Here is a 121896-nt window from a genome sequence, read left to right as displayed (position 1 = left end):
AAGTACTGACATGGTTAATGAAATGATTAATAACTAGATTGGATACATTTCTGGCTGAGCGTAGCTCTGAAGTGTTTATGAACTTGGCTTTTCCTTACTCGCACTTCTAGACAGACATGAAGGGTTTGTGTTTAATGCTCTGCTTTGACGAACAGACGCAGCATTAAAGAACACTTATCTTCACGGTAAAGGTCTTTTTAAATGAAATAGAGTAAACAAATGAAACCTGAGAGCATCAGAACAGAGGTGTGCCAAAGACACCCACAACAATGTGGATCTGAAGTTTATTTGGTATTTGTGTAACCCAGTTTTTGCAAAACTAGCAAAAAACTGGATGTATGAATTGTGAAGGCAGAAAATTATCCTGATAAGCTCAAGAATATCAAACACGCCTGTTTCTTCTATTCTATGGAGGATGGAGATGTGGGGATGGGGAGTGCTAGGAACCAATCATGATTTGATAGGAAGAGCAGTTGTCTGGGCGGGGCTTGGCTTCAGTGGTGGTGGTTGGCTTCGGGGGCCAGTCGGGGTCCACGCTGAGCTCCTGAGCAAGATGCATGTACCGAGCTTTGGGCGCCTTCTTATATGGGCAGCACAGCCAGGACAAACACTTGTGTGCACGTAGGTCAATTACCCCCTGAAAAATGAATGACGTAAACACAGATATGAAATTAAAAACATACAAAGGAAAAATGAAAGAGTTGGAACAAAACTTTGTTCATGTTTCTTCAACCTAAAGATAAATCAGGCATGCTACTATATCTGCTGCATGCAAAACTCAATGTCATATTTCATACATGCAAGTCATTCAATACAGAAACCAGCACTTGATGGAGGTGGCTGTCAACAGTTTAAAGGTTGAGCCTTCTCCTTAAAAAAAAAGCTCATGGGGTCAAACATTAAATCAAAGATTATACAGCAGCTGCTTAACGATAAAAAATATCTATAAAGTAAGTCTGAACAACAAAAAATATGGGTTCAGAATTATTTAACATCACAATATCCTGGAGGAGAGAGACAGAGTGGAGACAGCGTCAGCTGGGACCCAACAGGGGAACTTGAGAGCAGCAAATAAGCCTCAATAGCTGCAGACAGCCGACAGGAAGAGGAGCAGCAAGGAGATAAAGGTCTAGGAAACAACTGAGAAATTAGCGAGGAGTAAAACAACGTTTTTATATAAAAATGTCTAGATGAGGAGTTAAATGAAAAAAGTGAATAATTTTAAATGTTTTTAACTGAAAAAAAGTGTTTTTTTTTTGTTAATGTTCTGCCATCAATGACGTATGCTGATAAAATGCTCTGCAGTTGACCGAGCCTTAAAGGTCTCATTCACTCATTCGTTCAATTAATCTGCAGCAGTCTCCAGTATGAAATGAATGAACCAAAAGCTCCTGCGGTCTTGTTTCAGGTGGAAGGAAGTTGTCGTAAAATGATGGGATTTTTATTCTTACTCATTAATATTAATGATATGAAAACACCTCATCTTTAACCGACTGACAGCAACACGACTCTTCTGCTGCCTTCATTCAATCTTCTTTCTTTGGTAAAATAAATAAATAAATAAACAAAATGCAATGTTGATGTTTTAGCTCCACAAATAACACAAGCCTGAACGTGTTGCCCAATGGTAAAGAGTTGCTAATGCTAATGGTTAGCTTCTACTAGCTCCGCTCTTTTCTAGCCACAAAATCACTTGTGTGGTGACGAGCCAAGGTGGGCGGGGCCATGAGGGGTAATTTTCCCTGTGACGTAGAAGAGACTGGCTTTTCTGATTGAATCATTATAAATGTTCCTTGACTAACACATGCCATGTGGGTTGACGAATTTTTTCACGCTCACTGCTCTTGTGATACGAAGAGTGACCGATCTTATTTTGAAAACAAGTCATGTGGTTTCTCAGTGAACAAGACCCTTAAGAAAATTATTCCAAACTTTGATTCAAGTTTCATCTGTGAAAGTAACCACAAAACGGAGCCTTATAATAATCAGATTGGTTATTAATTACAGTTTTCTACCAAAAGGACAAAATCCGTATCATTCAATATTAGCCGGCTCGCTTCTTGTATACGGATAGAACTGCAGATCATAACCAATTGTGATGACTTCTTTTGAAAGCTTCAGGTTTTACTGGATGCTCTCATTTAAAATAACTGTTACAAATCTGTTTTAAAGGTTTCAAAAACATCCTTAGCTTTGTTGTTTTTATTTAAGTATTTCTTATTATAGCCTAAACAATCCAGTAAGATGCAAGGGTTTGAGCAGCCTTGATAATCTTCATGATTTTTCTGTATAAATTGGTGATTGTTTTAACAAAATTAAGCAGGTGCATAAATTTGGGCGCCACAAAAAAATAAATTTACTCACTTTTTATTAGATCCTCCTTTTGCAGAAATAACAGCCTCTAAATGCTTCCTATAGCTTCCAATGAGAGTCTGGATTCTAGCTGAAGGTATTTTGGTCCATTCTTCTTTACAAAACATCTCTAGTTCATTCAGGTCTGATGGCTTCTGAGCATAGACAGCTCTCTTTAGCTCACTCCACAGAATTGCAGTAATATTCTGGTCTGTGGACTGAGATGGACGTTCCAGAACGTTCTACTTGTTCCTCTGCATGAATGCCTCAGTAGATGTTGAGCAGAGTTTACGGACGTTGTCTTGTTGAAAGATCCAGCCCCGGTGCAGCTTCAGCTTTGTCACTGATTCCTGGACATTGGTCTCCAGAATCTGCTGATATTGAGTGGAATGCATGCGTCCCTCAACTTTAACACGATTCCCAGTCCCTGCACTGGCCACACACCCCACACTATTATGGAACCACCACCATGTTTTACTGTAGGTAGCAGGTGTTTTTCCTGGAATGATGTGTTCTGTTTACTCCATGCATAACGCCCCTTGTTATGCCCAAATAATTCAGTTTTAGTTTCATCAGTCCACAGCACCTTATTCCAGAATGAAGCTGGCCTGTCCAAATGTGCTTTAGCAAACCTCAAGTGGCCCAGTGTGTGTGCCGTGGGCAGAGAAAAGTCTTCCTCTACATCACTCTCACATACAGCATCTCCTTGTGTAAAGTGCACTGACTAGTTGAACGACGCAGTGACTCCATCTGCAGAAAGATGATGTTGTAGGTCTTTAGCGCTGGTCTGTGGGTTGACTCTATTCTCACCCTTCTATGATTCTGTTTATCTGAGATTTTTCTTGGTCCGCCACTTCCAGCCTTAACTTGAACTATGCCTGAGATCTTCCATTTCCTCAATACGTTCCTAAATGTTGAGACAGACAGCTGAAATCTCTGAGGCAGCTTTCTGTATCCCTCCTCTAAACGATGATGGTGAACAATCTGCGTTTTCAGGTCGTTTGAGAGTTGTTTTGAGACCCCCCATGTTGCTATTCCTTAGAGAATGTTCAAAGAATAAGGAAACTTATTGTCAACTTATTTGTGTGATACAGAATCCCCACTTGAATGGGATCATCTAGCTGGAGAAATATGTGCAGGATTCCACTCAGGACTCCACATACTTCTCCATCTAGATGATCCTTTTCAAGTGGGGATTGAGTATCGTGCAAATAACTTAATATAATATGTAATTGCCCAACTAGATGCCCTTTCTTATAGGATATATTTAACTGAAAAATGATTTAAACAAGAAAATCATGAAGATGAACAAGGCCGGCCAAACTTTCACATCCCACTGTATTCTGGTGTCTTTCAAACATTTGGCTCAAATTAATTTAAAGATCACTAAACTTATTTTTTCTCATTTTGCACTTCATCTAGACTTTTGGGGGGCAAATAAGCTGTACTAAAATATAACTCACAGCTGATAACTGCTTTTCTCTGCAATGTGCCTATCAGCCTTAAAAAAAGCACGATACAAACCCCTGCTTTGTGTGAATCATCTTAGACACTTCCAGAGTTCAACTTGAAAATAAAAGGTTCAAATTTCATCTCCAATCATAATCCATTAAACCTAATAATTTCTCCTGCTGTTTCTAATCATCTAGTGAGGTGTCAGTAACAGAATTTGAGGAATAGCTGCATCATCTGGGTAAATCCCCTGAACAGAGTGTCCACCAGGAGGACGAAAGACAGAGTAAAGGTCAGAAAGAGGCTGATGTCTCTAACATGCATGTTGTATTAGTAAAGCTGTGCTCTGACATTAGAAAGAGAAGTGAAGACAGAAAGAAGGAAGGAAGGAACCACCACACACGAGGAGCGAGAAAGGGCTACAGCAGAAGGTGTCAGATTTTCCCAACCTGTGATGTCGGGGCAGCAGGGGTGATGCCAAAGTTGCTCTGTTTGTCTCTGCTGAACACAAGCTTCCATAAGACGACATCAAGGACGAAGGTCTAGGGGGATAGCGCAGTGGGCAGGGGAGAATTACAAAAAGGCTAATTTGATTTCACCTTTCCTCCATTTGGCACAGAGGTTTAACTGATTTGTAAAACAAAGCTATGGTACAATGGGTGGCTCTCATTACAAATAATTATATCAGTGAAAAGAAGTTTGGATTTGTTAGCTTCAGAAAGAGTTGTGCTGAGTTAGAAATTTTTATTTTAAAATGTTAAGTGGAATTTGCACCGGTGACTCAGGAAGAACAGCATCTAATTCAGATGCTAAGTAGTGCATGTATGTGAAGGAAGCCATTTAAAAAGGAAGGCAAGAGACGGTGATGTCACTGGCTGAAGCGTGGCAAGTTAGCATAAACTTAACACCTACACAGGAAAATCTATTTTACTGTTAAAACGCATCTGTCTATAGTTTACTGCTTTAGGAATTCTCAAAAGTGCCTAAATCCACCATGAAAAACTATTTTCACTTTACAAAATAGTTTCTGCTCAAACGAGGACTGATCTAACTGTAAATAAGACAAAGATGAGCACATTGCATGAAAGAAATCAAAAACTGAACATGACAAAAACATTTACCAGGACTGCATGTCACCGAGTGTGTCTTACCTCCACCACAACAGACACAGCAGCATTGACTACAATGACCAGGGAAAGCTTTACCCTCCACTCAAATGGAACACAAACTATCTGTATGAACAGAGAAATGCTCATCAACACGTGGACAAGAACACTCCATAAAGGCACCATTATTTTAAAACGTACCCTGGCTTTCCACTGAACGTGAAAGCGTTTTGCCCACAAGCTGCCTTCCAACCGGGAGCAATTCTGACGCAATGTGGGAGCGAAAACCTTCCACACGGCTGATCCGGCGAGAATTGGAACAACAAGCAAGGACAAAGACAGCTGCATGTGTCCAATAACGGCCCGTGGCTCTTTTTCTATTCTGTTTACCTCGGCTATGGGGGGCTTTAACAGTAAATGATGTACATTTATCTGCATAGGACTTTTATTTTGAAACTTTTATACTTCTTTTGTGTTTGACTTCCTGTCTGGTCTAAACAGCAGAGTTTAATGTGTTTTGGAAGCATAGCGTGTAAACAATAGTCTCTAAGCATATTAGTGCTTCTGGGATGCATCCAACTTTGCTGTTGATGGAAAGAAAACAGTTCACTACGATGGCAGAAAGTAAGTTTTGCAACGCTTTCACGTCCGGTGGAAAGAAAAGGAAAGTTTTCACCCTAAATACCAACAAGTTCTAAAAATATTAGCCAATTTAAAATGGCAAAAATTGCTTTTACCCACCTCTAGAAACTCATCGATGCCTTTAACGGGATGAAACATGATGAACAGCAGAAAAAAGTACAAACTCACAACAGAAAGTACAAAAGGCCCTGAGAAGAAGAGAAAACCACAAACATTAAAGATAAAGGAGAAAGTACTGGAGCATATATTCATTAGTATTTAGATGAGGCGTACAGTTTTTGTAGCTAGGCTGCCGAAAAGGTTTGCCTTTGGAGAAAACGATGGCAACAATGAGATACTGGAAGGAGGAGACGTAGAAGAGGCTCGTGTTCTCAAAGTTTTGGATGTTGTGCTCGTCTATCTCTGTGTCGTTGTGGTCAGACAAATTTTGGTTTGAAGAGAGGTTGCAAACACTGGATGTGGACAGAAAGTCGGGATTAATCCTGGAGCACTTTAGGGCAAAACTGGACTTTTCGAGATTGAACCCGTTATAAAATATTCAGAGACCAATGACCTGATATTTGTCACATGCAACACTCACTCTGTAAGAGGAGTCCAAGTGGTGTACCAGGGCTGCTGTCGGACCCAAAGGAATGTAATAGTCTGGAAGCTCAAGCAGATGAGGATCTGGGTCAACACGGAGAACAGCAGAGGCCCTGAGATCAGTCCTGATGGGGGGCGGCGGGAGACCAGCTCTTTCCATGCAGGGTTCAGACTCACTGAGGAGCAGGAAGAGATAAAAACACCAAATAAAACATGGAGAAAAAGAAAATTATCCTGTTTTACAACTGGTTAGTTCCTCTGTACTTACTGGTAAATACAATGAGGAGAATGATAGCAATGTCAATAAAGAGGAACTGGAAATCTCCAAGGTTACTTAGAATCTGAGACAAAAAGAACAGAGATCATTTGCAAACAAACTGATTTTATAGCTGCAGTAGTTTATCGAGGGGACTTCATCTACCGAATAGAGGAGGGTGACGCTGATGTACTGGATGATGCTGTACAGGGCCATAAACTTGAAGACACAGAAGGAGGTGATGAGAGCGGCACGCCCCTCCCTATGAGAGGAAACAAAAACAACGTAACTTTAACGACGGCTACTAGAAAAGACTGATTCCTTCCGTCATTATTGCACATAGCTGCAAATAAAAGAGTGACACCTATTTTTACTAACCGTTTAGCCGAAACTGTTGGAAAAAAGCAGTAAAAACGAGCTTTACTACTCAGTGTATAGAAAAGAACCGAAAACAACGGAATTAGAAAATCTACACAGAAGGAACGTAACGATGATGTTAGCTCAGAGTTAGCTTGCTTGCTCACAGCTACAATTTGGTCCCAATTCCCTGCCTGCTTTACGTTCTTTTGACAGTGTTGTCATTGTCCATGAAACGATATATATTAATGTGGCAAGGTGGAGAAACGAGGGCCCGGGCGGGATTCGATCTCCAGACTCCCGGGTGAGAGTCATACGCTCTAACCAGTCAGCCAAAGGGACATCCTCTTGGCCAAGTAGCCAGGGCGCACGATCAATCGGGACACTGTGACAGGATGCTCACACTGCCATATCTTCCCCCCTCTTTCCACAAGCACGTCCTCGTGCTCCCACACAGAGTGCCACAAACTTCACATCCATGGACCTACTTGACAGTACTACATGGATCCTGCCAACAACGCCAAATGTGGCAAGGTGGAGAAACGAGGGCCCGGGCGGGATCAAATCCCGCCCGGGCCCTCGTTTCTCCACCTTGCCACATTAACATAGTGAAACTTGTTAAACTTGAAACCAAGCCTTTGTGATTAAGTTTGAAAAATCCATCTCAGGATTAATTTAAAATTTCAATGAGATTTTATCCAATCTTTTCCACCCAATTCCAGATCCTTTGAATATCACGTGGTCTGATCGAAGCCTCCCTATGTGAAACATTACGAGTGTACATTTACAAGAGAAGACATAACGGTAAATGGCCTGTACACGGCGCCTTCTTAGGGTTCTACAACCGCCAAAGGCGTTTCACAACACAATCAGTCATTCACCCATTCACACACACACGCACATTCACAAACTGCCACCACCAACAGGCAAGGTGGGTTAAGTGCCTTGCTCAAGGACACAACAGTAACATTCTCTGATCGAACCTGCAATCTTCCGATTACTGGACAACTCGCTCTACCTCCTGAGCTACTGCTGTCTCTAATGACATGTTGTTTAACCCCAAGAAAAGCCCTCCAAAACTCAAAAAGATCTTCCCATCTGCTTTGTTTCTTAAAGCCGGGCGGACACTGTGCGACTTTTTCCACTCTTAGCACTCAGCTTCAGCTCAAACTGTACGACTTCCTCACAGGACAGATCTCACGAGTCATGCGCTCACACTGTACATCTGGTAGCAACACGTCGGACCTAAAAAATATGCTAAAAATAGCAGTATTTACACAACACGTCAGACTTTTTGGTCTTGATTTATGGGGGTTGGATGAGGAAAACGAAATAAAGAAAGTAAATCTGTGTTTTGTGATCACTTTAATTTGACATGAACAAGACAAACACGCTTTCTTGAAAATCCTCGTCACTGTGTAAAAAAAAATTTAGAAATGAAAACGAACGTGTTACTAGGGAAATAGCGGGCGAGCGGTGTTGATGCATGATTGCGCATGCGCCGAGAGCGGTTCTGGTACTTTTTGGGTCGCAGCCGCTCGCTGCACCGCTTCAACACTCACGAGAACGAGCAAAATATCAAACACTCCAGAAGTCCGTGCGAGCTCACGATTGCTGATCGGTAGCTGGTCACGTGGTGTTAATCGCCTCTCGTAACCCCCTGTACACTACACGACGCTCAGCGCAAAACTCGCCCCGATCTGGTGGATTCTCGCACGAGTGGAAAATCGGCTCAAAAAAGTGAAAAACTCGCACAGTGTAGGCCCGGCTTAACAAAGACACACACAGAAAGAACAGGGGAACATGGATTAGCCTGTGAAGGAGAGACCTGATGAGGCTTGGGACACAGGAGATGTTGGGGGTCCTTGAGGTGAAAGGGGAAGCAACGGAGGCTTCAAGCTCCGACAAGGAGATCCCACCATGTGCTCTCTTTAGTGCCTGAAAAAAGGAGGACATAAGCGTATATAAACTGCACTTAACCATGTCCACCACATGGTGGTGCCGTTTTACTAGATCCTAAACAACCATCTATACACACCCCACAGTCGTTTGCTCCATCTCCACACATCCCCACAAAGTAACTGGAAAAAAAAAGATGAGAAAAAAATGCCATGTAACAACTTCTAATTTAGGACCTTGTATAATGTTAAACATCATCTTCTTGGTTATCCAATTTCAGTGGACTCTTTAGCTGATGGTTACGTAGTTCACAGCTTTCGTAGGACATAACAGAACCTTTGGACCAGTTATCAAATACATATTTTCAGAAGTATGTCCTGCATTTGACTTGAACACTCACTCTACTCCCTGCAGTGTTTCAATCAGCTGGGTTTTCTGATCAGGCGCCATTCTGGCAAACACTGTCCCGTGCAGCACAAGCTACAGAGAATGACACAATTACAACATTCCTAAGAACAGTGGTTGCAATTAGAGCATGTCAGCACCGATTACAGCAAAAAAATGTCCGTTCTCATTTGAAGATTCTTTGTACCTTTTGAAGCATATCAGGAAAATGTTCAGCAATTACTGCAAACGATTTTCCATTCATAGCAAAGTGGTACATTTCTTGTGTTTTTGGCTCCTCTACGTGACTCACATCCTCGAAATTGATGTTAATTTCCTGTTAAAATCAAACAAGTACGATTTAGACAATAATTATTAAAAAGTAAAGGTGCAACTTTCACCATTCCATCAGATCTGAACAACTGGAAATGAACAATGACTGTCATCTTGTATCATCAGGTAAATCCATCCATCCATTTTCATCCGCTTATCCAGAGTCGGGTCGCGGGGGCAGTGGCCTAAGGCGAGAGGCCCAGACTTCCCTCTCCCCAGCCACTTGGGCCAGCTCCTCCGGGGGAATCCCAAGGCGTTCCCTGGCCAGGTGAGAGACATAGTCTCTCCGCCGTGTCCTGGGTCTACCTTTAGGCCTCCTCCCGGTTGGACGTACCCGGAAAACCTCACCAGGGAGGCGTCCAGGAGACATCCTGACAAGATGCCCGAGCCACCTCAACTGGCTCCTCTCAATCTGGAGGAGCAGCAGGTCTACTCCGAGCCCCTCCCGAATGACCGAGCTTCTCACCCTATCTCTAAGGGAGAGCCCAGCCACTCTTCGGAGAAAACTCATTTCGGCCGCTTGTATCAGTGATCTCGTTCTTTCGGTCACTACCCAAAGCTCACGACCATAGGTGAGGGTAGGAACGTAGATTGACCGGTAAATCGAGAGCTTCGCCTTCTGACTCAGCTCTCTCTTCACCACGTCAGGTAAATCCTTTTTTATTAATTAGCCCAGTTTGCTTCACCTCCAGTCGTGGTTTTTGGGGTTTGTCTGCATATCTCCATGTGATTTTGGCAGCTTGTCCATCATGAGGATGAAGGGCATCAGCTATGATGATCTTGTCTTCAGGGGGGATCATTCCACAGTCACGGGCCACAGAGATGGCTGTTAGCATGTTGTCACCTGGAAAGAGGACGATCGAGTTATTCACAAAATTTCACACCTTCTAAATATGATTTGGCAGCACAAAGCGGAGACAAGACACAGCTCTACTGATAAAGATTATATTACACAGCAGCAGTGGTGAACAATCCCAATAAACAGTTCTGATGGGAAAGTAGAAGGCAGAAAAAAATAACATGGCTAACAACCATCTAGTATGTTTAAATTTTAAAAACGTTTTGTTTGTTGGGAAATCTCAAGTAAATGACAAGAACATCTAGTGCACATTGGAGCGACCCTGCTCCAGCTCCACAGTGCAGCCAAGAAAATGTATTAGCTAAGATTATAGGTGCAGCTGAGAAAAATAAATTACAGGGATAAATCTAACTCTGCACCAAAACAAATGTTTTTCCTTTCAGTGTTTGTAATATTTCTCAAATCTAATTTGTCCTCACCAGTAACCATGACAGTGCGAATGTTGGCTTTATGAAGGTCCTGCAGGACTCCTGGAGTTTCAGCCTTCAGTTTGTTCTGCATGATGATCAGACCCAGGAACTCCATGTTTGACTCTATGTGATCCCTAATTAACAACAACAATAATAATAATTTAATATACAAGTGAAAACACAACAAAAATGTGTTCTTCTAAATGGGGAACAGAAGAAAACAACTCGACTAAATCTTTGCTCAACTAAAAGCACCTTAGTTGCAGCCAATAAAAACTAGCCTGGCCAGCCATGCCAAAGCTTCCTTATGGGAAGCAAAGGGCCTGGTAACACTCCCATTCAAATCACTTCACCCCCTGAGGATACTAACCATGCCAATCAGCGCTGAGCAGCGTACATCACACACTGCAACGCTCAGTGTCTCAAAAACAAAGATGATGGCGTCTGAAGCGGCGTATGCTGCAGTTCTTTCCTCTGTTCTGAATGACTTGAACATATCTTTTAAACTGCAACAAGTAGAAGCGCTAAAAGCCTTTCTTCTAAAGAAACATGTTGGCGCTGTCGCCAGACGCCATCTTTGACTACAGCTAAAAAAAACGTCCGCATCTCCACGTCGCACGATACAGTCATCCGTTCAGTCTTTTGCCTGATTGGTTATTTTAGAGCTGGAGCTGGCTAGTCCCGCCCCTCATGGTGATCTCTGCCTCGGAGTATCCAGACTCGTCCTCTGAGTAGAATAGACAGAGGACGAGTCTGGCAGGCCAGGCTAAATAAAAACAGGTAAAACAGAAGTGTTTTCTTTTAACTTCAGAAATAAAAACATGTGAAGTTGAAAATGTTTAATTATTGAGAAAACACAAAACAACTGAACCCTCTTGACTTTATGTAATTACAGGGTAACTGCAGGTTTATGGGAGCCAAATTTAGGTCTTCTTAAGAACTTTTTAAGGCCACTTTGACCAAATTTAAGCTATTTTTTAAATTAAATTTAAGCTATAATTTCCAGCTATTGCCTGGAACCGGTGCCAACCACGTTGCGAACGTGGGATTAGCCATCCAGATACCATTAAACTTGCACTTCCCCATGGCGCAAGCTCCCACTAGCTTAACCAGCTAATGTGCTCATCTAAAATTAGCGCCTTTTCACAACCAACTGAATGTGTACGGTTCCGCTTACGCCAACATCATACAAAAAAAATGCTGAACACCAACTAGAAAGTCACGAAAATTTCATAGAAATAAAATAATCTTGGTTATTGGGTCTTTGGTCATTTAAGACTTTTGGAAACTGTATTTAAGGATTATTTGTCATTTTTAAGGATTTTTAAGGCCTTAAATTTGGAAAAGCAAATTTAAGACTTTTTAAGGACCCGCCTGTAAAAAAAAAAACAGACTAGACGCTGCCTGAACATTATGTAAAACCGTACCTGCCGATGTTCTGGACTTTGTGCCAGGTCAGCTTTGCTTCCAGACGACGATGAGCCAAAGCAATCACTCTGAAGCCCTCCCTAGTGTAGCTCTCCAAAACTTCTGCAAAGTTTTCTGGAACTAGAAGAATTTTTGTTTTCAACAAACAGAAAATTAGGAGGAAAATAACACACATCCATGTTTTTAATGCATGTCCAACCTTTCTCTCTTAAATCACATCTTCATGACATTAAATCCCTTTTTTCCTGCACAAGGACTGACGTACCTCTCGGATTATACAGAGGCCTTTGTCACCACATTGTTTCAGGACACCTCACCTGTCTCCTTCTTACAAAGACTAGCCACAGCTTCTGGTGCTCCCTTCATGTAAGCATCCATACGCTTCTCCCCCAGCACACGAGCTACAATGCTCATCCTCTGAAGCGCCGAGGAAAAAGGAAACTGCCGCACAATGCCGATTTCATACACCGACTACACAAAGACAGAAAATAAGAGGTAAAAAACAAAATTACTCTTACCTAGATAGAAATTATTAAAAGGCATTTACACAACGCCAACCCAAAAACAAAACCTTCAAGTTTTAAAAAGAGCTTACAAAAATAAGAGCAGAGCTGAAAATACTAACAGTAAAAACATTCATTAAATCACAATATTATATTAGCTACACTTTTTTTAATCCATATATTACATTCAGGAGGGAGAAAATTAATCCCTTGACTTAATAACTTGGAAAAAAAATGTGACTACTTACCGAAATCTCATAAAGTTCCTACAAAAAAAAAAAAAAAAGCAAAATATCAAAACAGAGCAGCGATAAATACAGAGAAGGAAACAGATGTTGTGAAGTGTGTATAGCAGAGGTATTTGATGCGAGGCTGGTGTACATACCATGTCTTGTTCTGCTGACAGAACCGGTTCTGGGGGCAGCAGCTGCTTTGGTGGTCGAACTACAGTGGGCATGATCCGATTATGGAGAGACGTTTCCTCTTCAGTGGCTTCCTCCAGGATCTACAACATCATTAAAAATATATATCTAAACTTGTTTATTTTTTTAAAATACTTAAGATCTTAAAAGTGCACCACAAAAAAGAATAAATAAATAAATATACAAAAGACGTATGCAGATGGTCACGTGGGGCTCATAGGTACTAGTACAAAAAACCTAAACTCATCGGCCATATTGACAAGCATGCTTGTCTTCTAAACTTAAAAAAAAGCACAAAATAAACTTCTTGGAAACCACAAACTGCAGACTGTCTGATGAACGTTTTCAGATTTTTTCTCGAGTTTCATAATAAATCCTAATAACTATATGATGATCTCTAATAATTTTCTGACATTTTTTAATAATTCCTGTTAATTTATTATATTTATATGAGCAGAGTGTTTGTCTGATCCTCACAGCTGAAAATATTTAGCATTTTGCAATAAAAACATGTAAAATATGTAAATGCCAGAGGTCACCACAATACCCACAGCTAAATAGATGACAAATCTGCAGCCGACGAGGACAGTGTTCTTCAGGGTTTGTCACACACTCTCACAACTGCTAGTTTGACAGTTGTAACTCAAAGGTTTCACCGAACATGACTCGCAGCTACGGAAATGTAAATGAAGTTTTTTATGTGCTTTAATTTCATTGCAACATAAAATCCTCCAATCGTGTTAAAGACGGTTTCTCGGCTGGCCAGGGAACACCTTGACCCGACTCACGATCAGCAGAAGAGAATAGATGGAAGGATGTGTTAAATGACTGTAGTGAGTCTATCCAGTCTGCTTAACACAAAAGGTGCAAATTCAGATAGTTAAAGATGCCTGACAGACTCAGTGTGTGTTACATTCACAGATTCTCCTACATGAGAACTCACCCAGCCGGTAGCCTCAAACATCTTGAGGTCTAAAGGGTCTCCAGAAAGCTGGCCATCTATTTTGGTGAGGGAGTGGCAGGTGGCCATGCAAGCCACAAACGGGGACTTGACAAGATTTTCCTTGTAGGCATTTTCTTCTGACTGGTGGAAACTTCAGCGGCAGGTAAACAAGAACACAGACTTTAGATTATAAACATTACAGCCAAAACAATGTAAAAACAAATAATCCCATATTTAACACAAATTTACCTGCCATTCTCAACTCTCTGAACTCCCCACAGGTCTAATCCATCTTCTGTCAAAGTTCCAGTCTTTGAAAAGAAAAATAAAATAAGATGAAGACTCATCAAAATACTCAAGTCCAACAACAGCTCACGTACTGTTATTCCAGACCTTATCAAAGCAGACCAGATTGATCTGCCCGCAAAGATTGATCCTCTGAGGGCTGATGCAGAAGATGCCTATGTGTTTGAGACGCCGCTGAGCGTACACGATTCCAGCCGTCATGGCCGCAGGCAGCGCTGGTGGCACTGTGATGGTTATGATGTCCAGAGACTCAATAATGATGGTTTTTGCTGGCACCTGGAAGAAAGAAAGGGCAAAGTTATTTCAGTGCATCACTTCCATCTCTGAATTTAGAGGCAATACCTTCAACTTCGAATAAATTATTGAATAAAGTAATAGTTTATTGAACAAGTGAAACATTTCTGATAAAGTAATGCAAACTATAAGAATAAAGAAAATAAAAGAAATAGTAAATATATAAGAACGGGAACAACAATAGACGTTATGTTTCACTCCCTTTCTTATTTAATAGGCTCTAGATTATTCTGCTTTTATCTCTAGACAGTATAACTTCACACACACACACACACACACACACACACACACACACACACACACACACACACACACACACACACACACACACACACACACACACACACACACACACACACACACACACACACACACACACACACACACACACACACACACACACACACACACACACACACACACACACACACACACACACACACACACTTTAATTTCATTCACAGGATTTTTTTATTGCTTTTCCTGTGCTGGCTGATGGGGTTTTCCATGTATGAAAAAGAGGTGAAATTATGAGTGATTAGATAATCTGGTTATTTCTAACAAGTTTAAAACAAAAGTCTCCAAAAGTTATTATTTAAAACATAACAGAATCTAGAACTTTATCGCAGTTTTGCAGGGAAAAAATTTGCAAGAGGTTGGGACAAAGGAAAAAAAGGAAATCACACGAATGCGACATCCTCAGGAGTTGAAAACTGCATTAAATCTTTGCTTTCGTCAGACTCGGGGTCTACCGTGATTGCAAACTTCTAACATGCTACGAGAAAGAAAAATTAAGGGCTCTACTTCTGTAAAACAATTTGCATTAAAGTTAGCTTTGGGGAAAATATCTTGTTCAATTTAAAATCTCAGCATTGAGCGGGACAAAGGGCCATGTCTTGTTTACAGTTTGGGGTTTAAAGCTAGAAAAATGACTTTATAATTTTATTACTACAAGCATCAACAACACTCCTTATTCCAACTGCATATTTGCATTTGATAAAAAACTTTTTAAATAAAAAATAACTATCAAGAAGGGTTTATTTACATAATAATTTACTACAGACACTTAAAAACAAAGAAAAACAACCTCTAACATTGTTCAGTCTGCTCATCATCACTTAGGTTACCTTGTTCAAGATGCTGAGGACGATGGAGTAGATGAAGCCGATTCCAGCCACAGCCACCAGACACAGCAGAAAGAGGTAGGCATCACGATACAGCTTGAAGTCGGTGGGTTTGGGGTAAAGGATAGAGCGCACCAACTGGCCTTTGGCTGTGCTGAAACCTAGAGAAGAGAGGATAAATTTATTTATTTTGAAGGATTTTTCACATATTCAGTTCTTTACTGGTGCCGCTAACAGGACTTGTACATAAGTAAGTCTATATTGTGCATCTTGTGTTACAGAAAGAAAAGAAATAAAGGACGACAATATATTTTCATGTATTTTCTAACGAGACATTTTCAGCCCCTTTCAGACTGGCCTGTGCAGATCACCACCGCCTTGACCAGCTCTCCTGTGTAGAAGCGGGTTTGGATGACGTTGGTGCCGCAGAAGAGCGTGTGTCTCTTATGCTCCTCGGTGTTGTAGGCATCATCGACCTCCCCTTGCTGCCCTGACGCCGGGTTAGGGAGGTTCGTCTTTGTCACAGGAACGCTCTCACCTGAGTGGATTTGAGCCATTATTAGGAAACTAGAAGAGAAAGGGGGTTGTTGTTGTTGTTGCTAAAATCCTAAACATGCCAACAGATTCTCCATCTAACCTGTGAGCATGCTTTCATTGACGATGCAGGTGCCGCTGATCAGCACAGCATCACACGGCATGATGGTCCCATTTCTAGGGATCACCATCACATCACCGGGCACCAGATCAGTGGACAAGATCTCTTCGATTTCTGCCAGGAAGAGCGACGAATCAAAAGTAAATTGAAGCAAATCAAGTAGATGAATAGTAAAAATGTGGTGTGCAGCATATATATATTTAAAAAAAATGAGGCTTAGAGATAAAACAAAAGAGTACCGTTATTGGCTCGGCAAACAGACACACGGACAACACTGTGAGCTGCCACCATATCATGAAGCATGATGTATTGCTACCAAGAAAAAACAGGAAGAGAAACAAACTGATGAAAAAGCTTCCCAATTCCAGCAAGTACCAGAGCGAGAGTCTCTGAGTCCGTAGACTGAGAGTCTGGGGGCAGCAGACCGTGTGCAGATGAGATTTTCTGTTAGGCTGAAAACCTTGATTAGATGTGGCAGGGTCAGCAAGTGTGTGTGTGCGTCATAGCACAGTGTGAGGTCAGTTTCTGTGATGCATGTAGTGCTGAACAAGTGAGATAAAAAAACTCACTCTTCTACACCTAAAGGTAAAAAAAATAACTAAAGTACAGATTATTAACAGATAAGCATCCAGTGAATTTAGACTAATGACATGATAATTACTTATTTAATATTCAAGTCAAATGTCATGTAAGGTAATTAGTTATGAACTTCAATGCTTTGTGGCGCTCACCTTTTTGATGGTGTACAAAGAGGTAGCTATGGATATAACCGACATGAAAACAATGGCCACAGCATAGTAGTAATACTCATCGGCACTCCACAGGATCACACTGAAGAGCTGGAAGATGTAAAAAGGGTTGAGGACCTGCAAGAAACAGAAAGGATGACAAATTACTGAGGTGAAAATCCTAAATCCTAAATAAACACTACAGTTTAACTTTTTTGTGCTTTAGATGGAGCGTGGCCTGGCATGACCACTGATGTGACCCAAAAATAAAAATACATTTGTGTTCATTTGCTAAAAATTCAGATTTTACCTATTTACCAGAAATATGATTGTTTAATTTCTGCTATTATAGTATAAAAACAACATGAAACAAAACTAGATCCAGGATTTATCATGTGAAAGCGGGCTCTACCTCTTTGATAAGCAGCTTGAAAACTGAAGGCACTTTCACCGCAATTTCATTCACTCCAAAGAACAATCTCCTGACAGGAGAAGACAGAGAACAGGGTTTAATGCTGTGAATTACACCTACATACCAAAGAGCATGGATCTGAGGGTTTCCCCTCTAAAACAGATGACACGATCAGATTCAAACACTGGAACATTTTCACTGCTTTCCCTGATCCCCGAATCTGAGCTAAGCAAAGATGTCAGGCATGTTGTTTATTTATTTTTGAGTTTCCTCTAAATGTTTAAGAAATCAAATGCATTTAAAGGTTTGCATTTTCGCAGAGATTTTTAACAGATTTAATGGCCTGTGGCAAAGATTTCTAAATGTGATCGAGACCCACTCAGTCTGTTGCAGTCGTGTCCTTGGGCAAGACACTAACCCTCCTTTCCAGATGGTAGTGGTTGGAGGGACTGCCCCCAGGGCAGCTGTGGCTACGTTGAAGCCCATCAACACCGGCATGTGAATGGGTGTGTGATAAAGCACTTTTGGGGGGGGGGGGGGCTGAAGGACTCTAGAAGGCACTATATCAAATACAGGCCATTTACCAATAAGTAGGAAGGAAGACACGAGGAATACATGCATCAGCATCTTTTAACTGTAATCTTATTTATATATAAAGTATTCACGGGTGAATCATAGTTGCTCAGGCATCCAACAAATCCGATGAAACGGGTCAAGTTTTTGTGTAAAACTGAAACAACTGGGAGTTCAGTGAGTTTGTTTAACGTCTGGAATAATGGACGCATTTTCTGATCAGATGTTACCTGTACTCTTGCAGGTTCCTGCTCAGGCCCGCTGTGTGCTCCAGGTGGAGCGTGGAGCAACTGACCTGCAGATCCTCCAGACCGCTGTTAAAAACAAAACAGGTACTTTTGAGTTACAGAACTCATTTAAAAATGAGTCTAGAAGCAAAAAAAGTCTTTATTTTTATAGTAGTGGGATTTAAATTATTTACTAAAGTTTTTTAAAATGTATATAAATAAGAACGCTTACGTTAAAACTTTAAAGTTTTGCACCTCGTTGTTCCAATAATACTTTGTGCTATGGAAGGTAAAATAACGAATCTGGAGGAAAAAAACAGAAAGAGGGACGACAGGAAAATAAGTCATCAACGGTCATCTCCAAACAGATGAAGTGTGTGTGTGTCCAGTGTTTATAGGTATTCTACAGGTTGCTATGCAGAGGAACAGTTCCAGTTCCACATACCTGTGTGGGTTGGTAGTCAGAAAATTTTGTGATGAGCTCCTGAGCCGGTCTGCCATTGGAGGGGTGAGGAGTTTGTCCTTTGGCCAGAGGGGGGGAGGCAGAGTTGGAGAAGGTGCAGGAGTGAGAGGAAGGGGGGGAGGGGGAGGTGGTCTGGGTCTCCAGGCTGTGGAAGGGGTTGCTCCCCGGTGCAAGCATCACTCGTACCCTGGCCAGGAACCAGCGCCGGAATTCATCCTGGTCCAAAAAAACTCAAAATTCATCCACAGGACTTCTCTTGATTTAACCAAATTGATGCTTAAAGAAAACAAACATTAGATGTTTTTCCACCTTTCAAAAAATGAAAGCCCAAGATTTATGACAGAGGAAGGTTGTCACAAATTAAAAAGAAACACCAACAGTGTTATTGTTAGCAGCCAAGCTGGTCAGGTATAGAAGTGATCACTAATCATTTATTTTCACTGGTCTTTAGTGCTGAAATTAAAAGTGGCAACTACGGCTGCATCTCTGGAAGATTTAAGATTATTCTAACAAACACTCCATAAATTAAACAAGTACTCTTATATAAAAGTGCTACATCGGTTGTTGGCCAAATAAAGCCAATAATGAAGCTGCCTTCAGCTCTTCTCGCTCTCTAGTGCACGTATGTGCATGTTGGCGCACCACAAAACCTCCTGAGCTATCCTTGTGTTTCATTTAAGAATCTCCTTTTCAGAAGTTTGTTGCTTGTATTTAAAAAGCACCAGTGACCAGCTCAGTCCAGGAAACACATTTTGGGACATTTGTGATGGTCTGTAATTCCGTCATGTCTTCTTGTTTTTAATCTGTTTGGTTATTAGCTTTATTTTTGTTGTTACACAGCCATGTTGTCTGACACGTGTGTCGAGCTGGATGAGAGAATTATCCGTTACCCGCGTTTGACCTGCTCAAGTGCAGCATTTGTCTCTCTTGCCAATCAAAACATTTTGTAGAAACAATTCATACACCTAATCAATTAGATGGCCCAAAAGCTTTTCATCACGTAGAAGTCCACACTTATGGGAACATGAATTTGTTGGTAAAACAGACTTTAAACCAGCGTTTTTAAAAATCTTCTGGAGGAAAAGTTTCAGCACCGGATCTTTTCTGTCTCTATTCCACTTTAAGCATAACGATTTAGATGCTGCATCTTGTTGGTTGTATTGGAACGACAGTCAAAGGTTGAAACCCATGGACTTCCCAACAGATGAGCTGCTGCCAAACAATTCTTTGTGGTTGGATTTTTAGATTTCATGCTGTTTAATGTTTTGCTTACAGCTCAGTGATCAAAAGTCTCACAGGGACAGTTATTAGTATCGGGCTCCATGCTGAGTGACACTGTTCTGTGTGATGGAAATACTTGCCATCAGTAAATGTTGGTTCCCCATAACAAATACCAGCTAAAAACACTACAAGCATGACTTTAATTAAATAGCATTAACTTTTTTCTAACATGACTCATGAATTATAAAGCACTTTGTTTTTATGATTGCTGGCTAATTAAAGTATTACTGAACCTCTTGTTAGGTTTGGAGTCATTAAACATAAAGATCCTTACCGTAAGTTAAGAAAATGTTTCACTAAATTATGTCGTGTACCGTATTTTTTGGACTATAATGCACACTGGGTTACAAGGAGCAATAAACGTAATGAGGACACTGGATACTCTGACTCTGATATTGCATCCAGACTGCCTGGGCGGAAACGGGCCGGTCTAGATGTGAACGTGCTGCACAAGGTGCAATTATAATTACCCTATAGGGCGCAATAAGCAAAACAAACTGTCAGACAAGTCAAACTTTATTCACTTAATTCACAATAACTCATAACTGTCAACGTTGTTGTAGCACATGAAAAAAGAACAATAAATCCAATTTTCTGTCCATTACTCTTCTTCAAATCCATCAAAGTCTTCAACTTCAGTTTCTGAGTTTAACAGCTGGGCAATTTTGGCATCAAGCATGCCGGGATCGATCTCGTCATCATTCGAATTAGTCTCGCCGTTACCAGTGCTTGGCTGTTCAGTGATGATGTGCTTGGCTGTTCAGTGATGATGTGCTTGGCTGTTCAGTGATGATTTCAGCTTTTGTGAAAGCTGGGACGACACCTGAGACTGATACCTTATCCCAGGCGTCCACGATCCATTGGCAGATAGTGGAGTAACTCCCCCGACGTTGCCTTCCTGTCTGTGAATGTGTGTTTGTTTGCCATCTGTCATTCAAAGCTCCCATGCAGCTCACAGCTAAACTTTGAAGGACTTGTTGACACCAAGTTATCTAGTGGTCGGAGTTCTTTGGTAAATCCGACCGGTATGATGGCAATCTACGAATTAGTTTGATTTTTAACAGTATCATTGAGATGGTCCCGCATGGAGTCGCAGATCAACAGGGACAGAGATTTGTTGAAAAAGCCATCCAGTCACTTGACATAAATTTCTCTCAGCCACTCACTCATCTTCTCATCCATCCAGCCCTTTGGTTAGCCTTGATTATGATGCCAGCTGGAAAGTTTTCTTTTGGCAAAGTCTTCCTCTTGAAAATGAACATGGGTGGTAGTTTCTAGCCATAAGTCTGGCAACCGAGAACTACAGTGAAGGATGACTTCTCGTTCCTTGTGGGGCATATACATACTGTACTGGTCCCCGTTTTCTCGACAGTACGGTTAACGAGGATGTCAAAGATGAGGTGGACCTCATCCATGGTTTTGATATGTTCTGCCGGATATTCTTTTCATTGATCTTGAACTTGCAGTCGGTGCAAAAAAATGGCCAACTTTTCTTCGTAATCTTTTGGCAGTTGCTGCGAGATGGTAGTTCTTGTGCGGATGGATAGGTGACGTCTTCATAAAACGGAAGCACCAAGAAGGACACCCTCAAAAGTTGTTGAACTGCAGCCACCTTGCTTTGTTCCCTCAGAAACTCTGATCTTCTTTACTTGGCGGAGGTCATCTTCTTGCTTCCTCCACTTCAGCAACATTGACTCATCAATGTTGAATTCTCTCTCAGCTGCTCTATTCCCATGTTCTACTGCGTGACTGATGGCCTTGAGTTTGAAATCTGCTTCGTAAGCATGTCTCTTAACAGGTGGCACTTTGGGTTCCTTATTCACATCCCATAATATTACCTGAATGCTGAAGCACAGTAGCCGTACTGCTCTACCACTCCATTAAGCGTTGCTGCTCCTTAGCTTTGCAAAGATGTACTACAACGTTTTTACTGGTTTTTGAGCACCGTGTACCAAATAAAATCAGTTTGATGTCAGTAAGCACAAACAGAATTAATACCTAAGGCGCACTGTCGATTTTTGAGAAAATTAAAGGATTTTAGGTGTGCCTTATGGTCCAAAAAATACGGTAACTTAAAATGTTCACACTGAACTAGCATCACCTGCTGCAAAGCACACTTAACAGTCAAGCAGGCATTAGTGCTGTATCTTAAATCAGTATCGGACAGGATCTACTAGCTTCCTACCGTGGAGCGCAGCAGCACCACTTCAGCATCACGGGCAGTGGTACGGGTGCAGGTGGACTTGACGCACCATTGTGGCATCCAATACAGCAGCAAGAGAAGGAAGCCTCCCGTACAGAACACCCCGAAGCCCACTAGGGCCAGCCGCCAACGACACAGGCGGTAGCCTTGTAGCTCCTTAACAACGAGAAACAAAAACAAGTTCTCATGAGATGGGTTGGAAATTTTTTCACAATGGTTTTTTCTGTTGAGGAGCATACCATCTCCTCCTCTTCCCCCTTGTTGAGGATCTTTAAGTCTCCCTTCTCCATGTTGCAGAACAGTTTGCCTAACCCCTTCCTTAGCCTCTGGAAACATATTCAAAACAAAAACATTACATAAAAACATAGCAATTCTATAAAAGACTTTGGTGTTAAATGAATGTTAAATTAAAAAGATTTTATTTCAACAGACACCTAACAGCAGAGAAGGAATTCATGAGCTCTATTCCAACAATAACTTGGAGTAAACATTTTTTTGTGGTTTACAATTAACAACAAAGTCTTTCCAGAAATGTTATGAGTTGACTTAAATATTCTGGGATTTAAAAAAAATAAATAAATAAGACATTGAAATTTCTGAAGTTCTTATTTTTGGTTAAACAAAGTGAAATATAAGGGGGTGTAATGGTAATGCAGAACAGAGCTCTACTCCCTCCACATGGCCTCCTCAACACCCGATAACCTCGTGCTACTGCCCTCACGCTCAGATCTTATCAGCCTGCTGCACCGGGGAGAAATTCTTCTCTGGCATACTGTGGGATATTTTGCTAAAGACCAAGCCCTTCCTTGTATTTTCCAATGTCACCCCCCCACCCTCCTTAGCCAGAGCTCAGCAGTGGGCGCAGCTCTGCCAGGACATTCCCTCCCAAACTCCAGCAATAACTGGAAATGCCGACACTAGTGCATAACTGAGTCATGTGTAAGATTTCTATCTTGGAATGGTGACTCAAAAAATATTTATAATGATAATAATAAGAATAAATCTGAATAAAAGTACGTACAAATATTCTAATGATGAAGCAGATTTAAATACAAAAACTAAGTAGCATTTAAGCACCCTTAGTTTGGCTCACTAATTGATAAACATGACAAAGCTAAGAACTACTATGCTCATGTGTTATTTATTTTTATCAGTCATCTCAAAACGGTGAATAAATGACAAGAAAATAAAAATAGCTAAGAAATAATCCCTACCTTGAAAACTAGGGACACAATGCTCCAGGCGGTCCACCTCCCCACAGGTAGCTTGCTCTCTCACAACACCAACCTGGAACCCTGAAAACAGCAAAAACATCCAAATTATAATCAAAGAGTTGTTTTTTATGTAGGTATCTGACTCCATGCCCAATAATGAAAATTAGGGGATTTAGGAGAAACCTTTAAGAGCCTAAAGCTGGGTGATATGAAAAGAAGAGATATAATTTATGTTTTAATACAATCTGATTGACCCAATGACTTTTTCATTTGAGCCCCTTTGTCTTCTCAATCCCCACTGATGGCTGTTCAAATAAAATACAAATAAAGTACCAAACCGTGCCCTTGGGAATAGTGGTCAGGCCAAGCTGCATCGGTCCGAAGTTTGAGTAGTGCTCCTTTATATTCACAATTCAACATAATATACAGTTGAAAATCTTCAGATATGTCTCTCTTACTTCCGTTTGCATCCTAATATTAGCTTTAAACCTTTAATACACATTTTACCTAATCTAAAAGGTGAAGGGTTACACCCTATGCTGAGGAAAAATCTAACTGTTGACCAACAGAAGAAACTTTTTTTTCTATAGGTTTGAAGTGCAGCCCTCTATTCTCACGTGTATATCTGAAACCAACTGCAGTAACATATACTGTTGATGCATCAAACTGCCAATTAAATTCAGAAAAAACAAAACATCTAATGTGAGGGGTTGAGTTCTGTGATAAGATCCAACCAATCATGGTCTGCTTGCCCAAGCTGATTAAGAATGCTTGTGATTGGTGGGCCACTGCTTGTAGTGCATCAAGTACACTTGAGTTAATTTGCCTCTGACATTGCAGTAAGACCGTGACGTGACTTTCGCTCATGTACATTGTGATGTTGATGCTCAAATATGACACCTTGCAGCTCTACCCAGAGTCACAGGGAACAGGAGCCAGACTCGAACAGTCATCGGGCTAGAGGTGGGGCAGAGCTTGGACAGGTCGCCATGCCATCACAGGGACACACAGTAACAAACGCTCACACGCTCAATCAGGCCTAGGAACAATTTACTATCTCAAATTACAATGCAAGTTTTAGGACTGTGGGGGAAAAAACAGGAGTACTCCAAGAAAACCCACGCATTCATGAGAACACGCCAACTCCACACAGAAAGGCCACAACCAGCCAATGCTACCAACTGCTTCACCTAGCAGCCCCACAGTCTAAACAGCATCATTGCGGTTTTACATCGTAGTGACCATGAATAATAAATGTATCTTTTACTTTACTTATTTTATTTAAGGAGAGGACAATGCATATTTGATAATTTCCAGGCAAATTTCCATCTGCAGTCCTCTGGCAGGTTAATGTTAAAAGAGATAAGACAGACAACAATATACAATTAGAAAAAAAATAAAAATAAAAAATATATATAAACATATTTTCCGAAAAAGACAAGAGTAAAAATAAATTAAAGTGTCATCTATGATTGCATCTTTCAGTTTCCTGTAACCACAGTTTCAATTGTCTTTTGAAAGTAACAAAACTATTTTAAATATTAGTTATTAATTATATTGAAGTGGACTTTCCAAATGTAAAAAAAAAATATTAAAAACTAAAAGAAAAATGTTGATATACTTAAACTTATTTTTATTCGTGTTAATTCTGCCTCATCACAGCAGATTTGAAACTTATTTTAAGCTATTTCCTCCTTTCACTAAAGACTTTTACAGTCTGGTGCCTTTGGAGGGTCTAAGCCCTGGCTTGCTCATTTCCAACACGACTGAAGAAATATTAAGTGGAGTTTTTGCCAATCACAAAACATTGTAGACAAGACTTTCTGTTCTCACTAGGGGCAGTGAGCCCTCGAATGAATAAACCGATAAGGATAAGGTAAGCTTCATGCTTGGGAACTAAAGATTACACATGAACTCTGTTTAGGGCCTCTAGGAGTCAGCATGACTTCACTGTTATTTATAGTTTCCTCGAGCCCGGCCTAAGGCCATATTGTTGTCTCTCATTTGATTGGTCTGCCATTGTATTAATAAGCAGAGCTTTAGGAGAAAATTAAAACTGGACAGCTGCTTGGATTTTGTCAAACAAGATTAAATGGGATCTAAATCACGTCCCAGAACATAAATGAATGAACTGACTATTTTAAATGGGTCAATTGGTTTTGACAAAAAAGACTGAGATAGTTATCTACAGAAAAATTAATTAGTAACCTTTGTGACTGCGGTTTGCTCTCTGACCAATCAGTTCAACAACTGCCTTTAGCTCACTGTAAACAAAATGTTAATTAAAATAAAAAATGTGCTCCTTTCCTGTTTAACGTGAAGCCAAAAAGGAAAGGTGAACAATAAGCCGTGACCTAATGACAGGGGCCAATAATTCATGGAAGCATTCGAAGGAAAGTGTTTATGCCATCTTACTCAACGCTCAATGTGCTCTTTTTATCACTTCCCCTCCTGCGTATGAAGTATTTCAGCCAAGCTTTGTTCACTGTCAAGAGTCAGTTAAGTCAAATTTTTATCACTGCAGGTACTGAACGTCCTAAATATTTTCAGCAATCGCCACTTCCATTGCTAGATATTAAAAAGCCTTAAAAACAGAAGTCAGCAGCACTGATAAAATACCTCATAATTTGATAAGAGGAAATTAAATTATAGTTTATCCTCAGCCAGAGCAACAAGATGTTTTCCCCTCTTTAATACCATACCATACCATTTTATTTATAAAGCAGTTTAAAATAGCAGTCAGCTAATGAAAGTGCTGTAAATAAAAAGCCAAAGGCTCAAACAACAACAGACATATAGCAAAAAAGAAAAAACAAAAAACAAAAAAAACAGGGAGCTGCTTAGAGCTGAAACAACTAATCGATTTAATAGAATATAATCGATTATTAAAATAGTTAACAACTTTTTTTAGTCATCGATTAGTTGTTTAATAATCACATTTTACCGCATAAAGTCTATTTTTACCACAATCTGACATCGGTTACAATCTGTTAAATTTGCCGCCAGTGTGTGGCAGTAATGAGCCACTGATCTACCAGTGGAGCCGTAGAAGAAGAAACAAGCCAGTAAGTGCCCTCGGTTTTCATGACGTATCACGTTACTGACGCTCATTTTGCTGTGAGAGATGGCGGAACAAGAAGAAATACGGAAGAAAAATAGAAGCGACAAAACTGAAGAGAAACCCCAGACAAAAACCTCACGAGTATGGGAGCACTTCACTCTAGATGTCATGAAAAGACGGGTGACCTGCAAAATATGCAAAAACCATCTAGCATGGCACGGAAGCACGACGTCCTTAAGTGAACATTTGAGACAAAAACATGTGGGGGCTGATGCAGCAGAGGAAGAGCCAGCCCGGTAAGTAACAGAAAATAAGTCATCACTACGCGCAGCTCAAATTTGGGACTTAGTGTTTTAGCTGAGTTCGTTATAGTGAATGTTAAACATGTTTTTTTTGCCGTGTCAGTCTACGGTGTTCTACTTCTGATTGACTAAATGCAATTGTGAATCTCCTGCGTGTTGTGAATCATGCGCTTGTCAAATTTAGCACGTCTGTTTATAAGAATGTTCTCGTTAAGAGAAAAACGGCACAAACCCATAACTATGTTCCTCATTCAAAAAAAGACAACTCCGCTGAGAAAAATATACAGACGAGCTGTGTCCAGGTGAATATAACGTGGCATAGTTGTACGCTTTCAATTTTTAAATGCAGGAGAAATTCAGAAAAAATCATTTTTTACTATTAAAAGGCTGTTTTACTATCTAACACTGTAAAACACCTCACAACGCATTTTTATCAAAATAAATGATCACTGTATATTGTTAATTCAAATAATATAATATTGATTTAGTGTTGTCGTGTGTGTGCTGCTTTATTTTATATGTGTACTTATGTCAGTCAATTTGTGTTTCTTATGCAGAAAAAAACTAGCAACGATGGACAACTACATGGGGAACAAGACACTCACCCCCCAGCAATGCATACCACTAACAAACTCTATTCTAGATTCTACATAATTTTTTATGGAATTTACCTCTTATATTTTGATGCCAAAAAATTATTCTGGACTGATATTTTGCACTGTTTAGCTCATTTTACACCGCTGACTGTGTTCATGTGCAATAAAATAGATTGCAGTCAACTGCACAATTCTCCTATGTTTTTCTTTTTCTTAACTGAAATGTATTCATCACTTGTATAGGTTAAATAGCTAAACAAATAACAAATTAATCGATTAATCAAAAAAATAATCGACAGATTAATCGATTATGAAAATAATCGTTAGTTGCAGCCCTAGAGCTGCTTCATACTCGGCTGCGAACCACTACAGTGAAAGCTGGAGATCAACATCTGATGAAGCTAACAGGACCACGTCATCTGCAAAAAGCAGAGACTTGATCATTAGGCCACCAAAACAGATCCCCTCAACACCCTGGCTGCAACTAGAAATCCTGTCAATAAAACGTATGAACAAAATCGGTGACAAAGAGCAGCCTTGTTAAGAGTCCAACTCTCACCAGAAACAAGTTTGATTTACTACCAACAATGTGGTCATACAGTGACCTAACAGCCCGTATCAAAGGGCCTGGTAGCCCATACTCCCAGAGTAACCCCCCAAAGGGCCCCACCAAGGGACGCAGTCGGACGCCTTCTCCAAATCCACAAAACACATGTAGTTTAGTTGGGTGAACTTCCACACACCCTCCAGGATTCCCCTAAGGGTATAGAGCTGGTCCAGTGCATCAGCCAACACAGCCCTATGATATCCAGAGCCTTAAGGAACTCCAGGATCTCATCCACCCCCAGCGCCTTGCCACCGAGGGGCTTTTTGACAACCTCAGCGACCTCAGAGCCAGTAAATGGAGAGTCCAACCCTAAGTCCCCGGACTCTGCTTCCTCACTGGAAGACACGCAGATGGGATTGAGGAGGTCTTTGAAGTACTCCACTCACTGATCCACAGCATCCCCGAGTCGAGGTCAGCAGCACACTGTCTTCACTATAAACAGTGTTGGTAGTGCACTGCTTTCTCCTCCTGAGGCACCGGATGGTGGACCAGAATCTCCTCAAAGCCTTGCAGAAGTCTTGCTCCATGGTCTCACCGAACTCCTCCAACACCCACCTTTTTGCCTCTGCGACCACCCAAGCCACATTCCTCTTGGATTGCTAAGTACCCATCAGCTGCCTGTGGAGTGCCACAGGCCAAAAAGTTCTGATAGGACTCTTTCTTCAGCTCAACAGCATCCCTAACAGCTGGAGTCCACCAGCGGGTTCAGGGGTTACTGCCAGAACAGACACAGACAACCCTGCGGCCACAGCTCTGGTCGGCCAACAATGGGGGCACAGAACAGGGCTTATTTGGACTCAATGTCCCCGCACCCTCCTGGAATGTTGTGGAAGATCTGTCAGAAGTGGGAATTGAAGCTTCTTCTGACAGGAGACTCTACCAGATTTTCCCAGCAGACCCTCACAATATGTTTGGGCCTGCCAGGTCTGACCAGCATTCTACCCCACCATCGAAGCCAACTCACCGCCAATTAGTGGTCAAATGACAGCTCTGCCCCTCTATTCACCCGAGTGTCCCAGACATGTGTCCACAAATCAGACAAAACGACAACAATGTTGATCATCGAGCTGCGGCCTACAGTATCCTGGTGCCAAGAGCACAAATGGACACTTTTATGCCTGAACATGGTGTTCATAATGGATAATTCATGACTAGCACAGAAGTCCAATAACAAAACACCACTCAAATTCACATCAGGGGAGCTATTCCTCCCAAACAGACCTCTCCAGGTCTCACTGTCATTGCCCATGTGAGCATTAAAGTCCCCAAGCAGAACAAGGGAGTCACCAGAAGGAGCACTTTATATATATTATATATATATATATAATTCATTTATTTTTTTTGACAGATCATTTAATTTACTGGTTGCCAATATGTGAAGAGCATTTCTAACAATATGTGCTGGAAATGTGCTCCAGAAAAACATTATCCACTGCACCTTTAACTGAAGTGAAAAAACTAGAAAAACAGGACTGGGAAAATAGTGATCTTACGGATCAAAGTCTTACCACATGCTTCTGGATTAACGAGAAAACCGCCTGATAATCAATGAACTTACCTAACCTGCTGATAAAACATAAAGATTCTTAATGGGAGATACAATGTCAACGAGAACAGGAACCTATCCCTGTCTGTTAAAGTCTTAGTATTAAACAACTAGTTCAGGTGGGAGAAGAAATGTAAACAAAGCGAAATGCTATTTTAAGGTAACCAACACACAGTTCCAACAGTATTTCAGACAGAAAGTAAGCACTTTTTAATGTTGAGACATTTTAAGTGAAAAGAGAATCTACCTGATGTAGAGATAAGCATTTTCAGCATTGTTGAGGTGTACAAATCCTCCAACCCCTAGTAATCTCAGGCCCCTAGATTTGTAGGACTCTGTTAAATTTTACAGCTGTTGGAAATTTCACTAAACGCGTCCTCACTTTCACTGATGCAGCCCGCTGGGCCGGCCTGCTCCAATTGGAGGCAAACCGCTACACAAGCACATGAAAGATCTGTTTTTCTATCACACTGCTGAGAGACTCCCACATCAAATGGTGCAACGTTGTCGAGAGGACTGATATCATGTCAGGATATTTCTCATCTGCACTCTGAATCAATGCTAGTGAGCCTTCCATCATAGGCTGATGTCTTTGAGCTCAACTGTGAAAAGTCAAAAGGTGCTGGCTCAAAAGGACAAGAGGAATATCGGTGCCCACTTTGAACTGAAAGACATCCAGATCTTTCACAGAAAATAATCTTTCTTCTCAAGTTCAAGGGTGAACAGACCTAAGTCTGTCTGTCATTTACAGAGATATTTCTGCACACACACAATAAAAAAAAACTGTTAGCCCAAGAATAATGCATTTAGTTAAATCCTTCTTTAATCAAATGTACAGAGATGTCTGATTTTTACATTTGCTGAAAGGCTGCAGGAACACCGACTAAAGGAACATGAAGACCAAGGTGTGTGGATATCGTTTTGCTGTGTGTAAAGGTCATTTCCCCATCACAGCCACATAAACATTTACCTTTAAAGCCTCACTGCAGCAGTATGAAAGACATGGATGACAGAAGCAACAAGGCAGTTCAACTGTTAGTTAAAAAAGGAGAAAAAGCTGTGAGAGTGTATCACCTAAGCTAGGCTATCAAATCTTTTCAGAAGGAGGGCAAAACCCATCAGATTGCAGGTCTTTGCAGGCAACAAAAATGCTTTTTTTTTTTACATTTAATACACACAATTATTTTTTGATCAATTTTACTTCCACTGCTCAAACATATGCCTAAAATAGACATTAACTAAATTATGACCATAAAAATGTTAAAGGTGCTGAACATTTGTTTTATAAACCAATGCATTTGCAGTGGTCTCTAGTAGGAATGAATGCCTTCTAAGGAATGATTGATTTATCAGTGTTTACAAGAAACAGTGTGTTCAGAAAAGTAATACAAACTGTCAAGCACATTATGCTCTGTTTGGTTTTGTTAATGACTTTGTTCTGTACTGGAGCCTGCTATTACTGTTATCTATTGAATCAAAACATATTAAAATGTGCTTGAACAATTTTATCATTTCTTAATACTGTTTGTACTGGAAGAGAGAATGGGAGGGGGTTGTCAGAAATTTTACTGGTAAAAAAGGGGTCCCTTGGGAAAAAGGTTGGGAACCACTGTCCTAAGTCATACGCAGGGGTAAAACACAGCATGGAAGCACCAGTATCACCACAAAAATTCAGCTGGAGGATTAAGTAGTTTCAGCGGCAGGATTTGGAGTGTTATTTCCTGATATTTGGACACCTTCATTCAGATTGGCTAACAGCAACGCAACCCTACCACTGACTCCATTTGCTCTGCAATGATGTTTTATCTCTACAAATACCACAAGCTTGAAGGAGTTCCGCTGTGTGGTGTAGTTGTTCATGCTAATGGTTAGCTTACGCTACTTGAGACCACCTTTGATGTTTCCTGGACGCTAAAAACATCAACAGCCTTCCCCGTCTTGAGTCAAGATGGTTAAATCCATGAATGTTAAGTGACAGTGAGACGTAGATCTGTCAGGCTTTACATATCCTAGAGTTTCACTGTCAATTTTTCATCAGAAGCTAATGCAGGAAATAGGTGTAGAAGCCTATATTCATGTTCAGCCTGCATGTAAAACTCAAGAGTGACCAATTATTAGGGTTGGGCATCGTTTGATTTTGAACAATTCTGATTCCAATTCCTCGTTTCGATTTCGGTTCCTATCAATTCCTGATTCCGATTCTTTCAAGACATGACACGCTTTACATGAGCCAGCTAACCACAGGTCCTACTTGATGAAATAATCTTAACTTTAACATGAATTTTAATTCTATGAGCAACAACATCACCTTCACTTAGACAAAAACATGTTTTGGAGAAAAAAATAAAAAGACTTGCAGCACAACCAGTGAGTTTGTTTCTGACCACAACCAAAGTCTGGAAGAAGCCTCTGGGATGAGAGGCTAAATGTCTCCAACATATCCAGAAACGTCCAGCTGTTTTCAGCTAAAACTCTCATGATCATGTCCAGGATGACTGAGATCTACACCTCCATGCTGCTGCTGCATTCAGTCAGGACAGAAAGTGAAGCTTAAATGTAGCTGCTGTCAGTAACAATCTAACAGATTTTAAACATTAAAACTCTCAACAGAAATAGTTCAAAAAGGAAATTAAAATGTTCACAACTTTGTCTGTGATTTATTATTATTATTATATTATTATTATTATTATTACTATTATTATTATTTATTGTGGCAGAAGCTGGTGTGGTCCACCACAGAGAAGCTTCTCTAGCATGATGACTTTAATTATTCTACAGGTTAATGTTCAGTCTTCTGACACACACACACACACACACACACACACACACACACACACACACACACACACACACACGTGTTGTGAGTGGCTGCATCTGACTGCTGACGCTCCGTGTGTGTTTTTATTTCTGCAGTGAGACAAACTCACCTCACATCGTCCAGTTTGTTCTTTAAAGCTTCTATTAAAGCCACCGTGTTGACGTATTTAGCAAGTTTTCTCTACGCTGCAGGAGTTAAAGTTGACATCACAGAGTAAAAGTTCGGCAGACGTGGTTGTTTATATTTGGCCACTGCGCACCGGTTGGGGGGAGGGGGGACTCTGTGCTGCAGACAGACAGCTGGTGTTCAGCTCTGAAAAGCGTTGATCACAGTTTGCAGATCACGTTATTTTTCGGAGATTGGCCGCAGATTCCTCTTCCAGTCGGCATACTAGGAATCGAAATAAAAAACTTTGAACGATTCCGGGAATCGTCCCGGTTCCAATCGATGCTCGATGCCCAACCCTAATTATAATCAGAAAAATTTATTTAAAAAAATGTTTTTTCTTTAAGAACTGATGAAGAGAAACTTCTACCACTCTTATTGCACTTGAAGATTGCACAAAAACACCCTGAAGAATGCAACTGGCCTCTGGGCCACACTTTGGATATGTCTGCCCTAAGCGCTTCAGGGATATTTTAGATTTGTGGAATAATTGAAATAGGACATTTGAAATTGATCTGCACTTGTTATATCAAATCTAAGATATTTCTGATGCTTTTGTGATTGAGCCACAACAGCCATAGCGCTAGCATTGGTTAAAGAGGGAAAAGACAAAGACAATAAATGAAAACTTTACAGGGTTAATGTGACTATGTCACATCATAATTTTTAATTTGCAAAAACATATTTCTACAAAATCATTCCAATTTCTTGCCACAATACGTAATCCTAAATCAAAAGAGCCTAAAGTTCAGGTGATCCCTTAAACCTAAAAACACCAAAAAGCAACACTCATTCCTATAACCAACTAAATCAGGATCACAATCGATACTGCACCACTGAGCAACACACATCCAGACATTTTAAATCCTTAATGCATCAAAAGCCTATATTCAGTCATGGGATATTTAAAATCAAGGGCTTTATGTTAAATTCAGTCATCAGTCACTTGTCAATAACTCTTTCAGGCTTGCCCGTGAAAGCGAGAGATGGTTTGATTAAATAAACAAAGTTTTCACAGAACAGTATTTTGTGTTTAATATCCTTTCCTTAAGTATTCAATTATTTTTAATTAAATACTGAGCATCAATCAAATTTAAATTACTTACATTTTATATTGCTTGGAAGTCACAAGTTATTTTAGTTCTATTCTACTTACACACACCGATGAGCTTTGAGATAAAATGAGTGATGATTCATGAAGCTCTATAGATGGAGACCAAATTACTGCAGCAGGTGTTTTAAGACCAAAGAAAACCAGTTGAAAGATCCGAGGCAACGTGAAAAACATTTTTAATAAACCAACAATATTTAATAAAACACATCCAACTAACACATGACATCTTTACAAATCACTTGGACTATTAAAATACAGCTTTTTACTCTGAATCTTCCTTATTAGGATGATTCAGTGTCATGTTACTTTACCATGGCTCATTTCCTAATGCTAGGCAAGTAAAACATGAGATCAGTGATCATTTTACGACTATTTGCTCACAACATGAATCATTGCTAAAACCACAATTAGCCAAGGAAATGCTTCGAGCAGATTAGAAGAGATCACTGGACGTTTGCTAGCTGGCTAGTGCTAGCTAGGCTAAAACATTAGCTCCAGGCTCAGTCAGCGTGTCTTGCACTCTTTGCTTTACTTTGTTTCATTCATGTTCACAACCAACGGTGTCTCATCACCTAACTATGACTTGTCTGACGTCGAACCGCAGCATGGAGGCTGGCATCCACACAACCACCGGCTAGCTGAAACAACCGCTTTAGCTTTAGCCGCGCTTCGGCAGAAAATGACACATGGTGGTGATGATGAGGAGCGTGATGAAAGCAACCCGCGTACACATTTCAGTTCAACACACTCACCCAGAACCACCTGGAAACTCTGAAGATCACCTTCGAGTCATGATGAGAAGGGAGCAGCTGTTATCTGAAGGAAAACGTTGCTGAAACGGGAACTGGTCGGAGTTCAGTGGGAAAATATTGCCAAAGCAGCAGACAGCCAGCGCTGAAGGTAACACGAACGATGATGACAGCTCAGTGAAACAGACCGACGATTTACTACGTACGGCAGCAGTGATCTGGACTCAACTGGCTCTGGCTATGTTAGACAGGAAGTGACGTCACGTGAAAAGATAAAAAAAAAAACACGCCTGAGCAGCGAGCCATTCACACTAAAGTAAATATTAGAACCACAACAGAGGGCCCATTCGAAAATGTGCCACATTTTTTTTTATAATGAACATGGTGAAATTTTTAAAACTGCATCAGAAATGTCATGTTTGTTGATTTATTATCCATCAAAGTAAAGATTTAGAACGATTTGTTTAGTTCACATTTTATTTCTATACCACCTTAATAATGAAACAAAAATGAATAAAAAAACACTTATCAATCTTGTAAAATTAAAGTCAAAACACGATACCCAAATAGGGATGAATAAGTTTTAAGAAGTAAAATGGCAAAATGATCTGGGTAGTTTTAATTCTTAGATGTTCCCCAGATCAGAAGACACCACTGAAAAGGGCATCACGTCTGCTTTTGAGCCTGGCGGATTTAGAAATGTCCTCAATTTTATTTGTGGAATTTGGGGCTCTCTCCCTTGTTTTATTATTATTATTATTATTTTCATTTATATTCTTATTTTTTAATCTTAAATTTTATTGAATATTTTTAAATGTTTATTTTTAATCGTTTTTACATTTCTATTGTGCGTGTGAAGCTCCTTGTGATATTTATTAATTTATTTATTGACTTATATTTAAGGAGGATAAAACCACTTGAGATGAAGCATTTCGTTTACAAGTGGGTCCTCCTGGAAACAAAGATGCAAATACAAAGACAAGATAACAGAGTGATTATTTGAATTCAAAACAAAACGATAAATTAACACTACCACAATAAAATAATAATAATAATAATAAAGAAATTAATAAATAATAAAATATATATATATAAAACTAAGAAGTTGGCTAATCAAATAGAATAAATTGTATGAACAAATGTACTAAAGTACATTTACATAAAAATATGATGACAAACGACACAACTAAATGGTAGAGACAACTAATACACAGCTCAGAGAAATTTAGGATAAAAAGTATAGTATGAGTAAATGATGATACTATGTTAATTCAAAAAACAGCTACAGATGGGTAATAAATAATCTTGAATCATAGTTTTAAACTGCCTAAAGGAAATGGTGGATCTCATAACAACAGGTAAATTATTCCGGTCAGATGGAGCTTTAACAGAAAAAGCCAGCTTCCCTGACTCAGTTCTACAACGAGGAACAATAAAGGAGGTATACAGAGTTCTACGGAAATCATAGTGAGACCAGAATGATATTAACAGTGGTTAGGTAAGAGGGAAAATTAAATAGATACTTTTAAATAAAAACAACAACCAATTAAATTTCCTCCTAGACTCCTTATTCTTCTTCTTTAACACTTTACAATAAGGGTCCTGTTATTAACATTACTTAGTGCATTATTAAGCATTAATAAATGCTCATTATCATTACTGTTTTTAAGTGTCCTTAAGGTTAGGACAAAGGGCTAGGGGGTGTATGCTTAGTGATGCATTACCTAATATGGTTAAGCAGTTGTTAATGTGTTATTTAATAGTATATTAATGCTCAATAATGCACTAAATAACATTAATCTAGAGACCCTTATTGTTAAGTCTTGCCTCTTCTTCATTCAGGTGTGAATGTTCAGGTTGCTGTAGGCTCTGCCACTCAGTCTGTAAAACACAAGCAGTTAGTTTTTTAAGTGAATCCTGAAATGAACAGGCAGGCACCGTTCCACTCCCTTTTACTACACACACACACACACACACACACACGCACGCACGCACGCACGCACGCACGCACGCACGCACACACACACACACACACACACACACACACACACACACACACCAAGAAGTATTTCTACAGCTATTGCGATTTCTTTGTAAATGATCTATTTAGTGAGATATAAACTTTATTGTATTTATCTTAGTGAATCTATAATTAATTCAACAGGTTAACTAGTAGTAGCACATTCCATGTCAAGGAGAGTAAAATGTTATTATCAGGAGAGGGAGAATGTTTAAGTGGTTAGCAGCAGTGTTCAAGCTGATGGCCCCCTCCATGAGGCCACCACGGCTCAGCAGAACATCATTGTAGCTTCTTCTGGGGAGAAAAACCCTTAAAGAAAATAAAATTAACAGGTAAAATAACAGGAAATAATTTAATTAGAGATATTGTGATACCGTATTAGTTTTTTAATACGGAGTTTAACCAGCTGTTAAATCTTAATTTTGTGCTCTGCTCAGTGTTAAAATCAGACATCTAACTAAAGTTAATCAAACAAATAAGCAAACTGGCCAAGTGCTAAATATTCAAAACTTTTAAATTATAAGAATTAAAAAAAAATTTATTCTTAAAAACTGAATATCGTTTAATGACAAAACAAATTTCCTACACATTCAGGCAACTCACGATTATGAAACTGTATCCTGAGTTAATGGTCGACAGCTTTGAATGCCTCGTTTCTGATTTACCCATGGCTTATTTATTCTAACCACTGTGTTAGTCATAAACACCTTTTCCACCCCCTCCTCCCTCTTTTTTGGACAACTTGCAAGGTGGACAAAATGTCCCGCAGGCTCACGTCATCCTGCATCTCTTGTGTCCTTTGCAGTGACGCACGAGCCCAGATAAACCAAAAAGGCCTTCTACGAGCAGTAGCTTCAGAAGTGCTAATCCAGGCTCTTCTTTGCTTTTGCAAACACCTTTTTTCTAGTGTGGATCCGTTGGTTTTGCTTTGACTCACAAGAGATGGCGATAAAGCCCAGGGATTGAGAACTGCTAGGTCAGCAACCGTCATCCAGATCTGACCGATTAAAACAGCAACGTGTGTTCTGATTTGAAAGCAAACGGTTCGAAAGAAAGTATAGAAAATGTATTATTTAAGATACCCAAATATGATCATCTCCCAGTTGAAGTACTTGCTCATGTTTACAAGAGAACAAGGTGATATATCTTTAAATCTACTGCTGATATCAGCGATAGCTTTGTTACATCTCATTAGTGATTTCCCCAATTCATTTTTCTCAGACAGATAAGTCACTTTAGGAAATGTAACAGGGAGGAGTTAGATGAGTGTATTGTTTAGTTATCAGAGTCCATTCAGGTAAAAATGCTCCTCTGTGCTGCTCTCTCATCACCTCTGAAGCCTTGGAGCCAGCAGACAGACTGAGGTCTGCTGAATAATGGACAGGGCCAACAAGCCCTGGGCGTCTGGTCTGGTGCTTATCTGCTCTGTCGGCCCCGTCCAAGTCCAGCCCTGATAACCCCGGACAACCAGCAAAATACAGGATGTGACCCAATAACCCTAAACTGCAGCTTGGGGAATAATACGGTTTATTGGTGGAAGGTTTAAACTTTCATAAAAGGTTGTCGTACAGTTCCCCTAAAGGTAAAGTAAAACTCACCGGCATCATTTCACAATCACTGGTTATGTAATGCTTCATGTAAAATAAAAGCATGCAATAAAATGACAGACACCAGGTCAATATTTGCTTTTCTTTAATAATCCCAAATTTGCTGGAACAGATGAGTTCAGCTCACAGCAGAGCCTCCCTTGTTTGCTGCACACACAGTTTTCTTTGGGAGCTCAGACATGGAGCAAACGCAGACCCTGAACGGTTTGGATTTAGTCGGGCAGTCCTGAAGGGGGAACTCGTTGCCGTCTCGTGGTTTTCCTGCCGGTTTATTCCACTGCGAAATTGCAGCTTCACAGTCCCACTGAAAACAGAGAATTATAGCTGAAGGGCTGCGTTATGTAATGTTCTTTCAACTTAATATGCAGTGACTACAGCTCTGGTTGGAATCGTTGGCAACGTTGAAAAGTGAAGGCAGAGTTTAGAATATCTTCTGAAACAAATGAGGGAGAAAGAAATGTGTGTGTTTGGATTTGAGAACATTTGGGAAAACGATACTTGTTAGTAATGCATAAACTACAGGGAAAAGTGACATGATTTATTACTGAAGTTTGCAAATACAGATCATAACCATTGTAGTCATCAGCTAGCTATTTTTAAACCTCTGGTCTCATTACATTGTGACTTGGCTCAATTATTTAGCTGATTTTCTGATTGCAACAAATCTTTTAAAGGTTTGGTTCACTCATTTAATCCATACATTAGTCTCTCGTCTCGTCTCGTCTTCCTCCGCTTATCCGGGTCCGGGTCGCGGGGGCAGCATCCCAACTAGGGAGCTCCAGGCCGTCCTCTCCCCGGCCTTGTCCACCAGCTCCTCCGGCAGGACCCCAAGGCGTTCCTGGACCAGATTGGAGATGTAACCTCTCCAACGTGTCCTGGGTCGACCCGGGGGCCTTCTGCCGGCAGGACATGCCCGAAACACCTCCCCGGGGAGGCGTCCAGGAGGCATCCTGACCAGATGCCCAAACCACCTCAACTGGCTCCTTTCGATCCGGAGGAGCAGCGGTTCTACTCCGAGTCCCTCCCGAATGTCCGAGCTCCTCACCCTATCTCTAAGGCTGAGCCCGGCCACCCTACGGAGGAAACTCATTTCGGCCGCTTGTATCCGCGATCTCGTTCTTTCGGTCATTACCCAAAGCTCATGACCATAGGTGAGGATTGGGACGTAGATCGACCGGTAAATCGCGAGCCTGGCTTTCTGGCTCAGCTCCCTCTTCCCCACGACAGATCGGCTCAGCGTCCGCATCACTGCAGACGCCGAACCAATCCGCCTGTCGATCTCCCGATCCCTCCTACCCTCACTCGTGAACAAGACCCCGAGATACTTAAACTCCTCCACTTGAGGTAGGACCTCTCCCCCGACCCGGAGGTGGCAAGCCACCCTTTTCCGGTCGAGAACCATGGTCTCAGATTTGGAGGTGCTGATCCTCATCCCAGCCGCTTCACATTCGGCCGCGAACCTACCCAGCAAGAGCTGAAGGTCAGAGCTGGATGAAGCTAGGAGGACCACATCATCCGCAAAAAGCAGAGACGAGATTCTCCTGCCACCCAACTCGACACACTCCACACCACGGCTGCGTCTAGAAATTCTGTCCATAAAAGTGATGAACAGAACCGGTGACAAAGGGCAGCCCTGGCGGAGTCCAACCCTCACTGGGAAAAGGTCCGACTTACTACCGGCTATGCGGACCAAACTCACGCTCCTCTGGTAAAGGGACTGAATGGCCCTTAACAGAAAGCCACCCACCCCATACTCCTGGAGCGTCCCCCACAGGGTGCCCCTGGGGACACGGTCATAAGCCTTCTCCAAATCCACAAAGCACATGTGGATTGGTTGGGCAAACTCCCATGCCCCCTCCATCACCCTTGCAAGGGTATAGAGCTGGTCCACAGTTCCACGGCCAGGACGAAAACCACATTGCTCCTCCTCTATCTGAGATTCAACTATCGATCAGACCCTCCTCTCCAGTACCTTGGAGTAGACCTTTCCAGGGAGGCTGAGGAGTGTGATCCCCCTATAGTTGGAACACACCCTCAGGTCACCCTTCTTAAAGATGGGGACCACCACCCCGGTCTGCCACTCCCTAGGAACTGCCCCCGATGACCACGCAATGTTGTAGAGACGTGTCAACCATGACAGCCCTACAACATCCATAGCCTTGAGATGCCCAGGACGAACCTCATCCGCCCCAGGGGCTCCGCCGCTGTGTAGTTGTTTGACTACCTCAGCAACTTCTGCCCCCGAGATCGGACAGTCCATCCCCAGGCCTCCCAGCTCTGGTTCCTCCTCGGAATGCGCATTGGTGGGATTGAGGAGCTCCTCAAAGTATTCCTTCCACCGTCCGACTATAGCCTCAGTTGACGTCAGCAGCTCCCCATCCCCACTGTAAACAGTGTGAGCGAGTTGCTGCCTTCCTCTCCTGAGGCGCCGGACAGTTTGCCAGAACCTCTTTGGAGCCGATCGATAGTCTTTCTCCATGGCCTCACCAAACTCCTCCCACGCCCGAGATTTTGCCTCGGCAACTGCCACTGCTGCACCCCGCTTGGCTATCCGGTACCTGTCGGCTGCCTCCGGAGACCCACAGACCAGCCACGCCCTGTAGGCCTCCTTCTTCAGCCTGACGGCTCCCCGAACCTCTGGTGTCCACCAGCGGGTACGGGGGTTGCCACCACGACTGGCACCGGCCACCTTACGACCACAGCTAGCAACAGCCGCCTCGACAATCGCAGAGTGGAACAAGGCCCACTCGGACTCAATGTCTCCCACTGCTCTCGGGACGTGGTCAAAGCTCTGCCGGAGGTGGGAGTTGAAGACCGTCTTGACAGGTTCTTCTGCCAGGCGTTCCCAGCAGACCCTCACTATGCGTTTGGGTCTGCCAGGTCTACGCGGCATGTTCCCTTGCCATCTGATCCAACTCACCACCAGGTGGTGATCAGTTGACAGCTCCGCCCCTCTCTTCACTCGGGTGTCCAAAACATACGGCCGCAGGTCAGATGATACGACTACAAAATCTATCATCGACCTGTGACCTAGGCTGCCCTGGTACCAAGTGTACCGGTGGGCATCCTTATGTTCGAACATGGTGTTCGTTATGGCCAAACTGCGGCTTGCACAGAAGTCCAATAACAAAACACCGCTCGAGTTCTGATCAGGTGGGCCGTTCCTCCCAATCACACCCCTCCAGGTCAAGCTGTCATTGCCCACGTGAGCATTGAAGTCCCCCAGCAGGACAATGGAGTCCCCTGATGGAGCACTATCTAGCACTCGTCCCAGGGACTCCAAAAAGGGTGGGTACTCTGAACTGATATTTGGCCCATAAGCACAAACAACAGTCAGGACCCGTTCCCCGACCCGAAGGCGCAAGGAAGCTACCCTCTTGTCCCCCGGGGTAAACCCCAACACACAGGCAGAGAGTCTCGGGGCTAACAAAAAGCCAACCCCAGCCCTCCGCCTCTCACCCGGAGCAACTCCAGCAAAGTAGAGTGTCCAACCCCTCTCCAGGTCTCGGGTTCCAGAGCCAATGCAATGTGTCGAGGTGAGTCCGACTATATCTAGCCGGTACCGCTCAACCTCTGCCACAAGCTCCGGCTCCTTCCCCGCCAGCGAGGTGACGTTCCATGTCCCAAAAACTAGTTTTCTTGTCCGGGGATTGGACCGCCAAGGCTCCCGCCTTGGTCTGCCACCCGATTCACATTGCACCGGACCCTTCATGTTCCTCCTGCGGGTGGTGGGTCCACAGTTGGACGAGCCCATGTATCCGGTTCGGGCTGGGCCCGGCCGGGCCCCATGGGCGAAAGCCCGGCCACCAGGCGCTCGCTCACGGGCCCCAACCCCAGGCCTGGCTCCAGGGTGGGACCCCGGTAACCCTCCGGGCCGGGTACTCCGACTCTTCGTTTTAACCGCCATGAAAGATCCTTCGAACCGTTCTTTGTCTCACCCTTCACCTAAGACCAATTTGTCATGGGTGACCCTACCAGGGGCATTAAGTGCCCCAGACAACATAGCTCCTAGGATCATTAGGGCACTCAAACTCCTCCACCACAATAAGGTGACGGTTCAAGGAGGAGTCCATACATTAGTCTCTGGTAAAAATGAATGCCTTGTAAGTCGTACTCTGGGGGGAAAAAAAGCTCTGGTGCCCCTCTTTCAGGAGCTAGAAGTGTGTCATCAGAGCCGAGCTTCAGAGGTTTTAAGAGTCTTATTTCCGGAATTTGATATCTCGTCTCGGATTGGTTAACAACAGCTTGACTCTACAACTGACTCGGTTTATGTTGCAAATGTTGTTTTATCTCCACAAACAACAAGCCTGGAGGACTTCTGTTGTGCGGTGGAGTTACTAATGCTAACTGTTAACTTCTACTAGCCAAGAAGTTCGCCGTTTGTTGGACGCCAAACCAAAAACAGCGTTCTCGTCTTGAGTCAAGATGGCTGAGTCCGTGAATGTTAAAATGGCAGTGTGATGTAGATATGCCAGTCTTGTTGACCCCAAGCTTTTCACCGCCTATTTTCTATCAGAAGCTAATGCTGGAGATCGGTGTAGGAGACTATTTTCATGTTCAGCCTGCGTGAAAAACTTGTTTAAATCTTATTCCCGATCGTAGTCAATGTTTTTTCTGTGTTCCACACCTTTAAAACTAACTTTTGGAATCAACCTGATTAAAAGTCATTGCCACAGCCAACATTCACAAAACTGGATATAACTTAGTCCATTTGACAGATACTGAGCTACAATTAAATGATAGAAGCTGAAATGCATTAACATGTGAGACTGTGCATGGCATTATTTACAAGATTTAATCAAATTAGCTAAACTCCATCATTTCTCAACAGAAGATGATCTTAGGTTAAACCTCTTAAAAACTGCAATGGGTGACATTCATTCCTTCAAGGAATGCCGTTTGTTTCTGTTCCGAAGCAGTGGTGCTTTATAAAAGCGTTGATCTGCCAAGCCCACTGTTTGTTTTGCTGAACTACACGAGTATTGACCAAACATATTTAAAATTGTTAGCTTAGCATTGTTCACACACAGTTACCCAATTCCTGGATGGCAGGCATCACACAAGAGACCATAAACACCTCTCAAAATAGACGTGGTGAGCTGTACTGGCCCCCTATAGTGGACAAGGCTACCATTTTGCACCACTTCCTAGGCAGACAGACCCAACCCAAAGCTGCTCTTTAATCAAAGATTCTTTACAGCAGAACAATTGGGACACATGACCAATCCCTTCACTGTAACCCCCCTCAGCCAAGAACCAGAAATCAGCAGAAATGTTTAAGAAGCACAAAGACAATAGAAATATCAAGCTGCTTGCTGCAGAGCCTGCTTGGTTTATAAGGGCAGCAGATAGACAAATACCTGATGTTTAACTATTGTGTCCTCTTATTTCAGCACTTCATTTCCCAGATTTGATAGCAAAAGAAGCAATGTGCTTGAATAAAAAATTAACAGTTCATTTGGACGGAGTTTAAACATTAAATATAAAGTTAATTCAAATCTGGATTGTATCAACGAGTAACCAGCATCTGTTGATTCTAGCTAACAAGTGTCAGAGAGGGAAGTCTTCAAGTTTACCTTCGAATAAGGTGAGCGCGTAAACAAACACCAGCTTCAATAGCTATTCTTTCAAGCACAATCAATATACGTGCACTCAGAGTGCACTGAGTGTGGAAAACATGGCGTCCTACGTATGTCCAAAAATGTACTAAATATTATAGATTTATAAATAAACAGCAATATGTTGTGTGTTTTAACACCATAGTTTGGTACAACAGAAAAATTGTGGCTTATTAGGGCATACGCATCCTCATAGCTGGAGTTCCTTTTAAAGCTGAGTGTCAAGCAGGGAGGCATTGGGTCCCCTTTTTTAAATCTTTGGTATAACTCGAGCAGTTTTGAACCCCGATCTCCTCGTCCCAAGGTGGACACCCTACCATTAGACCACTGAGCTTGTTTGAAACAGCCATTAATACAGCCAAAAGAAGACATCAACCCAGGTAATCAGTGCAATGTAATCTAAAGCATCCCCTGCCTTTCATGCAACAAATGCTATATCAGTGAAACGGGAGGAAGGTCACAAATTACAAAAACACTGGACAGAATGTGAAAAAGAAACACAGACCAAATTTACCAGACACTAGAAAGACACAGCAGAAAAAGAAACACTTAAATCAGCCATAACCGATCACTGCAGACGGAACAAGCGCATATGCACCGGGACAATATGCGCATCACTTCGGGTAGTCCTAAATGGTGCTGCTCACCTGCTGACAAACCGAAGGACATGTGAGCATATCACTCCTGTTTTGGCCTCTCTTCACTGGCCTCCATTTCAATTTTGGATTGATTTTCAACTACTGACTTTCGTTTTTAAAGAGGGACTGCACACCATCAGAAAATGTAACTCCACCCCTGGTCAACATTTGAAAAATGCCATGAAAGTGGGCGTTACCAGGAGGCACAGAGTGGCATGGCCAAAGGTGGGGAATTTCCATCCTGGGAGGGAGGGGGAGTGGGAGGAGACTATACTGATGACGTGAAATTGTTCCAGCCCCGGTCAATCACAAGTTTAAAATGCAGTAGCTGCGGTTCTGCCACAGGGGGCAGCACTAAGACATTTTTAAGACTTAGTTCGTCCATTGGACTAGCTCTGTTTGTTGGCTACAGAAGAACATTTATAAAAAAGAATCGTGAAGTCACCATCTTCAAGGCACTCAACGAGTATAGACGCTTCTCTCTTTCACTCCCTTATCTTTTTTTCCCCAAGGCTCTTTGTCCTGTCTGCCCACAGAGCGCTTCTCTGCATTTCTTCTGAAAAACCCTATTTTTACTAACCATGGATTTGATAAACTGGTCATTCAATGCGATCGATAAGATTTTTTCAACAATGAGAATGGAGCAGGGGGCTCCCACATGTCCACAGGGGACACACCCGGTGGGGTATATTTTGGATTCTTGGAGGGAGTGGAAGATCATATGCCTCAGCCAGCTGTCCATTGAGGATATTGAAGACGTTTGGATATTCGGCCTGATGATCACTGGATTTCTCCTGATTGGAGTGGGAGGATATCTGGTTTTCTGGAAATTTGGGAAGACGGGAGCAATTGGAGGGCGACCCACACCCACGGAAAGCACCGTCCGTGTGGAGACTTCTCAGACTGGGACGTTACTCGAGGTGAATCACAAGCTGGACAATGTTCTAGCTGCGATACCGGTATTGGTGCGCAAAATGGATGTCATCTCGGAGAGAGTCACCGGACGGTGTGGACATGTTTAAAAACCAAAAATTGGCTTCACTGAAGGACTGGAAATTATCGGTTTAAAGACTGAAGGCAGAGAGGAAAAATTATCTCAGCCTGACCCAAACAAATTCTTGTTATCTGAATCTGACACCCTGGTAGCCTTGAGTGGCAAGCAAAATAAACCCCCACAAAGGAATGTGGACAGATGCTGTGAAAACCCGACACCCCCCCCCCCCCCCCCCCCTGCTTTTTCATGATGTGTTTTTATCTCTGTTAAGCACTTTGGTTAAAAAGTAGTTATTTTAAAGCGCCATACAAATACATTTTGATTGATCGTAGGAAGGAAAAGCAACAGATACAAATGATGGATAAGAGAAGCCATCAAAATTGGGGAACAAGGAACAGCAACCATCAACAGAGACAAGAGGGTCTATGGACTATTAAGACCTTGGAACTTGCTCATCAAAAGCACACCAGCAAGCACATGTGGGAGTGGCCTGAGGACCTGACAGCTCCACACGCCACTCCCACATGACGTGCTCAGGGGATTCTGGACATAGGCCACATCATCACTCCAATAGATGACAGCCCATGAAGGTTTCAAGTGACAAGCCAAAACTGTTAGTAGGTGAAGAATACCATCTCTTTCACCAAAGTCCCTATTAGAACAAATATTTTATTAGACGTTGGGCAGGCTTAGCTCCACTATGGCAGAGCCATTGTTTTGTTTGTTTTTACGATGACAGAGGAGCTACAGAGAAAAGCAGCAAAGATAGCGGTGGCTCAGAAACAACACTTTGGCATCAGCTTCGACAATTTAGAATTGGGCTTTTCTTTGAGACATGAGCAGATAGAGGTACTTCTTCTGCTTCAGTGTATGGCAGACTGCCCTGTTGACTGAGTTCTATTCTCCTGAGACCCAGAGAGAGAAACTTTTACCTAAACTACAATCAATGTCTTTTTATCCATCACTACAAGTGAAGAATCTGGGTGTTATTTTCGACTCTGAGCTGACTTTTATCCACCACATGGAAAACATCACAAAAATAGGTTTTTACCATCTCAAGAATATCGCCAGAGTCCGCCCCATTCTCTCTCTGGCCAATAAGGAGACGCTGATGCATGCTTTTATAACCAGTAGAATTGATTACTGCAATGCCCTGCTTTCTGGTCTTCCCAAAAAGAGCATCTCAGGTTTACAACTTTTACAAAACTCAGCAGCACGTGTCCTGATGAAGACCAGGAAGCGGGAGCACATCACTCCAGTTTTAGAATCACTGCACTGGCTCCCCGTATGTTTCAGGATTGATTTTAAGGTTCTTTTAATGGTTTTTAAGTGTATTAATGGTCTCGGGCCTTCTTATCTTTCAGAACTGCCTTGACTATATAAACCCCTGCAGTCTCTGCGCTCCTCTGGCAGCCGTCTCCTAGTTATCCCTAAAGTTAAGACACACACCCATGGCGAGGCGTCCTTCAAGTATTATGGCCTTCGCCTTTGGAACGGGCTGCCGGAGGACCTCAGGGCCGAAGGGAACGTCCAGGCTTTTAAGAATAGGCTTAAGACCCACCTTTTTAGCTTCGCTTTTAACTGATCACTATTTATCTAGTCTGTTTAACTGTATCGCTTGTCATATTTGTTTATTCATATATATATATATATATATATATATATATATATATATATATATATATATATACCTATTTATCTCTTTGACTTTTTTATGTACCTCTTAGTGTTTTTACATGATTATGTTTTCTTTTACTATCTTTATAATCACTTTTTATCAGTTACTTTCTATCCATATTAGCTTTTGTTATTTTACAGTTATATATTTTAATCCTCCAGTGTTTCCTCTGCGGAGCCCTCTGCCTTGGGGCCAGTGGTGGGCGGCGGTGGCCGAGGCGCTCCTCGGGTAGTGCCCGCGCAGTGGTGGGGGTCTCCACCCTCCGTCCCTGGGCGTCATGGGCCGGTGTCTTGGCTGCTGCCGTGGATCTGTTGCTGTCGAGGCAGATGGCTCCGCTGATGATGTGTCGTCCATTACATGACCCATCTGAACTCAGCCTATTGTTTACTCTGTTGTTCATGTGTGCGTGCGTGTGTGCGCGAGTGTACGTTCACCTTGGAAATTGGTTATGGGAGGGGAAGTGTAATTGTCAATTGTTTTATACTTGGGGAGGGGGGCTGGGATGGGAATATGGGATCTATGGGGCCATTTTAATCTGTGAAGCAGATCTATTCTTTTGTATGAAAAGTGCTATATAAGTAAAGTTGATTTGATTTGATATTACTACGAATACATCATGTTGTTAATTGTTTGATCCTAGCGCCATTCAATTGCGTGCTCAGACTGTTGCAAAGACAGCCGTAGATTCGACCCGTACAACTGATCTGTCTATGGGTCATGGCCAGACTATGGCTTGCTAGGCTACCATTGCCTACAGCTTCTTACAGAGTTTCTCTTTCGTTTGTGTGCAACAAGCCTCAATATATCCAACTCCAGGTATGGTTTTCAAAAAGGAGAACACTATATAAACTCCAGCTGCCAAACACAAGGCTGGTTTTGCTGTGCAGCCTCCAGTAGCTGGTTTTTGGCCCAGCAGAACTCTGCAGTGTGAAAATATAAACCCTGATCTGCTCTTTTTACCCACATTCACATTTCTCTATAGACTTAAGGTCATTGAAACCCAAACATGCTGACTGATGTCTACTTACAACAATGTTTCATGGCTTCGGGCAAACTTACTTCCCCTTAAGTCACACATAAAAGCAAATGAAGCAAGTAAAGTTAAACAAATGTTCTTCATCTAATGAGTTCCTTGGGCAGATGGCATGTAAAAATGGAACTGTATTATAAATAATGATTTTGGTGTTTTGATTCAATCTAAAAGGGTGCTCAAGTACAAATCAGATGGATCCAACAACAATCACAGTTGAGTTCTTAGGATGTATTTCAACAAAGAGATCCAGAACCTTTTTTAAGCCTGGCAAATTGTTTATCTTAGACCAGGGGTGTCAAACTCATTTTAGCTCAGGGGCCACAGTGAGGAAAATCTAGTTCCAAGTGGGCCGGACCGGTAAATTAAAACCTGCTTTTTCTAACAGTCATTGAGGGCGCACCATCTGTAGCGAGGCTTACAGCGTGTGACCATTGCACTCCGACCCTGTCCAGGACTCCCAACGAGTTCGGTGAAAATATCAGCTGCTGTTGTTGTATCCGTCATGGGCACCAGCTCAACAAACTCCTCGGTGACGGTCAACGTGTCAACTCCGCGGATGAAAATCGCCAGTTGAGCTACATCTGTAATGTCTGTGCTTTCATCAATAGCAACTGAAAAAGCAATAAAGGACTTTACTTTTTCCTTCAGTTGGCTGTCCAAATCCGCTTAAATATCGAAAATCCTGTCTGGAATTGTGTTTCTGGTCAGGCTGATATTTGCAAAAGCTTGGCGCTTTTCAGGGCAAACAACCTCCACTGCCTTCATCATGCACATTTTTACAAATTCCCCCTCACTAAATGGTTTGGAAGCCACTGCAATTTCATTAGCAATCAGGTAGCTAGCTTTCACTGCAGCATCACTGATATCTCGGCTGTGAGCATGGATATAATTTTCACTTTAGAAGTGGGGGGGACACTGGGGGGGTATCTGTACAGTATGCTCTAATGAGAAACAGGCTTCAAAACAAACGGTTGTTTTCCGCTTGGTCCTAGAGCTCAACCAGTGTCAATTTAATATAGCGTAATGTTGTTTTTGGATGGTAAAAAGTGCAGGGGTCAAAACTTGACTTTGGAAAACGGGTGGGGGGGTCATGTCGTCCCCCCCCCCCCCCCCCCCCCCAAATTACGTCCATGGCTGTGAGTAAACGCAGACTGCTGTTTCTTCAGTCCGGCCAACGGTTCATTCACCTTCTCTCTTCTCCGCTGTCCTTCATATTTGTCATATTTTTCGGCATGAAGACTCACGTAATGGCGACAAAGACTATATTCTTTCAGCACTGCAACATGCTGTGAACACACCAAACACAGCTTTTCCGTTCACTTCCATGAAAAAATAGGGGGATGTCCATTTTTCTTGGAACAACCTGCACTCTGTGTCCACTTTTCTCCTTTTTGACAGAGACATCTTGGGCTGAAGCACAAAATGTACACGCCGGATTAGATATCTTTGGCAAAACAAAGTAGTGTCAGAACACCTGTTGCACTTGGTTGATGTACTTGCTCTGGCTGAATATAAACGGCTTGCTTGCGTAACACAATGCCTATTGCACCATCTAGTGGACGTGTTGGGAACAGCAGTTCTTTTAAATTGGAAAAATTAGAGTTTATTTTCACTCTACATTGTAAAGTTTGAAAATTAAGTTTATACAACCATCTCGCGGGCCGGACATAACCTGGGTGTGGGCCGAATCCGGTCCGCGGGCCGCATAACTGACACCCCTGTTTTAGACCATCAGTATTTCATTCATTCCTGCATTCCCACCAAGGCCTGCCACAGCATGCAGCTGCCTTGATTGTTTAATGTGAAAATACTCATCTAATCAGAAAGATTCAGAGCTCGTCCTTCCTGAAAGTTCCAGGTAATTTCATAAGCACTGCCTACCTACCAGGGGGCATCTTCTGGAGTAAGGTCATCAGGTAATCTGTATAGTCGAAACATACAAGGGGTAAAGAATGGCACCAGAAACCTAGGTTCCTAAAGTGGAAATGTGCCTTTACTTTGCTTTACAGACTATTTTGACTTCCCTCCTGCGTGGCTTTTTTAACTTCATAAAAAGGCCAATGGTGGAGCCATAGGGTTAGCTGCAGCCTACTGTTACATCTATGTGCTGTCGCCACCTAGTGGCCTTTAATGGAAAAAACTGACAGTTTTGAGAATGCAGCAAATTCCACAAGTTCTAAAACTTGCAAAAGCCAAAACAATGGCAGTTTTCTTTCCAGTAAATTTGCACAAAAAATACAAAAAAAATGGTTAATTCTCAGGAGTGAAATCTACTTTAAGAAAGAAAGAAAACGAGGCGCTTCACAAAATCCAAAAATTTAAGATTGAAACAGAAAAAAATGATTAAGAATATGTTTAAAATGAAAATAAACAAATTTGTAATTAAAAAATGCAAGGAAAGGGAGAAAGAAAATGAATAAGAAAGAGGGAAATCGGTGGACCCCGGGAAAGGTGGAATAAGGGCAGAACAAGGAGAGGGTGGTGATGAAGGTCACACAAAACCAGCCTGAACAGGTGAGTTTTCCGCTGCTTTTTAAAGGAGACCACTGAGTCTACTGATTTCAGGCTCAGGGGGAGAGAGTTCCAGAGTCTGGGGGCCACAGCAGCAAATGATGTGTCACCTTTGGTATTCAGCCTGGTGTGCTGCACAACCAGTAGGCTTTGGTCACTGGACCTCAGGGACCTGCTGGGGGTGTAGGGACTAAGAAGAATGTATGGTGGTGCTTGGCCATGTAAGACCCTAGACCAGAACCAGGATCTTGAAATGAACCCTGAAGTTGACTGGCAGCCAGTGAAGCTGGAGGAGAAGAGGGGTGATGTGGGTGTGTATGGAGGACTTGGTCAGAAGCCAAGCACAGGCATTCTGAACCACCTGTAGACGGTTCAGGGAGGTTCTGCTCAGACACGTGAAATGAAATGGAATGAATACCTTACTTCTCAGCATTAAACAGGACTAAAATAAAACAATATTACACTGGATGTACTTATACCCATTAGATTTGGGCTCTTATTGGCTGATTTTAATATTTATTTTTCCTGGTGTCTAACTGACCTCTAGATCAGAGCTGATGGGCGAGGAGCCGTAGGACGTATCCGAGGAGCAAAGACTGTCCACTTCAATTGCTCTAGCTTTCCTCTGGAGAGGTGTGGCCTCAGATCCTTCTTTAAGGGTCATTTTCTGAGGAAGCAAACAAAATACATTAAGAAAATCATTGAAAAACTATCCAAAAAACCTTGGCTTACTTTTTTTGCAGGTTGATCACGGACATCCATGTAGCGCCCCATCTCCGTCATCTTCTGCAGATGCTTTGATGAAAAGGGTGAACGCTACAAGTATTTAATGTAAGAAATGCTGTAAGTGTGCACTGGCAATATTTGTAACACAAATGACGACAGCTTGTTGGTGATAACCATAAAAAAAGTTATGTTTCAAGTGAAAGTGTAAAAAGAAGCTCATGATATAGTGCTGTACTCTGGAATAAAAGAGAAGAACTAAATAAACCTACCGTTTGCCCTGATGAGGGGAACTTCTGTTTCGTCTGTTGCTTCTTGACAACAGTCTCCTCAGCATCGTCTCCTGAGCTCCCTAAAAGGCTCTCTGTGTCGGGTGAAATTTTGACCTTCGTCTGCCTGGTTCCTCTCCTGCACCAGTGGAGGAATAAAATCTGACAGTGATGAGTTAAAAGTGAACAAATCGTACAAAAAGTTAAATATAAATACACTTCTGTTCATCACAGATCTTTTTTTTTATCTTGAGAGGAGGAAATATGCCAACATAAAGAAAACACATGTATGATGTCTCAAAAGGATACAAGCAAATCCAGGCCAGCACAGCTGGTCGATGACAGGAGCCATGGAAGAACCCTGATGAGAAACTTCAGCCGAGCGTCACAGAGGAGGATGGCTGCAGCGTAGACGGCACCAGACAGAGAGCAGAGCACGCCAGAGAAAATGTAGGTCTGAGTGAAGCTCTGCCCTCTTGCCTAGATGGACATAAACAAGAATGATTTAAAAACAACCGATTATGAAGTATGAGTGGCTCTGATTTGGTTCTGCTGCAGGGGTCTGCAACTTTCACCCCCCCCCCCCCCCCCCCCCCAAAATCTTTTTTACTCCTCTTCTGTAAACATCTACAAAATGTAACTGTTGTCAATTAAAAAATGCTACTGCTTTGTTTATACTTAAAAAAATTGTGTTAACTGCAAGTGGCTGCATGGTGGCGCAGTGGTTAGCACTGTTGCCTCACAGCACGAAGGTTGCAGGTTCGAAACTCGGCTGCGGCCTTTCTGCGTGGAGTTGCGTGTTCTCCCCATGCATGCGTGGGTTTCCTCCGGGTACTCCGGTTTCCCCCACAGATCACAACATGCCCTATAGGTTATAAATTGTAAGTCGCTTTGGATAAAAGCATCTGCTAAATAAATAAACATAAACATAAAAAACAAAAAGAAAACGTCTTAGGTGTGTTCTTGCTGTGTCGTATCTCTAATTCCATGCTGTAGTTCTTTTTTAAAACACAGAGCAGTTTTGTTTACCTGTTTTCCCGCTACGTTTCGTTTGCGGCTGCAAACTTCCTCAGGCTGACGCTGATGGTGGCATCACTTCCTTCTCCGTTTATCAGCCACCATCAGCGTCAGCCTGAGGAAGTTTGCAGCCGCAAACTAAACGTAGCGGGAAAACAGGTAAACAAAACTGCTCTGTGTTTTAAAAGAGAACTACAGCATGGAAAAAGAAAACAGTATGGATATTTTTATCACATGAAATGTTGATACTTGAATAAAATTATATAAAATTATGCAGATCTAGGACTATTAATGGTAGTTTCAGGTTTCATTCTGCTGCAGAAATCCAATGGTTATTCCATGAAAACACTGATATCGGATTAAACTGCATTTTCTACTAAATCCGGATTTAAAAGCTTGACTTAGTCCTCCATCATTTTAGCCAAAGTTATTAGGAGACATCGTGGAAGCTCCAAGGAGCTACTTGTGTTTGCAGACCCTTGGTCTATTGTCACTTACTGCTCTGCAGAGAGCGGGGAACCTGGAGGTACAGTTGATGATGAGGGACAGCATCCCCAAAGTGTAACCAAGGATGTCACTGTAATCCTTTAGAAATACAAAAGCAGGTTGTTACCATGTGAGCTACAATTCCAGAAACAAATATCAGAATACACCTGCATACATAACTGCAGGGTTTTCTAAAGACTTTAGGAAAACATGTTGCTCAAACCCTGACTGAAATTATTCAAAGTGTGCACACTGAAAATACAATGGCAAGCCTAAAAGGGCAATAATAACAATACAATAATCAGATGACATCAAACACAATTGGCACACCAGTGAAGGAGTCCAGCTAGAGATTTGCATGTGACCAACATGCAGAAGCCTCCTACTCTCTGGCCCGTAAGCTGCAGGTTCAGCATCTCTGGACTTGAGAAATCCTCCTGCAACCACCATCAGCACCCCCACAGCCAGAAGATGCTGCCTCCTGCGCTTCTTGATCATCCTGAGCCTCCTCTCTGCAGCAAAACGCCAGAGAACATGACAGAAGTTTAAGTACATTCATTTGTGTTGTTATCTGCAGATAGAGTCCCACTGATAAGTTCGTTTTTGCCTAAAGGCGTGTGAACATTGTTTGCATATTGTGAAATTATCTGGAAAACTGGATGATTTCTAATTTAACTTGCGTGTGTTTGAGTTCCAGCACAAGAACACAGGAAGGCAGCACAAAATGCTGCTCACAGAATCCATCAAAGCTGCAAACGCAGACATGAAAACCTGCAAAGAAAGTGGAAATAAACCCATGCATGCGGCAGATGGAGACTTCTGTTTTAGTGAGAACCCCGTTACCAGTATGTGCAGCTGTGTGGAAAGCGTGGCTCCAACTGAGCTGCACAAGTTACCCAGAAAGCTGTAGATGATCATGGATGCTTCTCCTGAATATTCACCTGGAAATCTGCACCTCTGACAAATAATTCTGGAAGAGTCAGATTAAGTTGAAGATGTTTTACTTTTACATTATTGCCATATATGTTCTGAATCTGGACTCACAGCAGGTGCGACAGCAGCAACAGGAGCGCAGAGAGCAGGGTGAGACCCGCGGGGACGCAGAGTTTGTCCGCGTCCTGCGTGAAACAGGTGGAGACGGAATCAAACCACGAAGCGAGCAGACGTCTGATGAGGCCGTCAGAGGAACCTCTCAGCGGATTGTACACGATCGATACACCCCCATCCATCTCAGCTACGAACTTCCGTCACATTCCAGGGAGTTTGACCTCTTTTTACCACCTGGTTGCTCAGGAACCTGGGTTATTATACTAAGGGGCGTGGCTACCTGCTTGTGCCAATCACCGCAAAGCAGCAGGAAGGTTCATTTTCATTTGGGACCGCTCGGATTGGTTCATACATACCTGCAATTATTAAATTTAGCCTAATTTTTTAAAGCATGAGAAAAACTCGTGGAGAAGCTGCTAGTAAAATGTTACAAAAGTTATTTTTAAACAGAAAGTTAAATTCTCAAATTAATTCGAGCGAACACACACGGGATATAAAAAAATACAATATTCCAGTTTTATTGGAAAAATACGGAATCGTTGGAATATTGTTGAAGTTTGCGTTCTGTGTCAGGTGGCAGACTGATACCCTCATAGCCATTGATTGATAAAGTGATTTTCATCAAAGGTAACATAATTGAAGACTTCATTTTGGTAAATAATTCATCGTATTTACTTTATTAGCTATTTGCATTAACTGGGGATTCTGGAAAACTTAAAAAAATGAGTCATTGTGATATAAAAATGTCAACAAATCTCATTATTTAGATGTGTCACAAATGAAAACATGAAAAATGCAGAGTTGACCGTTTAAAAGCTCTTTAATGTGTTCTCATCCTAAATATAACAATTAAAAGTTCATTTTTCCCCTCTCTGAATAATTAGAGGGATTTGACAAAAGTGAAGCACAATGATGAAAACGTGTATTTTATTATGGAACAGTTTGGTGATGTGTATCATTGCTGCTGATGAGTAAAAGCGACATTTTATGTTCAGTTGTTTACCTCCAAGTGAAAATGGGACTTATTTTGTTTGTAAACCTAAAATCTTCACAAATGTCACGTTTAGATGAAAACTCCATCCACTGAAAGTTAACCCAGTGATCTGGTTGCTATGTGTTTAAACCAATATCACCTTCAAACATGATCAGCACGTACACACATTCATCAATTAGGATGAGGACTTCTCCATATTCATCCACTGGAATCACAAACTGGAGTCTTTAATAAAACCAGAATTAATCAAGATACAAAAATCTTAGATTTCAAATCATCATCAAGCATCCAGGTGCTTATTAATCCTGCGTACTTTTTCCTTTTTGTTCCTGTTGCCGTGTTTTTTCCAGGGTTTTCCGATCACCGTCTCCGGTTCAGTGGCCCCAGGCCCAACAGGTCCACTGCCTGGTTTGTAGCCCATGATGGACTTAACTCCCTTGGTGAGCGCTTGTACATTTTCCTATAAAGTCCAACAAAACTTAAATGAGCTCATTATATAAATAACAACTCTCCACTAACAAGTGCATAATGTTCTTTTTTCCAGACAGCCCATAGCTGCTGCACAGACACAAGAAAAGTTCTACCTGATGGAAAAAGTTCTTGTCAACAACATTTTCAATCCTCTTGAGTTTAGGTTGTTTGTGTGATGCTGCAGACGAGTCCCCCACATCTGAATCTCTTCTCAGGAACTTGCTGTGCTGTGGCTGAAAGTCTTCTGGGTTAACGTGTGGCGGAGGATGGCAGAACAGAAGCTTTCCCTGTGAGGAGGGAACCGTGTCACATGTTAGGTTCATCTTCTATTCACATGTCCCCGTTAAGACAGGACAAGACAGCTTTATTTATGTAGCACATGTCCTACGCAAAAGCAACTCAATGTGCTTTAGAGCTTCACTGAAAATAAAACCAGCCAAGGTCAAGCTGCCCTGTTATTGCTGGTACCTGAGATGAATAAACTCTGGACTGCTAAACCTCCAGGAAAAACGATGAATTTCAAAAAGAAAGAAAAAAAAGCCTAAATAATTACCAATGGATTTATTTCAGTTTTAAATCTAATGATTAATGACTGAATCACCTGTGAGTACATGATGGAAAGAGGGTTTTATTGCTTTAAATGTTCCAGGATAGAACTAGCCACGGTCATCCTGTCCCTTAGTACTGACTAAAAGGTGGAATATGGAACATGAACACTAAAGCGACACCTAGCGTGAGGAGGTTGTAGTTGCAACAATAGAACAAGGTTTCCAGACATCGGGACACCAGGTTCGCTGTCGATACGTGGCATTTTTTATGTGGGTCCATCTGTTGTAGGCTTCAAATGAACTCACTCTGGAGTTAGATGTTTTATGGTCGTTCCTCTTCTGAGAAGGATAACGTCACCTTCTGGGCTCAGAAGCAGCTGCTAGATGTGCAGAGTCTGCCATGTTCCACAGGGCCAGCTGTTTGGCAACCCACAACTGTGCCCTCTATTGGCTGGTAGGTGTAAACATAAAGCCAGTGTCATGCCCGTCAAAATAAATATGATTATTTTTTTAATAAAAATATAGTTTTTAAAGGAAATACCTTCATTCTGCACACCTCTAACTGTATTCTTTTTTAAAAGATAACTTTTTATAAATGGTTCCATATTCAACCTTTATTACTAAGAGATAAACTCTGGACTACTAAACGATTAATTTCAAAAAGAAATAAATAAAATAAATAAATAAAAAAGCCTAAATATTTATCAATGGATTTATTTCCATTTTAAATCTTACATGAATTATGTGTGAATGACCAGGAGTTGTGACCTGTGACGAATTTAAATGGTAGGAGGAGGGATTTTTTGCTTCAAGCATTAAAGTGACAGAAACCACGAAACAAAAAAAGCTGAAGTGTGAAACTTACGTTGACATAATCCTTCAGGATGTACCGGGCTGATCTGGGCTGATCAGGCTGGCCGTGTGACGTCATAAAACCTCTCATGTCTGAAACAGAAACAACACTAACACGTACAATTCTTCTAGTCATGAACAAAAAAAAAAAAAAAAAAAAAAAGGTTAAATGACCAGAAAGAAGAAAAAAGTTAAAGATCCTCATTTTGTTTTTCCTTAAAATGTGCATTTAATCAATATTTTGAGTTTTGGATCTGACTATTTTGAATCGTTTCTGTCTTTCTGAATTATGTTTTCTTGTTTGTTCTTTGATCTTACTTCCTTGTTTTTTACTCTCATCTGTCTTGTTGAGAATATAATTGCTGCTCTGACACCTAAATATCCCAAATGCGGGACACACCAGGAATTTTCTATTCTATTCTTCTAATGCACTAAATCTGTTCCAGAAAAGGCCACCTTATTGCAACTCCATTGAACTTTAAAGCTTATAAGTAGCATTTGATTTCCGGTATATTTGACTTGTAGCCTCACATCCATACGCCATGAGAAACTCCTCAGAGGTGGGGGGCCGGTCGGGGTCGTCGTCTTCTCTGGGTCTGATGATGTTGATGCCGTACGTGCCTTCTAACACATGCCGGGGGATCGTCTGAGTTATGTGGCAAACCCATTAAGGACTCAAATACTGGAATGCACCGTTAATCTGTCAGTTTAATCAGATTCATGTAAACATCCTAGCATAAAACCAACTTTTAAAATGAATTTAGATCAAATAAAAACATCTAAATCAGAAGAGTCAACCTCATTGAAACAAAAAGATATAAGGGACACTGCAGGAACGTGGTCTCTCATTTGGTCAATGGGCAGAATCCCAGAGCAGATCATCTCCGCTTTGGTGGAAACAAACGAGGGCATGACCAGACCGGGGCAGTCACACAGACACAGGCCTGGCTCCACATACAGAGTCTGGGATACAGCAAATCAAAACAAACATGTTTAGCGGTTTGCTGATGGAACCTCTGAGCTGTATCTTCACACACAGTCGAGATCTACCTGAAAGTGCTTCGTGTGTCCAGGTGTGGCCGAAACAGAAACTTTCTTATTCCTTAAGATGGTGTTGATGGTGGAGCTCTTCCCCACATTGGGATAACCAACCTGTTAAATCCAAACAGGAACATTTTTTAATTTCTTTCCTTAAATTAAAGTCCACGTTGTGGATTCCTAAGGCAACTAAAGAACCACAAACCAACAGACTATTGTTTATTTCCATGCATAATGTAACAAATTACCCCCAAATACCCTGATGGAACAGATTATGAGTTTTTCTCACCAGTCCCACTGTGAGCTGTCCCTCTTTAGTCCTGGGCCCCTTGTGCACAGCTTTAAACATGTTCAGTAGCTCATCTTTCTGCAGCAGGCGGCTGGAGTTGCGTATGGACTCACTACATGAGCTGGAAATTTCTTGCTCTTCCTCCTCACCTTCTGAGCAGGTCTGCCATTCCTCTTCATCCACAGTTACCTTTTCCTGCTCATCTTCTTCCACATCACTCTCCTCTTCCACCTCTTCTCTTCCATCCAACATATGACTGGAATTTCCACTGCAGGTTGATTTTTCTGCTTCTGGATCGCTTTCTGCATTTTCTGGATCGTCCACCTCCGTGCCCTGTGAAAGTTTCAAACGACCGACAGCTTCCTAAAACATTCAGCGATCCTATAAAAAGACGGATGAGTTCAGATTCAAGATCATCGTCACCTTTTCTTCTGCATCCAGTCTGTTGCTCTCAGCGAGGGCTGACCAGAAAACTGCCATCAGACCTTCTTTCTCAAAATATCTGGCCCAGACTCGCCTCTGCTGCCTGGTCAACAGGTCCGCCTTGTTCACCAGCAGCATGTTGACTTTATGTGGCGACACCTCTTTCACATACAACTCCTGTTGGTGAATTAAAGAAATGTTACAGCTTGTAAAAATACTCTTTTGATGCAGAATTTCATCTGATTACAGACAGAATCTCGTGGATTCTATCAACATATTTTTGAATCGTTTTATGATTTTACCTAAATTTATATCAAGGTTACAGAGAACGATCTCCAAATGCAGAAAAAGAACATCACAGCAGCACATAGAACAATCTGAATTTAGACAATGCAGCATACTGGAAAGAGAGATTTACATTCATTTGTTCATTTTTCTTTGTTCTTAAAGACTCACCAAGTCAGCACATCTGAAAAGTAAAGGGTTCCTAGCATCGACTATCTGAACGACGACGTCACTAAAGGAAAACACGACAGTTTTGTATTTAGCATCCTGTTAAGACGTTTCTCACTAATGATGATAATCTGACAGCTCCAGACCTACCTTCTCTCGATCACTCTCCACAGCTGCCTCCAGAATTCAAGGTTCCTCTCAAAGGGTGTGAGAATCAACTTCTGCTCTTCTTCAAGTCTTTTAAAAGAACACAAGAATCATCTAATCAGTCTGAAGTGCAGACTCTGAAAACAAATATAAAGTACAATTCACATTTGGTGGGTTATTTAAAATGTTTTCATCCTGAACAATTAAGCTTGCAGAAATGTTAAACTAATATTTTAGTTTAAGTGTAATCAAGAGGGGTTTTATAAGAGTTGATAAAAACAAATGGCTGTTTTAACCGTCATGAAGCCATACTTCATTATTTGGCCATTTTCTTTAAAATAAAGAAGTGTGAGAAATTCCAGAAATTTTAGATTTACGACGAAAGTGCAAGTTTAACTATCATCGTTACATAACAAATGAAAGTGCTGTGGTGATGCTGATACAAGCATTTAATTGAAGCAAATATATGTGGAAGTAATGACAATGAGTTTTAAATTTTAATGTCAGAACAACAACTTGGAACACACTGTGCGAGTTCTCGTCTCCACTGCAGGAAGCTGTCTTTCTCGGCCTGCTGAAGTACATCTGGAGTGGTGCTCTCATCCCACTGGGGGCTACAAACACAAACAAATCACAACTCAGTGAAACACCAACATTTAAATGTTGTAAAACCAACTGGACAGTATCAGCGTACCGTCGAGGAATTCTGAGGAAGTGCTTGTTGTCTTCGTGCAGTTTCTTTAACCTCATTTTCTCCTCAGCTGTTAACAAACCTGCTCTCGCTTCAGCTGGAACAAACTTGATGTTGAGCTTCTCTAAGAAAAGGAACAGCCAAGGAAACGACTAAACAGTCACAATCACATTCACGTCTGGCAAACAAAAACAAGACAAAGGCATAAGAACGCTATATTTTACAATTAGGTACAATATGATGAAGCACATGAATGATGTGCCAGATAATGACAAGCTTTTAAACTTTGAACACAGCTTACTGTAATTTACAGCTGAAACTTGTATTATTTTTGGTGAAAACACACATTTAAACAACCGAAGTGCTTCTCTTGACCTGAGTCGTGTTTGAGTTTATTTACCTGCAACAAACTCTGTTCCTGCCAGTTCAGCAGTGGCCAGAAAGTCATCCATTGAGCTCTGCTCTGTTACGGATTGCAGGTTCAATCGACCCCAGTCGTAGCCATCGTTCAGTTCACTGGTGTGAAGCTTAAAAGTGATACACGTGTGACAATGACACAAAACTACTAATATTTGGTCTGAAATGTAGCCAGAACAAATGATAATCCACTCAATCTGGGGGGGACAAACACCTCTACGCTTTTCCAACACACACACACACACACACACACACACACACACACACACACACACACACACACACACACACACACACACACACACACTACAACACAATAGGTTAATGACTATTGTACACATTATATTAAACCCTATGTGCCAGTAAAGTTGATGTCATACCCAGGAGTCTCCCCTCTTGGTCCCTCGGCTCGTCTGGAGTCTCTCTTTAATCAGAGCTCTACCAAGTCCTCCTCCCGCCTTCTTCTTCCCCATAACTACTTCTGAAGCGATCACACCACAATATACTACAAAAATACCGAAAAGGATGTCTGTCTCTAAAAAGTGCTGTCCATGTGGACTGCGTTGTTTTCCTTACAAACGGAAATGGAACAAACCAATTGAGTCACATTTCCGGAAGAATACTTACTTTATTTACTTGATTAATAAAATATCAACAGCATGGCTGATTCAAAACTGTTTTTCTATTAAAAGCTAAAACAATAAATTTAATCTAAGATGTATTTTATTCTGGACGTTTGTTTAAACGAGTCTAGCTAACGTGGTACATTCGTGTGCGGTCCGCTAACAAATGTGCTTTAAAGAAACAAAGACCGTAAATAGGTGTTCCGGTTTGTTTTTAAGAAGAAGAAGAAGAAAATCATCTCTATAGCGCCTCTCAAGATAAAAATCACGAGGCGCTTCACAAAAAAAAGTTAAAATATAAAAAATCATTTAGAAAATGTTTAAAAATATACTTAAAATGAGCAAAAATAGGCAATTGGGATTTAAAAGAAAAAATGTTAAGAAAGAGAGAGAGAGAGAGAGAGAGAGAGAGAGAGAGAGAGAGAGAGAGAGAGAGAGAGAGAGAGAGAGAGAGAGAGAGAGAGAGAGAGAATAGGAAAGAGGGAAATCAGTGGATCCTGAGGAAGGTGGAATAGGTGGGGAGAGCAGAATGAAGAGAGAGTGGTGAAGAAGGTCATACAAAAGCCAGCTTGAACACGTGAGTCTTCAGCTGCTTTTTGAAGGAGTTCACTGAGTCCACTGATCTCAGGCTCAGGAGTTCCAGAGTCTGGGGGCCACAGCAGCAAATGATCTGTCACCTTTGGTCTTTAACCTGGTGCGCTGCTCAACCAGCAGGCTTTGATCACTGGACCTCAGGGACCCTCTGGGGGTGTAGGGACTAAGAAGATCACCAATGTAAGATGGTGCTTGTCCATGTAAGGCCCTGTAGACCAGAACCAGGATCTTGAAATGAACCCTGAAGTTGACTGGCAGCCAGTGAAGAAGAAGAAGAAGAAGAAGAAGAAGAAGAAGAAGAAGAAGAAGAAGAAGAAGAAGAAGAAGAAGAAGAAGAAGAAGAAAATATCATTTCTATAGCGCCTCTCAAGATAAAAATCACGAGGCGCTTCACAAAAACAAAAATAAAAAAATGTAAACTATAAAAAGCATTCAGAAAATGTTTAAAAATATATTTAAAATGAGCAAAAATAGGCAATTGGGATTTAAAAGAAAAAATGTTAAGAAAGAGAGAGAGTGAGTAGGAAAGAGGGAAATCAGTGGATCCTGAGGAAGGTGGAATAGGTGGGGAGAGCAGAATAAAGAGAGAGTGGTGAAGAAGGTCATACAAAAGCCAGCTTGAACAAGTAAGTCTTCAGCTGCTTTTTGAAGGAGTTCACTGAGTCCACTGATCTCAGGCTCAGGGAGAGAGGTCCAGAATCTGGGGGCCACAGCAGCAAATGATCTGTCACCTTTGGTCTTTAGCCTGGTGCGCTGCACAACCAGTAGGCTTTGATCACTGGACCTCAGGGACCTGCTGGGGGTGTAGGGACTAAGAAGATCACCAATGTAAGATGGTGCTTGTCCATGTAAGGCCCTATAGACCAGAACCAGGATCTTGAAATGAACCCTGAAGTTGACTGGCAGCCAGTGAAGGAGGAGAAGCGGGGTGATGTGGGTGTGTTTGGAGGACTTGGTCAGAAGCCGAGCACAGCCATTCTGAACCACCTGTAGACGGTTCAGGGAGGTTCTGCTCAGACACGTGAAAAGAGAGTTACAGTAGTCTAAGTGTGAGGAGATGAAGGTGTGGAGAACTGTCTCAAGTTCAGAGCGGGACAGAATGGGACTCAGCTTAGCAATGTTCCTGAGATGGAAGAAGGAAGAGCGAACAAGAGAACTGACATGAGAATCCAGGGTGAGAGCTGGGTCAAAGGTCACGCCAATATTCCTGAAACACAAACACAAATCACATTCAAAACTCATGAATTTGGAAGTAGATGAGATTATTCTCAGCAAAATACTTTTTTTTTTCAACACAACTTGTTGTTTGCCTAAGTACGTCTCGCCTGTTGTCGTTCAATGTTTCTTCAACAAATGTGCTTCAAAATAAAACCACTAGATGGCAGCAAAAATGTGTTTTACACGATGGTTTTTACATTAAAATTTAGGCCTGGTGGAGATTTTTTGCAAAGAAAACGAAAAGAGATTAAATAAAGAAAGGGAAACATTTATTCTTTTATCCTTTTTAACATTCAGAGCAAAATATTAATTTATTTGTGTGAGTAAAAATCTTTAAATCAATATTTGGCAACTAAATGTATTTGCTTGTTCAAGCCTATCATGCAGTGGCGCACGATGCGCTTGGACTCTCTGACCACGTGACCATCCATCTGATCCCAGCTTACAAACAAAGGCTAAAACTTTCCAAGCCTGTTGTGAAGTCAACAAGACAGAGGAACACATGCCGCAGATGAGCTTCGCGCATGCTTTGAGACCACAGACTGGGAGGTAATGAAGGCCACCTCAGACAGTTTAGATGAGTTCACAGATACCGTCACCTCCTACATCCACTTCTGTCAGGACAGCATCATACCATCACACACCAGGGTGAGTTATAACAATGACAAAGCCTGGTTTACCCCTAAACTCAAACAGCTGGTTAGAAAAGAGAGATGCATTTAAAAGGGGGGACAAGGACTCTACAGAGACACTAAATACAGGTTCAGCAAAGAACTGGTCAAAGCAAACCAAGACATCATCGGACTCATCTCTAATGGGGATGAGTCCGCTTACAGAATGGAGGCTGAACGGCTGGTGTCCTGGTGCAGCCGCAACAACCTGGTGCTAAACACGCAAAAGACAGCGGAGATTGTTGTGGACTTTAGGAAACATACACACCCCATCCCCCCCTTAAACCTGTCTGACAATCCCATCACGATGGTGGACTCATGCCGCTTCCTGGGCACCACCATCACCCAGGACCTCAAATGGGAGCCCACCATCACCACCATCAGAAAAAAGGCCCAGCGGAGGATACTTCCTGAGGCAGTTGAAGAAATTCAACCACAGTCAATGAGGCCTTTCTACACCGCTATCATCGAGTCCATCCTCACCTCCTCCATCACCGTGTGGTATGCTGGAGCTACCACCAGGGACAAGAAGAGGCTGCAGTGTGTTGTGCGCTCTGCAGAGAAGGTCATTGGCTGCAAACTCCCCTCCATTCAAGATCTGTACACCTCTAGGACATTGAGGCGTGCAGGTCGGGTAATCGCTGACTCGTGTCACCCTGGACACAGTCTCTTCGACTCGCTCCCATCTGGCAGAAGGCTCAGATCCATTCGGACCAGAGCCTCCCGCCACAAAAACAGTTTCTTCCCTCTGCAGTTGGACTTTTGAATGAAAATCCTAGGGCAGCCCACTCAAGTGGATTGGTCCCAGTCACGTGACCTGATGCTGTGCTTGAAACGTTCAGCAAACACTCAGATTAGTACTTACACGGGGGTAGATAGCTGCTTCTCCAATTCTTGCCAGTTTTTACATTAATAATTTTATAATGAGTGTTTTATTAGTTCTTATATTTGCTTATCTCTTAATAATTTTTTTTCTATCTTACCTTCTGCACCAAAAATACCGCAGCAATTTCTTAATGTTGTGACCTGGCACACATATGGCAATAAAAACTTCTGATTCTGAACCATTTGTTATGTGTATATTTGATGTTATGTCTTCTTTTAAAATCCCATGATGATAACAACCTTCTCCTGTTTTATGACAGTGGAAGCTAAATTATTATTTTTTGTTATTAATTGTTCTGTATAATGTTCAGAAAAGTCCGTCTTACCAGCACATGTTCTTAATAATACAAATGTATTATCAGAACACAGAAAGCTGAATACAGATCAACTCAAACAGCAAATATTGGTTCAGCCCGTTCAGCCCCACCTCTCCGGTCACGCAGCTATGGTTCCTCCCTCTATAAAACCTCCGATGTTGGCTCCTGCTCGGCACACTGGATTCTGCAGTGCATTGGGAAAGTGCAATGGGTTAGAGCTCTTCAAATGATGGACCAATAAAGTACGGTATCTCTGCCTTCAGCTGTGGCTCATATATGACCCGACAAGCGGTGGGCGCCTCTAGGATTTAGTGATATTAAAAGGTTTTCTTCTTTCTTTCTCAGTGTTGCTGTTGAGTGGGAACGTCAGTAAAATGCTGCCTTGGAAGAAGAATAAGTTTGATCTGATTGAGGAAGACAAGCAGTCCAAGCAGAAGGGCTATGCGGTGAGTCTCAACTACTCTGCGCTCACCTCGTTCGCCAAGTCCTGCCCCGAGAGCGCACTCAACAGGGTGGGCAGCATGTTCAAGTCCAAGAGGAAAAAGGTCAAGATCACCAGCGAGGACCCCACGTACACGGTGCTCTACCTGGGGAACGCCACCACCATCCAGTCCAAAGGGGACGGCTGCACGGACGTGGCGGTGAGCAAGATCTGGGGCAAGAGCGAGATGGGCAAGAACGGCACCAAGATGAGGCTGACCGTGAGCTCGCAGGGCATCCGGATGGTGCATGTGGACGACAAAGCTAGGAGGCCGGGACACTTGTACCTGCTGCACAGGATAACCTACTGCGTGGCGGATCCGCGGCTGCCCAAGATTTTCGCTTGGATTTACCGGCACGAGATGAAGCACAAAGCCGTGATGCTGCGCTGCCACGCGGTGCTGGTGTCCAAGCCGGAGAAGGCGAAAGCCATGGCGCTGCTGCTCTACCAGACCTCAGCCACGGCGCTGTCCGAGTTCAAGAGACTCAAACGGAGAGACGACGCCCGGCACCAGCAGCAGCAGCTCATAGGGGAGCACACCATCCCTCTGGTCCCGCTCAGGAAGCTGCTGAACGGACAGTGTTGTTACAAACCCCCGGTGGAGCGCAGCCGGAGCGCACCCAAGCTGGGCTCCATCACAGAGGACTTGGTCGGGGAGGAGGAGGAGGAGAAAGCCATGCACTTTGAGTGCGAGGACATTCTGGACACAGACCGCGATTGTGTTAACGGCAAACAGGAGCTGACTCAGATTATTAATGATTTGGGAGAGATGAGCATAGGAAACGACGTGCAGACTCTGAAAGCTGACCTCAGAGTCACCAGACTTCTTTCTGGGGAGAGCACGGGGAGTGAGTCCTCCATAGAGAGCAACCAGGAACCCCCTGCGCACAACAACGGACTTGAGGAGATCAAGGTGGTGGAAATAGCCTAAAGACAATTATGTTAATGTTTTTTTAATTGATTTTTTTTAGCTACAATGTCTCCACATGCACCGTTTTCATCTGTTGGGAGTGTTTGTCTGGTCTGAGCCTCCAGGACTGAGATCATAAGATTCTGGAGCTCCTCCTGCACACAGCTAGGCAACAGGAATGACAGACACAGGGAAGTGGAAATGCACATTTGAGAAACGACCAAGACAAAACCCAGTGACTCAGGACTCACTACAGTAAATCTAATTCTTTAATGTAAATGGATTTGTTGTAGCAACACATTTGTTTACCTAAGGTTTTTGTGTGTCACACACTTGAAATGGCATTTTTCAGCGGAAACATGCACATCCTGATCCAAACACAGCATTTCCTTTTTGTTCTAAGGCGCTTCTGCGGGTCTAAACAAGCACCCAGAGGTTTCCTGTCCTGGCTCTTCGGAGACAGGCTGCTTGTTTGTCTTACTTTTGCACTGTCGTGTTGACTACAATGTACATAATGTTATGTCGGTATGTTGCCCGGAACATAAGTGTCATATCTTTGCTGTGCAAAAGAAAAACACCTTTATGTATTGAGAAGAAAAAAAGATAGATGGTATTTTTTTTAAAAAGAAATATCAAATGTGGTTTGATATGTAAACCTCATGGAATTCTCAATAAAAAAGAAAAGTATATAAAGTTGTTTAAGGCTTATTTTTAACGTTTGGGTTGAGATCTCCGGCGTGAGCTCAGCTAGTTTCCACTGCTGAATAAAAGAACACAACCGTGTGTTTGTCAGGAATATAAATCAGTGTCGGTGTAAATTAGTTTTTCCTTTAAAAGTCTTTCCTATAGGTCATTGTCTGTTTTGAGTCAAATTGTTTCCAGGGAACAGAATGCGAGGAAGGTACTGAAGGCCCATTCAGTCCAGCTGGCCTCGGGGGTAAGCAGGTCACACATGAGAACAAGCCAAAGTGCTCGAACATCACATGGGTGCCTTCGTGTGGACAGCGTTTCTATCTCCCTCAATAACATAACATTAATACTTACATCAGATGATCCGAATATTAGTGTAGAATCATAAACGTTGCATGGATTGGATGTGAGCTGGACATAAAAATGTCTCCTTTCAGACTGAGATCTGAGACTCTTGACGTGAGATGTCCTCAAGACACCTCTCGTGTGAACAGTGGTCATCAGAGAGCGTGACTTCGCGATTTTGGCAGCACTTCTGCAGCTCCAAATGTGGACGACGTGTCACTTCCTTTTTCACAGAAGAACACCGAGCAGACTCGCATTCGTTGCAGTTTTTGACAGCTATCTTAATAAGACTGCCACGGCTTTTTGAACTGTTTACGCAGCTGCCATTAGAGCAGTGGTTCTGGTATATCTTTGCGTTTTTACTACTCGTATTTCTTTCAGAGAGAAAAGTGTCCAGAAAAACATCAAAACTACTTTATCTGTGGTTTCTGAAATAATTACAGTGAGCAGAAATAGAAGCAGAGAAAAGACACCATCATGATTTGTGGTTCTTTCACACCAACCGCAGCTTCCTGAAGTCGTGTTTCAAACCATACAGTCTGTCTGACATCACTGGCACGTGTCCATCGTAACGTGCTTATAACAGAGACAGTTCTGCAGCCACTTAAAGATGGAGCTGCGGACCTTTTGTGTGCCCGTCATGCCTTTTAAAGCCGCTCAGAGCTTTTATGGATGGATATTTCTTCCTGACCTACATTCTCATGCAGCCTTTTGTTGTGTTCCACCTTAGAAGCAACAGCCCAGGTCGTCCAATCTCTCTGGGTTAACTGGCCATCAGCCCCTCGTGCAGCCGAGCCAGCCCCAAACACACGTCAGTGGTTCCTGCACTTTCAAAGATCACAAGAAAGCAGCATTAAACACTTTTTGAACGGTGTTTTTTTCCTTTCATGGTAGACCATCATATTTTCATAAACCTTCATTTTTTCCACACAAGCTCTGACTTTTAAATCAGTTTGATGTCCATTATGATATGTGTAGGATTAAAATACGTTATTCTCAAATTCTGAAGTAGTAAATGGCACAAACATTAAAGGAGGCATATAGTATTATAGTATCCCTCTCTTCTATTCACGCTCTCTCTTTTTTTCCCATTTTTTAATCACAATTGTCTATTTTTGCTTATTTTGAACACATTTTTTTTTATCATTTTCTAAATTCTTTTTCATATTTCAAATTTTTTGTTTTTGTGAAGTGCCTCGTGATTTTTATCTTGAGAGGTGCTATAGAAAATATTGTTTCTTCTTCTTCTTCTTCTTCTTTTTATGCAAAAATCACATTTTGTATCTTTTGTGCAGCCATGTTGGTCTCAATTGTCTATAAACACTCCCAATGCGAAAAAAAAATCCACCAATCGCTTTCCTGTCAATTTTTGATTTTAAGAATATTGTGCCTAAATCAAGCCGTTTCAAAATGTTCTCATTTGTGATGTCACAAAAGTGGTAAATTAAACAAAACCACCGCTCACGTGCAAGAGAGCTGCTGATAGAGGAGACACTCTGAGCTCCTACCAGACATCAGAGCTTCTCAGCCGCCTAATGGAAGAGGGGTGGGCGTGGCCAGCTTCGGCTTGTTTCCTTAAAGTGACAGAGCCCTGAAATGACTCATTCTGGAAAGTACTGAAAATGTCAAGAATAAAACTGCTGAAATCAGTTTATGTGAGAGGCATTTAGTGCAAATAACTATAAACATGTTTTGTATCAACCATAGAACTATTATAACTTTAAAAAGTCACAATAGCCTCTTTTATAAGACAGACCATCGCGTCATTACAGAGTGATAAATCCGAATTTGTGGGTCTCATAAATGCGGCAAGGAGCAAAGGGGAAAGGTGATAAAACTCGATTCTGATGCGCTTAGCCTCATAGTAATATTGCCGTATGAGCCCCTCGCCTCTGACGGCTAAACGCGTGTCAACCCCGCTAATCCCTTTGGAGCGACTGTGGGAGCCCCCCCCCCCAAAAGAGGGTGGTCGCGTTAGTGACGTATACTGCGCGCCGAGTGCCAGCCGGAAGGGATATAAACACAGATAAACATGGCCTCTCACTAGTATCTTTCAACCACCTACGACATGGCAAACTGGACGGACGCGGAGACCATGGAACTTTTGGCCATACGAGCGGACGAACAGATTAGTCGCCTTTTCACGAGGACGGTGAGAGACAGCCAGCTGTTCGGCAGAGTGGTGAAAACACTGGCTGAGCAGGGCGTCGAGCGGGACAAAAAGCAGGTCACATCAAAGCTAAAGGTCCTGAAAAACAAATTTCATCAGTCTGACATGTCTTCCGTCTGACGCTGAATGCACGACCCTGTACGCTACATGCGGGGGGGCCGCCCAGCGACCTCCCTTTATCCCGCCTTGGTGTGAGAGGTGCCTGATGGCAGTTTATTCTAGCTTCAGCTTTGCTACTATAAATGCCAAAATTCTCCCCAGGGAGCCGCGGCAAATCCCGTTTTGCAAACGCTATGGTCCTGTAAAGACAGCTAATACGTCCCCTTTAAAGGGTAGCTAATGAATTTTACTGCAGCCTCAGTTGTTTTAGCAGCGGCTACCCATCAGTCTTTTTTTTAAAATTAAGAGCAATAAAAAGAAGTGGATTTGTGGCTCTGAATTCACAAACAGGCACACTCGACTCTCCACAGACAAACCGCAGAAAAGGGCCTAACAATCAGAGTCTGACCTGACACGGAGGCAGACGAGTCGAGCTTTCTAATTATCTGCTAGTTGAATGGCGCCGCAGGCCATCACTGCACCAGATCACCACTACAGCCAGGCAGCCGCACAGCTTCATTTTGAACCATTAAATCTGGTTGTCCATGATGCATGAGAGGAGCTGGGAAAGCACAAGAGCCATCAGCGGCAGTGTTCCCGTGTCTGATTTCACCGTCAGCAGGAGAGACGTCAGAGGAGCTGAGTCAGAGCACAGAGGTGTTGTGACCTTTTCTCAGCGATGGAAAAAAGATAAACGAATCTCATGTAATAGTAGCGCAGATCAACATGTTCTAGCATGGCCTTCATTCATAATTAGGGACTGTATGTAGACTGTTTCTCAGAGCTGAGGGTAGGTGAGGACGTGGAGGTTTGACGCTGCAGTTTGTGCCTCGATGGTGTGTAATCACCACACGGTTAAGTACAGAAGTTGCTGTTGTGTGTCATTTTTACGCTCCTTAACATAGAATTACATGCTGCTGACTTTTGGTGGAGTTGTGGGGGATGTTTTCTAGATGATGTGGCCTTTACAGGCAGACAGCGTCACATGCTGTTGGTGGGGTAGCCAACCTGTGACAGCAGGGAGACAGCTGAGTGAGTAAAAAAAGACAGGGAGAAAAATTCATTGCAAGCCTGAATATGACAGCTGGCATTAACGAGTAGTGCACGTGTCGCTGTGGGCTGTGCATGCACAGACATTCAGAAAAGTTCAGAGGAATTACGGAAGGTTCATGGGAAGACGTGCGAAAACAAATATGTGCTGACTTTTTAAAAAATGATTCCAACAAAATAAAATCTCTGTAAATCACCTGTATGTGTGGAATATTTTGGGTAATTTAATTGTGGTAAACTTATTTATTTTTAGCCTGAAATGTTGATCATTTATCTTTTTTATGTGGCTCCTTTGCATCATGCAACTCTAACAAGTTTAGCTTCACAGCTGTCTGCTCGCTTATTTCTCAGCTGATTTCTCTGTCGTTTAAAAGGTTTTCTATCTTTGCAGCTCTGATTATTGTTGAATGACTTCTCAGTGAAGTGAGAGAAATTACTTCCAATGCACAAAAGGACTATAAATTACAATTCGATCGCTGATGGATGTCATCACTGCTCTTTTTCAGACTCCTCAAGTGATGAAGCAAACTCCTCTGATGTTTCACTTTCCAGCTCCTGCTGTTTGTTCATTTTCCAGGAATGTTCCTTTCCTAAAAATCCATTTCCCTATCAGTTCTGAAATCTCTTCCACTTGCAGGGCTCTGCTTTCTGATTAAAATGGGATGTTAATCTGCTTCACAGCAGGAGGGCCATCGTCTAGGCTCACCTGAGCTGTTCTGTCTGCAGTTTGCACGCTCTTTGAGTGCATTTTTGTTTTTTACCTCCAAGAACTCCAGTTTTGTCCTACAGTTAAAAAAATAAATAAACATGCATGTTAGCAGGTTCTAAGGGAACCTTCAGAGAGAGTATATTTGGTTCTGTGTGTTGATCTTTTGATGGGTTGGTGACATGCCTAGCGTACGGAAGAAAAAAAGTCTCACCAGAATAAATAATTATTAAAAAGTTCATCTGTAAAAATTCAATAGCAACAATAACTAAGGTGACTTCCTGGTGACTCAAGCCACAGTAACCGTCACTTGATCGAGTCGAGTGGCTTTTAGCTAATCAAATTACATTTATCTGATCATGCGACATCAGTGAGGCGTCAACTCGATGGAGTGATGATTACTTTGTCTTAGGTCACCAGGAGGTCACCTCACTTGTAGAATTTTTCAAGCTGAAATCCTGCAGTCGGGTTTTTGTGGATGTAATGTTCACTGGCATATTTTAATTTAAAAAAATCAAATACATAATTTCACAGAATAAAAATGCAATGCCATAAATTCAATGTCTAAGAAAAGTCATATTCTGGTGAGACTGGGGTCATAATAAATTGATGCTTGGTTGGTATATTTGATCTAATCTGTTAATAAAAATTGTCTGTTTATCTTATGGTGCTAAGATTTCTGCATTAAAGAAGATGGTAACACTTTACAATAAAGGTGTCAGGCGTGCTGGTGTGTGAAGCAGAGGTGAGGATCCACACGCGGGTGAAGAAGGTGGGCAGTCAGACATGAACGATTAAAGGCTTTAATAATAAACACGCTGACACTGAAACAATGAGCCAACAAGAGACACAGAACTGAAGGGGTTTAAATACATGAGGGCTGGGAGCTTGGGTGATTGGAAAACGAGAGGCAGGTGGGAGCAATTAACAAAGACACATGACTGAACAGAATGGGGAGACAGGACAGGGTGTGACAAAAGGTCCCTTTATTAACGTTACTTAGTGCATTATTAAGCATTAACAAACAAAAGATGCCTTTATTTACATTGCTTTATTAACTATTAAGTGTCCTTATGGTTAGGAATAAAAGGCCGGGTTGGAGGGGTGTTGCTTAGTAATGTATCACTTAATACCATTAATATTTAGGAGGTTAATACTTTATTTAATAGTTTATGAATGCTTAATAATGCACTAAGTAACATTAATAAATTGACCCTTATTGTAAAGTGTTACCAAGAAGTTCTGGCCAGTTTACAAGTTTTATCAGCTGAGCATTTTGCAGACGTTTAGCATCAGACAGAGTTGCAGGACAAACATTCTCTCTGCAAATCAAACCGCGACACCTTTCCGTTATCTTCCTATCAGTCTGAGAGCGTAATAAGCTGTGTCCGTATCCATGGACCGAGCCGCGTGAGGACTTGAAACTCTAGATCCTATTCATCCTCCGCTGCTCCCGTTTCTCACTTGCTCCAAACACAAAGGCTTCGAGACGCAGATTTCACCGGGTTATTTTGGTCTTTCCGTTCACGCAGAGGAAATGGAATAATAACAGAGGAGTCGTGAAGTGACCCTGTAAGAGTGACAGGCTATCTGAGCAGAGTGTACTCTAATGGTGTTTCAGCCATTGTGAAAGCTTTTATTAAAGATTATTCACCTGGTTCTGTGGCCTACTTTTTGGGCACCACACAACCTGACTTACACATCGTGACATAGGATGCTCTTGTTTCTGTTTGAGCTGCTGCAAAAAAATCTTTGTCTTTTCAAATGCCTGAAATTTTTATTTGCAATACTTTGTAACTTAAACTCCAAAGACCACTGTGTGCTTTGAAGTTTTCTCTTCAACCTCATTTTCTCCCCTACCATCTTTCTATCCACCTTTGGGATTTCATCAGAGTGAGTTTTGGGAAGTTCATGGCATCGATTCGACAAATCCAATCAGATTTTTCCATCGGATTACAGACCTGCAGCTGACAGATATTGTCACTGATAGGTACATCCTGACCTCCCTGTATTGATCAGTTCTATGCAGGGCACGGTGCTGCAGCCAGACCATTACTGCAAGAGCTGATTGGGACTTTTGCTTCAACTTTGTGACTGTTAGTAACCTTTTGACATCATATGACATCCAGATCTTATTCCAGCAGCCCAATTTTAAGCTGATCGATAGAAGACCTGGTTACAGGCTATACATTCATTCACAGTATTAAATACAATTTTACATGCCTTATTTTTGCTGATTTTATCCATTTGTTTCAATCTCAAAAAATAGTTCAAAAAAGTTCAGCCTTCCATATCATTCTTTTCAGCATGTGGTGTATTTAACCTATTTCCAATGTGGACTTTAAAGGTGTGTATTACTCATTTAATCAATACATTTGCAGTGGTCTCTAGAAGGACTGAATGGCTTGCAGACAAATTTCAGGGCACAAAAAAGCCCACAACCCCTGTCTCATCAGGTCAAGTCTGCAACATCAGAGCTGAGCTTCAGACGACAGAATTTGGAGTCTTATTTCCTGATATTTGGACATCTCACCCCGGATTGGATAACAGCAACGTGACTCTACCACTGACTTGCAACATGAATGTTTCATCGCCACAAACAACACAAGCTAGGAGTTCTGCCATGAAGTGGAGTTACTAATGCTAACGGTTTGCCCAAACTAGCTGAGATGTCCACTGCTGTTTGCTGGATGCTGAACCAACAACAGTCCTGTTGTGAGTCAAGATGGGTGAGTCCATGAACGTTAAGAGACAGTGTGACGTAGATCTGTCAGGCTTTTCAAATTCTAGAGCTTTGACGTCTATTTTCTATCAGAAGCTAATGCAGGAGACAGGTGTAGGAGACTGTTTTCATGTTCAGGCTGCATGAATAGCTGACTGATTATAATCAGAAAAAAACATTTATAAAAGGTTTTTTTAGTCAGCCACACCTTTAACAACATTTTCTAACATTAACTGAATTTCAGGCTTTTCTTTGTTTTCTCTTTATTAACATTTACTGTATAGCTTAGAATCAAATTTCATACTTTAATATGGATTAAATATAAGAAACCTGGAAAAGATGATGGCTTCACAAAAATGACAATAATTATTAAAATGGATGGATGAAGCACCTTAAAATTACAGGTAATAAAAATGTTTGCACAGTTGTACCACAAAACCTGGTGTGATTTAAGCATTTCTTGGTTAAAAGCATGGTAGTGGTTTTTTATTTTTTCAGTTTGTGTTTCCATTGGATTTGGTTTAGTGGAACTTATTGAGCAGTTCAGCCTCTTCCCAGTATCTAACAGTTTTAAACCTTTTGTCACCCTGAGAAGGGGAAATGTACGGTGCCCATCTGGTGACACTGAGGAAAAAAATAACTTGTGGCAACGAGTTATTAACAAGTATTAATATCTCGTGGGATTACTTGTAGTAATGTAATGGAAATACAGAGGTTTTACTGTTATTTACCGAAATATCAGAAATTTTCAACTGCTTTGTGTAAAACAAACAAAATGAGGACAACACCAGAGTGAAACCATGTTGTGGATGCATGTTTCTCCAGTAATCCGATGATTTGATCAATGCCATTATAGCTACAAGTAGCTATAAAGGCATTGCTAAAGTAGCTATATTGGGGCAGCAGTAGCTCAACAGGTTGAGCGGGTTGTCCAGTAATCGAAAGGTTGCAGGTTCGATCCCGGCTCCGGACAGAGAATTCTGCTGTTGTGTCCTTGGGCAAGACACTGGTTGTGGTCGGAGGGACCGGTGGCGCCTGTGCTCGGCAGCCTCGCCCCTGTCAGTGCGCCCCAGCGCAGCTGTGGCTACATCGTAGTTCATCACAATCAGTGTGTGAATGTGTGTGTGAATGGATGAATGATACACTGTAGTGTAACGTGCTTTGGAGTCCTTACTCTGAGAGGCAATATACAAGTGTGGGTCATTTATCATTTACAAGTATTAAAAACATAGCTTCTGTTGGATTAATGCATTGTTCATCACCTTCCAAGCCAGAGTTGTAGAGTCTTTTATGTTAGCAAAGTTTTAGCCATTTTGGTAAAGTCTTTGCAAAAAATATTAGGTTTACACAATATAACAAAATCTTGTGTGATTTTAGCTCCTAGCTTCCACCAAACCACACAAACTGCTGCTCCTCGAGCCATGACTCCGTTAAACTGATCAAGTTTGCGGACGACACCACCCTCATCGGGCTCATCTCTGACGGTGATGAGCCTGCTTACAGGAGGGAGGTGGATCGGCTGGTGTACTGGTGCAGCAGCAACAACCTGGAGCTCAATGCTCAGAAGACAGTGGAGATGATTGTGGACTTCAGGAAAGTCACAGCCCCATCTCTCCCCCTCGCCCTGACGGACACCCCCGTCACCACTGTGGACTCCTTCCACTTCCTCGGAACCACCATCACACATGACCTTAGGTGGGAGCCATCCATCAGCTCCCTGATCAAAAAGGCCCAGCAGAGGATGTACTTTCTGCGGCAGTTGAAAAAGGCCAAGCTGCCGACCCAGATGATGGTGCAGTTTTACACGGCCATCATTGAGTCCATCCTCACCTCCTCCACCGCTGTGTGGTACGCTGGAGCCACAGTGAGGGACAAAAACAGACTGCAGTGCATTGTGCGCTCTGCTGAGAAGGTGATTAGCTGCAGCCTTCCATCTCTCCAGGACCTGTACGTCTCCAGGACTCGGGGGCGTGCAGGTCGGATAGCAGCTGACCCTTCTCACCCGGGACACAGACTTTTTGAGCCGCTTCCCTCAGGCAGGAGGTTACGGTCCACCCGGACCAGAACCTCCCGCCACAAGAACAGCTTCTTTCCATCTGCCGTTGGACTTGTGAATAGCTTATAAACACGCAACCATGCTGATCTTCTGTACTCGACACATCGTCACGTTATCGGCCATGTTACCATTACCTGCCATTTTTATAGCTGAAAGTTTTATTCTATTTTGATTCTTATTGTGTGTTCATGTTATATGTAGCACATTAGTACCAAAGCAAGTTCCTAGTTTGTGAATTGTTGTTCACTGACAATGGCAATAAACCTTTCTGATTCTGATATGAAATTCTTTCTCAGTATAAAATTGAGTTAGAGCTATTTTTGAGGCTTTTAACGACATTCAGCTGTAGCTGACATCTTGAATAGGGTTGAGTCCAAAGTTTATTTGGTTATGAATATCCTATGAAGATTTCCTGAGAATTTTATTAAGATCTGTTATGTTGTTCCAGAGAATTATTAAACCAAGCCAAACACACTAACAGACACAAGCAACAGCAAATTAGATTTTCCTGAGTCAGATAATGAGTGCACATGATCGATGATGCCATGACTGACTTTGTGGGTGGCGATTACCAATATGTAAAGATAATTTTAAGAGTTGCCACTTTTTAATGCTGAAACCGCTTCAGGAAGCACATCGGTGGTGTCAACACATTCCCACCAACCATATGTGCCTGGCTCCTCAGGGTTTAGCCAGATGGCAGCTCATCTCTTCCAAGCCTGTTAAAGCCTCTTAAAACACAAACCAAGAGTGGCTGCAGACAACAGAGCAACCTTAACTTCCATAGTTGCTCTATAATCTCCCCACCCCACCCCCCACTATGCTACCTTCATGGATTTAGCATGTTTCACAAGCCACACACAGCTCAAGAAGCATGCATGGCTGTTGCTATGTCTGCTGTGTCTGCTGGCTTACCTGAACATGAGCCTTAAAGTGGCAGGGCATGAATGTGATCTTTAGTGCAGCCTTGTTGGTGCTAAACACAGTCTGTGTTTCATAGTTTCTACTGTCTCTCAGATATTTGTTGTCACAACTTGTTGTTCATGTTATTTTCTGTAGTTTCTGTGAACAAAAAACCAAATCAGCAGGGTTTTATCGGCAGAAGAGTGATGTGCTGAGAGCAGCAAGTTTTCATTAAAGTCTGTACTTTGATTTTTATTAACTGGAAGCACAGCATTCTTTTAACTAAATGACCCCTTGAAGGGTAAAACACGGAATTATCTGCGTTTGTGATCTTGTCAGTGGGACAGTGTTAAATGCATTTATTCTAGTGCTACTTATCTAAGGTCAGTACCATCAAAACTACAACTTTTCCTCACACAGAATGTTTCCAAGTGAAGCTAAAATACACTGAAATGTTAAATTTACTTAACCGAGTTATTTCAACTAGTTCCACTTAACCTTTTAGTTAAAGAGAAAGTCACCCTCAAATTATTTTTGCTGATAGACTGTATAAATGTCTAAAAGTGCTGTAGAAGCATTAACTCATTATTTTGGCATTTGAATGCATCTTATTTAAATACATTTTTGCCTAAAGCTGCCAGAGTGGCGCCCTCTTCAGGTGGTGGTGGCGATGGGGGTGTTAGGGAGTGGGACTGTGTCTCTGCCACAGCTCCACCCTATCAGCCTATCAGGTAACGCCTCCTTTAAAAGAGCAGATTCATTGAGAAACGGTTGATTACAGATCTACATTAAAGCTGAATGTGACAATCCTCTTCTACCCCAGTTTCCTGCATTAACGTTTGATAGCAAATAGGCAGAAAAAGGGTAAGTTCAGAAAATCCTTACAGATCTACATCAGACTGTCACTTAACATTCATGGACTCACCTATCTTGACTCACATGGGGGAAGGTTGTTGTTGATTTGACATCCAGGAAACAGCAAAGCACGTTTCAGCTAGTAGAAGCTAACCGTTAGCAGTGGCAACTCCACAAAACGCCAGAACTCCTTCAGGCTTATTTTATTTGTGGACATAAAACATCAATATTGCAAAGCAAATTGATTCAATGGTAGAGTCATGTTGCTTTTGCCAATCAGAGGCAAAATGTCCAAATATCAGGAAACAAGACTTCAAATCCTACTGTTGACTGCTGTCACTTTTTTCTCCAGCTGACTTCTACATCCACAAAGAGGTGCATCTGAGCTTTTTATGCCCAGAGGAAGACTTACAAGGCAATAATTGCTACTAGGGACCAATTTTATTAGAATATAAGTAAAGTTGACCTTTAAACGGGAAATGTGGGCGGAGAAAGACTCTGGTAGGGGGGTGACTTGCTCTTTAAATGTAAAACACATTTATTTTTAACATAACAAAGTACAACTATGTATGTTTCTCTTTCAATTTAAGCAACTAGGCTACTGTAAGTGGAACAAGGTGACACAACTTGGATAAGTAAATTCAACATTTAATTTTTTACTGTGTAGTTTCAATTACATTATTTCCGAGAAAAAATGATTTCTAAATTTACTTTGGTTGTTAATGATGAAAATTTTTCTCTTGTTCTATGTAAATAAAAAAAAATGAAACAGCAGTTCACAATCAATAAAAACACAACGAACCCCCCCCCCCCCACACACACACACACACACGCACACACACTCTCTTTCTCTCTCTCCCTCTGGGCTCTGAGTCCTCCTCTAACTCATGTTTAAAGTGCACCTTTCTTTAAAGGTGCACTATGTACAAGTGAAGTAAAAATGAAATCTTGTGGTAAAATTTGGTTCCTGCAACCACTTTAAACAACTATTGGGGTTATTAGGAGCGAACAATTAGTAAGCTTCAACTTACTTTTGGATTCTTCAATAAATTCTGTAAATATGTAAATATTTACTGATTTATTAATTAATTAAGATATTCTTAGATATACGGGGCACCATTCCCCTTTAACCGGGGAAAAATTGAATCCAAAACTCTTATCAGTCTTTCTTGAAGTTCGTAGAATCCTTGGAGCAGAGACTTCTCTTCGACACAACAAAGCTACTGGAGACGAAAATCTGAATTTTATAACGTTTAATTAACAATTTGTCAAATGAATAAACAGTGGCATAAATGAATAATAACCATGTGATATAATAAAAGGATGTATATTCAAAATAATGTTCAAGGTGTTTTGTGTGTATGTATGTGTGTGTGTTTCTAAAATGGAGTCTGTATGCAAGATGGCTGACCCCTTTGTCTGGCTAAAGTGTGAGTGGCAACTTTCACTTTAACTTCCAAGGCACTTAGAATCATCAGTAACTTAACCTTAAATTCACTCAAAACATTTCAAAGGATCATGAAACAACACAAAGGATTAATCACGAATAATATCTTTTAGTTTAACCACGTGGCCAAGCAGAAAACATTTAAAGATACCAAACAATGATCAATAAGCAGTTTATTTATTCAAAATGACCCGAAGGACGAATTGGGAGCGAAAGAGGAAGACACGAAGCTACTTTTTAAGCAATAGCGCGGTTTTATTGCTTATTCTGGACTATAGAGGAAACGGGAGAAGAAAAGGAGAGAGAAAAATGAGTTTCCTGATCACCAGAGCAGCAAGGCGTCCCCAGCTGTTTGATTTGACGGTTCTCCGTTTTCTCCGCAGTTTTCAGCGTCATCCGTCGGTTTGATGCTTTCTCCGTTGTTTGGCGTTCTCCGGGAGTGTTTCTCCACGGGCTGGACACAAAGAGAACGAAGTTTCTTTTGTGCTGAGTTTGACAACTTACAGCGTCTCTGAGAGCTGAATGGAGCTCCGCTCGTTCCCAGTCAGGTCCTGATGATGGTGGAGTGGTTTCCAGCGGTTGCGTGGCTCAACTTGGGCACTTAGAGCTTCCGCGTGCTCAAGTTGTCGGAGCGTTCGACAAGCGTGTCCTTACCGCCAGGTATCCTGGGCAAAAGAACGAGGTTTCTTTGTCTCTGCTGAAGATTTATGGTCTTAGTTCGCGGGAAAAGCTCCACGGCTTCCCGCACATGCGCAGAACGTGTTTCTGGTACTAGGCGGTGACATCACCCAATGCTTCCGTGTGCAAAGCCTCATGGGAAATGAAGTTTCTTGGCGCTGATGTGATTATTTGCTTTTCAGAGCAATTTAAGCACAGTCATTTTGGAGAAAATCACTGCATAGTAATTTCCTCATGAGGTCAGACCCTCAACATAACTCTGGAGCCGGCCGCCAGCAAATTACAATTATCGGCACTGCAGTATTAGCTCGCAGGAGACAAGGCAACCCCACACTCACAGACTACGTTTACCTGCAGCCAATATCCGGGTTATGATCGGGTCAAGGTCGGTATTCGGGTTTCTGAGTTGATCAGAATAACCCGTTTACAAGCATAAATAGAAAGAGTGACCCCTAACTTGCATAACCTGATTTAAATGCGGACGTTGGGGTAGTGTCAGGACGTATGGACAACGTCCAGACGCAACATGTTCCGGTATCCGTGAAAACAACAACATGTTTCCCAGTTCGGAAGAGATAGCGACCGCGTTTGTTTGTGCTTTAGTTTCCTCGTCACTCCAAAAGTGTGGTGCTGTGCCGCGACTCGCCATGTTGCTCCCAACTTGTTGTTTACTTCCGGTGTTCTGGCGCATACAAGACGTCTCGCTACTCAAAAGACCAAGGTTCCTTGCGAACAGAGCATGCGCAGAACACACGCTTTGATGGGGATATCCCGATACGCGTTTACACGACCAAACATTCGGGTTAGAAAAGGGTTACCCCAGGTGTAGTAACCGGGCTTTTAAAAACCCGGTTATGAGCATATCCGGGTTTTTGGCGGTGTTTACATGGACCTGCGGAACCGGGTTATTGAGAATATTCGGGTTTTAAAAGGGTTACTGGCTGCATGTAAACACACTCACTGATGTGAACAGTAGTTACGCCCCTCCTTCCTTTGTTTTGAAAGGAGAAAAACTGACAATCTCCACAACTAGCTGGATATGAAACATGTTTCAGTATAACCTTCTTTCCAAAATGACTGAAATTTAGACTCTTACTGGGATTTTTTTTACAGTGAAATTCTCTCTATATTCTCTCTGTATTGTCTATATAATTATTCAGCTCATCTTTTACTGTCTATGTAATCAATCATGTGAGAAACATTTTTGCTATGCTGTGACGTTCTATGGCAGGTGATTTTTCAGTTTCCCCCCTCAGGGCCACAGGAGACTTTAGTGTTTCAAATACAGAAACTACCACAAGCAAGTGTGTGAAGTTTTCTGTGAAACTGTTTTTCTTTTAAACCGCAACATTAGAGCACACATAAACAAATGGATGTTTTTTAAGCAAACCAAGTGAAAGGTCCTAATCTTTTGTGTTTCTCTCTGCCAGTTTTTCTGCCGCTTACAAAACAGATTTTCAATTCATGCTTCGAGTCTTTTAGTTTATCTCTGATGGGTTTTCATTTAGTGCCAAATTCCCATGTGACACAAAATCACTTTTATTGTTGCCGAGGCTTTGCAGCACTTGGTATGTGCCTCGCCCAAAGCAAAATAGCGAGGAGGACACGTGAGAGCAGACATCTGCAACAAAACACAGAACTGACAACAAAGCACCTGCGATCACAGAAATGGGCCGAAAACACAGAACACAAAGTGAAACATCACGTCTGAATCATCAGCAAGGGCGAAGGGAACATCTGCTGGTACAAAAACTCACAGTGGAGGCGGATAAAATCAATAGAAAAACGCTCCATTCAAGAGGGGTGCTCGGATATACAGTGGGCCGTGTGCATTCAAGTCAGCGTTGTTATAACAAATGTGCCAGTGACATTCTTTCAGTGACCTTTCACCTTCCCTCAGCATTCCTTTCTTGTTTTTGTCGACCTTTTCGGGTGAATCATGCTCCACTGCTGCTGAAGAAGAATCAGTGAGACGTGGTTTAGATTGGAAATGCTGCACATTTAGTGCTACGGACGGAATCCAACAATAGTTATGTAAGTTTATTTGGCTCTTGTTACTGTCATATGTGCATATTTTTTGTTTGAGAAAGGTTTATTGTTGTCTATGAAAGTTTCTTCCTTTTTTACTCTCAAACTTTCCTTTTCTATTTAAATTGATTTGATTCCTTCCTTCTTTTTATGCAACAATGTCTCAACCCCAGCCTTCCTTCTTCTTGTCCTGTGTCTTTTAATACCATCAACAACAACAAAAACAGGTAACGTATGTGAGTCCAAGTTTCCACACAGGATGACAGAGAGAGAGTGGTGGTTTGCAGAGAGAAGGCCTTCGTCATTTCCTTCCCATTTCCTTCATTTCATTCTAGCGCCTCCTGCTGCAAACTGCCCCCTCTTTCCTACACACACACACACACACACACACACACACAAACTGCCCCCTCTTTCCTACACACACACACACACACACACACGCATGCACGCACGCACGCACACACGCACGCACACACACACACACACACACACACACACACACACACACACACACACACACACACACACGCACACACACACACACACACACACACAAAGAATCTCAGACACCACATACATAAACTCACACAATTCCTTCTATGCAAACACTTTTGAATGCATGAACAGGCACAATGCAGGTGCAGCTAAAGGAATGTTTTTGCCACAATCAGAGAAACAGAAGTACTTCAGCCCTGCCTCGCTGATACTGAGTGTGTATGTGTGTGTGTGTGTGTGTGCATGCATGTGATTTAGTTTTTGCTTTGTATAAGGGTGTCCTCTGTAGCTTTAGTTTTGAGAGTGAATCAGACAATTCTTTTTTCTGTAGCGGTTAAATGTTTTAATTGTTCATTTGGTGAAAGCCTAGTTTAGTGTGTTTTTTGTTTTTCAAAACAAAGTGATGAAAAACAATATTTGACTGCAGATGTGTTTACACTGTCTAATTCATTGTCTCTATGACAAACATTGTAGTTTTCATGAGAATTAGATCAGGAACTATAAACCTTTCATATGGTGTCCCTCAGGGCTGAGTTTTAAGCACTTATGGTTCTGTTTAGAAATGTTGTTTCTCAGTGCTTAACATTTTTAAGATCAGTGAGTTTTCTAAGATCAATAAGCCAAATGTCTCTTTTACTAAGATCTATAGGCTTGAGAAATGTTTGCCAAAATTGTTGATGATTAATGCAATCTGGCCTTTTACAACTTTTCTAATTTTAAGAATATTTAAGATTGATAAATGTGGTTAAATTGAAGATGCTGATTTGTGCTTTAACTTGAAACTTGATACTAATTGTATCGCTCTCTTCACAACTGATTATGAGGAAGGACTAGAAGTTTTGTCCGATTGAGAAAATCCTGCCGTGAGAAACAAAGTTAAATTTTTCTATCTTTGCATATTTTTTAGTTAATTTTAAAACATTAAGTTTTATCTCTCTAGGTGTCGGAATACCTTCATTAAAATTATATATTTCAACTTCAAAAACCTTGATATTCAACCAGAAAATTTAGTCTGGCTTTGAAACTAGCATATGCACACCTTGAGGTCCATGCTACATTGATTATTTAGATGCTAAACTTCTAGTGTTTTGTGTTTTCTGCCGTTAATGTCTTAATTTTATTTCTGTTAATGTGTTTAACTGTGACCATCTTTGTAATTCTGTCTAAAGGTGCTAAATTAATAAACATTACTTACCTATGAAACGGCCACCTCCATTACTTACCAGCACACACAGCACATTTGTGAGTCATTAATAATTGTTTAAGGTGTAGTCAGTGAGCTCAGTGCAGTGAATCAGCAAACTTTAAAAAATGACACAGCACAGTAGACTTTCGGGCACGGCAGGTAATTGGAGCAGGTCTGAACAGAGACTGATCCGCACTTATGCAGCAATAATACCTGGTAGGGAGTTCTGCCCTATGAGCAGTGGCACCATGGCAACAAGGGGTCAGCAGAGACTCCATTCACAACATCAACCATCTGATCTATACGTGAGTGCGTATTACACGCCGTCCTTTTCACTGGAAACAACTCTGCTGGATGGAGAATATCAGCAGGGTCTGAACACATCAGACGATCGGCTCACTGGAGTCACATGCACGATGGAGCCGGCTAGATGTGGGAAAGCAGAAAAAATGCGGCACGCTCAACTGGACACAAAGGATAAGCTCTGTAGTCATTCAGCTTATGAAAATGAAATTGACAGATACCATGGCTTGCTCTAATAAGCAAATGGTTCTTACTCTGTGTGGCAGGAATGCTCTCAGTCAGGATTCTTGTGATCAAATGAGATTGTATGGATGTGTGTGCAAGTGTGTGTATTGCAATGTGTCCTTATGCGCTGACTTCTGTGTGAAAGTTTAAAAGTTACAACATCACTAAACTGGTTTTGTTCCCATGAATGAAAAGTTTTTGAGTGTGTTGTTTTTGCAGAATATGTCAAAATTTGAAATGAATTAAAAAAAACACACACACACAAATTCAAGTTCTGCTTGTGTAATGATGATCTCAATGCAACTTCTCTTTGTTTTTATTGCTGATGGGACCAAAATTTTGAGACATGAAAACATTGTCAACATTGGATTTGGTGCATTTGTGGAAGAAACCACCAACATGCATCATCCAATCAGGCTATGCAATCACATTTCCTACCTGAACCTCCTCCTCTGTTCTCAAAATAAAGCTACTGGGAAGTAGGAGGTTGAGGGGGAGGGGGGATTCTTCTTGGGCCCATACCAGAAAGGTCACGCGCCTCCACCGGCCACCCTCCACAAAACCATCCAGGCTGGAATGCAAAGCAGCTCAGGATAATGCTGAGAACTTTGGTGTTCCTCAATAATTTGAAAGAAAAGGAAAGACAATGTTGTATCCCAGTGACATCACATCAGTACCACAGTGCTTTAAGAGGAAGAAAATAAGAAACGGAATTTCCCTCAATGTTATACAAATATGGAACATAAACATGAGTGACTTTATAGAGATCCGTCTATTGATCAATATATTGATAGTTTTAAAAGAACCAGAATAACAAAGCCAGTTCTAAATCAAATGCACATGAGCCAAATCCTGTGTGTCTTTGAGCTCCTTTTATTCCCTTCAAGCTATAATATGGACATAAATAACACCGAAATCATCAAAATATAAAATAAGCTCCTTAACTCGTTAACTGCCAGTCGTTTTCTGATCAAAAAGCCCCTGACTACCAGTGTTTTTGAGTGTTTTTACAGTTTTTTTGAAGAGTCACAGAAAATTGTGCTCTATGACCATGTAAACACCAAAGCTACCAAAATGAAGAGTAGACTCACTTTTTACATCAGGAAGAATCAGCAGGTTTCTAGCCTTTTCCATTCTTCCTCAAGCCGTTGTCGAAGTGTGAGTAACAAAAGATTTTCCAGTTAGCGTCTCACTTTTCACCGCAGCGACCCAAAGCGATCTCCTAAGTCATGGGTTGTCTGCTTCCTGATCACGTGACGTGTGACGATCAGCTTTAGAGCCATGATGTTTACTCTCACGATGCTGGGGCTCGTTCCCAGGCCTTCAACGTTAAAAAAAATACAACTTTAGTCATCAATGGCAGCGAGTGGTTGGATTGGATATTTAGAAAAAGGATGTGTTTGCATCTTCTTTGACAGTGGACTGCCTCGTTGACTGACATCTGTGGCAGTGTGTACGTCACGCTGTTTGTTATTCACTATAGGATGGCTTGCCAGACTAAAACAGAAACTGAAACGTAAGAATCAATAAAACAGCAATCGATGAATACTCAATACCAACATTAGATCGATGCTGATGAAATTTTAAATCGATCCGCCCAGCCCTACTTCATATAGCTTAATTTAGGTCATAGTTTCCGCCTGAATTTATGGCAATAATTATGTGTGAAAACAACTAACCTCTTTTGATGTGATTTTCATAATTTTGATCAATAAATAGGCTACACAATGGTCAAGGGGGGTACTGAATGCTAGAAAAAGTCAGAAAAAGTCCTGGCACACTGAGGGGTGAAATGTAAAAGTGCTGTGCTTTTCCACAGAGTTTTACACGTTAGTGTAAAAACACGGCGTTTAACAGCAGAGCAGTGTATTCATGCCAAAGGTCTACCAGCAAGTTGAGATTTCGGAAGGAATAAGTGACAAACAATCATCAACATGACAGATGCTTTGCGCACACAGTCACGTTTTGGAGCGGTGTCACAGTTCAAAAGTTCTCACAGGCAAGTCTCTAAAGCTCCCACTCACCCTGGCAACAGATAGTAGACTTTGATTCAATTTCAGATAATCATTTTAAATATTATGCATGCTTTGATTTATTCAGCAAAATCCCCCACACCCTTCCTCAATCTGTCCACTTTCATTTGATCTGAAAATAAAAGTCACAGATGAAAAAGAAAATACAGACAGTCAAAGTAGGTCAGAAAACTATAGTAAGAGTTTTACATGAGGCAAGTGAACTCAACAACTGTAGCAGTAGCGCAGAAAACAGCAACAATAAGAGTTTAAAGGGATGTGCCACCTTTTAAATGAGCCTGGCATTAACTACCACACCTTTAATAGTCACTCCTGGGCGTGGAGAATGAAAGATGAACCTCTTACTCATTACATATTCATGTACCTGCCCATATCAGTGTATACAGATAGATTTCTAACCTGTTGATCAAAAGAATCTTCCACCCCAAAAAGCGTGAGAGGGGTGGAGGACCAGGAATGTGTTTGTCTTGCATGAGCTTGAGCTCTTCCTGCCTTCAGCAGGGCTCGCTGAGACTCCAGAAGCACTTATCTCAATGACTAGATGGGAAACATGAGTTCAAAACATTTGTGGTGCCAAATCCAGAGCTCAGCACTAAGTAGCAAACAAAGCTGAGTCTGTAAACATGCGTGGTGATTAAAAATAGATACCCAACAGGGTATCCGAAGCAGAGAACAACCCACCTTTTAGCTTCTGCTTTTTTGGCAGTCGTGTGAGAAAAGGAGGGGTCAAAAGGTTTGGATGAACTTAGTGAAGCCTGTAAGGTGCTGAGAAAGAGCCCGTTGGTGTATGCTTCATCTCTGCTTCTACAGTGTTACACAAATACCTCATTTTGACTCTATATAACAGGAAGGCTGTGCCAGGCATGTAAAAAGGCCCTTTTTTCTCATTTGTCCTCATATGTGAGAGACGTAACCGCAAGCATTTCCAAAAGGAAAGTTACCTATCTAAATTGTGATGGAACTTTTTGTGATGCCCTTAAAAGTTTCCCCATAAAAGCTGGTGAACAAAGACGAGGGTTGTTCTCATAATTCTTTAATTAACCAAGGAAATGTATCTTTGTTTTAAAGAATCCCGCTATTTTTTTATGCTCACACAAACAAAGTGTGACATCAAAATAAAAGGAGCTGGTACTTTACCTTTAAGAGATTTCTTAAGTTGATGAAATACTTGTAATAAATGCACCTTGAGATTTATTCAGTTGCACAGATTCTTGCACAAACAAACCTGCTGATTTAGAGAGGCACCTTTAATTCAGTGTTCAATGAGTCACATAAGTCAGGATGAGAATAACTGGTACAAACATAAATATCCCCCAGCCTGTTGCATCAGTTGTTATGATTATGAAACCAGTCATGAACTGTGCACAAATGAGCTAGTTTGTAGTAAATAAGTACAGGTATGTGTGTGAAACACAAAGGACTGAGTACATATCGATGTGGAACTCCTGTGCATCCTTATTGTTGTTTCTCAGAGGTTTTTGGTCAAAGAAGAGACAGAGCTACTGTAAGAAACTAGGATAATTTTATTTGAAAGCTGAGGGACATTTATCAGTCATTTTTGCACCCTATGTAAAGTCCTGTTCATAAATTATTAACTTCCTCTGGAATTGTGCATAAAACAGGAACTTCAGCTTCAAGTTTTAGCATTTTGTGAAACTTGAAAGGAAGAGAATGTCTGCCACTCTGGGAAATTTTTAGCTGGAGTTGAGAACCTGCGTGACAATTTTCAAATATGTCTAACACACATCGCCCCTAGCAACTCAGAGCTTACAGCTGGTGAGTTACTGTCAGTAAAAAGTTGTGCAGAGGCGTACAGCAGTATGTGGGAGTGCCTGTTCAGTATAAAAAACTAATCAGACAGAACACATTTAAAAATAGTCACACACGTGTCTGGAGACATAACCAATTGACTGTTTCCTGCTTCACATTAAGAATCAAGCTACAGTTAATATTTGCATATTTGGTAAAATATTTGTAAAATGTTTGAATGAGTTTACAAAGTGAAGTGAGTGGACAAGGAAATGTATTATCAACTATTATAAACTAGTATTCCTATTTCCTTCCTATTGTTCTTCCACTGAGTTCTTCTCTTAAACAGAGAGATGTTCGAGCCCTGTCTGTCTGCTGCCTCGTGGCCCTGAACTCACTCTCACGCTACTGTGATTTATTTGTGCATAAATAAGTGTGTGTGCTTTGTGTTTGCGTGTGCCCGAGCAAGACGGAGGACATTAAAAACTACTAGTGTGAGAGAGACAAAGACATTAGCACTTACATACACACACAAACAGGCACACACTTGCAGGGACAGGAAGTCTGATAGATAAACAGGCGTCATGGCGGATGGTGGTGGGGCCAAAGCAGTCTGCTGCACTGACATGTTTTGCTTCATTTAGTGACCTGTGTTCCTCAAACTCATGCATGGTGACTGAGTCGCTTCCAAATACGCCTTTTCTTCTTTTTCTCAAATTTCAAAAAGAAAACTGAAAAAAGTTCCCAGTTTCGACAGTAAAGTGATGTCAGATTTAACATCCTAAAATTGCTACTAAAAATTAAAATTCACATTTACAACCTGGAAACAGCAACAAAAAGAAGAAGAAGAAAAAAAAACTACAGCGAGCAACACGAATGACTAACTAGTGTGTTTTCACTCTTAATTGTTCTATTGTTGAAGCTGAAGGCCTCTCTTCATGCATCTCGTGGACAAAAATAGCGTTCAGGACATCGTAAACAGGAAACAGGCTTTGCATTTGTACCAAGGTTCAACTTAATGCATGTTCTGCTCTTTAACTTCCTGTCATCCCTCAGCTCCCTCTTTCGAATTCTTGTAAATGTTCATTTAACCCTTGAGTATTAGGTGAAAATGACAAATAAACATGAGATGTTTCTACCTCTGTATTTTTACCTCACAACCTTCAGCAGGGTGAAGTGTTCTTCGTCCAAGTCAAGATTGTAGCGTCAGCTGATTGTCCAACATTTGTAGCAAACTTCCCATCATGTGCTATATTGTGCTGAACTCAGATGGATTGTTAGACAAGATTGACAACATATTATTTAAAGAACATCACTGCAGTATGCTGGTGAAGGTTCTCGGTCACCTAGTTCATGGTAATCCAAAAGGGTTCAAATGAGGGAAACTGAGTTTTTTTGGTTTCTTGAAGACGTTTCGCTTCTCATCGAGGAGCTTTGTCAATTCTGACTGGAATATGGGAGAGTCAAGCTTATAAGCTGTATGAAGTTGCCTTCATTTGAACACTTTTGGAACATCACTGTAAATATCTGTACAAATGTAATTGAAATGTTGATAAAACTGGAAAGCAGCCAGGAGGAAAGAGTGGAGGAGCACTAAAACTCTTTCTGCTTAATCACAATGGCTTTGTAGACAGAACATGGTAACTAAAATGAGTACAAAAGCAGACTGAACACAAGAGTAAGCATTACAAGAAAACACTTTAATAAATGATTTAGCGGTGTCTCTAGCTTAGTGATGCTTGCACTAAACTTAACTGAACCCTTCTCCTCCATACAAAACAAAGTAAAAGCCCTAAAGCCCTTTGTTGTTGTTGTTTGGATAAAAAATATGTTACTTGTTATTAGCTATGCAATTGTTACTTTTAGCTAATAAAGCAGTTCTACTGTGTGAACTTTTCTATTTGTTACTGACATTAGCAAGGTTGGTAAAAATGGGGTCTTGTCTGGGATCTGAATACAACATTTCTTGCACCCAATTTGATAATCATACTGCTAGACCTGTCTGGCTGAGACCACTCCTGTGTGTTGCAACAAGGTATTTAACAATCTTCTAAACCTTTTTACAAAAATAAATAAATAAATAAATAAAATCACAATCCCTCAAAAAACTTAAGGATGTTACAAAGAAAAATATTTTTAAACATTGGTGGAAATGTAAGTGTTTTGATCATGCATGCTGAGGCAATTAAAGGTCAAGTTCACTGAGAAACCACTTTTTACTTTGTATTTTTAAATATGAGCTTAACCCTCTGGAGGCAGGCGTTGCAGATTTGCAAAGTTAAAACCTACCTACCTGGTTACTCCACATACATGAGCATTTTTTTAACCCCTGAAGGACTTAGTTGTTCGTTTTTTTAAATCAAAACTTATTTTGAGCCTGAGAGGGTTAACATGCAGGCTAAATGTGAAAATAGACTTTTTCCCACATTAGCCACCAATAGAAAATAGACCGGGAAATGCTCGGATCAGAAATCCCATTGGCAATTAGCATTCATGAACCTTCTTGTTCATTCAGAGAGCTGAGCACACCTTGAGTGGTAAAAGCTAACCGTTAGCAACTCGACAATATGGCAAAACTCCTTCAGGCTTGTGTTATTTGTTGAGATGAAACATCAACATTGCAAAGCAAACTGAGCCAGTAGCAGTTACGTTGCTCTAAGCCAATCAGAGGTGAGATGTCTGAACATCAGGAAATAAGGATTCAAACTCTGCCATCTTGAAACAGGAGCATGGAGACATTTGTCCCACAGAGATCCACTCACGAGGCATTCGTTTATACCAGAGACCACTGCACAAACAAGTGAACTTGGTTTTTAATGTTCCAATGGTTTCATGTTTTCATGTTCATGTTCTGCTCTTCAGAGAGCATCTTCTTAACTAGCACCCTCCCTGCACCCGTCCCCCCTCTCTACTGTCCACTCCTTGTTCCCTACTCTCCATGACTGTTGTCAAGTTGTTGTTGTTATTGTTGTTGTTAGCCTCAAGGGCAATATGCCGATTATCACTTGTAAGTTGCTTTGGACAAAAGTGTCTGCTAAATACATAAACATAAACATGTTTAGATGATTTATATTCATCTGAGAAAAGACACACACCTAATTGTGTGTTTTACTGTATTGTGCACAGCACTCTGGGCATGATTAATGTAGGAAGGTGCTCTATAAATAAGTGATGATGATGATGATGATGATGATGATAGAAAAAAATGGGCAAAATGGTGTCTTTGGAAATTCTCAGACGGAGTATCTGATTGTATATGTTAGCCTAGAAATCTAGACGGACAGTTGCCGAAGCAAAATGATGTTGCTCTGCATGTTGGTCTAGCCTTGCTCCATAGGAGCCTCAGCAGGTCCACCATTGGCCTGAGCAGTTTTGTGTTATTCCAATCACAGCCCTTCATCGGTTTGGTGGGCAGGATGATGCGACGGAGTGAAACAGATAAGTTAGCGACGGCTCGTTTGGCATCAACGTTAGACTTGCTTTTTCTTTGACTCAAGAGCAGATAGAGGTACATCCTTTATTTAGAAAAAGGATGCATTTGTGCCTTCTACAACCGAGTATGGCGGACTGCCCTGTTGACTGACATCTGTAGCGGTGAGTATGTCACATTGTTTGTAGTCCCATAGCATGCAGAGACAGTTTGAAAGACAACCGTAGATCAAGCTTAGTCTATAGGTCAGGACCAGACTACATACTCACATATATATGATGGCTTGCTAGGGTATGTATGTGTACATATACGGCTATTTTTGTCTGCAGTATTAAAAAGAGAGATGAAATGGCTGAAATTACCATGCCTTTGTTTTAGTTTAAAATGGTTTATTCCTATGTATGATTTGCTTTTAGTCTTTAGCCATTCCAAATTACACAAGTTCAGCCTTTTACATTAAATATTTTCAGTAATCCAAACAAGCTGGTGAGCTTCTACAAGTTGCTGCACAGATAAGAAAACAAAGACAACTAACCATTATCATTCGCATCCATGAATAGGTTGAATATTAAATCTTGGAGAAAACTGTAATTAAACCTAATAATAAACCATTCAGTGAAAAAATATCAAAAAGGGTTTCACTCAAAAGTCAAAGGGAGTTATTTGAGATCAATTTCTCATTTTATAACAAAATGTGAAAAGAGGTCAGAGACAAAAGGTCAGACTACAGACTACACGGATGGGTTGATAAGCTCTGCATGGGTTGGCTTTGTGAAGAAAAGGGCTTAATTGTTATGTGCTGATGCCCTGTGTTTAAACTCTATGAATAATTGGAAAATAAATTCAGAGAAGGAAGAGGATTTAACATAATTCAAAAAATAAATTTTCCTGACATGATGAGTCACGTTATATTACATTTAAAATTTTTAATTGTGCATTAAGTAGATGTAACATTTCTTTCATCTGTCTGCTACGGCGTGCAGATAATAAGAGCATGCCCTTCTCCTGTACACAAAAACCTATATGAACACACTTACACACACACACACACACACACACACACACACACACACACACACACACACACACACACACACACACACACACACACACACACACACACACACACACACACACACACACACACGCGCCTTCCCCACCCTGAAGAGCCTGATCTCTGTCTGGCTTCTGCTGCATCTTTTGTCTCTGCTGATTAGCAGCATAACGGAGGAAGTCTTGCAGGAGACTCCGGCTCTTTGCTCTGACTTGGCCAGCATGTCTGCTGCTATTTCCAGCCATCTCCTGTGCAGATTCAGGATGCAGCTCAGAGCCAGAAGAAAGAAAGAAAGTAAGAAAGAAAGCAGAGGATCGTAAATCCTATTTCACCTCCAGGCTCTGGCTTGTGTCCTCAGTGGCTCCGGATGAAGGCTCTCAGAGGTGTTTAAAGCTGGAATCAACAATCTAGTGGTGAACCCTGTGGTTTATTGAAAGTGGGACAGTAACTGATCGTTTCTTTTGATCAAATTTAACACAAAGGTCCATTGATGTTAGAGGGTGTTTTGCAAATTGCTGTTAACAGTTCAGTTGACATTGTGTGTTTAGTTTTTGTTCTTTCCGAAATTTTAACTATAAAAAATGACTAAATTATAATAATGTTTGCATTGTTCAGTTAGAAAATGTGGTTTTGCAGAGTGAGCTTACTTCAACAATTTAAGTCACACCAGGCAACGAGGACACACCAGGTCACATCACCGCCCTTATTTTCTATGAAGAGCTGATTCTAGTATCCTGATCTAACAGATACCATCACACCCATGTCGTTTAGACTTATTCCCACTGCCACCAGTGGTTTTGTTTACAGTTACCTGTAAATTCGCCAGAAAACACTCTTAATCCAAGGAAGTGTGTGTGTGTGTGTGTGTGTGTGTGTGTGTGTGTGTGTGTGTGTGTGTGTGTGTGTGTGTGTGAGTAATCAGGGTGTGTCTCCAGGTAAAGTTGAGCTAAATCTAAATATAGGTTTCTGGGCACCTACTCAGTTTAAGAAGAAGAGTCAAAGATAAGCACCGGGGTCCTGACTTCTAACGCTTTGAAGCTCAAGGGCAATAAGCTGTTAGAAATGTGGGAAAACCCTGATAAGAATGTGAACATTTTACAGTGCACTGGAAATGTGCTTTCAGATTCTTAGAATTTAGTTAAACGTGAAATTATTTGAATTCCACTTGAGTTTTTTTTCACCAAGGCGTTTCACACCTGATCCTCTCGAGGGAGTGAGCAGGTGGTGGTGTTTGTATTTTGGTGTTTTGATTAATGACAAGTGAAAATGTGCCAAATTTCCCACAAAAACAGACAGATGTGGGACATCTTTGTTTGAAGACACATCAATTCAGATGCAGCCTCTAATTCTAAGAGGATGTACACACTGGTGTTAATCTGTATCTTTCAGCTCCAGCCAGGAGTGGACTGGCCTATCTGGCATTCTGGCACTGTCCCGGTGGGCCGCTTGCCCAGCTTCGGCCGACACTACTCCACAGTTGGTGATCTGCAGAACATCAGCTACATGGTAACCTGAAGCTAACAGAGTTTTTCCAGGTGTTTTTAGCAAGAAAAATGCAGTAGAGTGATGACGTAGGAGTTGTTTTACAGCGTTATCATGTAGCTAATGTCCCGCTGATCTCCGCCCGTGGAGAATGAGCTGATCTGGAAGGCCAGGGCTCCCGGTCGCAGCGGTCTGTCCCTGCTTGTAATTTAACATTCGCAGTCCATTTTAGATCTCATATTCAGCCTAGAGACGAGTCCGCAGGTGGCAACACCTCCCACCCCCAGTGCTCTCCCAATGGGAAGGGCCGACTGAGGGCCGACGATTCGTAAAAATGCCAGGGCCGAATTTTGGTCCCAGTCCACCCCTGGCTCCAACACAACCTGTTTTGAATCTTTGGTGTGGCACATTCACTGTCTGGTTAAATCATCTCTTTACTTCTCAAGAATAAAACTTATGAGTTTAAACTCATAACAGAAAACTGATGATGGAACTGCGAGACACCTTCAGTTAATGACTAAGTTTGACTAGAAGTGTGACTCATGTTTCCTATGAATTTACATCCAAGGCATTTGCATTTGAGTTAATTATGTGAGTGTGACAGCAAAGGGTCTGAGTACTTAGGACCATGTGATATTTCACTTTGTCTTTTTTAATAACTCAGCAGAAATCTCTAAAATTCGGGTTTTCTGTCAAAATGGGGTGCTGTGTGTACATTAATGAGAAAAAAATAATTTAATTTATTTTAGCAAATTCCTGCAATATAACAGAGTGAAAAATTGAGGGGTCAGAACACTTTCCATACCCACTGTAAGTGTTCGTTACTGTCTTCCCCGGAAAATCAGATGGTCTTTACTGTAGATAAGAGCAGCTAAGAAAGAACTTGTTGCCAAATATCATTATCCTTAAAATGTGACATATTATGCAAAACTCACCTTTTTCATCCTTTTGTGTTGCCAGGTGGGTCTCTACTGCCCTTATAAACACTTCAAAATCCATTAAAATCTATCCATCTGTTTTCTGGCAGTGTTTAGATTCAGGAATTATGTGCATAAAACAAACTGTTTCAAAAAGTCCCAGTTTATGATGTCACAACAGGGGAAATTTGCATTACTACCCCTCTCACCTCTCACCATATCCTCTATGTTTTGCCCCTCCATGAGGAGTGGGCATGGCAAGCTCCAACTGAATTCTTAAAGTGACAGAACCCTGAAACGTCTCATTCAGAAAGGTACTGAGAAAGTTAAGAACAAAACTGCTGCAATTACTTTATGTGAGAGTGATTTAGTGCAAGAAACTTTAGAGCTGAGATGTTTGTTCTAACGGTGCGAGGGCTTGTTCCGACGCCCACGCAGTAGAAAATACAAATGACAACTTTTGTCGTCATTGGCAGTGAACGGTTGGATTTAAAATGACGACTTTAGTCGTCAATGGCAGTGAATGAGTTAAAACTGAAAAAGACGAATGCAAAAAGGATCTAACCATTAATTCAAGGCATCAATAGCAGATAAAAACATTAAGAACAGTAGATAAAACCTCACTGACTGAAAACCAAGTCATAAAAGTGGTACTTTAAACAAGACTTAGAAAGAGGCAAAGAGGATGTCTGCCTAACTGTAATGGGCAGTGAGTTCCGGAGCGTTGGGACAGCATGGGCAAACACACGTTCACCCCGTGATTTGTAGCCAGTGGCAGTTTTACCATTAGGCATAGGTCGGCGGCCGCCTGGGGCCCCCTCACGTTGGGGGACCCCTAGCCCTGACTGCTGGCACCCCTCTGTTAATGCCACAATGGACTATTCCTTTAAGATGCTGATGCACAAACAGGACATGATTGGTAGTCATTCCACCAATAATGGTGAGATAGAAAATATGGGTGATATAGCCAACGGATTTAATAACTTTTTTGTTAATATTGGGCCGAACCTGGCAAAACGAATACCGGATGCTTTGTCAATGGACAGCAGTACTAATAATTTGATTGAGCAAAATCCCTGTTTTATGTTCCTCACAGCAGTGGAAGAAATGGAGATCATACATTTAGTAAATAAATGCAAAAGTTAAACATCAACCGATTATAATGATATCGATAGCAAAACAATGAAAAATGTTATTGGGGGTTTTGTAAAACCACTTACTTATATTTGTAATTTATCATTTCTAACTGGAACATTTCCAAACCAGATGAAAATAGCTAAAGTGGTGCCACTGTTCAAGACTGGAGATAAACATAGCTTCACTAATTACAGGACTGTTTCATTACTATCACAATTCTCAAAAATACTAGAAAAATTGTTTAGTAAAAGATTGGATTTATTTTTGGATAAATGTATGATATTATCAGATAGTCAGTATGGCTTTAGATCTAATAGATCAACTTAATTAGTATCAATCGATACTGTTGAGGAAATCCCAAATGCAATAGATCGTAAACATTTTGCTGTGGGAATTTTTTGGGATCTTCAGAAGGCCTTTGACACAATTGATCATAGCATTTTAATTAACAAATTAGAATGGTACGGGATTAGGGGGATTGTTTTGAAGTGGTTAACAAGTTATTTGAGCCACAGGAAACAATTTGTGAAAGTGGGACAGTTTTCGTCAACATACTTGGACATTGCTTGTGGTGTACCACAGAGTTCAGTATTGGGTCCAAAGTTATTTATTCTATATATTAATGATATTTGTAAGGTTTCAGAAATATTAAAGTTTGTAATGTTTGCTGATGACACAAATATTTTTTGTTCAGGGGAAAAATTGAACAAAGTAATGGAAATACTTTCTGCAGAAATGTTTAAAGTAAAAAAAATGGTTTGATAAAAATAAATTATCATTGAATTTAAGTAAAACAAAATACATGTTATTTGGGAATAACAAAGTAAACACCCAAATTGTCATGTATATTGATGGTGTAACTATTGAAAGGGTGAATCATTATAAATTTCTGGGTGTTATAATGAATGATAAAATTAGCTGGAAACAACGTATAAAACATATTCACAAAAAAACTGTAAGAATTATTTCCATATAAAATAAAGTGAAACATTCCTGGATCGCAATATACTTCACATGTTATACTGTGCACTGGTGCAACCATATTTACATTATTGTGCAGAGGTCTGGGGCAACACTTATAAAACTACATTATCACCAATAATAATATTACAGAATAAAGCCATCAGGATTATTAACAAAGCGGGCTATAGAGATCATACTAACAACCTGTTTTTGAAACCACGAGTATTAAAGTTTACTGACCTTGTTCAATTCTTGACATTACAAATAATATATAAAGCTAATGACAAACTACTTCCTGGTAATATACAAAAGTATTTCTTACATAGAGATAAACAATATAATTTGAGAGAGGAATGGAATTTAAAATACCCGTCTGTGTGAACAACAGTAAAAAGTCAGTGCATCTCTGTTTGTGGGGTAAAATTATGGAATGGATTAAATAGTGATTTAAAACAATGTCCAAGTATGACCCAATTTAAAAAGTGGTACAAAAATATGGTCTTCATGAGGTACAGGGAGGAAGAGGGAGTTTGACTCAAAAAAGATCCAATGAGTTGTGTGAGTGTGTAAGTGTACAAAAGAAAATGGGGTGTGTTGTAAGTATGTGTAGTAGGGAATGTTAATTGCTGTGTGTGGTGGTTAAATGGAAAAGTATGTGGAACTATTTTGCATGTAATGGTGTAAATGGGCCATTTGACTATAGATGAATATAGAAAATTTATGATGAATTAGGAGAACAACATTGTTCCTTTTGTTCTTGAACAAATGGGAAAAGGGGGGTAGGATTTAATAAGCACTAGCTACTCCTTTTCGAACAGAATATGACAATTTAATTTTTGTGTGATTATCAGTGTGATTTTATTTTTAATGTCTACAATGACTTTGTTATTTTTGTTATTGTTATAATAGTTATTTTTATTCTTATTGTAATGTTCGAAATAAAGATTTCATTCATTCATTCATTCATTCATTCATTCATTCATTCATTCATTCATTTATTCACTCCAATCCAGTTGGTAGCAGTAATGCACCAAATTCCTGTTTGCCAAGTGCCATAAGACCACAAATAAGAAAAAGAGAGGCGGGAGCATTCGTAACAAACTTGAAGCGGTAATCAAAACATTAAGCATGAAATGGAGTGACTCCAGTAAGAGAAAGAAGCAGCTTGCTTTAAAAAAGCTTTTATCTTCACTTACAAAAGTGACAGCGTTTTTCAATGTAAACATCAAAAGGAAGCAGAAAGGAAAGACAATGGAAAGTGTTTAAAGGGAGGAAAAAATAGACCAAAATGGAAAACAGAATAAAAAAAGAAAGGCAAAACAGGAGCACTGACAGGAAGAAGAAAGTAGAGCAAATATTGAAGGAACTCAATGGGAGAGAAAGACAGGAAAAAAGAGGAGGACTAATAAAAAGTGAAAATAACTCATGTCAGAAGAGGGTAGAGATTCGCAAATCCAGTTAAAGATAAGATTGTCGAAAATTTAGTGTAAGGGGTCCCCATGTCTGTGTTCGCCATGCTTCCCAAATTGCTAAATCCGCCACTGTTTGTAGCACATCCAGGGAGTGCAGAGATGCAGATCAGCTGACCTCAACATGCGCATAGGTACATGGAGGTGAGCAGGATGTACAGATAGGGAGGTGGTAGGTCATGTAAAGCTTTAAAAACACACATCAACATCTTAAAACGTACACAAAAGGTGACAGGGAGCCAGTAGAGATGTACCAGGACCGGGGTGATATGGTTACGTTGGCTCGTGTTCGTTAAAAACCTAGCAGCGGCGTTTTGGAAGACCTGCAACAGGTTCAGGGCAGAGACAGGAGTACCTACAAGTAGTGCTTTTGCGTAGTCCAAGCGAGAGGTGATGAAGGCATGGATGACTGATTCCAACCTTTTTATAGACCTCAGAACTATTGTAACTTAAGAAAATAAGTCATAATATGTTCCCCTTAAATGTATTATTACATCTGATTATTGAACTGAATAATTGGCACAGCATATTTATACATCATTATCAGTTTCTGGCTATTTTTATGCTTTTTCAGGAAGGTTTTGGAATTACTGACCCAGATCTACTTGTATGTATATGAGTGTGTGTTTCTTCAGGCCACATGAACATTCTGCTGACCATAAGATAACTTTGTGATCCAGTAATCAGTATTGTTGGTTTGATTCTCATCCAGCTGAGTCTTGGGATTCAGGATATTTGCTGTGCAACACCCGCTGGTCCCAGATTAGTGATGGTGGATGCTTTTTAGGCTTTTCTCCGACTTACTCAAACAATGAAGTATACCTTGCAGGAATCAGGCCATACATATATTCAGGAGTTTAATAATAAAGCCCTGTTTTGGGGTAAAACTTTTTCATCACAGGTTTGGGAAAACGACTATTTACTCCACAGTGCTTCCGATCAGAGCCGCCTTCCTGATTTTCCGTTGACACGGATGTGATGTGTAATCTCCGGGCTGCAGTGACCCTTGTGTGACCCAGCAGAAGTTTGAAATACAGGAACAGAATTTCCACATCTGTTTTTTCCACTTGTTTGTGGATTTCCTTCTTGCATTGTCACAGATGTAATAGAGCATTTGTCGTATGGTATCAATGCATATTTAATTTTTTTGATGAATCCACAGTTAAATTATGTAATAGTTTTTCAAAGTGCTGCATGGAGGAACGGTTGGTAGCACTGTTGCCTCGGGCCAAGAAGGCTGCAGGGTCAAGTCCCAGCTGTGGCCTTTCTGCATGGAGTAAGCATGTTCTCCTCATGCAAACATGGGTGTTTTCTCCGAGTATTCCAGTTTCTAGACTAAAAACATGCATGGTCAGGTTAACTGAAAACTCCAAATTGCCCCTTGACTGGTTGTTGTCTCTGTGTGTCCCTGCGATGGACTGATGTCCAGGTCATCTGAGGACCGCTAGAGTCAGGCATCAGCTCCCTACAACCTACTGAGGAACCAGCGGTTAGGATTATCATAATTTCTCAACACCGTTTTATTTGTATATTGTGTAATAAAAACAGAACAATGTTGACATGTATTAGATTCATTTTCATCTCTAGCTAAAATCTTTCTAGATATCAGGCAGACTAAACAAAGGAAGTGTTTGTTCCTTGGAAGGTCTACGTGAAAAAAGTTTCTCTTCATGTTCCATAACCACGGAATCCCAGTTTTTGCAGAAGATTGAACCACATTAGATATCCAGTCTGGGTCCCTTTAAAACCAGTTAAAATAGAGGGAACAGTTTTTCAGTAGCACTTCCTGCTACCACTGCTGTTGCACCAAAGTTCCTGCTCACATTTGGGAAATCATTTAAAAATAAGAGGACTTGTGGAAACAGAATATTCAGAAATGTCTGTAGCTTCCAAGCTGCAATTTAATCTTTTTTTGGGGTATTTTAGAACAAGTGACTTTGAGAAACCTGGATTCTAATGTAATTTGAGATAGTTAATTAGGAGATTAGGTGATTAGTCCTACATTTATACAATCTATCATGTATTTTCTAAGTTTCTCCATTTCTGGATGATTATTTTCACATCACAGCCCTCCTCCTGTTTGTCCTTTAGTTTGTTTTTACACAAACCTAATGCTCGAAATGCACAAAATGCATAAAAATCTGAACCAAACTTTGTCACTTTTTCCCAAACTTCACCCTTGGTCATGAGTAAAAACAGATTATTCATTTGTGTTCTGGATTGTACAGTTTTATGGAGCAGGAACGTCCGTATTTAGAAGCTGGATGAGTAACATTGCTTCCCACATTCTTCAGTTTCTGTTTTCTTCCTCTGATTTAAAAAAATGCTTCATGTGAAGATGTAAAATACAACTGCATTAAGATGTTTCTCGTATTTTTAAAACTTTAATTTGCAACAATAATGGGCTTATTTAGAAAATCTAACATCAAAAATAAATCTGTCTCTGCAGCTTGTGTCTCCAACATGAATAAACAGGAAACGTAATGTTAAAAAGTCAAAATTTGCAATCAGTAATCGACTCATAGGGTCACCAGTCCAAAAAGGCTGCTGAATCAGTTTCTTCCTTTATTGTGACCAGTGAACAATACCAGTGTGATCGCTGGACAACCACAACATAAACAGGAGGTGACCCATATTTTCACACACAATCGCGTTTCTGTGATTGTTCTTCGGACTGCAGTTGGAGACGATCTCCTGGAAAACATTCTCTTATGTCAGCAGCATTGTTCTTTTTGTTATCTTCCTTGTTATTCACTGACAATTACTCAGGTTATTATGAGAAGGAAAAAGTCAGACATGCACACATCAGCTGCAACCTGTAGGTCGGCAATATCCGCGCAAGGGAATAGTTATGCTTTGTGAAAAAGAGTGAGCAGACCCGAACATTATAAACAAACTCAGAAAAGGAATAAAGTTAACCAAAGGTCTTACAAATTAAGTAAATATATATCACGACTAAAAATAGCAAATATAAAAGCCAGGACGTAAACATTTGATGTGCTTCTTTCATGCATCGAAAATTGTTGATTTGAGTTGTTGATCACAAAATGTTTCCTAAATTGGAAAAAGAGAGGAGCTCTTTCATATATGATTAGACCTTTTCACTAATGGTGCTCACATCAAACTGTACAGGTTAAATGGGGTTTGGGGTTTAGGGCATCAGCCTAAGCCAAGAGGCCCAGACATCCCTCTCACAGCTACTTGGGCCAGCTTCTCCGGGGGAATCCTGATGTGTTCCCTGGTCAGCAGAGAGACATAGTCCCTCCAACGGGTCCTGGGTCTTCCATTAGGTCTCCTCCCAGTTGGACATGCCTGGAAAACCTCACCAGGGAGGCATTTAGGAGGCAGCCTGACCAGATGCCCGAGCCACCTCAACTGGCTCCTCTCAATGTGGAGGAGCAGCGGGTCTACTCCGATCCCCTGCTGGATGACCGAGCTTCTCACCCTATCTCTAAGGGAGAGCCCAGACACCCTGCAGAGAAAACTCATTTCGGCCGCTTGTATCCGTGATCTCGTTCTTTCGGTCACTACCAAAGCTCATGACCACAGGCGTGTGTAGGAGCATAGATTGACAGGTAAATCAAGAGCTTTGCCTTCCAATTCAGCTCTCTCTTCACCATGACAGACCAGTACAACACCTGCATCGCCACAGATGCAGCACCATTCCACCTGTCGATCTCACGCTCCAGCTTTCCCTCACTCGTGAACAAGACCCCGAAATACTTAAACCCCTCAACTTGAGGCAGGATCTCATCCCTGACCCAGAGACAGCATTTTATCCTTTTCCATTTCAAGACCATGGTCTCCGATTTAGAGGAGTTGATTCTCAACCCAGCTGCTTTACACTCGGCTGCAAACCGCTCCAGTGAAAGCTGGAGAGCACTGTCTGATGAAGCCAACAGGACCACATCATCTGCAAAAAGCAGAGACCTGATCGTCAGGCCACCAAAACAGATCCTCTCAACAGCTTGGATGCACCTAGAAATCCTGTCCATAAAAGTCATGAACATAACTGGTGACAAAGGGCAGCCTTGGCGGAGTCCAACTCTCACTAGAAACAAGCCTGACTTACTGCCAGCAATGCGGACCAAGCTCTGACACCGGTCAAACAGGGACCTAACAGCCCTTATCAGAGGGCCTGGTACCCCATACTCCTGGAGCCCCCCCCCCCCCCCCCCCCCCCCCACACACACACACACACACACATAAAACATGTGGATGAGTGGAAGAACTCCAATGCACCCTCCAGGGCCCTCCTAAGGGTATAGGGCTGGTCTAGTGTTCCTTGGCCAGACCGAAAACCACATTGCTCCTCCTGAATCTGAGGTTTGACAAGCTGCTGCAACCACGGGGATCTGCCTGTAAACAATTCAACACACCATGCATACAAATGAGCTCACAAACACTGTCTGTGTCTTATGCAATCTGCTGAAATCATCTAACCTCACCTGAGGAGACCCAGTCAGGATGTGGGAACAATGGGAGGAATGTCTGCATTTTTAAGGAGCAAAGCATCAATATTTTTTTTCTTCCTGTAGTTAAAAGGAGAATTTAGCTTTTTGGTGGGTAGTTGTGTGAGGATTAAGATGTTGTTTTCTCCCTCTGTGATGCTCTAGGAAATGTCAGTCGAATGTGTGTGTGTGTGTGTGGGCATGCGTGCATGTATGGTGGTGTTTCCCACATTTTTCTGTTGATCCTTCAGTGAACTTGCAACCTGTCCGAGCCGAGGCGTCTACTTTTACCCAACAACTGCTGGTGCTGCAACAATTTCTGCACACAAACACAACTAAAGACAAGACAAAGACAAAGAGATCAGAGGATTTGTTAAATGTAGTCTGAGCAGACATGAAGAGAATGTTTGACTCAAGCAGAGCAGTAACAGTATTCTCCAAATATGGCTTAAACTTTCTGCAAGCTTTCTTCCAAGGCACGCTCCTGTAGCTGCATCAGAGAATGCAGAGAGCAGGGTCAGGAGGTTAAAACCAAAAGTGTGTGAGCAAAACCTCTTGGTATTTGAATGTTTCTATTTCCAACACAACAAGGATTTAAAAGCTCCGTCTTGACTTTCTGCTCAATAAGAAAGGTCGCAAGCTGCATCTGCGAAAGACTAATGGCTTACAAGCTGAACTCAGATGAGAATCTTCGGACAACTCTTTAAAACTACAACCAGTAGTTTTGTGTTTATGTCTTATAAAAGTGGACACCTCACTGGTCTGGGTTCAGCTCCACGCACACATCTGCATCATGCTAAAGCCAAAGATAAACAATGGAAACTCATAGTGCGCAAAAATAGCTGCGACTCTGACATCTTCAAAGAAAAGGAGCCAGAACTCAAACGGCAGGACTCACCAAAACACAAATATCTTTAACTAGTTGACATAAACAAGTCAGAAAATCCCCCAGAGCAGCTTAAGTGTTGTTGACCACTGGAACATCTAGCTTGTTTACTGATCTTCATAACAAGTTTAAAATGTGACCTCATCCCTCCAACATTCTTATACAGATAATAAAAGTTCTTGATTTAAAACAGGAATGCTGCAATCGTTGAAAACAAGGATTATGAAATGCTTTTTCCCTTGTATCTGGACTGCAACATTCATTCCACAAACCAACCAAAACACCAGCAAAACACCCTTGTAAAGTTTTTAATATTGATGTTGATATTAAATACTTTTAGGTCAAAACATGTCATTTGCACATTTTGCCCCCTGGTGCAGGTTAGGTTGAGGGTAGAAGAGTCACGGTGTGAGCCAAGAGGAGGTTAGGACCCAAGATGCAGTAACCAGGATGACACGAGGCAGAAGTTGTAGAAAAAAAGTAAAGTCCTTTATTAGGGATAACTGTCCAAGGTAAAAATCTCCAAAAAGGGCAGGAAGCCAAAAATATAAATCCAAAATCCTAATACATAAAATCCTAGGGACCTAGAGACCAAGTGCTCCTTTAAAGAGCAGACCTGGAGATTTCCAAAAAACCAAGAGACCAAGAGAGGGAACGAGACAACACTGACACAAACAATGGACCGACAAACACAGAAAGACAGGACAGGGTTTTATACTCAGGGGCTGGGTGATTAGGAGGATTGGGCACAGGTGTTATTTATAACCAAGAGGAGGAGCAAAACGGGGCAGATGGGGAAAACCCCAACTAAAACCTGTTAAACAAAGCTACTGAACTAAATAACCTAAAACACTGTAGAAATAAGACACTGGGGAACTAAAGATAATAAAACCAATGACCTAAGAGTAATAGAACCAAAAACACTGGAAGACAGGGGAGGATGGTACCTAAAGGGAGAAACAAACTAGACAATCTACAATAACAGAAAACCAATGATAAGAAAAGTGACTAAGGGAGCATGAGGGAGACCTGGAGAGAACCTGGAGGGACACAGAACCTAAGGGGACCCATAAGGGAACCTGAATTGGACTGGAGAACACAAGGAGACACATGAGGGAAACCTGGAGTGGGCTGGGGAAACATAAGGACACACAGAGCACAAGGGGACACATGAGGGGAACCTGGAGAGGGTTGGAGAACACAAAGGCACACGAGAGGGACGCAGGACGCAGAAGATGACAAGAAGAGCTGCAGCTGCATGTACTGGACTCTGTCTAATACAACTGTCACATCTGTCCAGTCGGAGAGCACAGACAGCTGCACGCTGTGCTGGTTAGTCTCACTGAATCTCTGCTTGGGGTTGCACCAGAGAGGCCTGAGGCAAAGTTCTGCTAAATATCACAGTTACATAATACATACAGATACACTCAGGATCACACAGTGGAGCTCCGAGCAGCAAACATGGTCGGTGTGTAGCTCATGCATGAACACATCCAGGTGAACACATACACATGTGTCAAAAATTGTGTACAGAATCGAAACAAAAACAGCAGACACTCGTTCATATACATATGCATTCTTTTCCCTGGAGCTGTCAGGGTTGTTTGTCTGTACTCAGACTGAAAGGCAGCTAATTTACTGCACAAAAATGACTGAAAATCATTTAAGAGAAATTGGGTAAAATTTTAAAATTTTATATCACAGTGATTTACAATGCACACGTTTTGCAGACAGATCACACAAAATATTTTAATTCTGTATGAGATTGTGCCTTATGTTGATTAAAACATCTCATACTGCATTATTCCTCAACATAATCTATATTATGCTGCCATGTGCTGTCAGTGTTCGGCTTTAAAAATGGTGTGCCTAAAACGAGCTGTTTCAAAAAGTCCTCGTTTGTTGTGTCACAAATGGGGGACTTTCAAAAGACACACACACACACACACACACACACACACACACACACACACACACACACACACACACACACACACACACACACACACACACACACACACACACACACACACCTCTATGGGCTGTAGAAGCAGCTGCTGTACTCCGAGCCCCTCCCAGATGTCAGAGCTTCTGGGGATATACTTGCTTTTTAACCTGGCATTGATGCAGGCAGCAGACTGGGTCTTCGTTCACATACGTCATAGTGGATGGCTGCTTATACTGAGCCAGGATCCTCTGGAGGTTTCTTCCTGTTAAAAGGGAGTTTTCCTCTCCACTGTTGCTACATGCTTGCTTAGTATGAGGATTGCATCAAGTCAGTGACTTGATGCAATCTGCTGGGTTCCATATACAGGAAACTTTTTACTGATTGGCTTAATGAACTGGGGCCTCATTTATCAAGCTTGCTTACGCACAAAACGGGGTCAGAAAACAGTGTAAGCAACTTTTCACGCAAACTTTGGGATTTATGAAAGAAAACTTAGCAGAAAAATGTGCACAACTTTAAGTGGACTAAGAACCTTGCTTACGCACATTTTGGACGTGGAGAACACCTGCAGGGCTGCTGCTGAGAAGGATAAAATTATGAAATCCTGCAGCATGATCGCTTGTACTGCTTCGTGATTGTCACCCGGGAGTCTGAGGATCGAATCCTGATTGGACCATTTTTTTAATATCTGCCACAGATCTCTCTGAAGAATTCACAACATTGACGGCTTCAGCAACACTGTGCCACTCCGTGGATGTTCTCTTATTCGTTTTGCAAAAGCACTTCCTTTCATTTTTTCCACCTCCCCCACAGGTACCTCAATTTCTGCTTCTGTGAAACTGCGCTTCCTTTATCTGCCTTGATCGGTCGCCATCATGATTGGCGGAGTGCTGCAACGGCCGGCTTATGTATATGCATGAGATCCACAAGGCACTTTGTATTGACTACTTTATTTATGGCAGTAAGTGGGCGTGGTGAGGGCGGGATGTGACTAAAATGTTTATGTTTATGTTTATGTATTTAGCAGACACTTTTGTCCAAAGCGACTTACAAGTGATAATCGGCATTTTGCCCTTGAGGCTAACAACAACAACAACTTGACATCAATCATGGAGAGGAGGGAACAAGGAGTGGACAGTAGAGAGGGGGGACGGGTGCAGGGAGGGTGCTAGTTCAGAAGATGCTCTCTGAAGAGCAGGGTCTTCAGGAATTTCTTGAAAATTGAAAAGGAAGCCCCTGTTCTGGTAGTGCTTGGAAGGTCATTCCACATTTGTGGAACGATGCATGAGAAGAGTCTGGATTGTCCTGAGCGTGGTGTAGGCACTGCTAGCTGACGATCCTGTGATGACCGGAGCTGCCGGGCCGAGACGTAAGCCTTTACAAGAGGATTCAGGTAGATGGGAGCTGTTCTATCTCGGACTTTGTATGCTAGTGTTAGCAATTTGAATTTGATGCGTGCTGCTAGCGGTAGCCAGTGGAGCTCAATGAACAGAGAGGTGACGTGTGCTCTTTTTGGCTGATTGAAGACCAGACTCGCCGCTGCGTTCTGGACCATTTGAAGAGGTCTCACAGTACAGCCTGGAAGACCAGTTAGAAGGGCATTGCAGTAATCGAGGCAGTTGAGAAACATTCTCGTTAGTCTCCGATTTATGAAGCGGAGATTGCGTGCAGCTGTGCATACTCCATGTTTGATAGATCACAAACCTACTTGACGTAAGTACATTTTTGTTTTGCTGAGCTTAAGTACGGTTATAGTAAGGATTCTACGCAATGTTTGATAAATGAGACCCCTAAACTGTATTGGAATGTTTACTTTGCGAAGTGCCTTCAGACGACTCTTGTCGTGATTTGGCGCTATATAAACAAAATGACCTGAACTGAATTGAAAACTTGCTGCTGAACTGGAGTGATTCACTAGGGGACACAGTAGACTGGATAGAGTACCGGGTTTGTAGGGTATAACCAAAACAAACGTGGTGTCAGTAGAAGAGGTCAGTAACCGGGTAATTCTGACATCACAGGATAAAAACAGCAATGGTATCGTAGATCGTATGGAAGACCTCTGAACCAGAGATGGAGTCACAATGGTGTGTCTTGCTCAGTTAGTCAATTCCGCCTACTGGTTACGCATATATTGCAGCATGTGACAGAGCCCTGAAATGGCTCATTCTGGAAGAGACAAAAATAATAATAATAATAATAATAATAATAATACTGAGATTATTTTAAATGAAAGGGGTTTGGAGCAAAGAACTTTATAAATATGTTTTGTATCAACCATTATAACTATTATAACTGACATGCAAGGTGGAAAATGATGTATTTCAACAGGGAAAGCATGGCGTTTAATTAAATTAAATTGTTCTTTCTTTTTACAGATGAAAATATGATTAAGTTTTTGAATGAGGCTGTTTATTGTGTCACACTTGTGATGTCCCCTTCAATGTCATGGTTGAAATCTGCAACTGTTATGTGAATGAGTGTGTTCACACTCAGTCAGATTTATTATTATTACATGTAATAAAACAAGAATAAAGTCAACGTTTTTACTAGTCAACAACATAAAGGCAAACAAACATCTTTCTTTTTCTTATAATGCCCCATTGCATTTCCTCAAACAAGATTATTCAAAAGCACAAAACTGCATTAGTTTGGTTTAGACAGAGCAGGAAGTAGGTCTCGTTCAATCAGACTGAGATGTTTTTTCAGGGTCTTTTCCACAAATTGTATTGTTTAGAAAATGCGTCTCATTACATGAGTCAGACATCTCAGAAATCTCATGATTAGCCTTTTATTGATTTGTTTGCTCCCCATTGTGTTCGACGACCAAAGCCTCTTAGAAGAGGATGAAAACAAGGCAAATAAATAAATAAATAAAACCCAGAACCCTCTTTTGCAGGAAGTTTTGCATAGAAATTTCTGCAGAAATCATAAACATCAAACATTTAATTTAAGGTTTGTAGCCTCACGTGTAAATTTAAAATCTAAAATGTTAAAAGATCAGTTTGTCATTCTCAGAACAACCATTTGGTGTGATTAGATTAGATGTGCAACGTTTTATGCAACAATTTTATTTTGTTCTTGTGGAGTGCCTTGTGATTTATTTTCTTTGAGAGGTGCAAAATAAAAATTGTTTAATCGTTTTAAATTCTAAAAAAAAATTCAACAATTTGGGGTTAAACTGTGACGAGATAATTTGTTGTATATCTCACGATTGTTGCAGTAAATTAGCTTTTGCGCCTGTCTGAAAGTTCTTGCAAAACAGTGTTTACCGACTTAGTGAGATTTTTACTTTTACCTTGAGAGGCGCTATATAAAAAGTTTATTCTTCTTCAATGAAAAAAACATTCTTTTATTTAGCAGTTTTATGTCTCTAACCAGTCCACACCATGATGAATTTCACTTTCTAACTAAACAGAAACTGACATAAGGATAATTTTCAAACAAATTAAGCCATTTTTTGACCAAAGTGCTGCATTGTATGTGATCTGATTGCCAAATTGCTTCGCCACGTGTGGCAACGAGTTGTCTCTATGAATTCAGTCTGATTCCAGCAGATGATTAGCATAGTTTCTCTCCTTCTAGTCACAAGTGGTCTCAGTCCAGTGAGCTAGGGAGCTCTCGTTCACAGCATCTCCTACAGCATTCTTGTTTCTAATCTTAGTGAAATCAGGCCACCTTGTTGGGCACAGCTGGAGCAGACTATCTTTAGAGGTGCATCCTCCTGAGCTCTGGCTGCTGACGGAGAGAATCATTTATAGCTACTACAAATACCTGAAGGCTGGGTATATTTAAGTGCACGGAGACAGATGTGGTTTCTTAGAATAAAGTCTGACTCATACTGTTGTAGCCTAGTTTGTCGCAGAGCTGCCCTCCCTTTCCTGGTTTCATCCACATGATCATTATTTAGAGAACGGTGAGGCAGAAAAAAGGGCAACATGTTCTCTCCACCATAACACAGATCTGTACACGGTGCAGAAAATCTGCACTAAAGAATATTCTGTTAGACTTGTGTCAGAGGAGCCTCAAATGCAGAGATTTTTAAGGTGTGGACTACTGAAAAAACATTTTTTAATGATTATTTCTGATTATAATTTGTCACTTTGGGTTTGTCATGTAGGCTGAGCATTAAAATAGTCTCCCGTGCTTGCTTGTGATGCTGAAACTTTAGGATTTGATTAGCCTAACAGATCTACGTCACGCTGACACTTAACATTCATGGACTCACCCATCTTGACTCGTGACGAAGAAGGCTGTTGTTGGTTTAGCATCCAGGAAACAGCAGAGAATGTCTCAGCTAGTAGAAACTAGAGCAACAGAGCCAGTGGTAGAGTTACGTTGCTGTTATCCAATCAGAGGCAAGATGCCCAAATATCAGGAAATAAGACTCCAGATCCTACCGTCTGAAGCGCTCCTCTGATGTGGCATTCTGCTGGTTCCTGAAACAAATGCATCTGTTGACCCCCCAGTGTGTGTGACAACTACGGACTTAATCTTTAAATGTATTGTCCCAAACCTTTTGAAATTAAACAATATCGAATTTCACCTCTGTGGTGGAGTTAACAACACTGTGAAAGGAACAGAGTAAAAAAGTATTTAAATTTGTATTTAATAGTTTTATTTCAATGTTCTACATTTGTACACAACTATCCTAACAAATAACCAGCCAGTTTCATTTCTATTTCCAGATTATTACTTCCTGGATTATAAAACAGCAACGTTTTCAGAAACCTCCAGCAGTGCCAAGATAGTAACATCCTGTCCCACATGAGCACAGAAAGGATGGATAAACCGTTGGGGATTGCTTCTGTGTACTATTTGGTTGAAACACCTGTGTTCCTTTAGAATAAAACCAAAACAACAAAAAATAACTCTAATGGTGGTCTGATGGGACTCTGAGGAGAAGAGACCCCTGAGTGTTGAAGGAGAACAACAACAGAGAGAGGAAACATCTGCTGAGGGGGTCAGTCGCGCAGAGGAACTTCCACTCATGGAGGATGACTCATTACTTTTTTCTTTTCCCTAGCAACAAAACATCCAATAAAAACGTTTAAAATGTATTAGAAGCACTTTTCTTCTGAAACAGGTAGCAGCCCTTTGCCATAATATGGTAAAAACATTTATTGAGCCGTTTGTGTCCATTTATTTACTTTATGGAGTTCAACCTGGCCTTTTAAGACTGAATGTGCATCAAATGAATGAAGTTTACAATCACAATTACATGAGCCTTCACTCTGTTACTGCAGTCTGAGACATACATGTTGAGAATAGAAGGACACAGGAAACTGTAATTATAGCAAGCTGTTAGAGCAAAAGAAATATGTTTATTAACTCATTCAGAGGTTAGTGAGACAATATGTAGAATAAATAATAACATGTTTTAAAGTCATTCAAGTTCAATTAAAATCTTGTGTTTGTGTTTGATCCACCACTTATTATTATAAAAATGAGACACGAAAAATGAATTTCAACTACCAGAATTTAGTGAATATTTGATCCCAGCTCCAAACCACAGGAACACTGTTGTGTGTGGGCATTGAGACAGACACACTGAATAAACCCTGAATAAACAATCTAAACTGCTTTTGTTGTGGTTCACAGCAGCCGTGGGGTGTTAAACAGGAGCACATTGTGCCAGGATGACACATTCACAATGTCAAACCAACCCACAAGGTTGAAAACAGACTGCACTACATAAAAAAATCATGAGTATGTGTTTTTTTATTATGAAAACCGATCCATGTTTGATAAAACAGGTTTCACTGATTTTTTTTGCTGCCTTTTCTGACCAACGTCATGTGAACAGTCAACATAATTACAAACCGAGAAATCTCCTATTTTTATAAAATATAAGCTTCCTATCATTAAACCACCTTCATTTCCATAAACCTTGCTTGAAATATTTACAGTGTGTGCAGAGATTTATTATTACATGCAAATATTTAAAAAAAAAGCTATATAAAAGGTAAAATCACAGTTTGTGCAATTATAATGAGCTAACATTTGGACTGCTTTCCTCGTTTGCATACTTTAAAGATGTTGTTGAGAAAACGGCATGGATTCTAACATATTTTAAAATGCATCAGCATCTTAATTAAACCATCTTTTATTTGTTATTATTATTGTTTTTTTTAAAGCGGTCACACACCTTCTGTGTGAGCAAACTCAGACAGATGGATCGGTCATCGGCGGGTCACTCACCACGTCTGCTGAGTTAATGTCAGCCTGACCCAGTGAGCTGCAGCACCCAGCTCTTGTTGACCATTGCTTCAGCCTCAGTGAGTGAGTCCTGATGGGATAAACGCCCTAGAGGTCAGATGTTATTAGATTTATGACTCAGGAAGCACAGAAAGAATCATCAAGAGATCACAACAGGTGGGCGACTCCACTTCAGCAGAGTGGCAAAGAAGGTTGGAGGTGAAATCTAATTCTGTTTATACTGAAGGGGTGATTACCAGGTTATTTTTATTTATTTCATGCTGATCATGGCTGACGGAAAGAATTTTACATCCAAAATGATCAACATTGTGAACTCTCTGTTTTATATTAATTGTGTTTATTGAACATACCTAACCAATTACCTAAATAAACACCAAAAATATTCAGATCTACAAAATAAGAGCACAGAAAGCTATGACCTCATCCAGTGTCAGCGTGTGTTGTTTGTTGTGTGCACGGAGCAGCTCTTTCAAAGCCTTGTCCCATTCATTCACAACTGCTTAGCTTCCCTCCTGCCTTTCTGCGACCTACATTTCTTCTTTATTCAGAAGATGAGCATCATACGTGAGTTTGGCTTCATGTCGCACCCGCTGTGTGCTAGAAAACAGCATTTCATCTACCTTCTCTCTTCTGTTTGGGAGAATTTCAAACTCAGATCCCCAAACCAGACAGGACGGCATCGTTGGTGGGAAAAAAAATGGAAGTTTTACCGTGAAGCAAAATCTGTTTTCATGAGGACTCAAAGTCACTATCCTGAAAAGTGCTTTGACAATATTTCCTCACTTATAGCAGTAACAATCATCACCAGATGTTCACACCGAGAGGAGATCAGGGTCTGATTATCACGAACTCCTCCTCCTGACCATCTCTACTTACCTCGCGGGCGAAGCACTACACATCCCAGCATTCCCATCGACGGCGCGACTCGGCAACGTCATCACGCCAACTCTATTTAGGAAAGTGCCACCGCTGAGTTGTCACTCAGTCATCGTACTAGACATACGTCAAACCTAGCTCTCAGTATCATCCACCATCAAACCAGGGGAGAGATCTTTCCTCGCTGCCTACCACCGGTAAGACAGCTTCCTTAATTATTCGGAACCGCCGCTCAGCCTTGGCTCTATCTGAGCGCTGCGTCGCCATTCCTAGATCAAAGCTGACAGGTTGGATTGGCTGAGCTGAAGCGTAGCGGAGGTTGCTTGTAGCGTGGCTGTGTGACCCAGACGCGGAGTGGCTAGCGTTAGGTTGAACAGAGCACGCAGCTTTGATCTAGGAACGGCGACACAGCGCTCAGAGTCAGTCAGGTTAATCCTGCTTTAACCGTACATAACTGGCCCAATACTGGTTTTGATCTGTAAATAAGTGTAAGATATTATATATAATCTTGTCTCCTTACCTTATCTTTTCATTTTCTGTTCATGTAACAGGTTCAAAAACATCTGTAATAATAAAACTGGTGATAAAATCAATGACCAGAAAGAGTTGTCAGTTAGTATTTGTTTTAATAAATGTGTTCAAATATCAAACAGCTAAATAACATTAACATAACAGTAGAAGGCCTTTCTCCCAGGAGGACCACCAGGTAAAGCCTCTTCTGACCCTGGACACCTGCAGTCCTAAACAGAGAAAATCAGAGACCACAGGTGACAAAAAAGCAACAAACACATTTTTACATTCATCCACATGAGAAGATAAAAATTATATTGTTCACACAAACAATTTTTACTTCATTAAAATGTGTCAGCTGTGTATATCCCTGAATGTAAAACTACGTTTCACAGCAGAACACAGAAGAACTTTTGTGGTTGTGTGTGTAAACAGCTTCACTCGACACCTCTAAGCTTAATAAAAACACTTCTTTGCTCTGTTGTCCTTAAAACAAATGACAAGTTTGATTCGCTACACACACACATACACACACACACACACACACACACACACACACACACACACACACACACACACACACACACACACACACACACACACACACACGGGAACGACTGGGGCCCGCAAAACAAACTTGTTCTGGCGGATTTCTGCCTAAAATGTAATTTAAAAAACAAATATACATACAAAAAATGTTTATAAACTGAACCGCTTTAAGCTTCTTAAGTTTCTACGGCTAGTTTTTAACAAACTTACGTTTAAAACTTCGTTGCTCTCCCCATTTTCTCTTCCTGTTGAAAATCCACATCCGGTGCGCAAAGAATGCTGGGATAGCCTTGTTCTGTGATGATACAACAGACCTGTCCTCGAAATGTGGGCGGAGCGAGGACTCATCTAAGGACGCGAGAATGAGTATTCTTGGAATTCGGACAGTACTCGTCGCTGCGCTGTGACGTCATCAACCTCAAAATGCACTCTTACAAGCATCCTTCTCGTGGATTCGGGCACCCTTAGATCCGCTCCCATGTATTTTAGACCTGATTTTTATGGTTATGTTATGAAACTGCTAATATTTTCAACGACTGGGCATCATTTAATTCACTTTAAACTACATTTCGATGAATATTACCAGAGATTTCATTGTCACTTTAAAGGTGTGGTTCACTGAAAAAAAATGTATAATTATTTCTGATTATAATCAGTCACTCAGAGTTTTTAGTTGGATAAATTATGGATACATTATTTATTATTTTAAACGAAAGCTCATCCAGCTCTTTTTCCCCTGGCAACAGACAGGCGTTTGACCTTGCTTCTTCCCAGTCCTGGCTTATCAGTAAGAACGCCCTGTGCCAGCGTCTGGGTGTCTCCCTTTCAAAGTCTAAAGGAATGTGTAAATGTGTGCGTTTTATCATTTCTGTGTGTCCTTAACTCATTCACTGCCAGCCATTTCCTGATCACTAACGGCCTTCGCTGCCAGCGTTTCTCACCGTTTTTACTGTTTTTTTAAGAGTCACAGAACGTTGCGCGCTAGGATGTCGATGCCAAAACAACCAAAACAAAGAGGAAACTCACCTCTTACATCAGGAAGAGTCCGCGTGTTTCGAGCATTATCCGTTCTTTCATAATCCGTTGTTGAATTGTGATCGGCAGATGCTTTTCCGGTTCGCGCCTCACTTTTTTTTTACAGGAATGGCCCAAAACGATCTCCAAACACATGGATGTGTTGCTTCCTGATCATGTGATCTGTGACGTATGCGGGTGAAGATCGGCTTCAGGGCTGAGATGTTTGTTCTATCAGCGCGGGGGCTCGTTCCAATGCTCAAACAGTAAAAAAATGCAAATGACGACTTTAGTCATTGGCAGTGAACATTGAACATTGAACATTGAACAGTGAACATTGGCAGTGAACGGTTGGATCTAAAATGACGACTTTAGTCGTCAATGGCAGTGAATGAGTTAATAAATACTCTGGAGAGTGAACTGACAACCCGTGTGTGGTGTGTTTCATTTTTTCTCTCCCTTTGCAAAGTCTAAATTGTTTGGTTATTGGTAAAGATTGGTATGGGTTAAATCGATCAGCTTGTTAATATGACCCCTGCGTGGTGAGCTTTCCCTTCAGGTAACCCTGGATGGGAAAACGAAAATACCTAACTTTTTTCATGCAGGCTGAACATGTAAATAGTCTCCTACACCTATCTCCTGCATTAGCTTCTGATATAAAATAGATGGATTTGAAAAGTAGATTTAAGTCACACTGTCACTTAACGTTCATTGACTCACCCATCTAGACTCAAAGTGGGGAAGTCTGTTGTTTTAATGTCTGGTAATCAGCAGAGAATATCTTGGCTAGTAGAAGCTAACAATAACATTAGCAACTTCACCACATGGCAGAAGCTCCTCCAGGCTTGTGTTATTTGTGGAGATAAAACATCAACATTGCAAGTCAGTGGTAGAGTCGAGCTGTTATCCACTCTGGGGTGAAATATCCAGATATCAGGAAATAAGACGCTAAAACCTGACATCTTATGCTCAGATGTGACGTGGGCAACGCTAGTTCCAAAAATGGTGCACCGGTACTTTTTTCTACCCCTGAGAATGACTTAAAAAGCATTCATTCCTACTAGAGACCGATGCAAATGTATTGATTGAACCAGTGATCTACTTAAACTTATTCCCATAATTGATAAATGATGTTGGTGATTTATTTAGTTACTATGTTTTTCAGTTAAGATGTTTTAGGTCATAATTTGATTTAGTGAATACTATTAATAATTTGTAAAGTTGACATTGAATGATTTGCTGCAATAACAACAATATCTCTTTGTTTGCTGTTCCTTTAGTTTTGCTTTTGTTGTTTTTTTCTATTTAAAAAACAGAAAAATTTGCCTTTATTTTCAGTAAGTATGGTGCTAAAAAACACAGAAAAGCTGGAAAACACTAATGGGGGCTGGCATCACAAGGTTTAAACTGCAACAAGGTGTTTTACTTTACATATCCCAGGACAGAAAAGCAAAACTATTAGTGAATTTGCTGTTCTCATGATAATCGGATGAATAAATTACTTATTCAACACATAAAAGCAGAAAATGTGTTGCAGTTCTGCAAGTTCAGAATTTTAATTTGCTTCCACCAGTGAGCCCCAGAGCAGCTGTGGCTACATTACCAGCAGCATGTGAATGTGTGAGTGTACATGCGTGGGTGAATGATGTTTTGTATTGTAAAGCACCTTGGGGGGCCATATAACTCTAGAAGGTGCTATATAAATACAGGCCATTTACCATTTAAAAGAAATCTTTTCTGCTCCACCTGAGAGTAAATCTGTAAGGCTTGTCACCATCATTCAGACGTCAATTCTGTTTGCTTCACAGCCAGACAGGACACGGGAAAATAAATAAATAAATAAATAAATAAATAAATAAATAAATAAATAAATAATATTTTGAAATTAAACAAATAAAGAAATCTTTGGAGTGGAGAAAACACTTAAACAAGCAACTCTGAATGAATAGTGGCAGAGCCGTGAATACCCGAATTACGTATTTTGTAATGAAAACCATATCAGGGAATGAATGAGTAACTGAATTTATTATAGGAACAAAGACCATCTAAAATTCTTTTCTTCATTCACTCAATAAAACAGACATTTTGGTTTGTGCCACCAATGAAAGGCTTTGTTAGAAACTGAGCACAAGGAGTGAAATCTGTCTAGAAAAAGGCCTCTTCTTCTTCTTCAGGTCAACACCACTTGTCCTGGTAGGCTCATGTTGACCGAACAATATGATCTGGACTCCAGAGACAATCAGCTGATGAAGGTTTTAATAAACAGAAAAGGTCACCTTGTGAAAAGGAAAAATAACTGATTCTAACTTGGTTCCATCCATCCTCTTGGTGTTTAGCAGTATTAGACATCGCCCTTTTTTTGGCCCTGTGGTTCAGCTGCAGTTCATTAAGAAGGACAAAGTGTAAATAAAGCAGAACGTTCAGTAAACTCACAGAGGACCGGGACAACAGTACATTATAACATCATTATCTTCATCAGGGATGCTTTGTGCACAACACTAATGAACACAAAGCAAACACATCAGAACCAATTTTATTTTAGAGTTAGCAAAAATCTCAGAAAATCTGCTCAGCAGCGGCGTCATGTGAAATTTTTCATCAATATTATTAGCACACTTCTGTCTCCATTTGTCTAATAAAATCTCACACAGAACATCTTCACCTGTTGTACATTGTGAGGTAACACGATGTTCCACCACAGCAGGAAGCACTTTAGGCTGCTACGGGCGTTCGCCGTCATGATGCAACTGATGGCATTTTCACATGGCAGGCTAATGGCAGTCCTGATGTTTTATGAGTAAATGAGACAATCTATGAAGATAATACACTAAAGACAGATTAGAGAGACGTCAGGATGACTGATCTATTCCAGTTTAGTCCCGCAGTTAATCTTCATTTGGTTCATTTCACAAAGACACAGAAAGCAAGAGCCTGATGGTCCTTAAAAGGTTCAAAATTCATGTGACACTGATGGATTTTAACCCAATCATACTCAACCCTTTGATTTTAATGTCTGCTCATTATCATCACTTTAGGCTTTTCTGAAAATTCTGAATATTTCCAGGAAAAAATACTGAGATCAAACTAAGACTTTCTGGAGGGGTTCAGGCAGAACTTATATCTGTCCAAGCCAGACCACCTTAATAAGGTGGAAAAACCCGAGTGGGCTGCTTGAAGAAGAGTGATACAGAGGATCTGCTCTTTCTTGGGTTTGACCATTTAGAAGTGAGGGAGGATGATTTCACAGATGAGTAGTTCAGGTGCATTTCAGCCTGGAGGAAACTTTGGCCCTAAATGATAAAAGCACTGTTCTGCTCTTTGCTTTGAGATGCAGATAACCTCAAGAGGAGTTGAGTGAAGTAAAATAAAGTTGAAGAGAAGCTGACCTCTCAGAGCTGAACACTGAAGGGAGATAACAGTTTGAAAAAGTATCTCTAGTTAGAGTTTTTGAAGTTTTAATTTCACTCTAACGTTTTCCTCCTCTGGCTTCACTTTGACACTTCTAAAGGTTCACATCAACACAAAGTGTCTTAAATGAAAACACGATGATTTAAAAATGTATTTCCTCAATTTTAAAAGTAATTTTCAAAGATAAATTGTGAAATAAACGAGTTTGAACCAAGATAAAAAAAAAACTCTAAGAAAATAAACATATTTCAGAGACGTGTTCTTTAAATCCATTGAAAACAGACAATGTGAAATAAATCACAAGTCTCATGTGTTTCCTGCAAAGCTTTTATCAGAAGGTCAAACTGATCAAAGGTCCAGACATGATGGATGCTCACTTCACACGGGCTATTGTAGTTCTCATTGTTATTCCAACATTCTCTGCATCACTCTCTTAAGAAGCCTACTTATTCTTTTAGCTTTTTTCTCAGAAGTTGAAAGAACCAAAAAGTTTCGGCAGAATTTGGCAAGAGAAAAGGTTTCTGCACTTTTCTTCCCTTAAATTAAATACAAGTGTATGTTTATGTGAAAAGAGACAGCTGGGCTGGAGAAACACAAACACAATACAGTATTCTGGTGTGACTGATAAAAGCTTCTCAGAGGGGAGCGCGATGTCATCGGGGCCCCGGTACCACAGTCAACATAAAAAATGACAACATAGCACGCTCGGTCAAAATTTCACACTTTTTGAGTTCTCGGACCTGACTTCGGATGTGGAGCCAACATCAACAAGTCACTTCACACTGTTTTCTGCAACAGCATGCAGCTTTCAAAAGCAAATCCTGGATGCCAGAAAACTTTCTCCAGTTCAACCAGGACAAACTGAAGGTTTAGTTATCGTTCCTGAGGCCCAGAGAGAGAAACTTTCAATCAATCAATCAATCAATCAAACTTTATTTATAGAACTTTGAGTTGCATGTACTGCATGATTAAATGTTATATAAATAAAGTTTGATTGATTGATTGATTGACTGATTGATTGATTGATTGGTTGGTTGGTTGATTGATTGATTGAGCTTCCGAATCAATTGATTGATTGATTGATTGATTGATTGATTGATGATTGATTGATTGAGCTCCCGAATGCACCCTGAAAGTTTTTTTTAACCTGAAGCTGAATGGAAACGTGCAGGTGTCTTTACACCGACCCAGATACATGTCACGAAATATGCTAACGTTACGATCATGCTCTAGCAGAACATGCTAACAATGTTACGATTGCACTCATGCAGGATGTGCTAACTTTACGATTGAGCTCTAGCAGGACATGCTAACTTTACGATCGCGCTCTAGCAGGACATGCTAACGTTACGAACACGCTCTAGGAGGACGTGTTAACGTTATGATCACATTCTAGCAGGACGTGCTAATGTTGCAAGCACACACCCTTAAAAAGCATGCGTCAACTAAAGTGTTGGCGTCACTTCCTGGGTGTATTTTCATTGGTCGACTGCAGATGGGTGTCGTAGGATTTTAAGCAGTGCTTGAAGACTTTTGGAGGCTGATTTTGGTCAGGAGGGTGCTCAATAAGCTGTCGCAGAGCTGGTCACACTGGATGGCCACAGACTTGCAAATCACCCTCATGTTCACAGTTTTCTTGTCACAGTTCTGTTCACGACAAGAGATTTGTCTAGGACGGCTAAAAAACGCACAGTGTGGTCCGGACTTAAGATGCTGTTTAACTGGTCCTCACGGTGAACAGTTCTTTGCACATCTTTTCAACAGCCTCTAATCGCTTTTTCTCCAACCTGAGGTTGTTCAAAAAGGTATTTACAACAGCTAAAATAGAAACTTGCTTCAAAAGCTTCAAACAATCCCCAATACCCTTCAGGGAGGCTGGTGCTTATTTTTAGCAGTCAGTGGATGAAAGATGGGATCACCACGACTATAGCTAAGTACAACTAAGAGAAAATAATGCAAATTTACCATTGAATCCTGATTAAACTGCAACAATCTGATACGAGTGCAAATTGATTTTATGAGTATAAAATATCTTGGGTATTAAATATCATTGTGTGGAAAAGATCTAGGAACCAGTACAGCTCAAAATATTCTGGATGATTAATAAAAAGTATTCAGTTATTAATCTGAGGGTTTGTCATGACCCCATATCAGAGCCCAAGCCCCCAAACCAGTCTCTTCCAGAGCCCAAGTCCCCAAACCAGCCTCTTCCAGCAGGACCACAACTCCCAGCAGCACCTCGCGGGGATTCCCTCCACATCACACCTATGTCACAAACCGCGACTATATATGGAAGTCGCCTCTCCAGCTCACCACTCAGTCATTGTTTCTTCAGATCTATGATCAGAGTTTCCAACCAACCAATCTGCCTGACGAACCGTCTATCCACAGTAAGTGCTCTTCCTTACCTCTGGAAGAACCCAGCATCTCCGTGTCACTTCACTGACGCTCATATTCCTAGATAAAACCGCGATCCGGTGCTATACCGACGCTAGCACTTCCGCGTCTGTGCTGTGAAGCCACGCTCGTTACAGCTCAACTCCTTGTATCTAGCTGACCAGTCTGACACCCCAACACTTCAAAAGAACAACAGCTTCTCTGAATTCCCTATAAATAATGTTTCATTCATGGTTAAAGATGATAGCAGTGAAGCGTGTTTTGCATAGCATTACACCGTTTTCATAAATATATTGTTTTGCTCATGTTTTTGTAGAAATGTTCACATCATCGGTTGTGTTGCATGTAACAATTCCAAGCTAGGATGTTTGTTGTTCAAAACCATCTGGTCTTAGGAGGCAACATGTTTTAGGTGTAAACACGCTCTTCTTGTTTTTGGTTGGTGTTTTGATTTTTTTTTACACTCCAAACACATTTCTGCTTGTTGTGTTCAGACTTGTGCTAAAATTGAAATGTAAAAATTAAGGACTGCATGAGATAAAAGAGAAAACATGCCTGCAATGTTAATTTGAAAAGGTTATGTAGGGTCTGAAAAAATCTTGTGTTATTTTATGTAAAGGTCACCTGCTCTGAATAATGAAATTCAGTTATTTCATTTATCAGTGAAGGAAAGTTTGACAAAGCCCCAGCTGTATCTTTGGATCAGCCAGCTTAACCTTTCAGAGACATTTAAAACACAGCTCCATTCATTGCTGCAATTTCAAACCATGAAGAATATCTAAATCTACTCTGCAATTGCAAATTACTGATATATTAGCCTATTTGCATATTAGTAAAAATGAGTAAATATTAGTCAAATTAAATTAGAAACTGATAATAACAAGGTGTATAAGAGATCAGAATGATTCTGAAGCCACATTGTTTCTGCAAATTGTGATGCAGTATACTTTTAAACAATGAGCTTCCATTATTTCCCAAAGTAAAACATGTTTTTGCTCCAAACATTCTGGTGCAGATAAGGGTAAATGATGCTAATCCATGTGAAACCAGCTGGAGTTTGTTCAGACGACTTCCCAGAAGGGATTAAGCTTCCAGCTCTGTTAAAACTGTAAATACAATTATAATATTACAGAAAGACAGATCTCCTTTTAGGTGTTTTTCACAGAGTTTTGCATCCCAGCTGTGATTTATTATAATAATCAATCAGCAATAATTATGCTGTGGTAAAATCTCCTAACTTCTGAGCAGCATTTCACCAGCTCAATCTGGAACACAAAATCCCAATTTAAAATGCTAACCTGTCGTTTAATAATTTTTCCTTAATTCAAACAGAGAGTAATTGAAGGAATGGCAGTTTTATTAGCTTTTAGCTTCCCCTAGTGTCCACTATTAATTCTCCAGTCAAACCGAAAATGAA

At 41.2% G+C, this 121896-nt stretch overlaps 4 protein-coding genes across 5 annotated transcripts; 1 reads left to right on the top strand and 3 right to left on the bottom strand.

The window, feature by feature from the left end:
- Positions 1-248: 248 nt before the first annotated feature.
- atp13a3 (ATPase 13A3) lies at positions 249-34572 on the bottom strand. 2 transcript variants are annotated; one of them, XM_015970673.3, is made up of 34 exons: positions 34370-34572; positions 23409-23489; positions 22434-22520; positions 22177-22350; positions 18693-18926; positions 18480-18550; positions 18251-18334; positions 17448-17517; positions 17039-17173; positions 16547-16619; positions 16290-16421; positions 16011-16190; positions 15656-15813; positions 14322-14510; positions 14178-14239; positions 13929-14079; positions 12949-13068; positions 12812-12829; positions 12378-12531; positions 12060-12180; positions 10642-10766; positions 10050-10207; positions 9239-9367; positions 9047-9126; positions 8786-8828; positions 8576-8685; positions 6556-6652; positions 6403-6475; positions 6133-6310; positions 5826-6004; positions 5652-5740; positions 4956-5036; positions 4254-4346; positions 249-637 (listed from the first exon to the last, which is right to left on the bottom strand). In XM_015970673.3, exons 3-34 carry the CDS (start codon positions 22482-22484, stop codon positions 440-442), a joined length of 3810 nt encoding a protein of 1269 aa, XP_015826159.2. In that variant the 5' UTR covers positions 22485-22520; positions 23409-23489; positions 34370-34572; the 3' UTR covers positions 249-439. The 2 variants fall into 2 exon arrangements, with proteins under 2 accessions (XP_015826159.2, XP_015826160.2); XM_015970674.3 differs by lacking the exon at positions 4254-4346.
- Positions 34573-38061: 3489 nt separating this feature from the next.
- tmem44 (transmembrane protein 44) lies at positions 38062-54674 on the bottom strand. The gene is made up of 10 exons (XM_054752281.2): positions 54005-54674; positions 53804-53930; positions 53641-53731; positions 53291-53472; positions 52973-53059; positions 51767-51937; positions 51461-51619; positions 51198-51281; positions 51007-51132; positions 38062-38297 (listed from the first exon to the last, which is right to left on the bottom strand). The coding sequence occupies exons 1-10, from the start codon at positions 54187-54189 to the stop codon at positions 38112-38114; spliced, it is 1398 nt and encodes a 465-aa protein (XP_054608256.1). The 5' UTR covers positions 54190-54674; the 3' UTR covers positions 38062-38111.
- Positions 54675-54808: 134 nt separating this feature from the next.
- lsg1 (large 60S subunit nuclear export GTPase 1) lies at positions 54809-61244 on the bottom strand. Its single transcript, XM_015970672.3, has 14 exons — positions 60711-61244; positions 60314-60440; positions 59917-60037; positions 59750-59836; positions 59226-59312; positions 59079-59139; positions 58623-58799; positions 58200-58532; positions 57923-58024; positions 57692-57835; positions 57404-57527; positions 56886-56965; positions 55586-55759; positions 54809-55461 (listed from the first exon to the last, which is right to left on the bottom strand). Exons 1-14 carry the CDS (start codon positions 60801-60803, stop codon positions 55282-55284), a joined length of 1890 nt encoding a protein of 629 aa, XP_015826158.1. The 5' UTR covers positions 60804-61244; the 3' UTR covers positions 54809-55281.
- A 3513-nt stretch (positions 61245-64757) lies between these two features.
- Positions 64758-66718, top strand: fam43a (family with sequence similarity 43 member A). Its single transcript, XM_015970671.3, has 2 exons — positions 64758-64880; positions 64984-66718. Coding segments are annotated over exons 1-2 (1068 nt in total). The 5' UTR covers positions 64758-64879; the 3' UTR covers positions 66051-66718.
- Positions 66719-121896: the final 55178 nt, after the last annotated feature.

This window comes from Nothobranchius furzeri, chromosome 8 (assembly GCF_043380555.1).
Source record: "Nothobranchius furzeri strain GRZ-AD chromosome 8, NfurGRZ-RIMD1, whole genome shotgun sequence".
Lineage (NCBI taxonomy): Eukaryota > Metazoa > Chordata > Actinopteri > Cyprinodontiformes > Nothobranchiidae > Nothobranchius > Nothobranchius furzeri.
This window is presented reverse-complemented; position numbering and strand designations above follow the sequence as displayed.

Coding starts and splice junctions, on each gene's coding strand:
- atp13a3 (XM_015970673.3), bottom strand. CDS start 22,484: ATGGAGAAGGGAGACTTAAAGATCCTCAACAAGGGGGAAGAGGAGGAG. Junction 22,351..22,433: donor AGGGGGAAGAGGAGGAGATG/GTATGCTCCTCA, acceptor CTCGTTGTTAAG/GAGCTACAAGGCTACCGCCT. Junction 8,829..9,046: donor GAAACACTGCAGGGAGTAGA/GTGAGTGTTCAA, acceptor TTTTTTTTCCAG/TTACTTTGTGGGGATGTGTG.
- tmem44 (XM_054752281.2), bottom strand. CDS start 54,189: ATGGATGGGGGTGTATCGATCGTGTACAATCCGCTGAGAGGTTCCTCT. Junction 53,732..53,803: donor CCACACAGCTGCACATACTG/GTAACGGGGTTC, acceptor CTTTCTTTGCAG/GTTTTCATGTCTGCGTTTGC. Junction 51,620..51,766: donor GTGCTGGCCTGGATTTGCTT/GTATCCTTTTGA, acceptor CATCACTGTCAG/ATTTTATTCCTCCACTGGTG.
- lsg1 (XM_015970672.3), bottom strand. CDS start 60,803: ATGGGGAAGAAGAAGGCGGGAGGAGGACTTGGTAGAGCTCTGATTAAA. Junction 60,441..60,710: donor CCAAGAGGGGAGACTCCTGG/GTATGACATCAA, acceptor ATCACTTTTAAG/CTTCACACCAGTGAACTGAA. Junction 58,025..58,199: donor GACAGCTCACAGTGGGACTG/GTGAGAAAAACT, acceptor TGGATTTAACAG/GTTGGTTATCCCAATGTGGG.